The sequence below is a fragment of the Diabrotica undecimpunctata genome, chromosome 2 (genome assembly GCF_040954645.1).
Source record: "Diabrotica undecimpunctata isolate CICGRU chromosome 2, icDiaUnde3, whole genome shotgun sequence".
NCBI lineage: Eukaryota > Metazoa > Arthropoda > Insecta > Coleoptera > Chrysomelidae > Diabrotica > Diabrotica undecimpunctata.
In genome coordinates this window covers 99,054,587-99,198,765 of record NC_092804.1, presented here as the reverse complement: position 1 = coordinate 99,198,765, position 144,179 = coordinate 99,054,587, and the positions used below count along the sequence as shown (strand labels likewise).

General features: G+C 32.3%; 2 protein-coding genes across 2 annotated transcripts; both read right to left on the bottom strand.

Moving 5' to 3' along the window:
• Positions 1-14,043: 14,043 nt before the first annotated feature.
• Positions 14,044-19,021, bottom strand: LOC140433830 (uncharacterized). The gene is made up of 3 exons (XM_072521805.1): positions 18,145-19,021; positions 16,975-17,607; positions 14,044-14,093 (listed from the first exon to the last, which is right to left on the bottom strand). Exons 1-3 carry the CDS (start codon positions 19,019-19,021, stop codon positions 14,044-14,046), a joined length of 1,560 nt encoding a protein of 519 aa, XP_072377906.1.
• An 18,669-nt stretch (positions 19,022-37,690) lies between these two features.
• Positions 37,691-131,416, bottom strand: LOC140433829 (potassium channel subfamily K member 18-like). The gene is made up of 5 exons (XM_072521804.1): positions 131,320-131,416; positions 86,848-87,024; positions 47,696-47,941; positions 39,663-39,984; positions 37,691-38,121 (listed from the first exon to the last, which is right to left on the bottom strand). The coding sequence occupies exons 1-5, from the start codon at positions 131,414-131,416 to the stop codon at positions 37,725-37,727; spliced, it is 1,239 nt and encodes a 412-aa protein (XP_072377905.1). The 3' UTR covers positions 37,691-37,724.
• Positions 131,417-144,179: the final 12,763 nt, after the last annotated feature.

Here is a 144,179-nt window from a genome sequence, read left to right as displayed (position 1 = left end):
TGTTAAATTTATTAATATTACTATTTTTTATCTTATGAAAAGAAAATTTATAGTGTTTCATTTGTTTCTGAATAAAATTATTACAAATATGTTCACTAGTACTACTAATTATATTTAACTTAAGGGTATTTAGTTTATTCTCTAATGATTTTATTAGTTTATGATTAATGTTTATTTCAATAGTTAAAAGTTTATACCCTAATTTGTTAATAAAAGTTCTCGTAAGGTGGGTGTGAGTATCTTGCCTGTAAATTAAATTCTCAATTGGGACAGCACAATGTGAAATGTGTTTCGGAAGTATTCCAGATTTCTTACATTTTAAAAGGAAAATTCTTCTATTTCTTTCTTTGGATAATTTTAGACTCGTCTTCGACCATCCTTTGAGGAATCCAACGGCTGCAGCTCCATATCTACATACGCACATCTACGCTACATATGGAGCTGCAGCCGTTGGATTCCTCAAAGGATGGTCGAAGACGAGTCTAAAATTATCCAAAGAAAGAAATAGAAGAATTTTCCTTTTAAAATGTAAGAAATCTGGAATACTTCCGAAACACATTTCACATTGTGCTGTCCCAATTGAGAATTTAATTTACAGGCAAGATACTCACACCCACCTTACGAGAACTTTTATTAACAAATTAGGTTATAAACTTTTAACTATTGAAATAAACATTAATCATAAACTAATAAAATCATTAGAGAATAAACTAAATACCCTTAAGTTAAATATAATTAGTAGTACTAGTGAACATATTTGTAATAATTTTATTCAGAAAACAAATGAAACACTATAATTTTTCTTTTCATAAGATAAAAAATAGTAATATTAATAAATTTAACAATTTAAAATCTACTATGTTGAACAACCAACTTATTACTAAGGATGCTTGGATAAAAAATATCTCCCGAGTTGAAATTCCATCAAACGTTATTAAGTTTCTCTCGTTAGGTCCTAAGTTTAGCATTGAACCACGGTTAGGTATTGATTCTCCTATTAAACCGCTTTTATCAGATATTGATTTTATATCATCATTTATTCCGGATCCTGATTGTAGAAATATTGCAATTGCTAGATCGATTAACATAATCACTAATAACTCGTTTAAACGTAGGAGTTCCCCTTCTCTCCTACAAAATCTCTTTGAAGAAACTAAACGCTTCCTCAAATCTCACCCTGAGTTAGTAGTGACTCAATCTGACAAAGGTAATGTTACCGTAATAATGTTGAAAGATGATTACTTTAAACTTTCTCAAGAGATTCTTGATCAGGGTTCATCCTACATAACCCTCCCTAGTGACCCAACTAGCAATATTCAAAATAAATCTAATGCCATAATAAAACGCATTTGGCAACAGAAACAAATTGATTTGAACACAAAAAAGAGACTCTCATCCTATAAAAGTGTTGTTGCTAAATTCTACACCCTCCCTAAAATCCATAAACCTAGCTTAACTATGAGACCTATAGTTTCCTCCATAGGCTCACCAACTGAACATATTGCAGGCTTTTTCACCAATATTTTGACCAAAGCTTATGATTCAAATAATGACTACTACATCAGAGCTTCTTTCCAAGTTGTTGAGTTATTTAACAGAACTGTATTACCACATAATTATGTTCTCGTTAGTCTAGATGTGGTCTCCCTCTTCAGTAATGTTTATTTAAATGCCGTTCTCCGATCTATTCATAAACACTGGAATAAAATTTCACAAGTATGTAGCATCGATTATGATATGTTTATTGAGATGATAGAGTTCTTGTTTAATTCCACTTGCTTCTCTTTCAATAACAAATATTATAAACAAACCTTTGGCACTCCTATGGGAGCCAGTATCTCTCCAATTCTAGCTACATATGTAATGGATGATCTGTTGGATATTATTCTTCAGGTTGTTCCTTTCAATGTTCCTTTTATTAAAAAGTATGTGGATGACATTATTATGTCGTGCCCACAAGGTTTAGAATTTGAGCTCTTAGACATTTTCAATAGCTACGACTCCCACATTCAATTTACTCTTGAAAAAGAGGATCAAAACCAATCTGTTCCTTTTCTCGACACAATGTTTATTAGAGAACTGGATAACATCATTACAATTGATTGGTATAGAAAAAAGTGTAACTCTGGAAGATATCTCAACTACCACTCTTACCACAAGTCAAGCATGAAAATTAATCTAGTCAAACAAATGACCACACGAGTTTGTAAACTAGCTGACCCTGTTTTTAGAAAAAAGAATCTCAACATCCTTTTACAGTTGTTCCTAGATAATTCTTACCCCGAATCCTTACTCAGGAAAATCATCTTTAACACATCCTCTGTTATACTCAACACACAAGTAAACCCTCCCCAAAATACAGGTGCTATGAAAGTTAGCTCTGATTCCCACTCACTGACTAACAATATTCCTAATATATCTTTTGTATCACTTCCATTTATTAAGGACGTCTCTCCCAAATTGACCAGAATTTTTGCTCAATACCTACCAAATGTAAAAATTGCTTATAAAAGCACTCTAGTTGTGGGATCTTTGTACAAGTCATTGAAAGATAAAGTACCAAACTTAGATAAAAGTGATGTTGTCTACAAACTTAATTGTTTGGGCTGTGAAGGTTCTTATATAGGTCACACCTCCCAAAAAGTTTCTAGCCGCTTGACTCTTCACAAGAGTGACATTAGGTTACACCCTGATAGATGTTCTCTAGCCACACATGCTAACACAACAGGGCACCCTTTCGATTTTCCAAATGTAAAAATCCTACCCACGGAGAGCAATTATTTAAAAAGATTGTTTCTCGAGATGGCTTTCATTTTTTAAGGGCTTATCAGAAACAAAAGAAACTATTAACAAAAAGACAGATACCAATAATTTAAGCAACCTATATTCATTATTGTTAACTTTGGATAAACACGAATCTACTAATACAGACAATTCATCATCAACAATATAAGTTTCATTATATATGAGATACAGTACTCTCCTACTTCTTCTAATATAAGTCTTTTTACCTTTTCTGTTTCAAGAAGTTCAGCGTCTATCAGGTATACTATTACCTTTACATTGTTATCATTAAGATCTAACGTTCTATCGTTTTAAGTTGGCAGTAACGAATTCACAACCAATTCTTTTGTTTCTGATAAGAATGTTTATAAGCTAAATTTTATATTATGACATGTTCTGTAATTATTTTAACATAATTTTATTTGAGTGTTCTTGTATATGTGTTTTAAAGTGTTTTAAATATGTATTTGTTAAAGAACGTTTTTTTAAAAACAATTTTGGATAGTTTTCGCCATCATTTGTAGGGGTCAAATGAGTTGCTCATTTCATTTATTAAACATCACGACAACTAACCTCAATTAGTGTAAGATGCAAAATAATTCTTTTCCGTATTTTGTACTAATTTTGTTTATTGTAGCACCCTGATGATGCAAATAAAGATTTGCGAAAGCTTGGTTAACTAAAAAGAGTACTTCTTCGTCCTATCTTCCGCTGCACACCCAAATATTTGAGTTTTGTATATATATATATATATATATATATATATATATATATATATATATATATATATATATATATATATATATATATATATATATATAGATATATAATGTCGGTTTACAACGTTCTTCGACGTCTTCCGATTTCCAATCTCCATCCCATTCTATCGTTCCATAGATCGTCCTCCAGTTCTCTTTTTATGATTTCTTTATCAACTCCTCTCCAACTTCTTCTAGGCCTTCCTGGTCTCTGCCTACCTCTTGGTTGCCATTCAAGAATTTGTCTTGGTATTCTATTCTCCGGCATTCTCCTTACGTGTCCGTACCATCTGAGTTGTGTCGTTTTGATGTCATCAACAATATTATGTGTAACCCCCATGATTTCTCGGACTCTCTCGTTTGTTATTCTGTCGCGTCTGGAGATTCCCGCCGAGCGGCGCCAGAAATCTATTTCTGTTGCTCTAAGCATTTTCTCTGTTCTGTCTGTTAGGGGCCACACTTCGCATCCATATGTTGTGATACTTTTTATTATGGTGTTGTATATTCTTCTTTTATTTTCTTTAGAGATGTTTTTATCCCACAGTACGCTGTTCAGTAAGGCTATGCTTTTCCTTCCCTGTGTATTTCGTTCCTTACTTTGATCGATCCCAGAGGATATTCCTATGGAACTATTGGTCATCCTGTTTTCTTCTGTTTGTGTAGTTTAATTTTCAACCAGTAGTTGAAAATTTATTGGTTGACGTTCATAGTCAATTGTATTAGTGTTTGATGCTATTTTGGTTATCTACATAGTTTTGTTGGCCATCCGTCCTTGTTAAGCTGGAAACACCCCTCTTTTCGCTCCCAGAAACCTCAACACTGGTCTGTTCCACGTTTTTGGTTAGGATAGAGCCATGTTAATAGAAATCTGCCATTGTGTCGTTGTGCTTAAGAGCCAACGAACTGTACCTGGTGCCGATTCATCAAGTTGAGCATCCAGTTTTATTTTGTATGTTATTATGTTGGTATCATAAGCAGTTATGATAATTAGTTTTTGATTATGAATATTGTATGTTTTTTTTTTGTTTTGTTTGATTCCCTGTTGCAATAGTTAAAAAATGCTACTGTTTCAACCTGGATTCTGTTTTGCCCTAAACGAAAACTTTTCCTGTTTGTCTAGTTTTCGTTCTTACGTGGGGGTATTGTAGCATTTTTAAAATTCTCCAGTATGTATTGAAATCCCCTCGTATTTGCCAAAGCAGCAATCAAGAATATTTTCAGTGTATTTCTCTTTACTTTCGTACATATTAAAACACCAAATTCTTTAAATTCATCTTAGCGTCACCGAGGTCGAAAATAAACCATTTTAGAGTTTGTTTATTATTTCAGAGATGTGTACTTCCTCGGTATTCTTTGATCGTTTAGTTCAATACTGCGTTTTAAATAAATATTCCCGTTTAGTGTTTTGTTTATACCAAGTTAAGCGAATACATTTAAAAGATAATTGCTCACTCTCGCTGAGGCGTTGTCAGAGACAGCTGCTTCTAGCGTCTGTCCAGATTTCACGTCGAATTTGTAAAGTTTTCTGTTTTTGCCCCTTTTCATGGAAAATGTGTAGCAGTGTAAAGTATAGTAGCAGTTTAATGGTTCAGTTATAGTTTTAAGTGAGGTTTTGAAGGATATCCACATGTTAAAGTTTAATATTATTTTAAGAAGCCGAGTATAAAGTTTTTTCTAGTTTGTTCTAGTGTTTGTTCCAGTGCCACTTCAACCTCACTTTTTTTTTGTTCCTGGTCGTTGTTCCAGGTTTTGAAGGATATCCACATGTTCCAGTTTCCTATTATTTTAAGAAGCCGAGTATAAAGTTTTTTCTAGTTTGTTCTAGTGTTTGTTCCAGTGCCACTTCAACCTTATTTTTGTTTTGTCCCTGGTCGTTGTTCCAGACTATAGATGTAGTCTATTTGTTCGTGTGGCAGAAAGTGTAAGCCCAGTTCTACCCCTAGAAATTCCAGTGAAGTCTGGTTTCCACCCCCAGCATTTTTGTGTAAAACTCCAGTGCAATCCAGGTAACTTTTGTGTTTAAATTTTAAAGGAAAAGTAAAAGTACGCATTTTGAATAATAATTGCTTTCATCATTTAAAAAGATAATTTTTTATTTGTAATATTTTATGTGTGTTATAAATTATAGCCTAGTAACAATAGTAAGTGTTTCTCTTTGTTATTTTTGTATTTTATTTTTGTAACTATTCATATAGTATTTTTATATTGTCTATTTTTGAGATTTTTGTATTGTCTATTTTTGTAACTGTTTGTGGTGAGACAATAATAAATGTTTAATTTGTTTCTCTAAACCATTTCTTTTATTCATTTAAAAAAAAAGTTTATAACATCTTTTTTGAGTTTCATTTAAAAAGATATATTTTGTATTTCTAATAAATATTTCAATAGTTACAACTAGTTGTTGTAATCGTTACAATTTGGCACCTCGAAGAGGTGTCCATTTTAAATTGCCGGAGGTCCTTCCTTTTGTTTTGTCTGTCCATTTGTTCCAGGAGATTCATGTAAGTACCCCTTTGTTTCATTTATTTGTAGCTGCCCCAATCCAATCCCCTTGGCATTTACTGATCCACGACCCAGCTCTCCAAATAAACCCTGAGTGCCGTTCGTATAAGTATCGTATATTTTCTTTGCCCTATCTTCAGCTCAATAGTTTCTGTCCCAATTTTCAATCTCTATAATAATACCCTATATGGTAGGCAAAATATTTTCGTTGCAATGTTGGTGGAGGAGCAGGGATTTGTAACATCGAATTTCTGGCGCTGTCTTACTGGCACAACTTGTTGACAAAGTAACTTCCTGTGATTTTGACTTCCAAAACATTTACTACTGGATTGATTCCACAATATGCCTGTCATGTATCAATTCATCCACACACATATTAAAGACCTTTGTCGCCAACAGATTAACAAACATTCAGTAACTGTCGAATATCATTTCATGGTATTATGTAAATACTAAGGATAATCCTGCAGATTTACTAACACGCAGGATGACACCTTATAATTTAGTTTCCTCTAATTTCTGGTTTCACGGACCTTCTTGGTTGGTTCAAACTGAAGTTCAGTGGCCAACAAACAATACGCAACAATCTACTATGATTCTAACAGAAAAACTTTTAGAAGTTCGAAACAAGTTGTTCCTTTATAAAAACTGTCAACAAATTCGACGTCCATATTATTGAGTTAATCAACAAACATTCTCCATTTTTAAATTACAGCGTATATTCGCTTATGTTTTAAGGTATTTTTAAGCGATTTTTTTTAAATCGTACTATGCAGCAGTACCTACCATTTATTTGAAGATTATCACCAGTTATCTCTACATCGCTTCTTCGACACTACACACAAGGTAATACGTGTTTGAGGTCGACTACAACATTCAAATTTTGATTTTGGTAAAAGACACCCAATTATTCTTCCTTCAAACTGTCACCCTACAACCATCATAGCACGTTCTGAACATATAAGATTTTAACATACCGCACCACAAGCTCGCTTATCAGCTTTGAAAGAAAGATTTTGGCCTCAAGGGGAATGCAACCTGGTAAAACGTGTGGTTCGCGAATGCATACAATGTTTTAAGGTAAATCCCAGACCTCAGTCACATCTCATGGGAAATCTTCCTGCTTCTCGTGTCACTCCCTCTCGGCCTTTTTCGATAACTGGATTAAACTATGCTGGCCTATTCCTACTACGTGATCGAAACGGTAGAAATTTCAAAACAAGTAAAGCTTACGTTTCACTTTTCCTGTGCTTCGCCACGAAGGCTATACATTTAGAGGTAGTCAGCGATCTCACAACTGAGTGCTTCCTAGCATGTCTACGTCGTTTCACTTTAAGACGTGGTAAATTCAATGAAATACATTCTGACAACGCAACTAAATTCGTAGGAGCTAACAACGAATTCAACACGTTTCTTTCTTCTCGCGTGAATAGCATTGCAAATGGTTTGTCACAAGATGGTATTCAGTGGAAGTTTATACCTATCAAATATCCCAATTTTGTGGGTCTTTGGGAGTCTGGAATTAAATCCACAAAACAACATTTAAAAAGGGTAATGGGCAACGCTTTACTAATATTTAAAGAATTTAGTAGAGTATTGTGTCCGATAGAGGCCTGTCTTAATTTCTGTCCTCTTTGTTCTCTTTTACATGATCCTAATGATCTAACTTCCCTTACACTTACACTCACACACTTTTTGATAATAGACAAGATGATGGCGCCACCTGATAGCCAGATAGTTGATGTGATTGAAAACCGACTCTCAAGGTTTCAAAGACTTCAGTCAATGGTGCAGCATTCATGGACTAGGTGGTCCAAGAAATATGTATCCTACTTACAAGTCCGTACTGTGAGGACTTCTAACCAGTGAATTGAAACGTTTCGTGACCAAAATTTGTGTCTTGCCAAATTAGTTTATTTTCTTTCGAACCCCTGTTAATGTTAATGCCAAAACCGGACCTATTCCAAATTCTTGACGGCGGGACGAGGAGTGCGGGTGGCTCGCCGCGCACCCAAAAAAGAGACAGTCCACTAAAAGCTATCGAACAATTTACACAAACAATAAAAAATATTCATGTATCGCTTATGTTAAGAATTTTATAATAAACGTGAAATGCTCAAAAATTGCATTAATTTATTAAAACGTGGAAATATCAAATTCCCACCAAAGCTAGTGTTCGTCTAGATAACGATATATCATCTAAAATGTTGCAAAAGAATGAAATTCCACAAGGGTCAACGACAAGTGCAACTTTCTTTTTAATAGTTATTAACGATATACTAAAAAACAATTTTTAAACAATTAAAGGGAGATTATACGTAGACAACTTGGTACTTTATACAAGGGTAAAACGACACCAATAACACATGGGGGCGCAAAAAATCACGATACTATGCTATGCCAATGATGCAGTACTAATTGCTGATAACGAAGATGACCTACAATGGGAGCTCCACACCTTCAATATGACAGCAAACAAACTTAGTATGAGAATATCAGTAGAAAAAACTAAATGTATAGTGACCAGTAAAGAGCTGCGTAGATGCAAACTAGAAATAGACGGTAAAATTGTAGAACAAGTAATGAAATTCAATTACCCAGGAGTAGAGATTACTAGTGACAGGGATATAAGAACAAAGACCACAACGCAAGCATCAAAAGCAGCAAGAGTAAGTGGTTGCCTCCGAGAAACCATATGGAGAAACAAAAATCCGACCACGGAAAGCAAAATGAAAGTATACAAGACAACAGTAAGACCAATCCTAACATATGCAGCGGAGACAAGGACCGATACAAGAAAAACGAAACAACAAATCAACAATATCGAAATAAAAGTATTAAGATCAATAACGGGCATATCATTAAGAGACAGACAAACCAACAGAAGTATACGCGAACAATGCAAAATTCAAAATATTAACAGGTGGATAAAAACAAGAAAAAAAAAACTGGAACGAACATGTAAACCAAATGGGACCAGATAGATTAGCGAACATCTGTAAAAACAACAAGCCGTATAGCAGAAGACCTGTTGGAAGGCCGCCAAAAAGGTGGAAAGATAATGTACAGTCAACAACGACTGAAACAGAATAAGAGGCAGACAAACAGGAGTAATCCTGGTCGCACGAAGAAGAAAAAGAAGAATTGGTCCAGTTTACTTACAATTAACAACGAACGAATTAAAATTCTAGTCTAAAACGAAGTGTATGTTGTTATCTAAAAAACATAATCTACCGATACCGAGACTTAACATCATTGAAAATTTAGATTTAGTAGACAATATAAATCGTCTTGTTCAATATGTAAAAAGAAATTGTCAAACTGGTTTGAATTTTTAAAACTATAGCCAGCTACAAATGGGGAACAGATTCTACATCAATATTAATCATACACAAATCACTAATCAAAACAAAAATCGATTGTTTCCTTTTTGTATATATCAGCTAGGTACACAATGTTAAAACAAATCGAGATAATTCGAAAAACCGCATTGAGAATTGTTAAAGGAGCTTTTCAAACATCGCCCGTAGAAAGTCTCCACTGTCTTAACAGGAGCGTTACTGCTAAATTTAAGTAGGATGTATCTTATTCTATCACATGTTACAAAAGTTCTCTTAAATTTAAATAATTTCGTCATACATAACATTGAAACTAATCCTTTCACTAAACTCCTTGTAGATAAAAGTAAAAATATAATCTCAGTCTATCTGTTTTCAATAAAAATGAAACAAACTATACCAACATACTTCAGTCCTTCCTCTCAATAATATCACATTATAAAAATTATTACTTCTTATATACAGACGAATCCAAAACTGCAGATAGCTTCGGAACGGCCGTTATAGATTCTGATCAACATCACAAATTCAAATTGACACCATTCAATACTGTTCAAACGGCCGAGATTTACGCCATCCTACAAGCACTGATCATTCTAAAAAAGAGCAACTATAGTATGGCAGTAGTTATCACTGACTCTTCAATTCTGACAATTCAGCAGCTGTATCCAAAACATCCAATTGGTTTTCTTGTGAATACTGAATTAGATATTTTACAACAAACAAAATACCGACATTGTAATACTTTGAGTCCCATCGCATGCAGGTATTCGAGGAAACGAAGAAGAAGAAGATCCCTGTGCTAGAGATAAAGCAAACAACGAAAAGTCAACAATAGTGAGTGAATTGGTTGCTAGTGACATTAAAACATTGATCAAATCCAAAATCTGGTGTAAGTCGCAAAGTGAGTGGGATAATTTTCAATCGAAATTAAAAGATAATAAAGCACCTAAAAAAATTGGAGAAAGCAAAACAAAGTAGGGCCAACCAGATTAGAATTGATCGATAACGTTTAGGTCATACACGAATAACACGTGCATATTTATTTGACGGAAGAAATCAACCAGTATGGGATAGATGAAATTTAATAAGCGCCCAACATTCAGTTCCTACATCATAATCATAACTGATCTTATGGATGTTTTATAGAATTATTCTTTCAGTTTCATTAAAATCGTTCTATTACGTAACACACCACTCGATTCCTTCCACTTCATCAGTTTCGCTCTAAATCTACTGCATTAATATGCATATATTTCAGTATTACTCTGTAATATCGATGTACTATGTTTTCTTCTACTTTAGTTTTTAACATTTTCGCTTAAGAAATTTTCTCCAATTTTTCAGTTTTTATGCTAATTACTTTTAGTACTTCCTACTAACAGGACATCATCAGCATACAGTAAGCAGCAGTGAATGGTACTTCATGTTTTCCCTGTTTTCTGATCAAATGCTAATCTGAATAAATAAGCATTGAACACTCAGTCATGATGCAATCCCAATTTCAGATGAAATTTATCAGTCTCCTTGACACCTCTAATAACACTAATTCCTCCCTTACTACTCCCTTATATATCTCACAATCTCACATACTCACCAAAACTCTTTTGTTATTGAAACATCACAAAATTTCTCCAGAAACGTTATCATATGCTTTATCAGCCCCAATAAATACCATATGAGCGTTTATTTCTTTATTCCTGTATTTTTCCATCAGCTGCCTTATAATGAAAATTCTTCACGTATCCTTCTATCAATTATTAGTCTCTACCATATTTTCATGGTGTACGTAAGTAGCTTTATGCTGTAGTTTGTGCGTTATTGTATATTTCCTATATCATTTATCTGTTGTTTTTGTAAACTTATACAATATATTGGTTTTCGGATTAAACAAAAATGTTAGCCAAATTATTATTGTCCTTTTTAAAGCTATCCACTCTTTCATAGATATATAATCTGGTCCAACAGCTTTAACTTTTCATTTTTTTAACTGATAAAGCAACTTCACCATTTGTTATTTTGGTAAAAACTGCTGTTACTGTCTCCGTTAGCTCAACTGATTTGCTGTCACATTCTTTATTCAATAAATTGTTAAAATACTTTTTCCAACGTCAATGCTGACGTCAATGCAAAGATTTGAAGAGAAGACATATATACATATATATATATATATATATATATATATATATATATATATATATATATATATATATATATATATATATATATATATATGGATAGGAGAATTAATGACGAAATAAAGCAAAGACCATCAATATAAACAGACATATATTTAACAAAAAAGACTAAAGTGGTATGGACATGTAAGAAGAACTAGCGGCAGCAGATGGATAAAGAGAATAACCGAATGGAGCCCCATAGGAAGGAGGAAAAGAGGACGACCCCGAAAATCCTGGAGGAACGAAGTAGACGACGCCATGAGTAAGAGAGGCCTAAACGATGCAGAATGGAACAACAGAGAGAGATGCAAACGGTTGAGCGAGGGAAGGCAGTGAATACTGTAGAATCCCTATATATATATATATATATATATATATATATATATATATATATATATATATTGATTTTTAATTATTAACCTGAGTTATAGTCATTGACCCCATAAGCCAATACCCTAAATCCGATGCGTCATCACCTGAACTATGATCGAACTGAATATAAAAGTGCAACTTGCGAATTATTGTTTTATTTTCCAATGTGTAATGCATTTCATTTTAATTAATTATTATTCAGTCTGATTTGAAACTTTGTACAGTGAAGTCTGATTTTATTATTGTAACTTTTAAGAACGCAATAAAGTTCTCTCGCATTTGTAAATTAAATAATTATTTTTTTAAAAATCGTCCCTGAAGGGCAGAAATTATCAGTGGCGCAGTCTTAGTGGATTTTTCGTAGAATTCCATTGCGGATATTCGTGAGTTTTAACTCTTTCACGAAAAAAAGAACCGGTTTCCGTTTTTCATAAACTTTTCGAACTGTCAGTGATTTTGGGCTCCATCAGGACATCCAGAATTTCCAGGGACATCAGAATAAACAAGCAGAAGTACATAAATGTGGTAAGCTAATAATTTTTATTCATATTCAGACTCCTCTTTTCCTATTAAATCCTTTTGTGAAAATAATAGTCAAGAGTACGTATTATTTACTTATTATTTTTGATTGATTAGAATATAATTAAGAAAGAAAAGTATTAAATAAAAATAAAATGACTTCACCAAGTACTTCAAATGCTACTATTATTGTACCTAAGTTAGATATCGCAAATTTAGCCATTATTCCTCGTTTTGATGGCAATATCAATAAACTTTATAGATTTATAAATGCTACCGAATCAATCCTACAACATTATTTTGATACAACTAATCCTAATAGCTTTCAAAATTGTTTATTATTGAACGGTATATTAAATAAATTAGCAGGAAGAGCTGAAGAAATAATTCCGATTAGCGGCAATACTGATTGGGATGGTATAAAAAATACATTAATTTTAAATTTTGCTGATCAACGAGACGAAAATTGTCTAAATCAGGATCTAGTTAATCTTAAACAAAAGCCAAATGAATCACCTTATCAATTTAATGAAAAGGTGTTAGATTTATTAAATTCTATTTGTAGCTATATAGATTTACACCATCTTGGTCAGGAACGTATATACAAACGAGATTTCTTTAACAAACAAGCATTGAAAACATTCTTAGCAGGTTTAAGAGAACCTTTAGGACCCATAATTCGGGCAATGAGACCACAATCTATCGAGCAAGCTATACAATTCATTAAAGAAGAAGATAATATTAAATACTATCAAAAAAGTCAAAATTTTAATACTAATAATAATAATAATAGTAACAAATTTTCTAGAAACCCAAACTATAATTTTCATTTAAATTCCCAAATAAATTCTCGCAATAATAGACATTTTCAACCTCCACAATCACTATCACTAATAAATCTAAAACTATCAGTATAATGTCCAAAATTCTAATAGGCCAACTCAAAATGTTTGGCGACCAAATCCAAATTTTGTTCCCAACAGACCCACTAACATGAGTACATCTACTAGGAATAGTATTCCCCAGTTCAGAAATAGCTTTCAAAACTCTAACAAGCCAGCTCAGAACGCTTGGCGATCAAATCATAATTTTGCTCCAAATACATCTACTCCTATGAGTACAACTACTAGAAATAGTACTCCCCAATTCAGGAATAATTTCCACAGCCCTAGAAATCCAAATCAAAATTTTACATTCGAAGAACTATATAATACTGAATACGAATCGATTAATAATAGTGATTACCAAAATACTTCTCAGACCTCTCATCAACAAACTTATGATATTGTTAACGAATAGCATCATCAAAATTTTCAAGACGGCATCTTTCAAAACCAACCGACTTAATAGAATTAAATTTTTCCACAAATAAAAGAGAACTGCCATATATTCAGATTCATGATCCTTCATTAAAGTTACTGGTAGATACAGGTTCCTCTAAATCCTTTTTAAATCCCGAAAAAGCTAACCTTTTTTACAAAAATTATATCTTTTATGAACCCTTTGTTGTTTCCGAAGTATTTCAAAGTACAAAGAAGGACTTTTGTGCAGAAATCCCCATTTTTTCAGAATTTAATCAGAAAGGTAAGATTAAGTTCCATCTTTTTGATTTTCATAGAAGTTTCGATGGTCTTTTAGGACTAGATAATATAAAATATGTTAATGCTAAGTTAGATTTCGTAAATTCCCAATTAACTACTCCATATTCTAGTATACCTATAACATACTATAAATCTGACCTAAAAATAATCTTTAAACAAAAATTGGACCCCTTATCTTGTAGTGTAGCCAAAATTCCAGTTTCTCAAAAATCAGGATGTATATTTATCCCTGACCAAACTATTCAAAAATGTGAAGTCCCTGCATGTCTCTCGAACGCAATAGACGGTTTTGCTCTAGTCGAAATCTATAACCGAACCCAAGATGAAATTTTTGTCACCTTAGATGCTCCAATTGATACTGTTCCCTTTGACGAAAATTGTCATGAATTATTCCATGCAGACATAGTGCCTGCTGACGAAATCGAAAAATTTAATCCGTACATCTCATATGAACTCTGAAGAAAAACAAAATATTCTAAAAATTTGTAATAAATATTCTAATCTTTTTCATAGCGAGGATAAACCCCTTACATTTACAAATAGAGTTAAGCATTTTATAAAAACTAAGGATGAACTACCTATTTATAGTAAATCGTATAGATACCCCTTTGTTCATAAACCAGAAGTAAATAGTCAAATAAACAAAATGTTAGAATAAGGAATTATTAGACCAAGCAACTCACCTTGGTCCTCGCCTATCTGGGTAGTACCCAAAAAAGCGGATGCATCAGGAAAAAAGAAATGAAGAATTGTCGTAGATTATAGGAAACTGAACGAGAAAATAATTCCAGACAAATACCCATTACCAAATATTATCGATACACTTGATAAATTAGGCAGATGCAACTATTTTGTACACTTGATCTAGCTAGTGGTTTTCATCAGATTGAGATGCACCCAAACGATATTCCCAAGACAGCTTTCAATGTTGAGAATGGACATTATGAATATGTTCGTATGCCATTTGGACTCAAGAATGCTCCTGCAACATTTCAGAGAGTTTTTTTTTTTTTTTTTTTGGCATAGACTTTTAGTCATTCAGCCAGACTCAACATGGTAAAAGAAAGATTGTCTGAGTTTATATTAAAATTAAAATAAATATACAAAGGTAAACAGGGTCACTCTCTTCTCGCCTAGGGGCCCATCAAGGCATTTTTTTTTACATACAACACTAGGCCACGGTAAGAAAGGAATTTAAACAATTGGGTTAGAGACAAAGGTTACGTTATTAACTAATGTATAATTATTCACATGGTTATTTCACTATCTTTTAAAAACATAACTAATAAATCATACACTGCTCTCGAGTCTAATGATAATAGGTACTGAAGGTTCCAAGGGGCTAATATGTTGTGTTTGTGTAAATTATTTATTAATCTGGATGAAGTTATAATATTTCTGGGGCAACTGAAAAATATATGATCTAGGTTTCCTTCTTCTGTACAAAATTCACATTGATCATTATCTAAAACCTTAAGTTTAAATAAATGTTTGGGGTAACAAGCGTGCCCAAATCTCAGTCTTATGATCGTGGTAACATATTTTCTAGGTACATTAAAAAACTTATACCAAGGAGTTTTAGGAATATCTGTTTGAAGAGAAGTGTATCTATTTGGGCTAACAATGGAATATTCCTTCCATATAATATCCCACCTTTGGTATAATCTTAATTTTAAGGAAGCCAGAAAGTCGCAAGCCGTGATTTTATACGAAGTTTCTCTACCAGACATAATACTTTTTCTTGCTAATTAGTCTACATGTTCGCTATTTTCCAAACCTATATGTGCTTTAATCCAAACAAAAAGTACATTTTTGCCCCTTGTTACTAACTTTTGTTTGATATCCTTAATTTTGTAAATATAAGGGCAACTGTACGTATTTGGCAATCCCGGTTTCCCAATAGAGGTCAAAACTGATAAAGAATTTGATAATATCACTATATGGTCCGAGTTACTTTCTGTTGCATAAAGTAAGGCCTCATATATTGCAACAGCTTCTGCTGTAAAAATAGAGATCTGGGAGTTCAACTTAAATGTGCGTTCTATTCGTTCCAATGGAATAAAAAAAGCGCATCCAGTACCGTTTGATGATTTGGAGGCATCGGTATATATAACAACGGAGTTTTCGAATTCTGATAATATTGAGTGAATAATCTTTCTATTTATGTGTATACTGTCACTATATTTTGGTACCATGATATCTGCATTTGAACCATGATATGTTGCATATGAGATGTTTTGAAGTGTATACGTAGCTTTATCTATCTCTTTTAATGCTTCCATATTATGTTGCAGAGCTTCGCAGACTAAAGGCGATTTCTTTTTTTCCCAGTATTTAGTAGACAAATCATAGCAATTCAGAGTGATGAGCTTTGTGTATAACGATTGATTTTTTATATATGTCTTTACCAGAAATTTTTCGGTCAGGAAGTTTCGTCTGATATTTAAAGGCGGTTCCAAGGCTTCCAAATACAAGGGTTGAATTGGTGTGGACTTCATAGCACCTAAACATGTACGTAGAGCTGAATTGTGTATTACGTTAATTTTATTTAGCAATACATTACTGGCTGATCCATAAAATATGCTTCCGTAATCCAAAATAGAGCGAATATACGCTCTGTAGAATAATAAATTTACGTCTACATCAGCACCCCACCACGTTTTATTAATCGATTTAAGAAAATTTATTCCCTTGTTGCATTTGTTTAACATATCCTCAATGTGATCCTTCCAAGTCAAATGTTTGTCAAGTGTCATCCCTAAATATTTGACCTTATTTTTTAGTGGATATTGATGTTTTCCTAATTTAATTATTTGATCATTAGGTTTATAATGTCTGGTAAAAATGCAAACCTGTGATTTATTACAAGATAATTCAAAATTGTTTTTATCAAGCCATTTTTGAAGTAGTTGATAAATACTATCCAAGTTTTTGATTGCTTGTTTATATTCTTTGTGTTCTGTGTAAATGCAGAAATCATCTGCGTATTGTATGAGGTTGAATGGTATGTTATTTATTTTAATATTGTACAAATCCGCTACGTACAAATTAAACAGGATAGGACTCAATACAGAACCCTGAGGTAATCCTTTGTTTACGATTCTGGGGCCTATGAGCATTTGTTCTTTTCTTAAATAAACTAATCTGTTTGAATAAAGATTAACAATACTATCAGCAAATTGAGCTGGAATTTGAAATATTCTTGTCATTTTTTCTTTGAGTGCTGTTAGACACACAGAGTCATAAGCACCTTCTATATCAAGAAATAATGCCGGTAAGTAATTGTTCCGGGAATAATTGTTTTGAATGTCTACAACTAGGGAAGCCAATGCATCCAAAGTACCAAAACCTTTCCTGAATCCGTATTGTTCTTTGGGTAGAAGGTTCTGTTCTAGTAACCACCATTCTAGCCTAGCCTTAAGTATTCTCTCTAGAGTTTTTTGTACACAAGATAATAAAGATATGGGTCTGTAAGCTTCAACTAATTTTAGATTTTTCCCAGGTTTGGGAATAGGAACGACAATAATATGTTTGAAGGCCGAAAAGTTAGAACCTTCTCTAATTATCTGATTAAAAATATTTAGAAGTAACTCTTTTGCATTATTTGGTAAATTAAATAGCATAATATATTTGATTTCATCATAACCAGGAGAAGTGTTAGGACGGTCACTAAGGGCACAGTCCAATTCTACCATAGTAAACGGTTTTAAGAGAAAATGACTATAATTCGGATTGAATAACATTAAATCTTCGTGATTGTTCACATACGGTGGTGCAATTTTGTCGAAAAACTCTGCTATCCACGAATCTTCTAGTGGTAATGGAGCATTGACCCTTTTCCTGTTCATCCTTTTCGCTTGATTCCAAATCGAAGTAGGCGACGTTTGTTTATTTAATTTTGAGCACCAATCAACCCAGCTTTGTTTGGCTTTCGATTTCAATAATTTCTTAGCGTGTGCACTAGCTTGTTTACATTTAATAAAATTTTCAACTGATGGATCTTGCTTGTATTTTATTAATGCATTTTTTCTTTCTGCAACAATTAGATCACATTCTGCATCCCACCATGGTGAAGGAGTCCGTTTCTTACACTTAAGGGGTTTATATTGGCTAATAGATTGTGTGGAAGCTTTATTGATACAGTCTAATAAAAGATTATATTTTTCTTCTACATTTGGGGATATAGGTCCACTTTCATTTAAAGTATTCTCAATTATTTCAGCGTACATATCCCAATTAGCTTTCTTAGTATTCCATTTACTTTTGGGATATATGGTCTCATTAACAGCTCTTGGGTATTCGAATTCTATTTTTACAACATAGTGATTTGATCCAAGTGTATCAGAATCTACAGTCCAAAATGTCTTAGTAAAAATGGAAGGGGAACAAACCGTAATATCAATCATAGAATCTGAATGTCCTGGATTTCCTTGACAAGTAGGTTGACCGTTATTCATCACAATGAAATCAAGATCCTGTAGGGTCTCTACAATTTGATCGCCAATATTATCATTTTTTGATGATCCCCACAGCGCATTGTGTGCATTCATATCACCCCCAATAATGCAAGGGTGCTTCACTTGGGAAAATAAGTTTGTCCAATCTTCTATTCTGGTTTTGGTTTTTGGACATCTATATACAGAGAGAAAACTCAAGTGAGTATTATCGTAATTAACTTTAATACCACAGGCAAGCAGCTCTTTATTGAAGTTTTTATTTAATTTTAATATTTCAAAACGGATACCCGTTTTTACCAAAACAGCGACACCAGCAAAACCGTCTGCACGATCTTGACGAACAATATTATAACCTTTAAAATTATATAAAACATTATTTTTGAACCAGGTTTCACTTAAAAGAGCAATATCAACATCTTCTTTAATAAGGAAATTGAGTAGGCTGTTTTTATTTGCAACAGCTGATCTAGCGTTCCATTGCATAATTTTAAGTTTAGTGTTAAAAGCCATAAATTTAAGTACCTTTAAAAATATCCTCGAGAACAGTATGCAAACCCTTAGCTAACAAATTATTATCCAGTGTTTCTGCATCCTCAAATGATTTTACATTTTTTATAAATTCAGAAAAAAATTTGACTAACGAAATAACCATCTTGTTTTTTTCACCATCTATTGAACTATTAGGTTTATTGGGATTAGGTGGTAGGGGCTGTAACGGGCCAAATCTAAAAGGAAAGGTGGAGGAATCTGTAGGGGATTGTGAAACAGGAGTAGAAACTTTCCTTTTTTTAAGTGCATTATGTTCAGTATTAATCCTACTAGGTCCAGGATGAGTAAAGTTTGTTGATTTTTTCATATACGATCTTGGAATGGTAGGATGAGATGACATAATGTCATCAGATACGTTAGGTAGTTTTGGAAAATTTTCTTCAAGATTTGACAATATCGAAAATTTATTGTTACTAACAAATTCGGAAAAAGATGATTCTTTAAATCTTTTTGCTTCTAGAAAGGAGATTTTTTGATCTAACATAATGTTTTTAATTTTTTTTTGTTCCTCATAAACGGGACAACTTTTGGAGATCGAAATATGATCTTTACTTTTACAATGTATACAAAAAGTTTTTTGAGTGTCGCATATGTGACTATCATTTTTAATTTCTGCACATCGTATACAAAATTCTTGTCTGCCCTTGCATTGCTTAGAAATGTGACCAAATTTCAAACACTTGTAGCACTGTATTACCCTGCCTACAAATCTTTCTACCGGTAAATACACAAAATTAACTACGACATGAGTTTGCAAAACATTTCCTTCAAATGTAACTATAATATTTCGTCTGGGGACGTATTCTGTTTTACCTTCTTTATCTACCTTTCTATGCATTCTTTTAATGTCGGTAATTTTAACGGAAGAGTCTATATGTTTTTTTAAATAATCAGTATCATACCTCGTATCTACATCGTGAATTATTCCCTTAATTTCCAAGAGATGGTTAGGGATATAGGCTTTTAAATTTTCATCTTTTAACTTATTATGTGTTACTAGATGATTTGCATCCCAAATAGATTTTAAAATGACTTTAACTCTATTTTTTCCTATAGATTTAATTTCCTTTAGGTTTTTGATTTTAAGTTTTTGATACAAAATTTCCCCCACCACCATTGGATGTAAACGAGAGATGTTCTGATTATTTAATTTCTCTATATAAACGCAACAGGTATGAAAATCATAATTATTAGAGGAAATATTATACAGTTTAACTTCCCTTGTTTTGCCGGAATCCGCACCAATTTCAATATCCTTATCCATATCCATATCTGGGGAACTTGTCGCAACACTCACTTCGCACATTTGCGTCTTAATGTTATTTTCCTCCCCCATTAGGGGAGGTAAATCACTTATTTACACTAAAATTTCAAGTATTAAACCGATATATTTACACAAACTTTAAATTTAAATATAAATATCGATTTTTAATTACCGCAAAAACTTATCTCTGCTTAATGTGGTTTTATCGTCTGTTCGAACTGAAAGACAAATTCAAACTGTTTCAGAGAGTTATAGACGATATTCTGCGAGGTCTTCAAGATGACATCTGTCTTGTTTACTTAGACGATATAATTATTTTTTCTACCTCACTACAAGAGCATATTGTAAATTTAGAAAAAGTTTTTAAACGTTTACAAGCCAATAATTTTAAAATGCAACTAGATAAGTGTGAATTTCTAAGAAAAGAAGTAGCTTATCTTGGTCACATTGTAACTACAGAAGGTGTAAAACCAAACCCAGATAAAATTAATGCAATTGTGAAATATCCAATTCCTAAAACAGCACGCGAAATAAAAGGATTTTTAGGATTGTTAGGATATTACAGGAGATTTATAAAAGATTTTGCTAGATTAACTAAACCGTTAACGAAATGTTTAAAAAAGGATGCTAAGATAGAACACACTCCAGAATTTGTAAAATGTTTCGAAGATTGCAAAAATTTATTAATTAATGAACCTATACTTCAGTATCCAGATTTTGATAAAGATTTTATATTAACTACTGATGCAAGTATTGTAGCAGTAGGAGCCGTATTGTCTCAACTGGTAAATGGTCAAGACAAACCAGTAGCTTATGCCTCGAGAACATTAAACGAGTCCGAACAAAACTACAGTTTTATAGAAAAAGAACTTCTTGCGATAGTATGGGCAACTAAATATTTTAGACCTTATCTATTTGGAAGACAATTTAAAATTATGACAGACCATAAACCTTTACAGTGGCTTATGTCTCTAAAAGAACCAAATTTACGATTAGTGAGATGGCGTTTAAAATTAGAAGAATTTGATTACATAATCGAATACAATAAAGGAAGTTGCAATGCAAATGCAGACTCCCTATCTAGAATAGAGATTCATTGTAATGAATTTTTAAAATACATGGAAGAACAAAATAAGACTCCGACAAGGAACGATGATGATAGCGTTTCGATGGCTGTAAATATCGACGATGACATTAACGAAGAAAACATAGAACAAGGAAATGACCAAGATAACGACATTGAAGATAACAATGATGATGGAGAAACTGTACATACTAGTATAGAAGATCCAATACTAGGAATGCTCATTTCTGATAAACATCTCAATGTTTTTGATCACCAAATTGTAATTGATTTTGTTTTACACTCAGCTGCCAAACCAAAAATTGAAAAAATATTTCCCAACAGAAAAAGACTTTATATCAAAATTTCAAAAAATAATATTGTACAAGAAACTATTAATATATTTAAAAATTACATTGACCCAAAATACAAATATGCTGTGTACTTCAGAGAAGACACCTTTATACCAGAATATTAGAAACGTTAAAAAACACATTTAAAAATTCTGCCTACAAGTTAATAAAATGTAACAGCATCTTAAAAGATTTAGTAGACAAAGATGAACAGCATGAAAAAATAAGGTTATTTCATGAAGGAAAAACCAATCACCGAGGTATTCTAGAAACAGAAACTAGAATTAAACGTACCTACTATTGGCCAAGAATAAAACAAGATGTAACAGATTTTATAAATATTTGTAATATTTGCCAAGTAAATAAATATGATCGTAATCCGCCAAATCAAAAATTAATGATTAAACCCACAGCTACAAAACCGTTTGAAATAATATTTGCAGACACTTTTCAAAGTCAACGCCAAAAATTTCTTACTATAATACATTACTATAATACACATTTTCTAAATACGGTCAAGCATACCCACTTTCAGCTTTGACAAGTACTGAAATTGTAAGAGCTTTTCTAACCTTCATGACACATCATGGAATTCCTGATCTCGTAACTATGGACCGAGGCACAGAATTAAAAAACTCTGTTGTACAAGAATTCTTCGACATACATAAAGTAAAAACTCATTATGTTACTACAAATAGTACCCAATCTAAAGGATCTATAGAGAGATTTCATTCTACTCTAATAGAACACCTACGAATAATTAGAAGTAAATCAGATGGAAAAATTGATATCTTTAATCAAATGCCTTATGCTATTTTAAAATATAATAACTCAATACATTCCGTAACTCAACAAAAGCCTATAGATATTATAAATGGTCACATTAAGACTAAAGAAATATTTGATATGAACATAGACCAAAAACTGATTAATAATTATATGCAAAAACATAGAGATATGACCAAAGAGATCTATAAAGAACTTAATAAAAAATTGATCGAACAAAAAGAAAAAAGTATTGAATATCACAATAAGGATCGACACGAACCACTCACATACGAAGAAGACAGTGATGTTTACAGGAAAAACACTACACTTGTACGAAATAAACTTAACCTTAAATTTATGAAAGATAAAGTTGTTAAAGATGCAAAAATTAAAGTTGCTACTCAAAAAAGACTTTTACATAAACAAAACTTAAGACGACCAAAAACTAACCGGAAAAAACTCTTGCAGGTTCCTAATGACAACGATGATGGTCCTGGCCCTTCAACAAGCCGAGACTAAAGAAATCACCTTTACAAATCTTAAAGACAATCCCGGTATACTCCCTTATAAATTAGGTACTGCAAAAATTAAATCCAGTACTCATTCATTTATTTATTATATCAATTTAGAACCAATTCTAAAAAAAAATAATTCCCTAAGGCTTTCCTATCAAAATGTAACAGCTGCAATTAAAGACGGCCTTAGTAGTCCTTATTATTCCGAATTAGAAAATTTTGACCGTGTCCTTTTCTTCCAGCTACAACTAGCTGAACAAAAACTCCAATCACTCTTACCTGACCACAGAGCAAAAAGAAGTCTTATAGACGGACTAGGCTCAATTATTAAATGTATTACAGGAAACTTAGATAAAGAAGACGCAAAACATTATGATAGCGCACTAGAAGAACTAAAAAGTAACCAAAATAAAATTGTAACTAAACTTAATAAACAAATTTCATTATCGAAAGATATTGTAGAGAATTTTAATAATACTATTTCTCTCATAAAGAGTAACCAAGAAGTAATTTTCTCTGGTTTAGAATCTATTCGTTCAAACCTTAATAAATTTATTTTTAATTTTGAAGATTTCCTTATAACTAGAAATATTTTAGATAAATTAAGTATAAGTATAAATATTATATTACAGTTGCTAACAGAAATAGAAAACTCTATAACATTTGCGAGACTAGGTATTTTAAATAGTAGTATAGTAAAGATTAACGAACTAAAGTCAATATTAACTCAAATTATGAAATATCATTCAAGAAACGAACTAATTTATCCGAATATCACATCAGACATAAATAAATATTATAATATCTTAGAAACAGAAGCGTACTACTCTAACTTGACAATTATTTTCATTGTCCATATTCCAATAGCTTATCCCGACGAATACTTCTACTATCATTTATACTCGATTCCTACTGTAAATCGAACTACCATAGTGCCTCCTAATACCTATCTGATAATGAATGAAAATTTTTACCAACACACATCTGTACCATGCTCCAATCTGAAGCCAAAATTCTTCTGTCCCGAGAATCATCTGAAAAGTAAAAATGAAGAAGACTGTCTATTCCAACTCTAACTTAAACTGAAATCTAATCCTACGAGATGCCAAAGAATAGTAGTTCACATTTCAAAAAATATGATCCAACAAGTAGATGAGTCCCACTACATCGCTGTTTTGGTAACCAAAACCAAATATTGTTCTGAAGCTATTTTCTTGTGGCATTTTAAATTAATTAATATTTAAATGGGAATAAGCCACAATTAAAGGTTAAAATACATTTATTGACGTTTCAATTTCCACTTCGGAAATCGTTCTCAAAATACAAACATTAGTAAATTAAACAAATTTTGTTTTTGTTACTTAGTGAAAAATTCTTCTAATAATTTAATTTTATCTGACTCATCTATATTGACAATTCAGACATACATTATACATTTTAAAGTAGACGACTTTAAAATGATATTGCCAATATTGTTGAGTTGCGTTCCTGGGACGACTTTACTTATAAGATAGTTCATTCGATTACATGAAATCAACTTTAACGTGAGAATATCCGTCAGAAAAAATCATAACATGTAATTCGTCTTTAAAAAGACAAATACATGCCATGATGACAGTAAAATTCTCCCGTTAGTGATTCCATAGTAAATTATGAGGGAAAAACCAGGAAAAAAACCTCATAATACTATCCCGACATGGTAAGTATTTGATCTTGCATTTAGTTTACCTTCAATAAATACCAAATTCCGATTTTATATGTTTGTTATTTAAAAAATATAAATGATGTATTCTCTATATGTTACTGACTTACCAATACTGGTATTTTCCTTTTAATAACTTCCTCTTTCAATATGGGTAACCAGATCCTACTACATTCTGCCGAGGAATTCGCGACGCAATTGGTCTCATTTAGCATAATTAGAGCCGCTTCTTTGATTTTTCTCTTTTTACCATCAGTTTCTTTTAGGACTATATTTGAATCATTCCATTGAACCCTATGTTCATTATCCCATGCATGTTTACATATTTGAGATCTATCAAATTCTCTATTTTTAATATAGGAATGATGTTCACTTATTCTAACATTTAATGGCCTTGATGTTTCACCTAAATAAAACTGATCGCATTCACAAGGTATTTTATAAATGCAATTCTTTGTCCTTTCTTGTTCATTGTTAGGTTTGGTTTTGGACAAAATAGATCTCAACGTGTTTGTTGTTTTGAATGTTGTTGAAATGTTGAATTTATTTCCTATCCTTTTAAGCTTTTCCGATAATCCTTTTATGTATGGTATTGTTATTTTCCTCGTATTATTCCTTGTATATGCTGTAGGATCTCGTTCTAAGTTGTTTTGTTCTATTCGATCGATTGTTGAAAATTCCTTATTTATAAACGATAAAGGATAATCATTTTTTAATAAAACAGTTGTTAACAAATGTTTCTCCTCCAAGAACGAATTTTCGTTAGAACAAGTAATTTTGGCTCTATCGTATAAGGATTTAATGATTCCCTTTTTAATATTAATATTGTGATTTGATTTGAAATTTAAATATCTGTTGGTATTGTATATTAATATTATTGTATATTAATACAAATATTGTATCAATATGGCCTCATGGATCAGAGTTGTTGGACACATTCCTAAATGATATAAACGATAAAGAAGAGACAATAAAATTTACCATGGAAAAGGAATATAATAACACATTACCTTTTCTGGATGTTTTAATCTCTAAGAACGATACTGGATACGAAACTCAGGTGTATAGAAAACCAACACACACCAACAGATATTTAAATTTCAAATCAAATCACAATATTAATATTAAAAAGGGAATCATTAAATCCTTATACGATAGAGCCAAAATTACTTGTTCTAACGAAAATTCGTTCTTGGAGGAGAAACATTTGTTAACAACTGTTTTATTAAAAAATGATTATCCTTTATCGTTTATAAATAAGGAATTTTCAACAATCGATCGAATAGAACAAAACAACTTAGAACGAGATCCTACAGCATATACAAGGAATAATACGAGGAAAATAACAATACCATACATAAAAGGATTATCGGAAAAGCTTAAAAGGATAGGAAATAAATTCAACATTTCAACAACATTCAAAACAACAAACACGTTGAGATCTATTTTGTCCAAAACCAAACCTAACAATGAACAAGAAAGGACAAAGAATTGCATTTATAAAATACCTTGTGAATGCGATCAGTTTTATTTAGGTGAAACATCAAGGCCATTAAATGTTAGAATAAGTGAACATCAATCCTATATTAAAAATAGAGAATTTGATAGATCTCAAATATGTAAACATGCATGGGATAATGAACATAGGGTTCAATGGAATGATTCAAATATAGTCCTAAAAGAAACTGATGGTAAAAAGAGAAAAATCAAAGAAGCGGCTCTAATTATGCTAAATGAGACCAATTGCGTCGCGAATTCCTCGGCAGAATGTAGTAGGATCTGGTTACCCATATTGAAAGAGGAAGTTATTAAAAGGAAAATACCAGTATTGGTAAGTCAGTAACATATAGAGAATACATCATTTATATTTTTTAAATAACAAACATATAAAATCGGAATTTGGTATTTATTGAAGGTAAACTAAATGCAAGATCAAATACTTACCATGTCGGGATAGTATTATGAGGTTTTTTTCCTGGTTTTTCCCTCATAATTTACTATGGAATCACTAACGGGAGAATTTTACTGTCATCATGGCATGTATTTATCTTTTTAAAGACGAATTACATGTTATGATTTTTTCTGACGGATATTCTCACGTTAAAGTTGATTTCATGTAATCGAATGAACTATCTTATAAGTAAAGTCGTCCCAGGAACGCAACTCAACAATATTGGCAATATCATTTTAAAGTCGTCTACTTTAAAATGTATAATGTATGTCTGAATTGTCAATATAGATGAGTCAGATAAAATTAAATTATTAGAAGAATTTTTCACTAAGTAACAAAAACAAAATTTGTTTAATTTACTAATGTTTGTATTTTGAGAACGATTTCCGAAGTGGAAATTGAAACGTCAATAAATGTATTTTAACCTTTAATTGTGGCTTATTCCCATTTAAATATTAATTAACCAAAACCAAAATCCGAATGAACTGTAATAACACAGATCTTCAATTAATTTCTGGAAATTATCTCATCACAGTTCCTTTCCAATGCCAGTTTAGCACAGAAGATCAAACATTTAGCAATAATCGCCTCATTTCTGAAAGTCAGCCACTATTACTTCCAAATATAGTTATTCCTCATCCTCATCAAGTAGAGATTCCCGAAGTTCATATCGAAGATGTCCAACTGGACCAGATTCATTTAGTTAAAAAGAAACAAGAAGAAATTAAAACATTGATACTTAAAAACTCAAAAGCTACTAGTGTTTTTAATTTTTGGAACATATCAATATTATGATTGATGATAACAATTTTTGCATATTTTGGTATTAAATGTATAAGAAGAATGAATTCACAAAGAAAAAGATGATAGTCCCATGGAGAGTGTTCACATCCAAGATGATCCTGAAGAAAACCTACCACAAGCCCAACCTAGGTCATTTTTCAATTCCATGAAAAATTCCAGAAACTAAGGGTGGAGGAGTTATAGTCGTTGACCCCATAAGCCAATACCCTAAATCCGATGCGTCAGCACCTGAACTATGATCGACCCGAATATAAAAGTGCAACTTGCGAATTATTGTTTTATTTTCCAATGTATAATGTATTTCATTTTAATTAATTATTATTCAGTCTGATTTGAAACTTTGTACAGTGAAGTCTGATTTTATTATTGTAACTTTTAAGAACGCAATAAAGTTCTCTCGCATTTGTAAATTAAATAATTATTTTTTTAAAAATCGTCCCTGAAGGGCAGAAACTATCAGTGGCGCAGTCTTAGTGGATTTTTCGTAGAATTCCATTGCGGATGATTGAGCTATTTAAATTCTATAAGAGAAACACTCACTCATAATTGTTTATTTAGGTGCTGGTGTAATTTTAATATGAAAATAAGTTATATGTAAATTTATCAATTAATATAAATACTGTGTGTGTATGCAATCAAATTACGGTACCTGTGATGTGGATGTAATACTTCTTCTTCTTCCTCAGTGCACTGGGTTGACTCGGATGGGACAGAATCTTCTCAAAAGGTCACGTGGTCAGGTTACACAAAAATACTGAAGTGTTTGTCGCGCCGATCTATACAAGACGATATCTAAACTAAGATTAAGATTGAAGTGCGTAGCGTGTCGTAGCCCTGCTCCCTTAGGACTTTTAGGGGGGGGCGGACTGTACAGGTCCGTATTAATTCACGATTGACAAGAGATACACACACGTTAATTAAGAATTAAATATAAAAATAAAATAATAAAAATTATTAATAAAAACTGAGCTATGTGTGGAGGGACGTAACATTCCCACCCACCAAAATGCATATTTGCATTTTTAGTCAATATAAGGCAAAGGGCATAGCTTAACCAAAGGTCGCCCAAGTTCACCTTTCGCGGTTTGTACGATAGCTACGCGAGCAATATCATCTTGACCGAAAATTAAAGTTTTAATTCGACCCATTTGCCATTGTAAGGGAGGCTTGGTCTCATTACGTATTAATACGAGTGTACCTATATTAGGGTTACCCTCATTTTTATGCCACTTCGAGCGTTGATGAAGAGTATGTAAATATTCTCTGCTCCATCTTTGCCAAAAGTCTGCATGTAATCGTTGCGGCAACTGCCAACGATTTAGTCTATTTAAATGAATATCATTGTAATCCCAATCGGGAATTATCATCTTTAAAGGCTCTAGTGTAAGAAAATGACCAGGTGTTAACACTAAAAAATCATTTGGATCATTACTGACAGGACATAAGGGACGACTATTTAAGACAGCCTCTATTTGTATGAGTAATGTATTGAATTCTTCATAGGTTAAAACCTGTTCGCCTATGACTCTAGACACATGTGTTTTTACGCTTTTTATACCCGCTTCAAACAATCCACCAAAATGGGAAGCTGCCGGAGGATTTAAATGCCATGTAATGACGTCGTTTTTATCAAAATGTGACTTAATGTCTTCTAAATAGGATTTTGCTCCTACAAAATTTGTTGCGATGAGGCTAAAAATGCATCGGTACTAAGTTCGGATACCAACTCTAAGTGCAAAGCCTTAGTGGCAAAGCATACAAATAGGCAAATATAGGCTTTCGTTCGTTTAGCATTTTTAAGCTTATTGGCTCGTATCAGAAAGTGACCGCCAAAGTCGACGCCAACGCAAGAAAATGGTTTGGCCTTGGATATCCGTAGGTCAGGAAGAGCCTCCATAGGTGGCTGATAATTTTGAGGTTTTAGTCTCCAACAGGAAAGACACTTTGAAAGAACACTACGAATAACACGTTTGGATGAAATTATCCAAAAGTTTTGTGACAAGGCGAAGTGCGTACCTTGAATGCCTGCATGTAGATGTACAATATGGATTTCCGAAATAAGTAATTTAATAAAATTACCTTTAGAAGGTAAAAGAAGAGGAAAGCGCTTGTCATTCGCTAATTCTGACTGGCTAAGTCTTCCGCCCACTCTGAGGAGATCATGTGAATCAAAGAAGGGATTTAATTTTTTCAAATATTTGAATTTTATAGAATTACCCTTGTATTGTGTATGTAATTATGTAATTATGTAATTAACCTGTTCTATTTCCTCCTTCAAATATCTTTGTTGCACTAATCTAATTAGTTGATTAGTGGCGTTACTTTGTTCCTGAATAGAAAGCTTTCCAACTGTTCGTTGATTGGCTGATTTTAGGTTACCAACAAATCTAAGAACATAGGAAAAGATACGTTTTAATTTTGAAAAGGAAGAAAATCGATTACAGAGATTATCGACACATTCATCAGATGGAAAAGACAAAAGACAACTTTTCTGTTTCAATTCTAAGTTATGCTCGATAGAATTGGTCAAGGAGAATGACCAGTTATCTTCAGTAGTGCGAAGAAACTCCGGACCCACCCACCAAGCAGGAGTATTTAAGAAATCCTCAGGGAAAAGTCCTCGGGATCCGTGATCCGCACTATTTAATGAAGAAGGAATATATCGCCAGTGTTTTGAAGCAATTCTGTCTTGAATATAAGAAATTCTGTTACTGACGAAGGTTTTCCATTTATATGGCTGTGAATTAATCCAATGAAGAACAATAGTCGAATCTGACCATGCGTAAATTCTACTAAACGGTATAGTGAGAGTCTGCAGTATATAAAATAATAATTTGCTAAGAATTACTGCTGCATTGAGCTCGAGACGAGGAATAGTTTGTACCCTGGTAGGAGATACCTTTGTTCGGGCTAAAAGAAAATAAGTTTTAATGACTCCTGTATCATAACACACACGAAGGTATGTAACAGCAGAAGATCCACGTAAAGAAGCGTCGCAAAAGCCATGAAGCTCGCAGGAAATAATTCCATTTAAAGAAATATGACGAGGTATAGTAAACTTAGATAGTGTAGGCAGTTCAATTTTAAATTGTTCCCACCTTGAAGTAATTTCCAAAGGTGGAGTTGCATCCCAATCCAAATTAAGTAGCCAAAGACGCTGAATAATAGTCTTCACTATCAAAGTGACAGGATTAAGAATACCGTAAGGATCGAATATGCGAGCTATTTGGGATAAGAGATTTCGCTTTGTACAGGAAGCTTGAAGAGGTAAAATTTTGTAAAAGAAATCATCAGATGATGGATTCCATCCAAGTCCCAATACCTTCAACGAAGATTGATCTAAGTCAAATGAAAAAGACTGTTGCAGAATATGATCCAAAGGAATATTAGCGAGAGAGAATAACTGAGGGGCGTTACTTGCCCATTTTCGTAACTTAAATCCACCACGTTTCAATAAAGATATTAATTCCTTTATAGCAAGAACACTATTTTCTAAAGAATCATCTACGTAAGTATCTTTTAGGAGTATAGATGAGGCTACAGGTAAGTCCGGTTCGTCGAGTGCTAGCTGCTGTAGAGTACGAATTGCAAGATATGGTGAGCTAGACACACCGAAAGTAACCCGAGTAAGTTCGTATTCAGCAATAGATTCCTGTTCCGAAAAACTCCAAAGTATTCTTTGAAATCTTTGTTGCTCAGGAGCGATAAGAATCTGAGTAAACATGGATTTAATATCTGCAGTAAAGACATATTTATGAAACCTGAATTTAAGCAATACATTTACAAGATCATTTTGTAATTTTGGACCTGAATATAGCGTATCGTTTAAAGACGGAAAGTTAGGGGCGTGTGCAGAAGCATCAAACACAACGCGCAATGGAGTAGTACTGGACTTCTTGTAAATACAATGGTGTGGTAGATAATAAGCATTATTTATTGCCGTACTTGGCTGAATAGGATTTAAATAATGATTATCTATGAAACTTTTGATAAAGCTTAAATATTGAATCTTAAGTAATTCATTTTTTGGAAAATCTGCGCTCTAAAGAACTAAATCTTTGTAAGGCTAAACGTTTCGTGTCGCCAAAAGAAGGTATTTCGTTTTTGAAAGGCAGCTTTACTACAAATCTGCCCTCGGAATTTCTGTAAGTAGTATACAGCTACTCACAGAACGAGTCTTCCGGAGAATAAGATTTAACTACTGGTACTTCCTCAATGGCCCAGAATTGTTTTAATGTCGCATCTAATTGCTCAGAATCATTAGCAGAAAATGACGTGAAAAAGAAATGAATATTTGTTATATTTGTAGGTGGAATATTTCCCATCAAAACATAACCGAAACTTGTTTCAAGAGCTGAAAGCTGATCATTACGGGTTTTAATAATTCCTCCTGTTAAGATGTAAGGAAAGATATTTGCTCCTAATAGAACATCAACTTTACCTGGAATATTTGCCATTTTATCAGCCAACCTTAAATGTTGAAGATACGGCAAATTGTCTAAAGAAATTGGAACAGTTGACAGATTTGAGGAAGAATTATTGCATCTATCTCGCAATGAAAGTTTATGTCATAAGACGAAGAAATGTTCAATTTTACGCCTGATTCGGCTGGGGTGCACATTCTATCAAGACCTTGTATCGATAAAGCCGCATTGAATTTAGGGAGACTTAATTTGTCTGCACATTCTTTACTAATGCAGTTAGCTTGAGACGCACTGTCTAATAAGGCTCAAACTTCCAAGGCTTTACCAAACCGATCGAGAACATGGATTGTAGCTGTAGCTAGCAAGACATTATTTGTCAAAGTATTTGATAAGACGGATGTAGAAAGCATAGGATCGTTAGATGAACTAGCAACCTCGTTGTGGGAAGAAGAAGAAGAATGATCATTCGCATTGAGATTATCAAAATGAAGAGCAGTATGATGTTTTTTATTACAATGTGTACATCTTTTGGATGAAAGGCTTTTGATCGTAACATGAGTTTTAGACAAGCAGTTTATACAACATTTATTCTGTTTAGCAAAGTCAAAACGTTTTTGAAGTGATTCAGCAAGAAATTGATTGCATTTAAATACAGCATGATCCGAACTACAAAATAGACACTTATTTTTGACAGAACAGGTCAAAAATGTAGAAGTTTGACGAGATGAATACCTTACGTTATTAGAAGTATTGGAATTAATAGATTTAACATTTTTGCTAACTTGTCTTTTATATGACTCCAATGAAGTGCAACGCTGCAATGCGAACTTATAAACTGCCTCATAGGAAGGTACATTTTTTGAAGCAAAGTGTAATTCGAAAGCTCTAACTGTTTCTACATCCAATTTGTCCATCAGTAAATTCATTAGAATGAAGTCCCATTGAGAGGGAGAAAAAAGTAATTTTTCTAGAGAAGCTAAGTTTTCATTGAATATATCTAATAATTTTCTAAGTGAAACAGGATCATCAGTTTTAACCACACTGGCATTTTGAATATTTTTCCATAATGCTCTAGATAAATCTCGTTTACCTTCATAGCGATCAATTAAGGTGTTGTAAGCAATTATATAATTAGAATCTTGAAGCTTAATGCTTTTAACTAAATTGTAAGGTACTCCCTTAAGTGATTGCAGAAGATAACTAAACTTTTCCATATTAGAAAGATCAGAATTATTATGAACAAGAGCATTATACAAATCTATAAATGTGGGAAAATGGTGTTTAATAAAGAGAAGCTATTTTATTAATACTATTAGCAAATTCAAATCTAATTAATTCCTCCGAATCCAAATTTGCGTCATCCTCGACAGCAATTAAATTAATTAATTCAGTATGTTGATTATTAAAATTAGTATTGATAGCTTCGTAATCTTTTGCAGCAAAGAGAAACCCTGGAATTAATGAAACATCAACTAACACTTCATCTGCCAGCTTTTCCATTTGTTTAATTTTATAAATGTCAACGTTTCTCAATGCACGCAAACGAACAATTCTATTTGAATTTCTGGAAGACATTATTATTTATAGAAAGAGAAATTTATGTAACACAAAGAACCTTTAAAGAATGATCTCAATAAATTCAGTATGTACTCGTATATGTAATATATGTAATACTTTTAAAGTTATGAAACTCAATAAGTATCAGTAAGAATAAATATTTATTATATGTGAGTATGTATAATCGAGCAAACAAAAACACTCCAAGTATTATTTAAACAAAATCCAAATATATTTATTTAATTGTAACCAGAAATATACGCATAAAATATTTTTAAAAACCGGCGTTCAATAAATATAGCGTTTTTTTTTTTAAATTTCCTAAGTTGTTTAAAAATAAAATATATAATCTTATAAATCCCTTGTATTTAAAGAATTCTAAATTGTAGTACCTAGTAACAGAAATTGTGTTTTTGGAAACTTTCAACGGCTGTACTTCGATTTAACAATAAGTCAGGTAAAGACCCTGGTTGGGATTAACGGATCCGTTGCCAGATGTGTACCGCTAGTGGAATTTTTTCAATGATTTTAAACGAACTTTGAGAGAAGCTATGCACAAAAATTTAAAAATTTATATAATTTGATCACGTTTTTAATTGAATAAATTACTTTAAACTAATTATAATGTGGATCTGAAGGACCAAATGATTGAGCTATTTAAATTCTATAAGAGAAACACTCACTCATAATTGTTTATTTAGGTGCTGGTGTAATTTTAATATGAAAATAAGTCATATGTAAATTTATCAATTAATATAAATACTGTGTGTGTATGCGATCAAATTACGGTACCTGTGATGTTGATGTAATACTTCTTCTTCTTCTCAGTGCACTGGGTTGACTCGGATGGGACAGAATCTTCTCAAAAGGTCACGTGGTCAGGTTACACAAAAATACTGAAGTGTTTGTCGCGCCGATCTATACAAGACTATATCTAAACTACGATTAAGATTGAAGTGCGTAGCGTGTCGTAGCCCTGCTCACTTAGGACTTTTAGGGGGGGGGGCGGACTGTACAGGTCCGTATTAATTCACGATTGACAAGACATACACACACGTTAATTAAGAATTAAATATAAAAATAAAATAATAAAAATTATTAATAAAAACTAAGACTATGTGTGGAGGGACGTAACAGCGGATATTCGTGAGTTTTAACTCTTTGACGAAAAAAAGAACCGGTTTCCGTTTTTCATAAACTTTTCGAACTGTCAGTGATTTTGGGCTCCATCAGGACATCCATAATTTCCAGGGACAGATTTTTTATTAATGCAAGATGTACTAAATTTTATGCAACACATTTCCAAGAAAACACGTTTTGCATGGTTTTTTTCTTTAACCAAAATACAGAAATCCCCGAAATTGAACTCATGTTTCCGAGTTATTGCATGTTCTGCGAGTGCACATGCATTTATTTTGTTGGTTCTTATGTCACTGCGATGTGAGTTCACCCTACTGTGGAAATTACGAGAAGATTCTTCGATGTAAATGTTGTTGCAATTGGCACACGGTATAGAATAAACAACATTCGATGACTCCTGTTTGTGAAAGGATCTTTTGTCTTTGTGTATAACTTAAATCCCGTTTTTACATTCTCAGTTGCAATTTTCAAGCCATTAACATTTTTGAAAATTTTCATTAGCTTAGGTGTTAGAGCTGGAATGTAGGGTAAGGAACCATAAGTTATTTTAGATGGTATCATTGAAGTGTTGTTTGTCAATGTCACTTGTCGGACCTCATAGTTATAAAGATTTTGTTTGTTGGAAAATTGCGATAGAAAAGGAGAACCGAAAATGAGTTTATTTAAAACCCCTATGGGGAAGGAGTTCTCTAGTAGTATCGAACTCAACTTTTTTCTTTACAAGTTGTTATAAGTTCATCCAAAACAAAGTTACATAATATTGGGGATATTTTACTGCCCAATTGACAATTGCTATTCAATATAGTTCCAGAAAAAATCGTAAGGGTATTAGGATAAATAGGTCCGGCATCCTTTTCTACAAAGAGAACTAATGCTTAGCGTACGATGATAACGAGGTTCTCATTGCAAGAAATGAAAAAGAACTGGCAACTGTAGCAAAAAGACAGATTCGGGAAAGCTCTAAACTGGGACTGAAAATTAATATTAATAAATCTAAGTACATTGAAGTCTCGAGCAAAAAATGAATAAACACCAGGGTCTTCTTTAATTGGAGGTGAAGGCTGGATCAGTTATAGAATTCAAAAAGGTGGATAAATATATGTACTTAGGTACCCCGATTGATTAGACATGTAAAGAAGAAACTGGAATCAACCTGATACTGACTAGAAGCAACATATGTTCTGGAGCATTGAACAAAAAAATTAAGGCCAAATATATATATCGTAATACAAAAATAAGATAACAGAATAGATTGGAAGCACGGAAAAGAAAGATACTTCGCATCGCAGAATGTTTGGTGGAAAAGTAGTAGAGGGAGAAGGAAGAAGACAGATTAATGTAGAAGTATACCAATTGTATACTAAGTCTACTATAACAAAAGTAGCCTGAAGTAGCTCGTACATCTAGAAAGCATGCAAGTAATGCAATAATGCAATAAAAGTCAAGACTATTGGTTGGTAATTACCTGAAGGCAAACAAAAGAGAGGTAGACCAAGAAAGAAATGGGACATGTAGTGATGGAAGATGTCAGATAGATGGGAATCAAAGATTGGAGGCTGACAGCTAAGAACAGAAAACGATGGAAATTATTCATTCGGCAATGCGTCTAAGAGGGCTGTTAACGGTATACATACATACTTTTTCCAACGCTTTTTGACATTCTTTTCGTGAACTAGTATCTTTTTATTTTCATATTAAATACGTTAAATCTGATTAAATTCTTTTGCTTTATTTGCTTTGTGTTTGACTATTTCATACATCTTAAGCTTCTGCCTAGATTTTTCTACTGCTACTTTCGCTTCTTTTTTGGCGAATTTATAGTTTTAAAGATCTGTGTCCTACCTATTTACTTGACACTTATATACAGTTTTTCTGCTACTTTATTTTTCTTAAACATCGTTTGTCCATCACTGTGTTGTTGGTTTACTCTTATTAACTAGTACCTTGTAGTCTTTATATTGATCTTTACACTCTGAATGATTTTGTCCACGTTTGCTATAATTAGTTAATTTCCTCTCTTTAAATATAATGTACTACTAATCGCCATATCTAATAATATTGCTAATTCCCCCATATAAACTCCAGATTTATTTCTGGTCCCAAAGTATAGTTCTCCATGTATTGCTCCATATTCTCATTCTTAAACATGTGCATTAAATTAACCCTACAATGGCTCTCTCCTTTGACGGACTATTACTCAGTATGTCTTGTGATTGATTGATTGATTGATTGAAAGCTTTTCTTTCATTCTCATCTACACGGAATTCAGAAGCATACACACACAACATTCAATACTTCTTTATCATGGACAAATTTCATTGTCATTATTGTATCGCTTGCTCTTAAAACTTTTACTACTTTATCTTATTTCTATCGATCTCTTAGGTTTTTCTCTTGTTATCCTTTGCACTTCTTTTTTTAAATGCAAGATGCAAGCAATTTGTACTCTCCTTCTTTAAAGGGCTTCTACCAAATGCATACTCTTACCTGTAAGACTTCCAAGATTCTAAGACCCTATTCTGATATTTTTGAAATCCAAACGAAGGCTCTATTTGCTCTCAGATTATTTCACTACGGAGATACCATCATTTCAGTATAACTTTTGTTACATTTTGGAAGGTCTTCTCATTATTATGGTCTGAAATTTTTTTCAGATATTTGATGCCTGAATGCCTTTTCTTTCAACATCGTGTCCTTTACGATTTGGCCAATACACCACCAATGTAACCAAAATACAGTATTACCCTACACCCTCTTATATTTTCTGTAGAGATCAGGATCTCTACTGGATGGACTGCCCTATAATCTCACGTATTGTTGCCCGTATCCCGCCACTAGAAAGTATGTACTTTATGTGGTATTGGTTAACTTTATAGTAAAAACAAAATGTAAAGTATGTAGCCACTTCCTACCATTCTGGCAAATGGCCGAATGGTAGCAAATGCGAGAATAGTGGCAAATGCCTGTGTGATGCCATTCAATACAAAACTTAATATTTTTGATTGTATTGGTAATCATATTTAAAAACTAAAACTTTTAACTAAATTAAGTTAGGTAAATAAAACAAGGGTAGTTATAAATAAATTTTATTTGAAGTACAAACATTTCCATCACAGATGCCGGTTAGTTTTTTATTAATCCTAAGTTATTCGCAATCTGTCTACATTTATACGTCACTTCTTCTTGCACCAAACTAAAACACATCGAAACTACGACAAGACCAAAAAATATATAAACACAACATGCCAACAATTGCAACTGGGCATGAAAGTCTGTAGTTTGAGGTAAAGTGTCTCCAATACCGATCGTTGACAACGCTATGAAACAAAAGTAGATAGCGTCCAGGAAGCTCTTACTACTAGTTGAAGAAAAGGCGAACGCGCCAGCGCACACGTACGTAATAAACATTGTTAGGACGAGAAGAGCAGGCACTGATGGTGGTGGTGGTTGGGAAGATGAACTATTTGTTTCTGGAGGACTCCAAATCAACGGCATACGAGATGGTGTGTCGTGGGTACATCTAAAAAAATAATAGTTGTATTAACCAATTACCTTATAATAGAAATAAATTATGTGAAATCAATCAATTTGTTCCCGTCCTTATTTAAGAACTGCCCTTAGAAGAGAAGATTGGAGATACAGCAACAAATTTATTTTAGGTAAATAATATATATATATATATATATATATATATATATATATATATGTATATATATATATATATACATATATATATATATATATATATATATATATATATATATATATATATGTATATATATGTATTATATATATATATGTATATATATATACCTATGTATATATATGTATATATATATATATGAAGTGAATGAGCATAAACCATCTTACTAAGAACGAAAAAATGCGCACCTAGATGTTCTCTGAAACAGAAGGTTTATTACTTGCCATTCAAGATCAGATTATACCAACCACAAATTACCTGTAATATATCGTCAGACACTCAGGTTTAAAACGACAAATGCCGATATGGATGTCAAGCGCAGGAAACCATTTACCAACATTTTACCGGGGGCTGCAAGGCATTTTCTGCTACTAAATATAAGGAACGGCATGAGTCAGTAGGGAAAATCTTTTATCAAAGTATAGCTTTCAAACTGGGACTACTTCAAACAAATCATTTCCCATATTAACAATACGTTCCTGACAGTATGCTTGAGAATGACAACTACAAGCTATATTGTGATCGCAATGTGCTCATATACCAAACAGTAGCACATAATAGATCAGATCTCATACTAGTTAATAAACTAACGAGACAAACGACACTAATCAATGTAGAGATCTTGAAATACAAATAAGGAGACAATAAAAAATGGAAAGTACCCAGACGATACCTATTAGGTAAAGAGTGGAGTAAAGAAGAGTGAAGAACCTAGAAAACATTAAAAGCTGGTTTTAAATGAATATCTCCATAAGACCATGCAGAAAACTGTACTACTTTCGACGTCCAGATGCATACGAAAATTTTTGGGAGATACACCGGAAATGGTACCACCAGGGCTCAATCCTTTTGATCCCGTAGGTATCTGGGATGAATGAATTTTCTCCTTAGAAGGAGTGTGAGCTGTATGGCTAAATCTGGTTAATAATAATAATAATATAGGAGCTTTAAACGAGTTTAATATGCTCTGAATACTACTTACTACTGACTATTGTATGCAGTAGAGGTCTGAAATCTCAAACCGAATAATATAAAACATAGTTAAAGTTTTGAGATGTGATTTTAAAGATAAGGTGGGTTGTTGAGTGACCAATATAAAAATAAAAAGGCAAGAAACTTCCAAAATTTTGGATACTCCATAAGAAGAGAAACATTATTTACTACTTTAAAATATAATGTAAGGTAAAATAGAAAAAAAAGGAATCCTGACCGTAAAAAAACTTCATGGATTCAAAATTTGAAAGACTAGTTCATTTTAAACAGTGGTTCATGACGAAGGTATTAAATATGACAATTAAATTAACACTTAAAAATACTAGGTAAATATTTTTTCATATAAACCATTATGTAATTCTTACATGGCTTGATCATTTTCATCAGTATCCTCAGTTTCCTCTAAATCTGCAGTCGCTGCAATACCTTCGATTGAGGAGTTGATAGAATTTCTCATGGGCACTCCATGATGAGAGTGTGTAGGACAAATGGGAATAATAACATCGGCCAGCGTTTGTCGCACAGCTCCCTGTCTACAGCGTCCCCTTGTGTGACTTGACCTGACAGTTGCAAGTAGAGATCGCTTTTGAATTTCCACTGGTTCGATATATTGATTATGATGATTTGGTCTGAAATTGACGTGGTTTGGAGTATTTTGTCCTGAAGATGTTTGTACAGATGCTAAATCTAAAATAAAATAAATACGTTAAATTATTGAAAACTGCTACTGCGTAGGGACGACTCTTTGTTGATGTGCAGTGGGAAGAACTAGGAGAAGAGAATTATTTGTTTCAATTGGTTATTGGGTATAATTTTGAATTTGTTTTTATATTTCTTCATTTAGATATAAAGATATATAACAAGATTAGTATTTTTTAATATTTTTTATCTCAAAAGTTTTAGCTTAATAGAAAATAAAAATAAAGAGAAATATTTTTGTTGATCACGACCAGTTTGCAGCAGGGCTCAATGATAAATCCGTTTTTTTTTATTTCTCAGTTCATTAGAAATATTAACATACTTTTTTCATTTACATTCTTTGAAAATTTGCGAGTATAACATTTTGTTGAATCGTGTTCTAGTTCGCCTACGAATCGGACGTGCTTATCGGCAAAGCGAAACGAAATTAAACGGTATTCGTTTAAAAATTGTGTTTTATAAGTCTTCAAAGTTGGTGTAAAAATAAAATTGGATAGTGAGTTAAGAACAATTAAATGGACCAGTTAGTCGGGGGGGGGGGACCCATAGACGACCCAGCGCCCCCAGATATACGTCAAAAAAATATAGTTTTTGGTGAATGTGTAAGTATGTATATCTTCCCAGGGGCAGAGCTGACATCTCTTAATAAAAATAGCATCCACAACCAAGATCAACTTCGTCAAAAAATGATATACAAACAACAACAATGAGCATCAATAACACATCGAAAGAAGGAGAGGAGGTTTTGTATGTAAGTACTGATTTAGGTCCGTATCATATTTATGTTGAGAATAATTCGGTAGAATTTAAAGGTAAATTAAATCCACTTAAAATCGGAGATACAATTCTTTCTAACATTCCGGAGAGAGACAATAAAATTATTAGTATTGATTCTATAGGTCGGAATAGGATTAGAATCAAGTTAAAGGATTATAAATCAGCAAATTTTCTAATAAATAATGAAAACGAAATCATTTTTGTTAAAAATAACTTTGTATTGTATATATCAAAATTCATTCTTCATAGACAAGGTGTTAATAGAGATATAGAAAACTGTTTTTCAGAGGCGTACATAAAATATAAAATAAGACAATTTGATCAACATTGCACTTTTGAAGTATCTAATGTCAAAAGAATAAAACATAAAGTAGAAAAAATTACAGACGATGGTAAAATAGTCGAATATTTACTCACAAAGTCTTGCATTGTTATTTTCAAATCACAAATCTTACCAAAATATATTTCTATTATTAAAGTCATCAAGGAAGTAGAGCCGTATTACCAGAAAGTATTATTATGTTATAACTGCCTCCGTTTTGGTCACCTGGGAGGTCAGTGTCGAAGTAAACCAAGATGCAGCAAATGTCAGGATTCCCATACCACACAAGATTGTAATAATTCAGATTACATACCACGTTGCTTTAACTGTCAAGGAAATCATCTTACTACTAATTTGTCTGCTTTTCCAGAATTTAAAAGACAAAAAATTGTAAAGGAAACCATGAGCTCTTGCAATATTAATTTCTTTGATGCAAATAAACAGGTCCCAAGAAATACGTACGCAAACCTAGTCTCTCATAATACCTCTGTCATGGAAAGTGGTCAAATATTCTCGACAAATTATTCTCAACGGCTTCAATCTGGACCTATCCCTTTTAGTACAATACAGTATCATTCCTCTCAACCTCAGTACTCACAGTCCCACAGTTTACAACCCAAATTCTATAATCACAATTTTACTAATTATATGTTTTCTTTTTCTACAACTTCAAACCCAAACAAAAGGCACAGGCCAACCAGCCCTGATCCCATTGAAATTTCAAGAAAAGAAATACTTACACAATCAAACACCTCTTTTGACTCAGGGAGAATTTTTAGTAGTCAACATTATTTAAAAAACTCAGTTGGAGTAAAATTACAATCAAAGGAATTAAATGCAACAATAAGTTTAGTTTTAGAAGTAGTTCTCAATATTATAAGTAATATAAAACAAATAAACAATTTCGATGTATCAAAATCTGAAATAGTGGAATTAATTAGTAAATACGTAAACCATACCTTGTCTTCAAATTCGCAGACACAAACGCAAACATAAATTTGCTGCAATGGAACTGTTGTTCAGCAGTAGCTAATAAAGTAAATCAAAATAATATTTCCATAACATTGCTCTCAGAAACGTGGTTTAAATCAAAATACTATTATAATTTTAAAGGTTACAATTGCTTTAGATCAGATCGGGCAGACGGATATGGTGGAACTGCCATTTTATTAAAATCAAACTTAAGATGCGAAGAAATAAATTAAAAATTAAAAATAGATATCCTTTCACTCATAAATGTATTTCAGTTAAAATTTTCCGAGGTTAAAATCCTATCAATATTGTGTCAGTTTACATTGAACCAAAGACCAAGATATCTGAAAGTCAATGGTTGGAATTCTTTAAAGACATACCTAAACCGTTTATTATTGGTGGGGATTTTAATTCCCACAGTATCGCATGGGGCTGTGAAATAGAAGACAGCTATGGTAAAAAACTTTTAGAATGTATTAATCATTGTAATTTGATATGTCTGAATGATGGATCGCCCACGTTAGCAACTAGTAAGAGTCCATACGCTTTTGACTTAACCTTTTGTATACAAGATATTTCAAAATTTTTTACTTGGAGAGTCCTACAAGACCCTCATGGATCCAATGATCTTCCGATTATCATTAACATGGAAACAGATCATATAACTTCATTTACAAGTCACAACTGTCACAAGATCTGGAATCTTAACAAGGCCGATAGGAAATTATACACATCTGTACTAGAAGCTGAAAATTCTCCTGAAAACTATAAAACTCTAATAGCAAACATTAATAAAGCAGCCAATTTACCAATACCAAAGTTTTCATCTAACGGAATACATAAAAGACGAATTTCGATCCAATGGTGGTGTGAAATATAATCCTACAAGAAATAATTTAGTTGAATTTAAGAGACTTGACGCCGTTTCAAAAGAACTCTTCAAACCCAAAAAAAACCGAATTGGGTAGAATACTGCGAAAGCCTAAATTCAAAACCACAAATCAGTCAAGTATGGAAAAAAGTTAACGCTTTTAAAACCCGCAAACAGTCCAACAATATTCCAATATATCCAGAATTTAGCTGGCTAGATGAATTTCATAAAAAAATATCTCCACAGTGGGTACAGACTAACAAACGTACATAGGTCCAAACAACTAAATCATATAGAACTGGAAATTATGACTATTTACCATAAAATTACAAATTTAGGAAAAAACATTATTATATCATTAATAAAGGGACACACGGGCATTAAGGGCAATGAAATAGTAGTTAGCCTAGCCAAATCTGCCCTAGAAATAGGCAGAGAAGCTCCCTTGAACTTACTCCCCTTTTCAGACATTGATATAATTAGTAAACGGCATCAAAAAGAAAAATGGCAAATATATCATCAAAACACGAGAACTGGAAATAATAACAAACAAATTCAGCCTGAAATACCCATAAACAGATGGTTTCGTACCCTATTAAATCACCATTTCATAAGGGTCATAAACAGATTAAGATCTAATCATGCTCTTACCCCCCTTCATATATACAAGTTGGGTCTCACGGAGTCACCTAATTGCATTTGTGGAAAAGAAGGTAACCTACTACATATTTTCCTTGAATGTTCCCACGAATCAGTAAACATAAACAAATTTTATGGTAATCTTATTATATTAAAAATTCCACTTCCCGTCTACCTGAACAATTTGATTTTCTCTATAGATATCAATATATTAAAAACGATTTAACGATGTAAATATAAATTGTAGCTTTAAAAGTAACCCTTACATTTAAGTAAATATTGTATTATATTATAGCAGAAAAAAACATATATAAAAGAATTAAACAATAAAAAGGAAGATGTAAACCTCCGAGATGTTGAATCGGGTTATGTCTTAGCGCAGGAAAAAAAAATTGTAATTTATTAAAAATTGTACGTTAAATTGTACGGATGATTGTATGTTTATTAAAAAAAAAAAAAAAAATTCAGAAATACAGAAAAAATTCCTCTGATTGTAAAAATTGTTTGTCTTTAAATTTGTCTGGCTAATTGGCTCGGTCAAGGCCATCAACCCAAAATAAAAAAAAAAAAACATTTTGTTTTCAAATCTTGTAAAAAATAATTTACTTTAGTATTTCTATTTAATTAAATATTTGTTTTAAAAGTTTGACGATAGGTAAAACTGCTTCAAACATTGAGCCAAGGATGTTTCGGAAGTAATAGACTTGAGAGTCAATTAACAAATGGCTATCTGGAGTTCAGCAGAAGAAGATTAGAAGATAAGCAAATATGGATGCTGAACTGTGGACCACAGAAAAACTATTCAAAACCAGAGTGGCGGAAATTGTAGAACCCGAGGGTCAAAAGTAACCCTATAGAATACCATAACCCCCACCTCCTAACAAAGAGTCGCTAAGAAAGTCAGGGAACAATAACTAGCAGACTAGGTCACAAAACAATGTAACAAAAGTGGTCAAGAAGGCGGCAGTCTACAGACACCATCCTGATACTCAACTAGATCAGTGGATAAGGCTCTTATTGGAATTAAGAATCAACTTTTACATTTCTTTAACACAATGTTAACCGCATGGCCCCTGTGAGTAGGTGAGTACCTAGCTTGTGCTTACGAAAATATCAAAAAATGGAATGTTTATGTAGTGAGGGCTACAAAGGCTCTGTAGGGGGGAGTAGAACTGACTCTATTAAATCCAATAAGATACCTAAGCGCCCCATAGTCCCCACCCACGTCCCTGGGGCAGAGACTGAAAAATAAATTATCAGAACCTGCCTAAGGAAACAAAATTAAGACCTTAAGATGGAAGAATGGTTGAAATATCAGAATATCGTGAAGAACAAAAAAATCTTGGGCTTCTTGACTTTTTTTACACATTCTTGACGGCTGCTTATTTTAAGGCGTCTTGAAAATTGGGAAAGGTATTCTTCAAAATCACCACAGGAGTCTCAATGACTCCAATCAAGGCAATCTTCAGCATAGTAAGGCAGCTTTGGAAGAATTTGCATTAGGTTTACCAGGGCTAATTAGAAGGTCCATCGGGCATTGATAGAGAATTTATATATAAAGTAATATATGGTTGAATGCTCGAATAAATGAACTTTATTCAAATAAAAGGCAGATATCGAGCACAAATTTGATTAAATCGTGGCCAAGTATTCTCGCTCTTAGAGCATCTTCAGGAGCACTTCGTCAAAATTAGGTTATCCAACAATTTTATGAATGTCATAAACATTAAATAATCCATTTACACAACACTAGACAAAGGACAAATAGTTTAAATTTTTTTTTTAATTTGAAGAAGCTACATAGTGGGTGACAGCAGGAGAGAGAATCAATCATGATTGATTGTGTTAATGTATTATTTATTGTTTATTACATTCATAAAATTGTTGGATAACCTATAATTTTGACGTAACAGTATCCAAAGCTACAATTGCCATTTAGATCTCCTACCTTCGAAAGGAGCCGGCGCAATAAGAAGATATAGGCCCAAAATATATTTTTAAGTGAACATATACCAAGGAAAATAATGGAGCGGAGAAAACATACGGGTACATAAATATTTATTAGTGGTGAAAATTTAAACATTTTATTCCACTTTGTAACTAAAACTCAGTATTCCAGGCAGAGAGTTATACAATCTTATATTGTGCAAGAAAATACAAGGCTTTCGAACTAAAGCATATCAATATATGTTCAAAGATAGTCAAGCAACCATGGGTAATCATAAAAGTCCTAAAGTATAGTCTAAGCTATTGCCGAAATGCTGAGAACCCGACAGATTGGTGGAACATAACAGTCTTACACTTTACGAGTCTCAGGTCATAGAAAACTGCACGATAATAAAAGTCTCATGAGTTAGCCAGAAGAAAATCAGCACACAATACTTCGCTTGGAGCTACAGCTGGAGTGCCAAATAATATGTGCCAAAGAATACGGAAAAATGTATTGTTACGACAGTTGCGTAAGATTTATTTCATGTAGAAAAAGAAAACTAGAAGTCTTCGAAAGAAAAGTCCTAAGAAAGATATTTGGACCTACAAACGAAAACGGAATATGGAGATCCAGGTACAACCATGAACTCTACCAACTGTTCAAAGAGACACCGATCTCAGAATTCGTTAAACTTTAGAGACTTCGCTGGACTGGTCATGTAGTAAGAATGGAGATAGAAAGATTGCCGAAAAGAGCCCTAGATAGTAAAATGCAGGGCGCGAGACCAAGAGAAAGCCCACGGAAAAGATGGGAGGATGAGGTGGCAGCGGGCGCGCAAAATTTACTAGATGTGAGAACCTGGAGAAGATCGGCGCGGGACCGACAAGGTTGGAGGCATAGTTGGGAGGAGGCCAAGGCCCGATTTGGGCTGTAGTGCCATTGGGGAGAGAGAGAGAGAGAGAGAGAGAGAGAGAGAGAGAGAGAGAGAGAGAGAGAGAGAGAGAGAGAGAGAGAAAAAGTCCCTTAACAAAAAAGAAGTTCTAAAAATCAAGAATGTTCTACATATCATCGAAATATCCACAATGTCTCGAAGGATTGAAACGTCAGAAAATGTTAAGTAGGAAGTTGACAGTTAAAGTAGTAGTAGTAATTGATTTATTAAATAGTTCTGTCATTCAGTTAAAGTTGATATCAAATTAAATAGTTCTGTCATTCAGTTAAAGTTGTTATCAAATATTGTAATATTGCTTGTTTTGAATAACAGTGATTTTAGAGAAGTATCGCGTTGGTGGCAGCGGTGGGCTAAAAGAGATAGTAAGTAAGTTTTTAAAAATAAAAAAAGAGGACGGTATATTATAAAATTAAATAAAGGGAAGATATCTTATTGTTTCTTGTCATCTCTCAAATCGCTACCATATTGATCTATAAATGGATTAATTATCGGTACTTCTTAAGCAACTCGACCAGTTGCTCGGTATATAGAGAGTATAAATTTGACGTAGTACATCGAAAAGGGCATCTTCATAACAATGACAATATTTTTCTAGGCGAGTCTATTTGGAACGACAATACCAATACTGTAAAAAACTTACAGAAAAAGAGAATGTAACCAAAGAAGTAAATCTCCAAATCACCACAGTTAAATAGGAAGAAGATAACGTTCTTACCTAGAAAACCTTACAAAGAGTCAAATTCATACCAGAATGGCTTAAAAATGGAGTAATACCTATTTGGCAGGAAATAACTAAATAGAATGGAACTATAGAGTGGAACTATAAAGGCGTACTGGGCTTAATGATAGTCTATCTATCTTTTCAATGGACTATTATATCGGAAGTAGAATAGTTCTGGATAGATAACGTAGAGTTCAATAATTGGTACTGCCAAAATCATACATTAAAAGTGTGTTGCAAGAACTTCATAGCCGCTTTTCTAGAGGACATTTTGTAGAGTGTTCAAAGGAACACTTGCCAGAGTTCGAGACATATTTAAATGGATCAATTGTCGCCGAGATGTAGAAGATTGGTGTAAAAAATGCAATATATAACGGTAGAAAAGATCCTAGAACATGATGTCCGTAAAATGGTCCAATATATTTCCGGAGAGCCTCTTGAATGTTTTGCAGTGGATATTCTTAGTTAACTTAGGCTAATATCGTATTTTAGTAATTAAATTTGTATGTACCTACCTTCATGAGATTTACAATATTGCTTCCCAGAGGGACTGGAAGGTGCTTTATGATATCCAACTGATGGACTCTTCACCATACTGTCGTTGGTTTGACAGCATAATTTTAAATAACTTTTTTTGGCACCAGAAGCTAAAAAAGTTCCAAATGCAGACAAAAGAACTAGCATTAAAGGAACTCCTATCATAGAATAAAGTATAGTGGCTATTTTTCCAAGTGCGGTTTTTGGAGAAAGCTTTCCGTAACCTAGAGATAAAAAAATTAAAGTTAGTTATTAAATAATTAATGCACAATTAATCAAATGCAAGCTAAAACTAAGCTGTTAATATTCTCATAATACCCAAGTATTACTAATAGGTAAAAATAAATAAGAATACTTACAACTTACAATAACAATACAATAACTTATAATAAATTTATTCTACCACAAACGACCGGTATTGCATACTATAATTTGCTATATCTTCAGGTCAACGGTACATGGTAAACTAAATGCTGAAAATATAATAACTCGTATGAGGGTACCGTCTGGTACAGAATATACAGCAATTAGGCGAATATTATACGTGTGTGATTATTAAATATGACATAAAATTAATCAAATAAAACAAAATCAAAACTTATTTAATGGTTGAGAACACATAGTTAAAAACTGTTATGGTAAACTGGTGACAAGTGACCATCGGTCTTTAACCGATCGTTTTCATCATAAAACCGATAATCACCTGTCACCAGTTTACCATAACAGTTTTTACCTATGTTTTCTCAAGCATTAAATAATAATCCTTGTATCAGTATGTTAGTAATATTTATTAGTTATTTATTTATTTAATTTCAATTTTACTAGATTGTTTTTTTACTTAAGTTTTATTTTATTTTATTTAATCAATTTTAAGTCATATTTAATAATCACAAACATATAATATTGGCATAATTGCTGTATATTCTGTACCAGACAGTATCCTAAAACGGGTTATTATATTTTCAGGTTGACCTGAAGATGCATAGCAAATGATAGTATGCGAAACCTGTCGTTGATACTACAATAAAATAATTGCGAGTAAGTCTTATTCTTATTTATTTTTACCTATTTAATATGAACTCACACAGGCAACAAATTTGAGATTCAAGTATTTCTCTTCGTACATAGCCATCCATAAAAATATGGAAAAGAAGTATAACAAAGCAAACATTATGTGGGAATAGGAGTAGGAGAGTTCAATCAATTTCACGTTATAGTAGGATTGTAATCCTAGTAGCACCAACCGGATACAGGAACTGTAGTGACACAAATAAACTTTCGGCTAAAACTTAATAAATTTCTAAGGAAGATGGGAAATCTTAAACGAGGAGATAAAAAGCAAATAATTTCTAACAAAATCAATTAATAATTGAGTAAAGCCAAGAAAAATACAGAGACTGAACTGGAAATAATTAAAGAAAGCATAGAGCACACTAAGATTAATTAAATGTGCAATTTTTGATGCATCAGAAGGTATAACTATTTATAATACAAACAACGTAAATCATGGACAACTCAAAAGATAAAGATATTAGCTTTAATGAAATAGCTTCGAAATAATCAAAACAACAATGCAAATACAAAAATTAGGAGAGGAGCAAGAAAATAACAGAAAACATGATCTATTTAATGTCCGCAAAAGAGTTAAGGAAATCAAAGGAAACCGTAAATCTCCAGCATATTCAAAAATAGTAGATCAAAATACTTCTTGATATATATATATATATATATATATATATATATATATATATATATATAATGGCTATACACCCCAGTGTGGGGTTAAACCGCGAATGCTTTCTAGATCCTATTTCTTAAGTGGATCAGTCTTTTTTGTTTATCTTATCTGCTTGACAATATCTCTCCATTTTTTCCTGTCTCTAGTTCTTTCTCTTGATTCTCTGACTCCTGCCCTTTGGAGGTCTTCTTCAACTTCTTGCAGCCACTTTGATCTCGGTCTTCCCCTTCTCTTTCTTCCTCCTGGTTTCCATGCTATCATTGCGTATGTTACTGCCTCATCACCTGCTCGCCAAATGACCTAACCATCTAACTCTGCATTGCTTTATTTTAGTTACGATGTCTTCCTTAAGTTCTTCCTTAATTTCTGCATTTGTTCTGCTTCTATATTCATTTTGCTCTGTTCTGATTGGTCCTAGTATGATTCTCATAATCTTTCTCTCTGCTATTCTTAAGTCTTCTTCATCTTTTTTAACCATCGTCATTGTTTCTCCTGCATATAATAATATTGGCCCAATTATGGTGTTATAAATGCTCATCTTACTTGTTTTAGATAGTGTTTTGCTTTTAAGTAATCTTTATTTGCAAAATAAGCTTTATTCGCTGCTAATATTTTTTCTTTTATTTCGGATTTCCCTTCTCCGGATTTACTTATTGTTAGCCTAGGTATTTAAAGTATTCTACTTCTTCAAACTCAGAACTTCCTATTTTGATTTTTTCTTTCATTGGTTTTTCCCTAATCTTAATATTTTTGTCTTCTCTTGATTTAATCTTAGCCCTATTACCTTGATATATAAGAGATAAAAAAAAGTATGGACACGTATATTTCTTTTTTTTTTTGATGACAGCGATACAGAATTTCGTAGCCAAAATCAGACACACAAATTAGAAATATAAGCGACATTAGAAAAATTAAAGCTCTAAAGTTATTAAAAACGGCAACGTAGCGGTAAAGGATAGAACTATCCAGCTTTCTTGAAACTCAGATAAAAAGAAAATTTATAAATCCTAGCTATACTATTTAACACCGTCTATAGTAGTGGATATATTCTTTTAGATTGATTAAAATCCATATTTTGCTAATAACCCTTGTGGTTACAGCGTAAATAAATAAATAAAAGAAAAATCCAGATTTTTCCTTACTCCTCTTAATATAATCTGACTGCACTATAGATAGATTTTCGGAAAGGATTTTGAACTAAGGAGGCTTTGTTGGTGCCTTTAGTTTTTCTACAGAATTGTAGCCACTATCGAAAGTTTATCATGTTTTATAGATTATGTTAAAGACTGTGTTAAACAGTTAAAAAATCGGACTAGGATGTGCAGGTACTGATTCTCATGATTTTTAAGATGTACTCTGACAGTATTCCAAAATACATCTGATGGCGCAGAAGATAAAAGGCACATAAAAGTGAAAGGAATATTGATAAATAATTTATGATATACCGATGACACAGTTATATGTGACAATTAATGAGACATTAAATTAATATATATATATATATATATATATATATATATATATATAAATATATAAATATATATGTATATATATATATATATATATATATATATATATATATATATATATATATATATATATATATATATATATATATATATATTGATATGATATAGGAGAAAGAAAGATATTGTTTAAAAAATTAATTTATAAGTTATATACTAGATAATTTTAGATATAACAAGTATATTTGGTTATTTTAAGAAGTTATATACTAGAGAATTTAATAAAAATATATTTATGTGAGGGCATTTTTAATAAATTAGCATATAATAAGTGTAAAAAGTTGTATTTTAATGTTGTAAATATATTTAAGTGAGCCATGTGCATAGGCAACCAACTATACAGTAAATTGACAGACAGAAATTAATCATAATACGAATATAAAGTGGGGTTATAATAATAATGTTAGTTTAAAATGTTTAATTTATATATATTTAATGATTTAAATGTTTATTCTGATCTGAAAAGCCTAAATGTCAACAAAATTATTAATAGAAAAGAATGGAATTCTCTGGATCACCGGAGATGGCCATGTTTGCGAAATGGTTTGTTCCAGAAAATTCAGACATGTATTTAATAGAACAAATGGAACATGATTTATTGCCAGATGATTCTAGAACAGAAAAAAAAAGATATAAATACCCGGTGATTTGGATTAGAAGCGATCAGTTATGAGTTACAGTTACTGTGAGTCCAGTTTATTATGAAAGTTAGTAGACACATTTAGTTAGTGAAGTAAATTGTTCAGAATTTTCAAGAAGTCAGTCAGAAAAGTTTAGTAAGAAATATGAAAGTTAGTTGGAGTCAGTGAATCAGTTACAAATAGTCCAATTGTTTAATATAGTGAGTCAAATGAAGATTAAAAATTATGCATATATTTTAATGCACATTTATAATTATACACAAATAATTATTGAAGATTAAAAAAGGTATATTGGAAGAAATTAAAATTATATTATGATTGAAGATTAGTATAAATCAACTTATAATAATTGGATATTGGTATATTGAAACGGAGAATAAATATAAATGCTGTTTTGCTGGTTTGCTTGGTGGTTTATAAATGCTGGTGAAGAAAAATATATCTTAAATTGGTAGAAGCTGATAATTGGAAAAAGTAATTTCACAAAAACAAGGATAACCGAAGTACGAAGACATTCAGTGGTGATTAGAATCTATATAGTGGAAAACAGTTCATTTAGGCATTCAGTGAAAGAAAGGTACAAAATTTTGTTAATATAATTTAGTTAGTGTCATAACAGTTTCAATTTTGAAGATAGTTTGTTTAAATTTTACATTGTCTATAGAATTTAATTAGTTTTATAAGAATATCAATTTAAAAATAGTTTATTTTAAATTTACATTGGCTAGGTTAGATATATATATATATGTGTGTTTCATAATAGTTATAATAAAGATAATTTAAAAAAGTACTTACAAACTAATTCTTTGAGAACCGCGATAAAAACCCTATATTATTAAAAATACTCATTGCTCATCATTCAAACAAAAAACACATCATAACAATTTGGCACCCAACGCGGTGGCTCTCTATTTAAAAGAATTAGTTTGGGAAGATAAGTGCTCTCATATAATTAAATTAATTATCAGTAGAAAGAAAAAATTATAGATTTTATTTTTAATTATATTTGAACAAGTAAAGTCTCAAAATGTCTCAAGGAAAGAAAGGTACAAGAAGCAAAAAGAATGAAGAAGATGTGGAAGTAGAAACACGACCTATACAAGAGGAGAGTTTAGTTCAAGTTCCACAAGATACTGCAGAAATGAATCCAGAAAGAGAGGAAAATGTCAATATGGCAGCTTTGATGTCATTAATGATGCAGATGAACAAGACAATGGAAGCGAATTCAAAAGAAATCAAAGAAGACATGAGAAAAATAGAACAAAAAATGGAACAGAATTCAAAAGAAGTCAAAGAAGACATGAAAAAAATGGAACAGAAATTGGAAGAGAATCATAGAAAATTAGAAAAGAAAATAGAAGATAATAATAATAAAATTGTAAAACAAATGGAAAAACAAATGGATAAAAGCTTGAAGCTGCAGAGAAAAAAGTAGCAAATGAAATAAAAAGTATACGGTTTGACTACAAGAAAAGGATAGACAATGAGAGGACAGAAGTAAAGAGGATTATTCAAGATAATAAGATAGATATAGAACAGAAAATAGAGTTGCAGAAATGTAACTTAGAAGTAAAAATTAACGAAGACAGGAGAAACGCAGAAGAAAAATTAGAGGATATACAACAAAATATCCAAATAAATAGTAATCAAATAAGAAATGTGGAACAGAGAATAGATGATATTTCACAAATGAGAGACATAGGGAGACCTTACTTAAATTTAACAAATGAGACTGGGATTAAATTCTCTGGTAATATAAAAAATTTGCATCCTAGAGTATACATAAATAGTTTAAAACATAAATTAAGACTTGTGAATAATATTAATGATATTAAAGATTATATTAGAGTGACATTAAATGACAATGCAGCAACTTGGTTTGCTAGTATTGAAAATGATTTAGATAATTTTCAAACATTTGAAAATAAATTTTTAAATTATTATTGGGGCGAACTAGAGCAAGCCAAGTTTAGAGAAATTCTATATTTTGGAAAGTATAATCACAATTTAAAATCAAATATGGTAGATTATGCATTGAAACTGATAACAGTTGCAAAATATTTAGAACCACCACTTAGAGAGGATGAAACAGTCTTAAATGTATCTAGACATTTTGATGCTGATGTTGTGCAAACCGTAACTGTACAAAATATTCAAACAATAGATAGTTTTATTAATTTTATTCAAAGAATACAAAGAGGCAATATGACAAGTAATAATAACAACAGAAAAAACAATAATAACTTTCAATATAATAAAAATGATAATCAACAATATAGACAATCATATAATAATTATAGATATGGTAATAATTTACAAAATTTTAATAATAATAACAGTAATTATAATAGACAACATTTTAATAACAGTACTAATAATAATAGACAAGATTTTAACAATAGAAGAAATACAGAGCGACCTAACTATAACAGACAGGTAAATTGTGTTCGAAGGAATAGAAGCTGCGAAGACAGGGAACGAAGTAGTACAAGGCAGGAAAATGTGAGCAGAAGTCATAGTAGGGAAAGACATAGGACATCAGATCCAAGTGGTCAGATACAATCTGACAATTCTAATAATCAAAATTTTGTGCAGTAAACTTTCTGAATTACAAGTTAGGTCATTGCTATTATGAAAAACCTTCTGAATTTATTTCTTTAGATGAAGAGAAAATTATTGAATCTATTAATTTAATTTATATAAATGCTTTGGCCAAAAATAAAATGATTAAGATTATGATAGATACTGGTTCAGAAAGTACTTTAGTCTCGGAGAATTTTATTTTTAATACATTAAAATTATCAGATATAATAAAGATTCCAAAAATTAAAATTGTTGGTGCAAATAATAAGAAGTTGGGTGAAATTAATAAACTAGCCAATTTTAAAATTAATATTCTTAATAAAGAAATTAATATGCAAGGATTTATTGTCAAGGATTTATGTGTTGATATATTAATGGGAAATGATGAATTGGAAAAGAAGAAAGTAAAGATAGATTTTGAAGAAAAAATGGTAACTTTGGAAGGGCAAATAATTAAATTTATGCAGAAAGATGAGGTGGAAGAAGGAATAAGAGTTGATAGGATATTATTAAAAGAAAATAATGATGTTTATGAAGAAGAAATGTATTTTGATGATAGGGAAATGTCCAAAAAGAATGTAAAGACTAATTATTGTAGTGAATATTTAAGGAATGGAAATTTTAAGCAGATGGATGCCTACGAGGTGGAGTGCGTAAAATTGGAAGCAAGGATTAATGAGTACATAATGAAGAATAATGTTATTTGTAAAGAAGAAGATATGATGAAAGTTTTAAATTGCCCTGAAGAATATAAATCAATAGTCATTTCCATATTGCAGCAACACAAGGGACTTGTCAATAAAGAAAATAGAATTGCACAAAATTATATCCATAGTATAAAAGTTAAAGAAGAAAAAGATTTTAAAACAAAATCATACCCAATACCATATAAATACAGAGAAGAAGTAAACAAAACAATTAATAATATGTTAGAAGATGGGATCATTGAGAAGGCAGACACACGTTTTATTAACCCCATAGTAGTAGTACGAAAAAGATCAGGTGAAATCAGGTTATGTTTGGATGCAAGGAATATTAACAAGATTACTGAAAAGCAATTTGAAGCACCAATGAGTATAGATGGAATATTAGGAAGAATTACAGGAATGTCATTTTTCACTAAAATCGATTTACAGCATAGTTTCTGGTTAATACCTCTAGAAAGAAAAAGTAGACAGTATACAGGATTTCAGATAGATGGAGTAGTATATCAATTCAAAGTAGTACCATTTGGACTTCAATCATCTTGCAGTGCTCTATGTAGATGTCTTCATGATATGTTGGATCAATATGAACATTTTGTAATTCACTACATTGATGATATATTAATTTTTTCTAAAACGGCTGAAGATTATGAGAAACACCTAAAAATTATAATAAATAGATTAGACAAAGTTGGACTAAAAATAAATCAAGAAAAATGTACATTTTTTCAAAAAGAAGTCATATATCTAGGTTATAAACTTAACACTAAGGGAATCGAAATGGATCCAGAACGGACACAAGTCATTCAGGAATATAAAACACCACACAATTTAAGAACTTTAAGAGGATTCATTGGAATAATTAATTATTATAAAAGGATGATACCAGATCTAAGTATAGAAGAAATTCCATTACTTGAACTACTGAGAAAAGGTGTAAAATGGAGATGGGATCAGAGAAGAGAACTAGCATTCCAAGAGATTAAAAACATTTTTCTGTCAAATTTGAAAATATACTATCCTGACTACACACAGCCATTCATATTAAGAACAGATGCATCAATAGAGAGATTATCAGGGGTATTATTACAAATACATGATGGGGTCGAATACCCAATACAATTCATTTCAAGAATTACAAAGCCACATGAAAAGGGTTGTTCAGTTTCAGAATTAGAACTAGCAAGTATAATACACTGTGTCACAAAATTAAGATTTTATTTGTTGGGTAATGAATTTACAATAGAAACAGATCACCAAGCTTTAACATCTATATTAAATAACAAATATGGAAACAGTAGAATACATCGGTGGAGTCTAATATTGAGTGAATACTCCTTTGAAATCAAATACATTTCTGGAAAATCCAATATAGTGGCAGATGCTTTATCAAGGTTAGAAAATACATCACAAAAAGGGCAGCGAACAATAAAAATTGGATTAAATCAATTAGTAGAAAGTACTGGATTATATTCTAAAGAAGAAATTATAAGAGATCAGATCAATTTGAGTGAAAAACAAAAAGTCCTTAGGAAAGATGGGGTATATTATAAAATAATAAATTTCATAGAAGTATATGTAATAACTAGAACTTTAGCAAAGAAAATATTGAAAAATTTACATAACAATTATATGCATATTTGTTCTAGAAAGCTATGGATGCTATTTAGGAACAATTATTTTGCAAAGAATGACATAAGTATAGCAAAAGAAATTACTACCCAATGCCCAATATGTCAACTAAACAAAGAAAAGAATTTCAAAAACCAGAACACATATAAATCTAATGTTGTATATGAAAAACTAAATACAGTTTCCATGGATTTTATTTCAAATTTAGTTCTCAGTCCAACAGGAAAAAAGCATATACTAGTGATAGTTGATTTATATACAAAATTTATTAAACTATATCCCTGCTCCAGAACAAATGTTAAAACATTAAAATCAATTTTTCGAAGAAATAGGACCATTTAGAAATTGCATAATAGATAATGCTACATATTTTAACAACCAAAAATTTCGGACATTTTGTGAGAAAAAGGGAATCAACATTCATTTTACAAGTATCAGACATCCTCAGGCAAATCCTGCAGAAAGATATATTAAAGAAGTTATAAAATATTTAAGGATACTGTGCCAAAATCAACATGAAACTTGGCAGCAACATATACCACAAGTAGAATATTTTTAAATAATACACATAATTTGAATACAGAGGAAGTACCAGAATATTTAATGTTTGGCCATATAGGAAACAGAAAGTGGATTAGTGAATATAATCAGGATATGTTAGAACAAGTAATGCAGAAAGTGAATAACCGAATTAGGAGGAAAGCTGAAAAATATATCAGAAGACAAAATCGAAATATAAAAAACCAATCACATTTCAAAAAGGAGACCTAGTGTTAATTCTTTCACTTAGAAAAAGTAATGTTAAAGAAAACCGTTGTAAGAAATTACAACCAATGTTTAAAGGTCCATATACAATTGAAAATCAGAATGGACTAAATAGTTATGTGTTAATAGATGCAGAGAACAGACTAAGAGGCATGTTTCATATCAACGACATTTTTCAATATCATGAAGAGATTGAATAATGTTTTCTATACCTTTAACACAAATATAATAACACTAATAACTTACTGATAGATCCATTTCATAGATAGATGGTAGATTTCTTTGTTGTGAATCAATTTGACATCATATTTATTGTCTTATACATATGGAAATTATTGTGTACCCTAAAAATCATAATTTTGGGGTTAGATACAGATTGATTGTGAAAATGTCTTTCTAATATAATAAAGTTTAAAACTTACCAATTCATATGGATGAAAGCCTGTTGAATGGAAATAATTCCTAAAATTTGTCTATAAATAAACATAACACAATAATAGATGATTAGATTATATTGTTTATTTTCTCCGTAGTTTCCATTGCTTTATTTGACATGACAGTTTGACATAGACAGCGAACAGGGATGTATTTAACACATTTTAAATAAAAAAAAAATTGATTTATTAAATTTAATAAGGTATGAGAAAATTAATATTTAAAAAAATATTAAGAAAATTATTTATTTTAAATATTATTTTGGGGTATTGATATGATATAGGAGAAAGAAAGATATTGTTTAAAAAATTAATTTATAAGTTATATACTAGATAATTTTAGATATAACAAGTATTTGGTTATTTTAAGAAGTTATATACCAGAGAATTTAATAAAAATATATTTATGTGAGGGCATTTTTAATAAATTAGCATATAATAAGTGTAAAAAGTTGTATTTTAATGTTGTAAATATATTTAAGTGAGCCATGTGCATAGGCAACCAACTATACAGTAAATTGACAGACAGAAATTAATCATAATACGAATATAAAGTGGGGTTATAATAATAATGTTAGTTTAAAATGTTTAATTTATATATATTTAATGATTTAAATGTTTATTCTGATCTGAAAAGCTTAAATGTCAACAAAATTATTAATAGAAAAGAATGGAATTCTCTGGATCACCGGAGATGGCCATGTTTGCAAAATGGTTTGTTCCAGAAAATTCAGACATGTATTTAATAGAACAAATGGAACATGATTTATTGCCAGATGATTCTAGAACAGAAAAAAAGATATAAATACCTGGTGATTTGGATTAGAAGCGATCAGTTATGAGTTACAGTTACTGTGAGTCCAGTTTATTATGAAAGTTAGTAGGCACATTTAGTTAGTGAAGTAAATTGTTCAGAATTTTCAAGAAGTCAGTCAGAAAAGTTTAGTAAGAAATATGAAAGTTAGTTGGAGTCAGTGAATCAGTTACAAATAGTCCAATTGTTTAATATAGTGAGTCAAATGAAGATTAAAAATTATGCATATATTTTAATGCACATTTATAATTATACACAAATAATTATTGAAGATTAAAAAAGGTATATTATATATATATATATCTCTTATATATATATATATATATATAAGAGATTTTGAAATTTCAGCAAGGGCTTTGTTACGGCTTTTATGAATTGAGACGCCGAATATGTAAAAATAAACGGCTAAAGGAACACAATTCGTCAAACTTTTCGTGTATAAATTGGTTTGTACACACACACATTGGTTTGAATGAAACATTTAACACTACACAAGATAATTCCTCTATGAACACTGCTGCTGTGAATAAGGAAAGTGACACTACAGTTACCACACCTATTTATAAAAAAATTACATATTACTATATATACAAAATGTCACACCGAAACTGACATGAATATTCAACTCTGTTGGCGACTTTAAGTTTGCTAATAAAATAGTTTTAACGATAAAATTCAGTCTTTCCTAAACTCAAAGATAAAACATTAAAAATAATATATCCAACATAGTTTATAGTATTCCTTGCACAAATTGAAAATTTGCAATACATTGGCCATTCATCAAGGTGATTAATAAGACCGTATTACCTCCCACAAGAGTGATTCGAAGAAGTATCCAGATAGGTGTAGTTTATCTATGCACGTTAACCAAAACGATCACACAATGAATTACATAGAAGCCAAGGTATTAGCAATTGAAAACAATTATTTTAAAATATTGTTTCCTAAGATGGTTTTTATCTCTGAAACAGAGATCACTCACATTTCCTGTTTTTATTTAACGATTTCAACAAAAAATAACATCGAAATAATGTAGACTCTAATGTAGAACTCCAAAAGTTATAATTTTATATTGTTTCTGATACAGAAATTCACCCGAGTAACAATAAAGGTAGAGTCCAGTTATAAATTAGCACAAACATTATCATTGTCAACTTTCACTTGTATCATGGAACACATATATTAATGCCACCAATTCAATGCGCTGCCAATTTTTCTCTTATGGAAAAAAAAAGTTTCACATTGTACCTATAGTAGAAATCCTCAATTCAAAGGAGTGATTTCATAGTTTAAACGCCGAATATCCTCAAATTTAAATTTACACAGCGGCCCTCGAAAACCCCTGTTTTCTCGATTGCAATTTGCGTTTCCTCATGAAAAATTACAGAATATATAAAGTATAGTTTGTCTCAAAATATATCGTTTTGACTTTCCCGTCCTTAAAGGATTAGTGGTATTATCGCCATTATTAATAGACAAATACATTTTAAATTTCTACCTGACCGCTCAGGGTTGAATCAGGTACGGCTAATGTAAGCAAGCAAGCAAGCAATTTAATTAAACCCAGCCTGTGAGAAATGTTCACCCCTAAGAATTACGTTCGGGTGTAACAATTCATTGGAGCGAGGTGTATTAACTCGAGTAAAAACAGGAGTCACTCCACCGCGTCGAATGCTCCAGACCATCCCTTTCCCCCCTATAGCACTCTGATGCGCGATAGGGGCACAACTATCAGCCAAATGCTCTTCATGTGGAGATCCTGGGTAATAGAACCCCAACATGGTTTCCTTACCGAATTCAAAACTCAGGACAGCGCATTGTCGCTATATTCCTGTTATCTTAATGTGGCTTATCCGCGAACTAAAATTGCTTACTTGGGCCTCAAGTCTCCGCTCTGAGCTAGGCTCAGTTCGGCGACTTGGTGCTCAAGGGGTTGGGCCCTACATGCCCGAGTTTTTAGTGGTTTTTGTTAATATTTTTTTGTGGCTTGCGCCGGTTTTTGTTAGAAGTTTTTTGATTTTTTTGGTGGCCGAAGCCGTTTTTTTTTGTTGTTTTTTGGATTTTTTTTGTAGGATGCCTAAAACATAAAATCAGAATTAGTGCATATTTATATAATAAATTATCTACATAAAATTTACTGGGTCCACGCTGTACGTTGCGATTGTCCACAAGGGTTATGAGCTACGAACTATCTTCATTGTGTGTTGTTGTTGTTTTTTGAAGTGTTTTCTCTCTGGTGTTTTGTTTTCCCTCTGGTGTGATTGTTGATTTTCTCTCTAGTATTATGATTTTATTCTACTATTTGTTGTTTGAGTCTTTTGTGCTTCCATCTGTGGAAAGCGTCGTACCTCAATATCTCTCGCAATATGTGGTTGGGGTGGTTCTCTATCTCCGCGAACTTTGTCCTAGCTTTTTCTTTCATTGTGTCGGTCACTCTGATTTGTTGTAGTTCTCTAAAGAGGAATCTTTCTGCTACGTATCTCGGTACGTTGACTGCTTCTCTTAGGCTGTTGTTATGTGCCGCTTGTATTTTCTTTTTTGATGTATTGCATATGTGTCCCCATGCGAGAGATGCATATGTTAGTATAGGAAGAATTATACAATTTATTAATCTTATTTTTGTTTTCAATCTAAGTTTGCTTTTTCTTCCTGCTAGGCCTCTTATTGATGCTCTTGCCATGTTGGCTTTTTGTACTGTAGCTTCTACATGTTTGCTAAATGTTAAGCCTTTGTCCATGATTACTCCGAGGTATTTTGCTTCACTTTTCCACTCGATAGGATTGTCTTGCACAGTTACCTGTTCTTCTGGTTGTTGGTGCCTCTTTTTGAAAAGTACAGCCTGTGTATTTTCGGAGTTTATAGCGATTTTCCATTTTAAACTCCATTCTTCTATGTCATCTAGCGCTGTTTGTAAGTTGTTTACCGCTATGTCTACATTTCTGTGTTTGGCCGCTATCGCTGTGTCGTCGGCATAGAGGCTTAGTAGTGTACCTGGTGTTCTAGGTATGTCTGCTGTGTATATCGTATACAGTAAAGGTGACAGTACCGCTCCCTGTGGCACTCCAGCCTCCGGGTTCCCGAGTTCGGATAGGACTTGTCCTATCCGGACTCTGAAACTACGATTGCTTAAGTACGAAGAGATTAGTCTTGTCATTGCTCCGCTGTAGCCGTATCGTCTCATTTTGTAGATAAGTCCTTTATGCCAGACTCTGTCGAAAGCTTTGCTTACATCTAGGAAGACAGCTCCTGTGAATTGTTTGTCATTAAATCCAGCTACTATGTACTCTGTTAATCTGAGTACTTGTAGCTCACTGGAGTGTTCTGATCTAAAACCGAATTGGGCTTCGGGTATTATATCTAATCTGTCTGTTTCAGCTTGGAGTCTGACGAGTATTATTCTCTCTACAATCTTGCTGATTGCAGGTAGTAAGCTTATTGGCCTGTAGTTTTGCGGGAATGTGCTGTTTTTTCCGGGCTTTGGTAACATTATGACATGAGCCTCTTTCCATCTGTTTGGGAATTTCTTGAATCTTAGCATCGCGTTGATAATATTTGTTAGATATACTATGGCTCTCGCTGGTAAGTATTTTAGAGCCCTGTTCGTTATTTGATCAGGACCAGGTGCTTTTTTCGGCGAGCTATTTTTAATTAGCTCGTTTATCTCCTCCGGTGATGTAGGAGGGATGATTTCGTTCGGGTTTTCGGGTCTTCCTCTTTGTCTTTCGACTTCTTCTATGAAGTCGATGTCCTCATCTGGGTGGTAATTTAATGTACACTCTCTTTCGAGAGTACTCCTCATTACTTCTGCTTTAGCCTCTGTGGTGTAGACTATTCCGTTTTCTCCATGTAATGGAGGGATTTGCTTTCTGTCGTTTCTCAGTATTCTCTGGAGCCTCCAAATATTTTGCATATTTGGTCCTTGCTCCTCCATGTCTCTTATATGGTTTTCCCAGCTTTCACTACGGTGTTGTTGTAGTGCTGTTTTGACCTCTCTGTTTAGCCTATTTGCTCTATTTTTGTCTGCCTGGTTCCTTGTCCTTCTCGCTGTCTGCTTTGCTCTGTTCTTTTCCCTTATTAAGTCTTTTATTGCTTGTGGTATATCCTTAAATCTTCCCGTGTGCATTTCTACTTCCTCTTCTGTAGTGCTGTTTTTGAGTGCTTGTTGGATGATGTTTTCCAACTCTAGGACTCTGTCTTCTATTTCTCGTGGGTTGTCTATCACTGGAACTATGTTAATTCCAGTGCTCACGAGTCTTTTAAAGTTTGTCCACTTTGTTTTCTTTTTAACTCTTTTGATTGTACTTTCTTCTTCCCACGTTCCTAGTTCTAATAGGATGGGGTTGTGGTCCGTTGTGCCTTCGTTTAATGTTTGTAATTCTGTTTGTAGTCCTAGGTTTCTTGCTACTACAATGTCTATGTGTGTAGGAAGTCCGTTTCCTGGGTAATGCGTTGGGTCTGTGGGGCCCATTGCCATAACGTCGTCATTATTTTCTATGTATGTGTTTAGTAGTCTTCCGTTTCTGTTCGTAGCTCTGTCGTTCCAGTTTGGGGATCTTGCGTTTAGGTCTCCTATTATGATTGAGGGTTCGTTGTTTAGGAACATATTTAAGTCGTCTTCAATCAGTAGGTCTTGTGGTCTTACGTAGGCGGAGGTAATTCTGACTTCTCCTTGCCTCATTTGTACTCTTATTGTTGTTGCTTGCATAGTATTTAGTTGTGGTGTTAGAATTCTGATGTGACCTATGCCTTTTTTCACTAATGTTGCTGTGCCACCTGATCTTGCTGTGTTGTCGTTCCTGTATATGTCGTAGCCTGGAAACTTGATGTTGATGTTGTTCGTGAGCTTTGTTTCCTGTATTGCCACGACGTCCATTTCATATCTATTGACCAGTTCGTCCAGTATATTCTGGTTGGTCCTTATGCCTCCTGGGTTCCAGGAGCCTATCCTCAAGTATCCCCTGTTTGCTTGCACTAGTTCAGTGCTAGCTTTATATCTGCAATCGCCTCGTGGACAATTCTAGTGACCAGTTCCTTAACTGAGTTCACTAGGCCGTCTTGCTGTTGTTTCGAGATCAAGATGGTGTTCTCGGTATTTTGCGCTTTTGCTGCCTGTGCGTAGGAAGGTCCGCTTGATGTTTGTTGCGGGGCTTGTTGTCTCTGTGGTTGTTTTCTTCCCCAGGTTGGGCATCTGGGGCATCCTCTGAAGTTTGCGCGGGTGTTGACCCTGGCAGTTGGCACATTTTGCCTTTTGTTCTCGGGGCATTTGGCAGTTTCTTGTGGAGTGATTTTCTCCGCATCGTACGCATCGAGGTGTCTTAAAACACGCTCTCTGCGCGTGGTGGTACCCCTGGCAGTTGAAACACTGCGTGGGCCCAGTTGCTTTTCTGAAGTCTTCGATGTGAACCTTCATATGCATCAGATTAGTAATGCGCCTGGCTTTTTCCACGTCCTCCTTCTCCAGTGTCAGCACAAACATTGGTAGATTTCTTTTATCACTCTTTCTGGAAATCATATTCTTTATTGATTCACATTCGATATCATACTCTTCTTTGAGAGTATTGAACATTTCTGTAACGTCTGTGTTTGGAGGTAGTCCTCTTAAAACCATTCTTGGTTTTATGTCTTCCTCTAGTGGGAAGGCAATCCACTGTATAGGTGTTTTTTGACTATACTCCTCTATGATTTTTACCATAGACCTATAATCTTCTGGATTTTTCGCTTGTATTAACGTTTCTCGTCCACTTCTCGATAGTCTATTCGACGTTATCACCTTCTTTTTCTGAGCAATGTCTAGTATTGCTCCTGTCTGGCTGACGCTCTGTAATTTAATTACAGGCGGTTTTGGTTTCCACGTTGGTTTATCTTGTTTCGTGGTTTGTTCTCCGTCGGTTTCCATTGCTTGTGCTTGGCATGGAGTCGGAGGGCGTGGTGTAGCGCGCGCATCTCTTTCCTGATGACTCTCTAGTTCTGTTGCACTAGGGGTCGCTAGTGGAGGGAAGTCTTCCTTCACGGCCTTCTTCTTGCTGTTTTTGGGTTCTTCTGCTTGTTTTCCCTTTTTTGTATTTTCTATGGATGTTTTTGTCTTTGGGATTATTCCCGTGGACTTTTCTGCGGTTGCTTTTGTCTTTGGGATTGTTCCCGTAGACTTTTCCGGTTTTGACGCCTTTTTGGCTTGGGTTTTCCAGGTATCTTCTTTGCTGCTCTCTTTTGAGACCGTTTCTGTTGTTTTCTTGGTTTTTTTATTTTCTTTTCCATTGCTAAGTTCTTGGAACTTTGAGTCAATGTGGCCAATTATTGTTTTTTGCGAGGTTACTATCGTATCCTGCAGTTCTTCAATTTTCTGTTTTAGTGCTGCTATTTCGGCGTCCTTTTCTTTCAATATTATCTTTATCTTTGCCAGTGCGGACTTTTCGTCCTCACTGCTCCTCTGTCTCATCCTTTTTGTAGTGGCTCGTTTTTCGAGTGGTACGTCGTCGTCAGTGGAGTACATTTCTTTTTCGCGGTTTCCCTCCGCGCGGTCTTTTGTTCGTTTTTTCTTGGTCTTGGGGCGTTTGAAGTCCCCTTCGTGTATGTCCTCGGTGGGGAGATCTTCAAAGATCTCGTAATTTGTGTCCTGGTCTTCTAGGAGGGCATCATATATATTATAGTTGAGTTTATACCTCGAACTATAACCATTGGGGCTTGTAGTGGCCTTTCGGCAGGGTGGGGATCGAGACCGATCCATAATCGCGTGGGGTGGAAGTCCTAATCTTTGGAGGAAAGCTTATTTTTTTGACCGTCTGACCCGTTGTCAGCACGGCTTCTGGGTACCACCCAGTACCTTTACTCGGAAGTTCACGCTCTAGGCAGAACTAGAGTGGGATCCGCTTGAATTTCTTACCTCCCTGACCTTGGGGCCGTGTCTGCCAGGTGTAATTTCTAAAATATTACACCTCACAGTGTCATCCCAATCGTAGTACAGGAAGTATCCCGACGGGCTAAGCCCGTTTACTTTTTCACTTGCCTATGCCTTGATTTTGGCCTCCGTGAAGATTCGATTAATACAAATCTCCCCGGTTCAGCTTTGTCTTGGTATAGGCTTTTGCCTCTAGTGGCCTCGGCCGCGGCTAACGCAAGTCTCCGCTCTGCCGTGCTTACATTCACGGCACAGACTGACAAGTCCGGCTTCGACTCAACGCTGCAGCTCCTCGGCGGTCTTCAGGTGTCGCTTCTACTGCACGTCCGTACTGTTCAGCGGCTGACGCTGAACTACGGCTAATGTAATCAGTCATTAAAAATCTCTACTTGCTACCGTGTGTATAGTATATTAGTGAAGATTGTTCGTAACAAATATGTTTCGTCCACGGAAAAATAATCGCTCGAGATCTACTAAACATAATCAAAAGCATTTGTCATTGGACGCAAAAAAATAGTTAAAAATGTTTGTCATACTTTAATAGATAGGGGCCTAATCAAACAGAATGTTGTGAAAAGAACATATTTACTTACAAAAACGTCGATATCGTCGACAAAGCCTATTGTAAGCGAAGAACCATTGACAGGACGAAAAAAAGTAGTAATTTTTAGTCTCATTATTTGGACAGTACTCAATAAGATATTATAAGAAGAACAATAAGTTGTTCTTTACAAAAATCAGATAGTTCCTACGTTAGATAAATTAAATTGAAGTTATAGGAAGAAGAAACAAAGATAGATACCACTCTCCATACAGTCCTTTGTAAAATAAGTTTTAAACACTTGAAGAACTGAGTATCTCTCTGAAATTATAGGTTAGAAAACAAATCTATCATATATCTGGATAAAACATGGTTTGATACTCATGATATAGTATGTATAAGAAGGTCGATTTTAGTAAAAAATGTCATACGAAAGCATCTTTAAATAAAGGAAAACGCATAACAATAATTCACGCCAGTTCGAAAGATATGTGGGTTCGAAACTGTTTGTTCTTATCTGCAAAGAATATCAAAGACTTCATTTTAGACTATCATGAAGATACCAGTGCAGAAATTTTTGAAAATTGGTTTCAAAATTCTCTTTTGAAAAATATTCCTGAAAGTAGTGTAATCGTCATGGATAACGCAAGCTACTACAGTCTACAGCTACAAAAAGCGCCAAACAAGTACTAAAACTAAAATTTATGAGTCTTTATTAAAAAATGTTATGTCCAAATAATGAGACTAAAAATTACTACTTTTTTTCGTCTTGTCAATGGTTCTTCGCTTACAATAGCCTTTGTCGACGATATCGACGTTTTTGTAAGTAAATATGTTCTTTTCACAACATTCTGTTTGATTAGGCCCCTATCTATTAAAGTATGACACACATTTTTAACTATTTTTTTTGCGTCGAATGACAAATGCTTTTGATTATGTTTAGTAGATCTCGAGCGATTATTTTTCCGTGGACGAAACATATTTGTTACGAACAATCTTCACTAATATACTATACACACAGTAGCAAGTAGAGATTTTTAATGACTGATTACATTAGCCGTACTTGATTCAACCCTGAGCGGTCAGGTAGAAATTTAAAACGTATTTGTCTATTAATAATGGCGATAATACCACTAATCCTTTAACGAGGGGAAAGTCAAAACGATATATTTTGAGACAAACTATAGTATATTTATTTGTGCTTCTCTATAGTAGACTTGACCAGAAGTTGTCGTACAGTGTAGCCAATTCTTGTCCACAAGTAGTAATTATGGTCATACAAAACCTGTATTCTTCCACGCAGCGATTATTACCGTCATAAAAATACCAAAAAACATTTTTTCAATAGTAACAATTAAGCACAAAATTGTATTGAAATAAATTTTACTTATATGTTCCGTTTCGTTACATATTTAAATTTATAAAATAAAAATCGATATTTTAAAACATTATTTTTCAATCGTTTGGCAATGTTGGAATTAGCGAGGAAAGTCCGTTTTACAATTCGGACCCAGACATGCCGTAAAACTAGTTTTTATTATTTTTCCGCCGAAGAAATGGTTCATTTACATTGGCGTTTCTATGGGTAGTGCATGTGTTTTTGTGAGTATATTTTATCTGATAAGTTTGTAAACTTATTGTTGTCAATACTGTTTTATCAATACTGTATTGTAGTATTGATAAAACGTGTTATTGATAATAAGAGTGTTATAGTTTGTCGTTTTATAGTAAATTTTTAGTTATATTCTGTGATTATTGAAATACAACGGACGAAAAATCGAGTTGTTCCAAGAGAAGACAGCAAAATTCTGATGTTGATTCCAAAAATGAAAAGCCGCAAAAGGGACGGAAAATGTTAACGTCCGAAGAGAAGGTAATGATACGAGACGTTTATGAAGGAATTGTCGGCAGAAAAATGGCATTGAATGTTAGCCAAGCGGTCGACATTTGTAGCAGTTTAACAAAAGTATCCGTTAGCTGTATTTATCGTGTACTTAAAAATACATCGGAAAATAAAAAGCAAGAAAAAGGTAAAACTAGAGGTAGGAAAAGCATTGTTTTGGATGACGAGATAAGGAATACATATTATACGTCGAAAAATTCATTCATTTTATTTTCGGAGTGAAATTCCAACACGGAAAAAAATTTCTCAAGATCTCGAAAACGATGACTCTTTACCCAAGATATCACGTAGGGTCTTAATCAGGACCATGCGCGAAATGAACTTTCGATTTGTAAAACGCAACAGAAAAAGTATGCTATTAGAAAAAAATGAAATTATTCTGTGGAGAAGAAAATATTTAGAAGAAATACGAAAAATTCGCAGCACTGGACGCAAAATATATTATTTGGATGAAACCTGGATTAACGAAGGTCATACAGTTGGAAAAGTTTGGCAAGGTTTAAATGTCAAAAGTAAACGCGAAGCATTTATAGAAGGCTGGTCTACAGGATTAAAAGCTCCATCAGGAAAGGGACGGCGTTTAATCATCACCCATATAAGAAGTGATACAGAGTTCCTTGATGATGGTTTGCTTCAATTTCAGTCGAAAATACAGGTGATTATCATGAAGAAATGACTTCCGAAGTATTTGAGCGCTGTTTTAGAGAATCTTACCAAAATTGGAATCTGGGTCTGTGATTGTTATGGACAATGCGCCATATCATAGCCGCAGACTAGCACAATTACCGACGACGGCATGGCGGAAAGGGAGAATTCAAGAATGGCTTACAGAAAAGGGGATTGCATACGAAGAATCAATGCTCAAAATTCAACTACTTGACATTGCACGGTTAAAGAAAAGTGAATATCTTAAATATGTTGTATATAAAACTGCAAAAGATTATGGTGTCAAAGTTCTGCGTCTACCACCTTATCATTGCGAACTTAATCCCATTGAACTTATCTGGGCGCAAGTGAAAGGAGAAGTAGCGCGCAATAACAAAACGTTCAAATTAAACGAAGTTAAGGAACTTTTGATTCAAGCTATCCTCCATGTAACTCCAGAGAAATGGGCTAAATGTATAGGCCACATAATTAAAGAAGAATATCGTATTTGGGAACTTGACACTTATGTCGAAGTTTTACTAGAGCCAATTATAATTACACCAGGTGAAGATAATGACTGCGATAGCAGCACTGCATCTTCAGATTTAGACAGCGAATAATATTTTCTAATAGTTTAGTATGAACATCAGCATAAAAAAACCAAAAACAAAAAAACGAGAAGAACATAGTAAGTGTGTATAGTGTTTGTGTTTAAATAGAATAGTACAATGTTTTGTTACATCTAAAATTATTTTTATTTTGTTTTTATAGAATTTTATTTTGTTTTATAGGATTTTATTTTGTTTTGTTTTATACTGTTAAACTGTTTTGTTTATTTTGTTTAATGAGACAATATGGCTTATGGCTGGTCTTAAAATTTGTTTTAAAACAATTTCATTGTGTAACTCTTTATGGACGGGTCACGTCAAAAGACGTTTTAGCGTAACTTTCGCGACAGCCGGGTGGCATCAGTAAGCTTTCTGCAAAATTACTTGTTTTTTATAGCTTTTTATTTGTGGCATTCTGTATTTTTAGGAGACTGTATGGAATAAGCCACAAAATATTTATTTATAGGTCTAATTTACTGATGTTTCGATCTCTATATAAAGAGATCGTTTTGAAATATACAAGTGATAGTAATATTTATTTTTCTATGGCTTTTTGCTTGCCGTTCTGTATATTTAGAAATAATGTTGGGAATAAGTAACAATATATTTAATTGAAATGTTTAATTTACTGACGTTTTGATCTCTATATAAAGAGATCGTGTTCAAATATACAAATGATAGCAATATTTATTTTTCTGTGGCTGTTTGCTTGTGTCATTTCGTATTTTTAGGGAGAATGTTGGAAATAAGCCACAATACATCTATTTACATGTTTATTGTACTGACGTTTCGATCTCTATTACAGAGATCGTTTTTAAAGTTAAGAAAAAAAAAAAGAAAATAAATAATATAAGAATATATAAATATATAATAATAAACAAATAAAATAAATATATCTATAATTTATATCTTTGAAAACGGTCTTTGGATATAGAGATGGAAACTTCAGTAAAAACCTGCAGATAAATATATTGTGGCCTATTTTGAACAATAATATTTAAACAATATAATATAATTAACGTTGAAATAAAAGTGAGTGTACGCCACTGGATTTTCATACGTCTTTCCCCACTTTACGCCTTCAAACGATGATTCACTTACCCAAGTAGTGAAATTAGAGTTTAACAATGAAGCAATATTATAATATAGTGTCCTGTGATAATGGTATTGTTATTCAGTCCTTAAACCAATTTTTGGTTACATATATATATATATATATATATATATATATATATATATATATATATATATATATATATATATATATATTAGTTTTGAGTTTCTATTAGTTTATCTTGGGTTTAGGTTCAATAAATTATATTACATGTGGAACTAGATTTTATTTTCCATAGAAATCAACATTTCGGCACGAAACCCTTGCCATTGTCAAGATTCAAAACGTAAAACGGGACACTGACATTATTGAATTGACAAGACATTTGTCACTTTATTAATGTCAGTGTCCCGTTTTACGTTTTAAATCTTGACAACGGCAAGGGTTTTCTATATATATATATATATATATATATATATATATATATATATATATATATATATATATATATATATATATATATATATATATATATATATATAAAGTAGTTAGGTATAATATCTATATATATATATATATATATATATATATATATATATATATATATATATATATATATAAATATTATGAGTTTAAGATTCGTGTATTTTGGCAAAGAAAAAATACCATTCAAAACGTGTTTTTTTGGAAATGTGTTTCATAAAATCTAGTACGCCTTGCATAAATAAAAAGTCTGACATAGATAAACTGAGCAACATTTATTGTTATTTATCAAAAATCATCCATTTTTTTTAGAATTACTGGTGGGTGCTTTATTAATTTGTACATTATGATATGACTCATTATCAGTAACAACAACAGTTCCAACAGGCAAATTGGGGATTAACTGTTCTTTCATCATTGAAGTTCTTTTATTTTGCATGATACACGGTCATATTTTCTTATGCCAAAGACAAATCTGCAACAATTATTTTGAATTTTTTGCAACCTTAATTTCGTAACTTGATCTAAGCAAGGATAAAATACCAAGAGCCCATAATTAAGAATTGACATTACCATAGTTTCACAAAGTAACTTACACAATTTAAAGTTTAAAATGCCTTTACTTCTATACAGTTGACGCATAACTAAATAGTACTTTTTTACTAAAAGGGTGACATGCTCTTAAAAACGTAGCGTACAGTCATATTTATATGCAATAGTTTCTGCAACTATAAACATCTTTTAGAGGCTCATTTTTTATAATTAGTTTTAAGTTATCCTGAACAGTGGCTTTATAATTTTTTGAACAATGTAACAAAGAATTACATTTTTTTCCAACCAATTTACATTATTTTTTTCAAACAGTGCCCTTTAAAATTGAAATTTATTTTTCACCGATAAACTGTATATTCTATTGCTTGCGAAAATATAATTTAGCGCTTATACTTTCATACATCTCTGTGCCTTAACTTTTTTAGTAATTTAGTAGAATAATACTTGTCCTAATTTTAAACTTTTGTTAAACAAATATCGTTCCTATCAAACTCAGGAGATTTTTTGTATTTGCAAAAACTTCTCATCTAAGACGGATTATTTATGGCATATTCAATTCGGATCGCTTCCAAACTTTTTCATTTTATTCTTGTAGGCGAAAGAGCCAGCACAGGGATTTTAACTTTCTCGTATGTGTTGGAATACTAAATACTTTTTTCAAAACTTTGATTCCGCTTTAGTTTATGACCGGCATAAAATTGATTCTGTTCTATTTTATGTTTCAAAGTTACGGTTAGCTTTTTGGTGATAGAGATGTATATAAATTGAAAGTCATCTTTGATGAGTTAAAGATAATAAATTTAAACAAAAATAAATATGAACGGGTAATTAATATAAAAGCATAAATTAAAAATATTGAAACGACAAAATTGATAGGAGTGATTTCTCTGAATCGTTGAGGTGCAAATAACTACTTCCGCAGTCCTAGCGCTCGCAAAAGATGGAAACAGAGGTCGCAGGGAATATTTCAAATTATAGAAAAATTAAAGAAAGGGATTCTATATATTCTTTTATTAAGAGTAAGAAAATAATAAGATCCCCTGCTAACCGAAAGTGGAAAGAAGAATCTGCGAGAGACGACGTAGGTAACGCACACTTACTAAGAGAAATGTACAAAGAGCTATAAGAAATGAGAAAAGAAAATAAAGAATATAAAAAAGAGATAATAAAATTTAAAAAGTAAGAGCTAAAAATGAAAGAGAAATTAGAAAATACAAAGCAACGTCAAAATGAAGTGGAAAATAAATTAAAAAGGCTCGAAAATGAATCGAAGAAATAGTATTGTAGTAACTGGATTTATTTTTTGATAAAGTTGAAAATAAAATAAAAGAAGAAGACAAATTTTATAAAAATACACCTAGAGGGAAAAGTAAATATAGAAAGAGCAACAAAACTAGGAGAGGTAACTTGTTTGCTACAAATAAGAGAAGAAGTGGAAAAAATAGAATTATGCAAAAATAGAGTCAGCTGAGAAAGTTAAAAAGTGGGAAGGTATTCATAAATAATGACCAATAACAAAAGAAAGAGAAACAAGGAAAGACTAAACTGAATAATGTAAAGAAATTAGGAAAAATGGTTTAACGGTAAAAGTAGGTTTTAAAAAAATCATAGGAAAGGAATGAAGATGGGAAAAGAAAGGCAATTTTAAAAATATTGGAATAATGGGATGCAAAAAAACGACTAGTAAAGAAAGAGCATAAATTGGAAAATCGGTGACAATTAGTGGCACAACAAATGAATATGATAAAGGCAAAGCTTACAAAACTGAAAGGACAACAGACACGAATAAATTAAATCAGAGAATGAATAGCATAAAACACATATACAGGGTGAGTCATGAGGAACTTTACATATGGTAGAAGTATGTAAAGTTCCTCATGACTCACCCTGTATATGTGTTTTATGCTATTCATTCTCTGATTTAATTTATTAAAGTCAGACTCTTAAAGTTATTTAAGAGTCCCCCAGGGAGCATATCATGTGGCCACTAAAAAATGTCAACTCCTCTTCTTTATTAATTAACAGGGTGATTTGTGTAATTGACCATTTATTTCATTTTACTGTAGTGTTTATACGGATCATTTGATTTTTTTAATTTTTGCATGATACAGTACACTACTATCAAGCATTCGACTGGTGTTAGCTAAACTAAAAAATTCCAGGACTGGCTTTGGAAAAATTAATGTAGGGATTCGTATTAAATATTACACCCTGTATATATATTTTTTTTAAAATGCAATAAGTGATTTTCAAACTACATAAATAGCCAATGAAAACGACATATGCGACATTGTTGTCGCACTTTTATTAAATTTTTAGTGAACGATAAAATCTTACCAAAAATAGAACAACCATAATGAAGTATCAAATTATAAGGTAATTAATTTAAACAAATGTTATAAATTTCAAACATTTTAATTGAAATGATAAACTGAGTCACTGTACAACAAAAAACAGTAACTACTAACAATAACGAAGAACAATTTAAAAAAAAACTAAAAATATGTACATAGTTATGATAAACCCATAAATTAGAACTGGAAAAGATACAATAATGGTAACAAAATAAAAATAATTCAAAATAGATTTTCGAAATGGAACCCTGCAGCCTGTACACATTTTTGTTGCCGAATTGTTGATTGACGTATTGAATTACGGATACTCTGGGGATCGTTTCTAATAGTATTACAACAATGTATAATTCTATCAATTAATTGTTGTCGGTTATTAATATTCACTGCGTAAACTAGTTGCTTCAATCGTCCCCAAATATGGTAATCAACGGGATTGAAATCAGGGGATCTTAAAGGCCGCGAAATAGGACCTGCACGTCCTATCCACCTGTTGCCATAAACATTATTGAGATGTTGTCTCACTGCCAGTAAAAAGTGTGGGGGTGCCCCATTATGCTGAAAATACATCCCTCGGATAGCAACGTTCGCGTTGGCAAGCAAATTCGGCAAAATATTTTGTAGAAAGTTCAAATAGACCTGCCCTGTTAAAGGACCATCAAAAAAGTGAGGACCTACTAATGGGTTATTTATGACACCAATCCACACGTTAACCGAAAACCTTAACTGAAAACGACGTTCTCGAATAGCATGGGGATTTTCTTCTGCCCACACATGTGAATTTCGTGAATTATTTATCCCGTCTCTGGTAAATTGGGCTTCATCTGTAAATAGTGTCCTGTATAGCGTTGGTCGATTATTGTCAATCCATCTACAAAATTCCAACATATCGATCTCATCTCCAGCATGTAGTCGCTGAACCATTTGAATGTGATATGGGTATAGATTATTTTTTTGTAAGACTCTACTTACTTTTGATTAAGTAACATTGAGTTCTCGACTTACTTGTCTAGTGCTTATTGTAGGGTTCATAGTAACGGCGTCCATAATGTCATCTTCCTGCGCTTCATCTACATGTCGCTCTGTTGTTCCACTAGGAAAAGTGCCATTTTCTCGCAAATAATTAAAAACTGACCCAAATGTTGGATGACTGGGAGTTCGACGATTAGGAAATTTCCTGCGATATTCTCTACTAGCAGCCCTACCATTCCCATTACAGAATCCATAAACAAATATGTCTGCATATTCTGTGGTCGAAAACTGATGTGGCATTTTGAACGAAAGTAACAAAAGCTCTACCAAAACTAAAACAATGTACTTAACGTAGATATGACAGAAGAAATATGTATTCTTGTACACATAAATAACAATTGATAATGACAATAATGACAATGGGTATAAAATATCAAGAAACGTCAAACGGTCAACGACAACCTTCATTTTAAACTTTTTTAGATTTATTTTTATTTAGTACAGTTGATGCAATGTATTATTATTTGACATAAAATTTTAATCATTTACAATCAACAAAAACTAACACATACAAGAGGTTTGACTTTTTAATCAATTTAATTTATTATTTATCGAAAATAATGCCCCAATACGATCTATGAGTAAAAATTTAAAATTGAAAAACAATTGATTGTATCGTAGAGATAATACAAAGTGACAGTAAAGATGTTAATTTTCTACGTATTACATTATGTTGTAGGAACTCATTTTAATTAAAATGTTTGAAATTTATAACATTTGTTTAAATTAATACCTTATAATTTGATACTTCATTATTGTTGTTCTATTTTTGGTAAGATTTGATCGTTCACTAAAAATTTAATAAAAGTGCGACAACATTGTCGCATATGTCGTTTTCATTGGCTATTTATGTAGTTTGAAAATCACTTATTGCATTTAAAAAAAAATTTATACAGGGTGTAATATTTAATACGAATCCCTAAATTAATTTTTCCAACGCCAGTCCTGGAATTTTTTAGTTTAGCTAATACCAGTCGAATGCTTAATAGTAGTGTACTGTATCATGCAAAAATTAAAAAATCAAATGAGCCGTATAAACACTACAGTAAAATGAAATAAATGGTCAATTACACAAATCACCCTGTTAATTAATAAAGAAGAGGAGTTGACATTTTTTAGTGGCCACATCATATGCTCCCTGAGGGACTCTACATATGGTAGAAGTATGTAAAGTTCCTCATGACTCACCCTGTATACTCATCAAGTAAGAGCATATCATTATAAGTTGCTTCTATAAAGTCCTCGTAGACACACCGTCTCAGGACTTCCAAGATCACGTGGAGTCATATGTCGCCATGTTACCTAATCCAACGGTAACTTTAACATCTTAATATTTTATAAGAAGTACTGTAAACCAAATGTAACTAATTATTTTTTAACGGGTTTTTACCCATATATTTAGTGATTACATTCATGTACTCCTAGACACTGATGATGGAATTATGGATTCCAAAAACGTTTTGTCTAACATAGCCCGTTTGGGTTTTTAAATATCTACCTTTTACAAAGGATTTTAATAAACTTTGTCTCACTATCGGACACCCTTATCCAAGACTGAGACATGATGTGTGCAAGAGTGAGACAATAGTACCTTGAGTCACACAGGTAGAAAATTAACACTGTTACAACAGATATTACTATATTTTTGAATGTACTAAGAAATACAAAGAGGAAAAAACAAAAGTAACATAATTATATTTCATTAAAAATAATTAAGGGGTAACTTATTTTTTTCGTCTTTATAGAGGGGGGTCTGGAATCTTCAAAAGACATCTCAGTCCAGGACGCAGCCTGACTGACCTTAGTGCAGGATTCGTTCTTCGTACTCCCGGCGATAGTTCCCGAGGTACTTTAAAATGCCCTCTCGTCGCCGAGTCTACGCCGAATGCCTACCTGCTAATTCAGACCCTCCTCTTTCATGCATCGATCCGGAAGCGGAATGGCCGCTGTAAGGCCGGAATCACTTAATTAAGGGGTAACTGAACATACACATTTGATAAGGGTAAATTTAATTATCATAACTAAAACAAATTAAACGGAAAACACATCACTGCTCAAATAATTGCAATATATTAAACTCATCGTAAATTTATAAGTCCAAAATTTACTTTGAAAATCAAATATGATCTTTTCAAATTTTCGTTTGACCCAAAACGTTTGATTGAGGTAAAAGGCCTTAATATTTGCGTTTGGGACCAAGGAAACATCAGGAACTTGTGGGTATACAAACTTCTCTTGATTAATTAGTTTGCGTAGGAAACTTATTTCTATTTCCTGCAGACCTTTACTTTACAACTTTACTTAAGTAGTTAATATCGGTTTCTTTTGTTTCAAATTGAACTAAGACGAAGTCGTTGCTTTCTAATGATCTATCTAATGTACGTAAAAGCAATTCTACACAGTCATCTTTCTCCAATTTATCTGAGATATCTGCATAGTCATCATCTGTGGAGAGGTCTAATCTAGACTCGTCCTCTGAAGTTTCGTTTTGGTATTGTAATTTGTTTCGTTTTTTTTTTCTTTTTCTCTTTAGTGACTTTACAAATTTTTCTAATGATTTTTTGCTTCTATTTTTCAAATTTCTCTTGCCTTTTTAAAAATTGTTTCTCAATCTCCATTTTTTCGGGCGTATTAGTCGCTATCATGCACTTTCCTTTTTTTCTTCGTCCTTTTGTTGTCTAGTCACTTACTTTCTTGGGATATCCTCGAAATATTTCTGGAGAAACAAAATTCGCCGATTTGTGTTCGCTAACACCGCTAACACCGTCGCAATAGTTTCAATTAGATATTCATTCTCGGGATTAAGGGGCATACCCATATTCTCATTATTTTCGTCATTGGCAATGTTAAGACGAACAGGGTTATCTTACGCGTCATTTTGCTGCTTAAATAATCATCTTTAGTAAAAACATTGCAGTCAAATAGCATAATACCAGTCTTTTTAAATGCATTAGTAATTGTGGCTGATGGCATTGCTTTTTCATGGCCTTGCCTAACACATGCAGCAACTTCATAAATGGTAAAGGAGTTGCCTGGATTATGAATCATCCCACTGTCTACAGCCCCATTGTAGAATTTTTAAAATGACCTAAAAATACCCACATCTAATGGTTGTAATGTGTAGGCCGAGTGTGGCTAAAAGGTCAAAATATTCACCTTATCCTCCTTGGCCAGATTTAAGCACTGAATAGATATATGGTTGTCATGGTTATGGAGGGGTTTGATTTGAAAATCCTCTGCGCTTAATGAAATGCTTCATTAGATCCACAAATATGTCCGTATTCATCCAGCCTGTTTAACAAGCTAAACCTAATGTCCCCCTTGGTGCACTATTAACCATCCTACTGTGAAAATAAACCCCAGGGAAAACTATTGCTGGAGGAAACCAATTTTCTGCTGCATTAACAATCATAGAGGTAGTGACCAGTACGCCCTTCTCTTCAGAAGTTATTTTGCTTACTTGCTTTGAATCTCTTTCTGCTAAAATTTTAATTTGATATTTTTGTTGTGTTATGGTCGCCGTTTCATCGAGATTAAAAACTCTTGTCCCATCAGCGAATCGTTCATTTCTTCTGTAACAAGCATGTAGCTTATTAAAAAATATTCGTACATTTGCCTCATTAAACCTAATCGCTTGAGCCAAACTGCATCTCTCGGGCGTCCTTAATGATAAACGAAGGTTTCGCCTTCTAAAAGCTCTCATCCATTTTTTTCAAGCAAGTTTCCTAATTTTTTATTTTTCGGGCATCTCAAAGTTATTGACTTCAGCCATTTCGTAGGCTAGTTGCCTTCATTCTAAAACGGGAAGTCCATAAAACATTTTAGCCCAAACAATTATATAATTAAACTTTCATAAAATAAAGGCAGATATTGAGCACAGTTTTATTAATTAAATCTTGCCCAAGTACTTTCGCTCATTAGAGTACTTGCCCAATTACTTAGACAAGATTTAATTAATAAAACTATGCTCGATATCTGGCTTTATTTTATGAAAGTTCATTTATTCGAGCATTCAACCTTATATCAAATTATATAATTTGCTAACATATCTTTCTGTTCTTTGTCGAAAATTCGTCGTATGTCATATCGTGGCTGCATACAGATTGGTTCTTGAGTATTTTTTTGTTTTTTTACGTATCGGTGTAATTTTTGATGTGGAATACCTTTTATATTGCCTACTTCTCTCAGTGGTTGTCCAGCAATTTCCATAGCAACCGCATCGCGCATAACCGATGGTTCATGCTTTTTTGTTTTTAGACGTTTTCTCATTTCGACTAATGACGACTCATTTTATTAATCTGAAATTAAAGAATCTACTTTATTGGTTTTCTATGCCAAGTGCAAAATGTATATATTTGTATATTTACAATACGCCCTACAGTGAGACATGTCTCAATGTAGGACGTTGCAATTTGTCTCAGTGTTGGAAACTGTACACCATCAATTAAAAAAAATTGTACGTTCTTAATTTTTAACATTATATAAAGAATTTTTCCAAAAGTCTACCCTTCAATAACCATTTTTACTGACATAGCTGCGATACAGCTCCTAACTATTTAAATATACAATGCACAGCAATTAAAAATTGGAAAAAATACTCACGTTTACAACTTTATCTCACTCGAAGCACCTTACATGCAAAACACCCTTCAAACGTTATAACAGAGCTGAGTATGGTTACAGTCACTAGAAACGTTCCCTTTTATGTACAGCGTTGCCACCTAATCTATCTATTTTAACTATTTAATCTATTTTACAGAAAATACATTACTTGTCTCACTGTGGGACCTGTCCCACTGATGGGCACTTTTCTCTACTATAAGGACTAAACGAAGATGGTAACGCACAAAGCAAAGAATTTTGGGGAGAGTCAACGTTTGCAACAAAAACCCCAAGAGAAAAAATATACATTGCAGGTAATTTCAACATTAGAGTTGGAATAAAAGACAAAATCTATACTAGACACATAGGATTATATTGAGAAATGACCAGAAACAACAATGGAAGTAGATTGCTAGAATTTTGGCCTTTAAACAATATAACAATTACTATTACATTTTTTAAATAAGCAAATACATAGGTTTACTAAAGAGGTAAAAACTCGAAATGAAAAATACATAATTGAGTATATACTTTAGTTGAAAGCAATAATTAAAGAAAAGTAATGGAGACAAGAGTACACAAAGGACCCGTAATAGGCAGCGACCATTACATGGTAGTAATTAAGATACGAGAAGAAATAAAAAAGGAGAAAAAGCATAGTGAAGAAAAGAAAAAACCAAAAAAGAGACAATAAAAACGTACAAACTAAGAAATAAGAAAATGGTAAAAATATTTGAGAAAAAAGAAACACAAAACTTATATAATAGAACAGTAAAATATACAAACTACAATAATGATATAAATAACCTATGGAACAATTACACGCACCTTCTGAATGCAGTTAAGGAAGTATGCGGAACACCTAAAAAAGACTAAATAAAGAAACAGTCAGCGTGGTGGCCCTAAGACTTAAAAAGCAAGTAAAAGTAAAGAAATATAAATGTAAACAATATATGAAAGACAAAACAAACGAAAATTACAATAACTAGAAAGATAAAAGAAAAAAGGTAAACATATTAGTAGCAGCAGCAAAAAAAAATTTGAAGATAAAATGGAAGAAGATAAAAACCCCTAGGACGATAAGAACTCAAAAAAATATGAAATATATATTATTAAAAATAAAAAAGAAGAATTAATAACACAAACAAAAGAAATAGTCAAAAGATGGAAAAAACATTTCGAAGAACCACTAAAGGAAATAAGCCAAGATGCCATTAATATGGAACAAAATAATATATTGGAAGATAACACAAGAAACTCAATAAACTAGAAAGAACTAGAAGAAACAATAAAAAACAAAAACTGTTATCTGTTAAAAAAAAAAAGATCTGTTTTAAAGAATACAAAAGGCACTGCAAGAGAAAAAGAAAATAATAGAAGAAACAGGATCTTTGGAAGCAGAAATCAATAGCAGATTAGAGAAAACAGTACAACTCTATCATACAATAAATAATAAAATTATATGCACAAAAGATATATCACAGAATGCAAAAATACAAAAATTAAAATTTTCAAAGCAGTTTATAGACCTTCCTGAATTTTGACAGCGAATCATGGGTATTAAGGGAGTGGAAAAAGAACAAAATATAGGCTATAGAGATAATGTTTTTAAGAAGAATTAAAGGCGTTACCAAAATAGATAGAGTAATGAACACATATATGTATATACAGAACGAACTGAAAATACAATCCACATTTTCAATGATCATACAATGATTTCACTTACCTACTAATTCGATATAATTGTTAAGAATTTTGACTTTCTGTAACTTCTGCCAAATGCTAAAAATCTTAAAGTTGTTGTTAGCCTTAAAGTAGTTGTAACGTAGTGATATTAAAGCTCTTATACAAGTATTTTCTTTGATGATATTAGTCCAGTCGTCAGAGAGTTGACCCCTAAAAATCATACAAACAAGCTGCATTTTACAAAGGATATTAATTTTGGTACTTCAAAAACGATGCAAAATGGTTTAGCACTTTTACCCCCGGGCTTCCCCTAAAACTCCCCTCGCATGGGGGTAAAAACGCAAAAAAATCGATTTACCAAAAATCTGTTCACAGTAGAAGAAAATGTTTCACATAAAAAATGTAGCTGAGATAATTTTAAACAAAAATGTTTATAAGCATTTTTTGTGTAGAATAAACCGTTTTCTTAGAAATAACGCTTGAAGCGACCGTCAATTTTGCATGTCAGTTACGCGCGCAAAATCAATGTTCAATAAAATTTGTATCAGTTCGACGGTAAAGATTCGATATCTTTTGATTCAAATGTCTTCTCGACAAAAATCAAGATGCGTTGTCAAGGCAAAGAGTGCAGCTTTCATATGCAGTGTTTGTATTTTGGCGAGAATAAACTCAGTTTTTATAAAGGTGTTTAATAAATTAACGTAGCGCGATTTTTGCCATTTATTACGATTCTCGCGAGATCAATAAAATTGATTACTTTTATCGAATAGTTGTAGTAAAATTCTCATTTTTAGAGATCAATCTTTAAAACCTATGACATGAAATTTTAATTTTGAGTTGTGGTAACAAATATCATTTGAAATTAATTTTCATTTGAAATATAAATAAAAAACGCAGAATGTAATGTTTAACATTACAAACAATCACACTTCACGAAAAATGCATTTAAGAAAACGGTTTTGGATGTAGTTTATTACAGAAGTTTTGTTCTCTCGAAACGTGTACTGCTGTAATTGAAAAAAAAGTTTTAAATGCTTTAGATCGTTTGTTGTGTGAAAGTTTAAATCCAGCGTTTTTTAAGCATATTTTAAATGCCTCACATTTGTTGTCAAAACTCAAAACAATTTCATGCTATAGGTTTTAAAGGTTAGGGTCTGGTAATCGAAACTTCATACTGGCCAGTCAATGAAAGGGATAGATTGTATTGATCTCGTGAGAATTATAAAAAATGACAAAAATCGCACCACATTTATTTATTTAACACCTTTATAAAATCTGAGTTTATTTGCGACAAAATGCAAAAGATGCACACGAAAGCTGAACTCTTTATGTTTAAAACGCATCTTGTTTTTTGTCCATATGTCATTTGATTCAAAAGATATCGAATTTTTACAGTCGAGCTGATACAAATTTTATTGCACATTGATTTCGTGTTAATTTATATTTAAAAAAAAAAAATTGATTTCGTGCGCGTGCTGACATGCAAAATTGACGGTCGCTCCAAACGTTGTTTCTAAGAGAACGGTTCATTTTATAAAAAAAATGTTTTTTTTCTATGAAACATTTTTTTTACGGTGTACAGATTTTTGGTAAATTGATTTTTTTGCGTTTTTACCCCGCTGAGAGGGGGATTTAGGGGGAAGCCCGGTGGTTAAAGTGGTAAACGTTTTTGCATCTTTTTTAGGGTCCCAAAATTAATATTCTCGACAAAATTCAGCTTGTTCGTATGATTTTTAGAGGTTCAGTGGCGTCTCAGACGAGTGAAGTATATGCGGTGTTAAATTTTTGCATAGGGCATAAACATAAAAGGAGAAAAGCTTAGCCACCTGAGGTTTGTAGATTATATTGACTACACTGACCAGATAATGGCATATAAATACCTAGGTCAAAAGATTTGCATAAGAAAAGATAACTAAACCGTTGAGCTTCTCCGTCGTATAAGACTGACTTGAGCAGCCTTCGGCAAGTTGAACCATATGTTCAAATCGTCCGACATACCAATACGTCTTAAAAGAAAAACCTTTTTTCAGTGTGTTTTGCCAATGTTGACTTATGGAGCGAAAACCTTGACTATGACAAGGAGAATAGTGAAAAAATCCATGAGGCTCAAAGGGCGCTGGAACGTGCTATGTTGGGCGTTTTAATACGAGACAAGATTCCAAACCACCAGCTACGACGAAGACCAGGAGTGGCTGATGCTGTAGAGAGAATAGCAACACTAAAGTGAAAGTGGGCAGGTCACGTGGCTCGAATGACAGATAGAAGATGGGAAAAGCGGACACTGGAATGGAGACCAAGAGATGATGCCTATCGAATCAGAGGTCGTCCACTAACACGTTGGAATAACGATCTAAAACGTTGCCATAGGAATTAAATGTAAGAGGCACAAGATCGAAACAGATGGAAAGTTATGAGGGAGATCTATGTCCAGCACTGGAGAAGAGAAAATTGAATGACATTACTAAATTTGTGGTGATAATCTAAAGACGCTGATATTATAGTGATGTTGCCAACAGAACAAGTTTGTGGAACCAGAATAAGTGAGAGTACACTTAAAATAAGACTTAAAAAAGAACTCATTTCAATCCTGATTCCTCAGAGGGAGTGTAGTAGTCATCGTAAAGCCATGTATTGTCCGTCTCTAAAGATCTCCGTCTCTGGTCATTTTTTTTAACTCATGCATGTCTTTTGCATATGTCTGTAATTTGATTGATATTATTGGAGATCTTCCTTGTAATCTTCGCCCTTCCAGCTTTCCTTGAAGTCTTTCCATGTTTTGTGTGTCTGCTCTCATAACATGTCCAAAGTATTTTAATTATTGGAGATGGACTTTGCTGGATAGCCGTTTGCTAACTTTTAGCTAATTTAAAAAGAACTCATACAGGCTATAAAATCCTCGAAACATCAATGTCATTAATCGATTTTACGGGTTTTTAGGAATGTATATCCGAATTTAATGTTTTGACAAAAAAATAATTTTTTATTTCTACAAAATCATAAAATAGGGGTATTTTATTTAAAATTATTAATATACTTTGGTTTGAACTTGTAAAAATTGCCATATCATTTATAAATATTCTGTATTTAATAATTGGTTGCTGATGTAAATTCCTAGATAAAAAATTACTTACGCTCTATATTTTTTTTATATTAACATGATTATGGTTGTAAATAAATGAGTTTATCAGTGTTAAAATGTCACAATATAAAAAAATTACTAAAACATATAATTTATGTTTGGTATCTTATATAAAATTGGTTTAAAATTTTAGGCAAAACTAAAAAGACAATAATATATGGGGTTTTTATTAAAAATAATATAGTTAATGGCGACTTCTGGTATTACCGAAAGTGAGAGCGAGTTGTGTTCTATTAACAAACACAAATAATAAAGCATAAATAACGTTTAGATGGGAAAAGATAAAGATGTTTTAAATACAATTAAAGTCAGAAAACTGCAATATCTGGGACATGTGATGAGGGGCGAGCGTTATAACTTGTTGCAATTAATAATGCAAGGAAGAATACAGGGTAGAAGGAGTCGCGGAAGAAGACGCATCTCCTGGTTGAATAATTTGAGAGCTAGGTTTAACTGCACTTCTGCTGACCTCTTTAGAGCAGCTGCGTCAAAAGTGCGAATTGCCATGATGGTTGCCAACCTTCTTAGAGGAGATGGCACGTGAAGAAGAAGAAGAACGTTTAAAAGAAAAAGAATGATCATAACGAAAAGTTTAAACGAGACTGTCAACCACTATAACAGAAAATACTCACCAAGATTCTACGAACAGATAAACAACTGTAGAAAACAATTCAAACTTACAATCACATCCTGTAAGGCTAGGATGTTTCTGTAATAAGTGACAAGGAGACTATACTAAATGAGACTATACTAAACAGATGAGCGATGGACTTTAAAAAGAACTCTTAATGACAATCATGAAGATGAGATGAAGGCCCCATGATTCCAATAAATTAAAATGATCGGCAGCCCCCACCCCCCGAAGAAGAAATTGGAGAAACAATCCATTTTAAAATTAAAAAGTAACAAAGCCCGCAGATCGGATAATCTTCTCGCCGAACTTTTTAAAAACGTTAGCCACACCCTTTTGAAACATATGCCTAAATTAATAATTGAAATCTGTCAACAGAAAGAAAAACCCGCAGAATGGAAATTTACTATACTGTGTCCATTTCACTAAAAGAGAGACATGATGGTATGTGTTAATTATAAAGACATAACTCTGCTCAATATAGTATGTAAAGTGCTGTCCAACGTATTGTACAAAAATTGCTCTCCTACGCCGAACAAATAATTAGAGGATACCAGTGCGGCTTCTGATTCGATAAATCAACGGAATAAATCTTTACGGCGAGGCAGATTCTTACAAAGCCGCATATGACTTAGTTAATATATGTAAACTTCTCCTTGGGGCTACGGTGAAATTCTTAATACCGCTTCATCATGTTCAACTAATTGAACTTACAGTCATACAAGAAGCGATCATGGCTACAATCCAGAATGATTTTTCAAGACCCTTCTATTGCAAAAATGGACTAAGACGGGATGATGGACTATGGTGCCTATTATTTAAACTTATATAGGGACAATATAGCGCATCTGCACTGAGAATAAAACTAAATATTAATGCCCAAAAGATCAAATATATGTATTGTACTAGTTCAAGCAACCAGACATCTAAAAGAATAATAATTGACGATTTAGGACTGGAAAGTGTGGACACCTTTATAAACCGCACGCGCTGTTAACTAAAGATAAATATTAAGAGAAGACTAGTGCTTGCCAATTTGCTATGGCTTGAGAAGATAGATGGCCTCTAAACTACCCTGAAAACTTAAAGTGACCATCTGTAAAACACTAATAAGACCAGTACTAACATATGAAGTGGAATTGTGGTCACTCACGCAAAAAATCATAAAAAGAATATACAGAGGAATAAAAGAACAAGGTATATGGCACAGACGTTACAACTTTGAGTTATACCTATAGAAGTTTTGGGGAACCTGATGTTGCAAAATTAATTAAGGTAGCACGCCTTAGATGGATAAGCATGTAATTAGACAAGAAAAAGGTAAAAGAGTCAAAAAAGTTTTTGACCGAAGAGGACCGATGGAACATTGAGCCAGGGAAAGGCCTAGATCTAGGTATCAAGATAACCTAGAGAATGGGTTCTGAAACTGTCTTTTTGTGGCATGTCTAAGCTAAATACTGAAGGTGCGATTTTTTATATCCGAAAGTTGTTTAAGGTAATGTTATTTTAAACTTGACGAGTTACTTACTTTGGCCTCGATCTTGTAAACCAATAGCAATGCTTGCAGTTAAAAATTCCAAGTGTGGTGATTTTACTCTCAGTATGATATCCAATTCTTTTTATTAAAACTATTTCCGGAGCGAAAGTCGAAACGTCAAATAATAGTTAAAAAACATGTAATTTTCATTACAATCAACTGAAGCTTAACCCCATATAAACATATATAACCTAGAGATTGATTTAAAATCTATTGTAGTTATGGAATGGAGAAAAGTTTCCAGAGACAGGGGCAAAAGGAAGATTGTTCTGAAGAAGACTTTGGCCCAGAACGAGCTGTAACGCCACTGATGATAATGATTATGATAGCGAGTTGTCGATTTTCTGTAGTTATTTGGAAGTGTAAATTTTTAGATTTTAAAAAATCCAATTAAATTTTTTAGATAATTTATCGAATTATTAACGCTTTTAGTTTTTCAATATTTTTATGACTTTTATATGATTTTTATTTTTGATTTGTATATTAAGAATATAAATATGTAGCCATCATATTCATATTGACAGATGTGACTCATCATACAAAATCTATAAAATTTTTATATTGTTCATTAATAAAGTATTTTCTTGATTATATATTTGATAAAAAATTTTAAATGTGTATTACTTATACTTACCAACGGTTGTAAGTAATGTCACTGAATACAAAAGAGCCTCTCCAAAGTTCCAATGTGGAATGTCAATATCTGAGGGATCCGTAATTCTTTTAGATTCGACTACGGCCCTTTCAAATCTTCGTAACTGCTCTGTAACCAACTTTGTCCAATTCTTTTCGTATAACACATTTAAGCGTTCTGAAATAAAAAAAATTTTTAATGTAGATACTATTTGTATTATCTTATAAAACTGGGACTATAATCTATTGTATTTAATAGATACTATTTGTATTATCTTATAAAACTGGGACTATAATCTATTGTATTTAATAGGTATATGTATTGTTTTCAATGGAATTTACCAACGTATGTTAAATATATTTGATTTATCATTTTGTATATTGAAAAGTTGTGCTTTCACAAAAGACCCCAAGAAATCTAGCAGAAAATACAAATAATTTGTTAGATTATATCATTTCCAATTTTATTGAATGAACGAGTAGTACGAAAAACTAAGAGATGAGAATATTCAAATAAATATTATTGAACAATTCCAAATTTTTTTAGATACATCAAGCTGACAATAGGTTCAAGGGTAATATAAAAACTTTCACTTATACTTCAGGACATAAAATCTCTTTAAAAATCGTCAAAACTGAAAATACTTAAACAGTCGAAATTATTGAAAATAATGTAAAAGAAGACATAATTCACAGATAAATAAAGAGATTACCAACTAACCAACAGAAAAGGTTTCCATAATTTTAATTAATATTTTTTATAATCAAAGCTTACTGTATAATGATTTTTTTAAATTTAGTTTTTTTTTATATTTAGTTTTAAATTATTACCAACGTAACGGGAGTAAAAAATGTCTGAATACTGAATAAGTTAGAGTAGATATATTTCTGAATAATTGGAAGAGAATCAGATCAACAAAGACATAATATATCGACTTAATTAAACAAACCGTTTAATAATATATTAATAAAATAACAATAACATTGAATTATCATTCAATTTCAGCTTTCTTATATAATAATCAATCGAAATGATGAATAATTAAGATCGGTTTGTAATGATTAATATCAGATTGCTTTATTCCAAATTTGGTAATTAGTTGTACTCGGCTTCTCCCGGCTGCTCCTGTTTGTTTTGTCCCGACAATTTCTGTTCACTCTACAACATAATATATCACACCTCCCGCAAACCATCATTTACTATACATCAGCTATACGTTTTCTAATATTCCGCCCTACCCAACCTTAAGGTCTAACAACATGGTGCAGAAGAAGTGCATGGTCCAGGAAGCAAAATACGATACCAGCGATGACACGATAAAGAAAACACGCACCTGTGACATGAAACTCATATTATAGAAATGGTGTCGTTACAAATACAGAAGAATAATGCTATCTTATCAATAACAATATCAACTTTTACAAAATTATGATTAATTATAAATTAAGATTTTGGACACTTAGTAGGAGAAAAGCAAAGCTATGGCAGATCAACTTAAAAGACACTTAAATAAATTGAGAAAAATGTTTAATAAAGTGGTTGTAAAATACACATCTTCTTCTTTCGTCATGTGCTAAGCTTGTTTTCAAACTTTGGCTATCGGCATGTCACCTGCTGGAATGCTTTTTTAATCGGTAGCTACATGAAATAATTTCTAGACTATTCGAACTGTCCAATGTTCAATCTTATGTAGTCAGGAAAGTTGTTTCGTTCGACACAGAATTTTCCTACTACTTTGTCCACAATGATTTACCGATATAATTAAGACCCCCTTAATGGTGTTGATTCAGATACAAGATATATCGAACCAAGATGAACATACAAGTAAACGTTAAGACGAGTTACACGAAGATGTAATACATAAGTTTAAAATATCTATGGTAATTAATTTTAGGTTAAGTAATAATATTATACGTAACAGTTAATTTAAGATCATTTGTAAGATGCATGATAATCATTTGGAAGAGTGAGGTGGCATACTCAGCAACAAAAAATTCATCAATTATATCAGAGCAAATAAGCAGTAATCAGATAAATAAAAGACACGCAATATATGTATATATATATATATATATATACATATATATATATATATATATATATATATATATATATATATATATATATATATATATATATATATATATATATATATATATATATATATATATATATGTATGTACAGCGTTAACAGGCCTTTTAGGTCCATTGCTGGATGGATAATTTCCATCGTTTTCTATTCTTCTATCACTACATCTCTCCATTTCTTTCTTGGTCTTCCTCTCTTTTTGTGCTCTCAGGTACTCTCCAAGCAATATTCTTGACTAGTCTATTACCTTGCATTCTTTCTAGATGGCTGAGCCATTCTAGTCTACGTTTTTTCACCACTTTTTTATTGTAGGGTTAGCATACAAATGATACACTTCTGCATTAGTTCGTCTTCTCCATTCTCCCTCTACTAGTTTTCTACCAAATATTCTGCGAAGTATCTTTCTTTCCCATGCTTCCAATGTGTTCTGTACGGTTTTGTTCATAGTCCATGTCTCGGCAGCGTATAGCATTGTGGGTCTAATTATAGTTTTGTATACTCTTATTTTTGTATTACGAGATATATCTTTGGCCTTAATTATTTTGCTCATGGCTCCAGCACACCTGTTGCTCTTGGTCAATATCAGGTTGATTTCAGTTTCTTCGTTACATGTCTGATCAATAAGAGTACCTAAGTACATATATTCATCCACCTTCTCGAATTCTACAACTGATCCATTCTCCACCTCCAATTTAAAGGATCCCCTGGTGCTTATTCCTTTTTTGCTCGAGATCTCCATGTATTTCGATTTATTAATAATAACTTTCAGTCCCATTTTAGAGCTTTCCCGAATCAGTCTTTTTGTTATATTTGATAGTTCTTTTCCATTTCTTGAAATGAGAACCACATCATCAGTGTATGATAAGCATTGGTGCTCCTTGTATAAAATAGTTCCGGAACTGTTTATCCCACTAATCCTTACAATTTTTTCTAGAAATATGTTGAATATCAATGTAGACAACGGGTCTCCTTGGCGAACACCTTTTTTCACTTCGAATTCTTCTGAGACTGTACCGTTGCATCTCACAGCACAAATGGTTTGTCTAATTGTCATTTTTACCAATCTTATTATTTTTTCCGGCACTTGGAATTCTTTTAGTGTTTTTATTAATTTGTTTCTGTCTATTGTATCGTAGGCAGCTTTGTAATCAATGAAAAGTACTTGTGCTGAAATGTTGTATTCATAGCAATTGATCAGGATTTGTTTTAGCATAAAAATTTGATCAGTTGTTGATCTTCCCTTCCGAAATCCTCCCTGGTATTCTCCTAGATTCTTCTCTATATATATTTCTAATTGTTTTTTAATTAGTATGGCGAGTACTTTATACATTACTTCTAATAAGGATATTCCTCTACAGTTTGCGCATTCAGTTCTATCTCCCTTTTTGTGTATAGGAATTATAATCGACTTATTCCATTCTTGAGGCATTTCTTCGGCATTCCATACTTCTAGTATTAGCTTACCAAGTTTGTTTATTAAGACCTCTCCTCCATATTTTATGTTCTCTGCCATAATGCCGCTCTCCCCAGGACTTTTTTGGTATTTCATATCTTTTATTATTTCTTCAATTTCTTCTCTTGTGGGCTTTGGTATTTCTTCTATTACTATTTGAGGTCTAGGAACATAACAATTTTCTTCAGTAGTCACTTCTTCATTTATTATATATATATATATATATATATATTCGGTTTTTTTTTTCATTTATTATCTCTTCGAAATATTCTTTCCACCTTTCACATATTTGGTCTTCATCCACTATCAGGTTTCCTTGCTTATCTTTTACATTCATCGTTCTTCCCTGGTACCCAGTTTTAATGTATTTTACTTCTTTATACAAATTTTTTATTTAATTTTTCTTGTAATTTTCTTCAATGCGCTTAATTTTATTATCCATATACTTTAGTTTCCGCTCCCTTAGGATTCTCTTTACTTTTTTTCGTTGTACGGCATACCTTTCTAGGTCGTCTTGTTTTTGCGAACGTAAACTTTTTAATCTCAAATCTGATCTTTTTTTTTAACTCTGTTCTGCATGTCATTGAACCAGTGGTTTTTTCTAAATCTTTTGTTCTTGGTATGTTCTTCGACGTAGCTTCCTTTATAGTGTTTGTCATTTTCAAGAACTTTTGTTGTATGTTACTCACAGTAGTACTATCTTGTTTGGCGTAGGTTTCTTCTATATCCTTTTGATAGTCCTGCTCTACCTCAAATTTTCGCAGTTTTTCAAAGTTAAATTTACGTTGCACTTTCTTTTTCCGTTTATGCTTTTTAATTATTGCTTCTCTCATATTAATTCTAACCAAAAAATGATCTGAGTCTACGTCAGCCCCTCTGCACGTTTTCACATTTGTTATTAAATTCGCAAACTTCTCTTGTATTAAGAGGTGGTCTATTTGATTAGTTTCATTTGACCCCGGAATTTTCCACGTTCCTTTATATATATTTTTTCTCCTAAAATGGGTACTCATTATCTTCATCCTGTTTTCAATTGCGAATGTGATTAATCTCTGTTCATTATCATCATATATATATATATATATATATATATATATATATATATATATATATATATATATATATATATATATACATCTAGCGGTTAATGTAAGCTCCGTTCTAAAACGGTATTATACTAACTCCAGTAGAATATACACCGTGTATATTATTATCTGCGTAGCGCTTTATGTAGACTCCGAGCAACACGTAGGATTAAGTGAACTCTGTAATAGGTTAAAACACTTTTGGGATCCGTATGTATACCTTCGCGTACACAACTAAACTCTTGCGATGTTGCCGATAATTTGATTAGTCGTAGACTTTCAAATTTTACAGCAGGTACATTTTGGAACTTCAAATTTATTTAAATATCAATCAATTTAGTCATCGAGAAATTTCACAAATACTTGGTTAATGCAGTTAAATATTTTAGAGTGGTAATTTATATTACTTGCTTTAATTATTTTTAAACTTAAGTAGTGCCTATTATAAACTTCGAAAAGGCAAGAGTTCATTTTTATTTATTAGTTTTTTTTTTAAAATGCGTTGGCACTGAAATATTTATTATATAAATGAACGTTCTGATGTTTCGATTACTACAGTTTATGACGTATAAAATATTTGTTTTATGGAGTAGTAAAATTTAAATTATAACAATTTATAAATCATTCTTAAAATTCCAATTTTTTACCGTCTAATTTCAATATTTCGATTTTTAAATGTAGGGAATTCAATATCCTATATACTATATTTTAGATACACATAAACACATGGATACACTTATGGCAGATACTAAAAGAAGAAATATTTGGGTTCCTTAGGGTATCTTGATTCTCGGCAACATATCTATTACAATTACATATAATATGTTCGGTCTTATTGTTTTAAATGCTTTGTCGCTTGTACAAGCTATTATTATTTTCATCTTTATATAATTGTGTTTTTGTATCTTTCGTTGTCAGGCATATCAAAATTTAATTTTTAATTTAGAAGTAAATGTATATATAATATTCTTTTTTCTGTCACTTAGTTTAAATATAGATCACTTATATTCTTCTTGCTTATTTATTTTTATTCATAATACTTATTAACGTACGTAATAACGTACCCGTTTTTGCAAAGAGCAACAACGAGTACGAAAGATATCGGGTATCAGGGGTGGTATTTGTCAATCTAAATGCCACTTACGACATATTAAATAAGAGAACATTTCTCCAAAGCTGCATGACATCGCCTTGGATAAAAACATTACTTGTTTTATCCGCGTATATCTACAGAATAGAAGATTTTTCGTATCATTCAATGGTAAGATGAAGAACGCAGATGAATGGTCTCGCTTGGGGCACCTACACTGTATTACATTTACACAAATGATTAACCGATAACAGTAGATACTAGGACTTTCATGTAGACGATACATTGCACAACCAAAACTTTTGTTGCTGAAGTGAAAAAAAATCTAAATGATTGCCTTAAATATAATAAAATGAACTACGAATTAATTTTAAGCCAAACCCCGAAAAACCTTAGGAGCGCTCCTTCAATTTGTCTAAGACAGGCGCTTTCACAAAACTGAATATCTAATCTAATATAAATCTAATATAATCTATAGTCTAATATAAATACCTTTTTTTTAAACGCATCTACCACGCAGAGGCATTAGCGTATTTAGATTAATGTTACAGTTGATACAAATAGTGTATATACATTAGTTCACAATTAATAATAATAATATGTATGTGTATGACAATGTATGTTTTAAATCTTATGAAGAAGTTGACAGTCTTTAAGATAAGAAATTATTCTTTTTGTATCTGTATTTTCTTCTAGGGCAGTTGGGTATGCTATATTTCGTTCACTGTTATATTTAGGACACTGTATTAAAAAATGTTTTAACGTTAGAACACGGTTGCACACTTCACAAACTGGTTTATTTTTGCGCTGTAGTAAATAGCCATGAGTAAATCGTGTATGGCCGATACGGAGACGGGTAAATATCACATGCTCTCTTCTGTCTTTTATTTTTGGTTTCCAAAGATGTGGATGTTTGTTGACTTCATATAGCCTTGATGGAGTGTTGTTTCAAGTTTGTTGCCATTTTTGAATTATTTTTTGTAGTATAAGTTTATAGTTTAAATCGTTTTGTACCAATATGTTACTTTCTTCGGACATTAGGTTAGTTGGTGCGTTTTTAGCTAGTTTATCTACAACTTCGTTACCTTCAATTCTGACATGAGAAGGTACCCATAAAAAATGAACTTATATTTTCTTATTTGAAATGTTTTTATGTTCTTTTTTACTAAGAAGTAGAAGGGGATTGTCACAGTATAATTGAGTCAGTGAGGAAAATGAATTTAGAGAATCTGTAATTATTATACATATTTCTTGGTTTTTGTTTTGTATTAACGATAGTGCTTTTAGAATTGCAAATAATTCAGCCGAAAAGATGGTTGTAATTGACGACAATTGGAAACTAACTGAGATGTCTTCCGAATAAATTGCTGCTCCAACTCTGTCTTCATTTTTTGATGCATCGGTGTATACGCTGTAGGTATTGCCATATCTGTTTAATAGTGTACGAAACTTTTGTTTAATGACGGTTGACGATATCTCTGATTTCTTAGGTTTGTTTGATGTCGATAGCCGGAACAGATATTGTCCATGGCGCAGGGTTGTGGATTGAGGAGGTATCATAAGTTTTTGAAAATTGAAAATTTAATTTGGATAAGTATGATCGTATACGAAAGTAAAAAGGATGATCAATTTGATGTGTTTGTTAAAATTTATTTGTAAATCGATCAGCAAAAACGTTATGCACAACTGGATTATTTCGGTTTGATGACACTGCTGCTGCTTATGTTAGGCTTAGTGGAAAATATGAATTTTACTATAACGAAATATAAACAAACCATGGAAATTTGATGATTTGAAGAAAGAAAATGTCAAATTAGGCTAGAGCAATAACTGAAACAAAAGAATCAATTGGAAATAATGTCAGTCATCATATATTTACTCTAAAAATAACTAACAAAAGATAGACATTAAATGAGAAGTAAAAATTAAAAGAATAATATGTCACTAAAAGACTTGATTTGTAACGATTATCAAAATTTAATAAAAGTCACAAATGTCATCCGATTAATAACAACATTAAATCGTCTGTCAATAAAAAATGTGAAGAACAATTGGACAACACATAGTTTGGATTTAGAAGTGGATTGGGAACAAAAGAGGAATTATGCGCAATGGAGGTACTATTACAAAAATGCAGAGATTATAATGAAAACATATTCATATCTAATATAGATTTTCAAAAGTATTTGACATAGTTCAACCTGGTAAGCCCATACATGCATTAAAATACATACACCTAGATACCAAGATATTAATTTACTAAAAAATCTACTAAACTCAAACAGCGGTCATGCGGGTGAAAGATAGAGAAACAAATCAAGCAGAAATTCAAAAAGGAGTCAGCCAGAGATGTGTGTTGTCAACTAATAGGTATTTTAGGAGACACTATGGGAAAGAAGTAAGGAATGGAGTGAGCATCATTAATAACATAAAATTTGCAGACTAAACCCCAATTATGACAGAAAATATAGAGGATTTACAAATTCTTATAGAAATCATTAACAGATAAAGCAAAAAGATAGGACTAAACTAAACAGATAAAAGTCAATGTTTACAAATAAGAAATTGAGTGTGGTTATTAGATTGAGATCGTCAAATGTTATGTATGGTCGCAACTGCTATATGGGGTAGAAGCTTGGACCCTGACAGCCAAATCTGTAAAAAAATTAAAGGCATTCGAAATGTGGCTATATAGGCGTATTCTTAAAATTCCTTGGACTGTAAAAGTCTCAAACGAAGAAGCGTTAAGACGAATTGTCTATCTGGACATTGTATCTGGGCTACAGTTCGAAACGATAAATACTCTCTTCTACGCGTCATCATGCAAGGAAGAGTAGAGGGAAGAAAAGTCTTGGGAAGAAAGACAAAATCTGGCAGAGAAATATCAGAGATTGGACTAACTTCAGTGTTGAAGAAATAATATATCTAAAAAATCTAAAAGAATATCTAATACATATATCTATACCGGATCCTGTAAAATTTTAAATACATTAAATTAAATCTCTCGTAAATTATAAAGCCTATTCTTAGATTAAAATAACAAATTTCTTAGTATTATGATATGTAGTATTGTGATAATGTGTAGGTGTCAGTATTCTTTTAAAAGAGATTTATAGGTTGGTATATAAATTTCACGGTTATGTGTCATACGGTTTCATCTTTCATACAAACATTAAAAACCTTAAAAAGTTTCATTTTACATACAATTAGCACGTTGGCTCTGGAAATGAGCTATAAATATGCATTGTTAAAAATGGTATACATTTATATAGATTATTATATATTATATAGATTTTCCTTTGTCGTCTTCTGATTATGTATCTCAATTCGTTCCTAATTAAGCACATGTTGTTCACAAGGTACCTCTCTCATGTTTTAATCACTACTTTTTTTTACCTTTTGCCATAGTTTTCCTCATTTTCTTTATTCATATCGATTTCACTCATAACGAATATTGGGTAGTTTATTGTTTCATGAAACTTTCTCCTTATATGTCCGTATCATACAAGTTGTCTAGTTATTATAGCGTATATAATGTCGTATGTTAATTCCATTTTATTTAACAACAAAATACTAAAAACTTTGTTTTCAAAACTTACACCAAATTAATTGTATCTTATCACTACAGCTGTTTCGGCAGAGTGCCTTTCTCAAGTCTCAAGTTTCTCGAATCCGTCAATCATCTATTGTATTTCTTATCAGGATTTTGAAGCAGCTGTGCTCCATTAGTCCATTTTTGTAACTATTTGTCACTGTTTCCCTTTTTTCTTTATTGTCATTATTACGTAGCGCTACAACACTGGGTGAGTCTTCGCTAACTACAACTTTTTTCCAAGTTGATAGATTTTCCACGAATCTTCAATGAAATGTTAATTTTCTAAGATATGATTGGATGTTTTCTCTCTATTGTATACTGAGACACCCAAGTGGCATTCTTCTGTGCTAAGTTTCTTCCATACCAGTTTTACAAGTTTGACATCTTGGCGGCTATGCATGTGTCCGATCTACCTTAAGCGATTTATTTTCCTGAATAATATCGTTATAGGAGCTTTCTTTATTCAGTATATGTTCTAATTCTATACGGAATTTGTAGTGATATAATAATGAGGTTAAACAATTTTAGAAGAATTAGGCTCTGTATTTCTTTAGTGACATTATTATTAACCGTGATTATTGATCTAAGATATTTAAAGTATTCCATACTTTCAAAATTGTAGTTGTTGACTTTATTATTTTATCTAGATGTATTGAATTGCTCTCTTCTCTTGATTCGCTTGTATTTGGTTTTCATTTTGTTGATTTTAAGTGAAACAGTTTTGGTACTCTCCTCACTTTGTTAAAGATGTCGTTTGCGGATGGGAGAGAGTTTCATATGGGATCAATGTCATAAGCATATGCTAGGAGTGCTTTGTACCTTGGTCCATTAATGGATTGCATCTTAAATATGCGTTATTTCTATTTTAGTAAGCTGTTCATTAATTTTTTGAATATTTAAATCGAGAATCTGTATTTATTCGACTGTTTTATAACACAGTTTCTTGGCGCCTATTTTAATCTCTGTTTTTTTGACATAGGGAGTTCGGTGGTATGTCCTTAACGTTTTCATAACCAACGTTCGAAAATTTGTTTTACTGTAAAGTGATGACGATTTTACTAGAAAATATAGTGCTATTTAATAATAATAAAGTTCAAGCTACAATTCCTATATGCATTAACTTGGTACTGATATCTCTGCTCCCCGATCCCAGGTAGCAGTCAGGTAAACATTAAAACTGCTACACTCATGCTTCCTATTATCCAACGATTAGCCGGTCCAGGACTATACGCCTTATTATAGTACTGATATTGCTTCTGCCCCTCATAAGTGAATTTAATATTCAAGGAAGGTTTTGGAAATTTAATAGGATTTTGTATGTTAGAATATTATTTCTCTGAGAAAGTGAAGAATATCTATTTTCTACCCGTTTTAATCCATAAATTAAATATTAGAATGCTATAGAATAATGCTACAAGCAGCAAAAAAACGGTCTAATAGTCAGTAATCAGAAAACCAAATAAATGTTCTTTAACATACAAAAGAAAGGATGTAGAGTAGGGCATAACGTAACACTAAACCCATATAATTTTGAAAGATTGCAGCATTTTGGGTATCGTAGATAACGTTGTCACATAAGAAATAAAATGGAATATTCAGGTAACTAACTGATGTATATATAACCCTCATAACACTTTTAAATCCAGAAGTCTAATACGAATCCCTAAAATAAGGATATATAAAATAGTGATTAAACCAATGCTATTGACTGGATACATGACGAGAACGCTGACAAAACAATGTAAGTAAAACTCAGGTATTAATTAGATCAGTATTACCAGAAAACCCATTAGAAGTATTGCCAAGAAATGTAGAGCATATAGTGAAATCTAAATATCGTAGAATAAGATATTCAGACAGTATCGAGCGAAAACATTATTGATGAGGAAAGAGAGATCCATCGCTGAGAAAGTGAGAAACTAATTGCCAAAAGCAAAGGGTACTTTGTAATAAAGTACCCGTACTCTAAAGCATAAGCATGTCTTTTCCTACTCTTTAAGTAAGTGATGGATTCGACTGTCACTTGATGGAAATTTATTTTATCTGACAATAAAACAGGTATGCGTTTACATGTTATAGCCTGTAACTGAATAAGTTGAAGAGGGGACAACTGTTTGTCTCAAGTTGGTGATTTAGAATTATGGCGGTATTTTTTAATTTGCTGATTTCCCTAAATTCTAATTTCCATAGAATCTAAAAATACCTTAAGGCTTTTATTTTAAATATACTTTTTTAGTAATGAAAATACGTAAACAGAACCTTTAATATACCTGTAACCTTTGATTTCTGGGATAAACCCATCTTCTAAGCAATACCGTCGATATATTTATTTGAAATTTTGTACACTTATTTTACCCGTTTATGTCCTTATTATCCATATATGAGTTGTCACCGATATGATAAACTCACTTACTTTTCACAAAGAGACTCTATATTAAGTACGGTGATTACTATACATATCTGATTCGAAATATCGTCGAAAAGTAACAGTATGTAAAATTTAAATTTTTAATGAAAAGTTAAAGATTAGCCATTTATTATGGAGTTCAAAAGAGAAGCCTTTACGAAAATTTAAGTACTAATAAGACCACCGCAATCTGACGTACCCTGGGTAATGAACAAAAAATTAATCGGCTAATCACCCGTTCAATATGATTTTTGTCAAATCGGCCCTTTTTAGGACCAACTATTCTAATTAAGTCTATAAATATTAAGGGTGCTTAGCACAAATGTGACGTATTTCTAGTGCAGGAAACATATAGAGGGCCAAACCTAGGGTATTTGGTATTAATATGATTCCTGAAAAACACATAATAAATGTAAAAGTGCTATCTCTGCTGGCAAATAAGTAAAGAAAAACTTAAATAAGAGAGGACAAAACCAGTCAGCTGAGGGAACCTTTCAACTATGTTGAGCTTGGATCCACTATCTACCTATATAATGAACAATATTACGGTTACTGACTGAAGATTTGAGCACAAAGCTTATAAAATTTGTACCAAAAACACAACAATTACTGATATCCAAAGTCTGCAGACAAGCAAAGCAAAGACAAAGTTGTTACCTTGCTTAAACCTGCAAAAACTCCAACGACCACAAAAGCTATCGGTCAATATATTTATTTGTCAGCTATATAAAATACTTCTGCACATAATCCTTAATATAATTTTACCGATAAGTTTTTTGTGATTAACGTTTTAGACTTACTTCGTCAATTTTGGGCTATCCAACAATAATTGCAGAATGTCATAAGTGAAGAATATCAATTTGCTATCCGGATTTAATCCATAAATTAAATAATGGGATGCTATAAAATAATGATATTAGCGAAAAAACGGTCTAATAGTCAGTAATAAAGCATATACATGTTCTTTAACATACAAAAGAGATGACGTAGAGAAGGGCATAATGTAGCAATAAACCCATATAATTTTAAAGGATTGAAACGTTTTAGATATCGTAGATAACTTTGTAACATAAGAAATAAAAGGGAATATTCAGGTAGCTAACTGATGTATACATAACTCTTATAATACTTTTAAATTCAGAAGTCTAATACGACTCTCTTAAATCAGGATATATAAAACAGTGATTAAACCAGTGCTAATGTGTGGATATGTGACGAGAACGCTGACAAAACAATGTACGTGAAACTCAGGTATTAATTAGATCGGGATTGCTAGAAAAGCCATCAGAAGTATTTTCCGACTTACAAAGGTCCGCGTACTAACCATTAACGAACGGAAATAATGCCAAGGTCAAACACGTATATAAAGACAGCAACGTCGTACAAGAAGCTAAATCTCAATGCTAAAGTTGCGCTGGCTATATCCAAAGGCTTTATAATAACTGCATTGCCAAGTTAAATTGGGAGGATGCCCCAAGAGAAAAAATGTCCTTAGGACTTCCACAAATGAAGGGGGAAGGTAACATGAGGTCAGATTTAGGAATCATGAGACTATCTACCGACCCATCATATTTATCAAAACATGCCTGTTCAACTACCTGCTATCCTACCTATAGTCAATACTCATCTGTTGGGGACTATCAAATCAATTACATGTAATCAAACAAACCAGAATAAAAAAAGTTATCCCAGGAAAGGCACTTCAGAAATATTGACATAAATTTTTAAAACGTTATTTACGTGGCTTATTAAAATTTAAATTTTTAATGAAAAGTAAAAGATTAGCCATTTGTTATGGGGTTCAAAGAAGAACCTTCACGATGTTAATTTTTTGAGATATGATTGGATGTTTTCTCTTCATTGCATACTGAGACGCCCAAGTGGCATTCTTCTGTGCTAACTTCCTTCCATACCAGTTTTACAAGTTTGACATCTTGGCGTCTATGCATGTGTCCGATCTACCTTAAGCAATTTATTTTCCTAAACAATATCGTTATAAGAGCTTTCTTTATTCAGTATGTGTTCTTCTTCTATATATATATATATATATATATATATATATATCTTCTATTACCAAGTTAAATTGGGAGAATGCCACGAGACGATGTCTACAAATGAAGGGTGGAGGTAACATATGATCAGATTTAGGAATAATGAGACTACCTACCGACCCATCATATTTATCAACACTTGCTATTCTACCTACAATCAATACTTCTCTGTTGGAAGCTATCAAATCAATTACTTGTAATCAAACGAACTAGGCTTAAAAAAATTATCCCAGGAAAGGCACCTCAGAAATATTGACAAATTTTTAAAACGTCATTTACGTGGCTGAGTTTACAACAGAAATGAGGAGACAAAAAGAAGAAAAGGCAATAGAATCTTGCTGTGTTTTGACTATGCGATGACGATGATCTTTATATAACATAGAGGGAGATAGAGAGAAGAATGTCTATGTTTAATCTAGAAACCGCTGGTTTTCTCACTTTCGAATTGGGTATGTATATGTATTACCATAGATAATAAAAGCAAGAGGACTATAATTATGAAACTTTATCTAAAAAGTAAAATCAATAAACAAATTATATATACAAAAGGATTATATAAGTAAATCCCTAATATTTACACAGACTGCTTTACAAAAAGTGAACGGATGAGCATAAAAACACAACTGTTTTAAAAACATAATATTATTAGACGAATTGTGGATTCATTTCACGCAAACTAAACCAGTTTAGTTAACATACTACAAAATAAATCAGAAGACTATGCTAAAATATGATACGGCAAAAATAAGGCAATGACTTTTACAGCTGATTGTCGTATACATATCAATATAACGCAATTATGACGATTTGTCCACAGCATATGAATATTGTCTCGTAATTTTATATGGACGGCGTAATTCATCACTTGACCAAGTGCCAAAATATGATTTTGAGATATTTGACTTTAAAGTTTTCACTCTATTAAAATTCACTATTATGTTACAATTGTCGTAATTTTTTGTTTTCGAATACAGTTTTTTATGTTTCTTATAAGTGCGAAATAGTAACTTGTCCAATATTAAAGAAAAACAAAAAAAAAGTCTTTTGGTCGACTTACGATTTTCGCCACATTGTGTAATTGTGTTATACATCAGTAGACCAAGCGACATGGAGGTCGTTTGGTCTAGTGATGAGTAACTAAAATATCACTTTTAGTGAATTATTGGTAGGCCACAAGCTATTATTTCTTTTTGGGTATGACAAAAATAGGCGTTGTTTTTGAATATTTTATATTACTTAAGAAATTAATCAAAAATATAAAATCTTTTAATGTCGTCTTCTATTGTATTGTTTCTGAAAAGAGAGCAATACAAAGGTTTTGCATCATTTGGTATTAGGTGCGTTAAAGATTGTCGTTAAGCTTGGGCACAAAAAGTGGCTTGCCTGTGGGCCAAAGAGGAATCAAGTGATTACTTACGGATTGCATTGCAACAGGCCGTCCTTTTTAAAAATCCTTGTAAAGATTTACTTCAACTTCACTAGTGTTAAGTTTTCATAAAAATAATCAGTGGTATATCCTTTCTTATTTAAATTTCTCTTGTTTTAAACCAGCCTTACTGTTTTCTATGTCTGACTTACGGTTTGTAATCATAGTTTCTAACTTCTTTGTTCCAACGAATTCTTCTTTTTTCATTCTGTGAACTACTAGTGGTTTCTTTTTACGGGATTTTTTCATCACGTTTATTTAATCATCAACGATATATAAACGTTGTTGAAATTTTAGGGCATTTTCAAAATCTCCAAAATCACTACCATTGGGTAAAAGCTATGACTAGGAAGGAAATAGCGTAATGTAATTTTTTCAATGGTAGGATGAGTTTCCAAAATCGTTTTCAGAATCAAAACTATTTTGATGTTGCGGTTTTGGCCGCCACAAGAGTCTGACCACAAAATTACATGTCTTGCAGAAGTAACATTTTCTTCAATATGTTTCTTAAGACAAATGCCTACGTCCTGGGCTCCCCGACCAGCTTCACCTTCTATCCAAATATAAGAATGACCTTTGTTATCCTTGGCGCTATGGATACCAAGACTGTAAATACATAATTGAGGCTTATAATATACAATATTTATTAGAATTCTCGGAAGGGGAAGAGTTTTTCTTTAAATCAAAATAAAAGGTTTCCACTTCTGGTTGATAGTTGCTTATCTTCATGTCTAGCTTTCTTCTAAATTGTGCATTTTCAGCTTCTTCTAAGTGCACATTTTTTCTGTTTTTAACTTGCTTCTTCTTCAAGTGCCGTCTCCATCAATGGAGGTTAGCGGTTATGGTGGCAAACGTTTGTCTATCTTCAGCTGTTCTTAAGAGTTCCTCAAATCCAAGTCCTGTCCAGTTTCTGATATTACGTAACCAGGACAATTTTTTTCTTCCAATTCCTCGCTTTCCTTCTATTTTGCCTTTTATTATCAACTGAGGGATGTAGTATTTCTCGTTGCGCAACAAATGCCCTAAATAACTGGTTTTTCTTCTTTTGACTGTTCTCAATAGTTCTTTTTCTAAATTCAGTCTAGCTAGTACTTCTTCATTTGTTTTTCGTGCTGTCCAAGGAATTTTTAAAATTCTACGGTACACCCACATTTCAAATGCCTCGATTCTATTCAGGCTCTTTATTTTTAAAGTCCATGTTTCGACTCCGTAGAGAAGAACAGACCAGATAAAACATTTTACAAGTTTTAATCTCAATTTAATATTTATATGTGTATCGCAGAATAGAACGCGCATCTTAAAGAAACTATCCCTAGCTTGAGCAATTCTCGCTTTAATTTCTTGTTCTGGGTCCAGCTTGCAATTAATCCAACAGCCAAGGTATTTGTATTGGTTTACCTGTTCTAAAATATTCCCATTTATTTTTATAGGTAAGGGGATATTCTGTTTTCTTTGGATCACCATTACTTTTGTTTTTTTTTTCGTTGATCTTCATTCCAAACTCTCGACAAGCATCCTTAAGGTGGTCTATAACCCTCTGTAAGTTTGTGTCTGTATCAGCCAGTAGGACAGTGTCATCTGCATATCTTATGCTAGATATTGGTTACTAGATGGTTACTAGTTGCTAGATGGTTACTAGTTGCTAGATATTGGTTAGATATTAACTTGCTTAATTGTTCGTTATCTGCGCAATTTTTAATTTCTAATTCGAAACAATCACATCTACTACAAGTAACTTTTTTCAACTTTTTTCTTTGAAGATTAAATCGTGTTAAAAACATTTTTTTGTAAAACGAAAATTTAACAAGGTCATTGTCTGCTTCTTCAATATACAATTCATACATTTTACTTAGTGTTATGTCTTTTGTTAGGTATTCTCTTTCTGTGTTAGCTCTTCTGTAATGTGACTATTATAGAAAAATTTAAGCAATAACTGCCACTACTTCTTAACCTAAACGCCTCAACAAGTTGCCAACGTCACCATTGTTAACAACGTTTATGTACATATGTTGCCAAATATTCGATTTACAATCATTAAAACGCTCGCAAGAGGCGCTTGGTCTACTGATGCAAAACTAATACACAAAAATTAGTCGCTTGCTCTAGTTATACAAAATTCAAAATCCAAAATAAAAAGAAAGGCACTTAATCTTTTTAAATATATCTGGTTATCCGTTACTAACAGGTTAATGGGATTTATTACGTAGATAGTTTATGCTTTTTTCCACCTTCTTCTTTAAGTTCCATCTTCTATCGAAGGTTGGAAATCACCATGGCTATACGGACTCTGTTGACTGCCGCTCTAAAAAGTTCTGCACTACTGCTTTCAAACCATTCCCTTAGGTTTTTAAGCCAGAATATTTTTTATCTCTAACTATTCTAATTATGTGTATAAATATTAAGAGTATATCTAGAGATAAAGACACTCCACTTTACATATGCGCTTAACAAAATGCAGGAAGCACATAGATGGCCAATCCTATTTGGTTTTAAGCTAATCGCTGAAAATTTTCGTATTAAATGCAGGCAAAGAAGCAAAGAAAAACTTATAATGAGAGAAAATAAAACCAGTTAGCTGAGAGAACCTTTCAACGATGTTGAGCTTGGATCCGCTATCCACGTATATAATGAACAATATTACTGCTTCTGGCTGAGGATCTGAGTACAAAACTAACTCTAAAATTTGAACCAAAAATACAACAATGGCTAATATCCAAAGTCTTTAGACAAGCAAAGCCAAGACAAAGTTGTTGCCTTGCTTAAACCTGGCAAACACTCCAACGACCACAAAAGCTATCGGCCAATATATCTATTTATTTTGTCAGCTATACAAAATACTTCTGCACATGATCCTTAATATAAACCGATAATAGAAGAAAAACTCAAATTAAAAAAAAAAGTGGCTATATATGACAGGTTAAATCATATACGTTACAAATACTAAATCTTGCAAAACACAGCGAAGAGAAGTACGAAAAATATCAGGTATGAGAAGTGGTATTTGTTAATCTAAATGCCGCTTACGACACCTTAAATTATAGGGTATTTCTCCAAAATCTATGTAATATCCCCTGAGGTAATAAACTCACTTGTATTATCCGCGTATGCCTACACAACAGAAGATTTTTCGTATCACTCAATGGTAAGAATACCAGATGAAGAACGTAGAATAACGGTCTCCTTTGGGGTACTGTAATGGCACCTACTCTGTATAACATTTACACATACCAGTAAATACTAGGTCTTTTATTATGTAGACGATACATTATCTATTGTTGCACAGCCAAAAAATTTTGTTGGTGAAGTGGAGAAAAATCTAAATCATACCTTAAATACAACAAAAATAGATTATGAATCAATTTTAAGCCAAACCCCGAATAAAGTCAGGTGTGCTCCTTCAATGTCCCTAACAGAGACACTTTCACAAATCTGAATATATACCTGAACCAATAGTGTCATGAAATCCTTAAACTCTGGACTTGCTATAAATACCTTGAAGATAGTTTCTATCACACTTTGTCATTCACAGTACTTTGTTTAAAATCAAATGCCAAACTAGAACCAGAAAAATAATATTCTCTGCAAACTTGTCAGCTAAAAATGGGAAGCACATCCTTCCACCCTTAAAACGTAGACGCTTGAACTCTATGCTTCTGCTGCCGAATATACCTTGATAGTATAAGTGACACCAACACATACTTAACACGTAGATTTAGTTATAAATTAGTCAGCCAAATTCAGGGAATATTAAGACTTACATCCATACATAAGCTCTACAATATCGTAGCTATCAATCCACCTAATATCCGAAGATAAGTAGCTAGAGAGCAAAAAAAAACAAAGTCCAGATTCGTAATATCCACTCCACGAATACCAGCCCATTTTATGACTAGAATCAAGGAAAAACTGGCTATATCAACACATCTGCAAGAGATACAAACAAAAATAAGCTGCCCCTCGCCATCTGGTCCCACGAACGGAACTTCCTTATGGTAGTTATCTTCCTTAAATCTGCCAGGAAGACTCTTGCCTGCAAACACCGGTTAACTTGTGTGCATGTGGGGTGGTACAAGACTTACCACACTTTCTTAGTTAACTTTACCATTCAAATCGCTCTTTTTTGAAGGGACAAGGTTTATTTATGTGAACTGAACATGTAAAGTACAGTCAGTAAGCTATTACTTATAAAGATCATTGCAAATTTGACACTAACTCCACTTATATTGATTACATATTACCCCTAAATAGGAGATAAAACATTCAGAAATATGTAATATTGGTGAAGTGGTATAATTCATGTTAGATAAATTAATCATTCTTCCCTTTTTTGTGCACTACTACCCATTTTAACAAAAAATATCTATTTTAGCACTTAAATATTTATTTTGAGATTACCTTCTATCCAGAATTAAAAAATAGAATAATAAGAAATAGAATCCAGAAAAAAATAAAATAATAAAATAGAAGAAATAAAATAATAAAAAAGCTGTATATAAGATATCATGAAACAATGGATGAAATAAAAGAAGTTCTTATTAACCGGATTCTTAAATAAACCGTATAAAGACATACTCACGTTAACAAAATACATTAGGAAATTTTCGCATATGAAAAAACACATCCAACTTGGTAATGAAATCCTTTTATATCTATAAATCTATTTTTAGAAAAGCACGTACCTACCAAAAACAGGTATTTGGTAGTACACATATCTGTTACATACTGTAATGCGTATGAATAATAACAAAAGTAAGGAGTCTATATGAACCGTTTAGAATATACGCTGGAAATAAACGGCTTAATCCCATAGTTGCCAAACTATCAGAGCTTACTTAAACCGACATACGTATGGTTCCAATATACACGGAACAAGATCTGAACGACCCCTATAATATATACACGTGAACTAAGCGATATACATTCATGATACAGGGGTACTTAGGGGCTCCACAAAATTTTTAAAAATTGTGAAACTATACATGTTGACGAATCGACAGAGCCAATATTATGGAATGGTCAAGTGAGCTCCGTATATCGGTGGCCACTTGACCACGGAGCTCACTTGAACCTGAATTTTAACATGGGCGGAGTCCACTTTATGCCGTAGATATATATATATATATATATATATATATATATATATATATATATATATATATTGATTTATAGTATCAGCAATCGGTCTGTATACAAAGTGAATATTTCAATACTTACAACTATAAGAGTAAAAATTTAAATTTTTTTAACATATCTAAATAAATGACATTTTTGTTTGATTTTTATTTAGAAGTTATATGTCCAAGATATTCTAGCTTGCGTTGTTTCACTGTGGATATAATGTGGTATGTAGTCAGTTATTGTAATACTGATATTTAGGAATGGAATAAAATTATAGGTAGAGTTACTAGATAATATATCTACCTATAATTTTATTCCAGTCCTAAATATCAGTATTAAAATAACTGACTACATACCATCAATAATTACATTTTATAGATCAATTTACCATGTTCCTGATTCTTTCTCAATTCTTTACTATTAATTCTATCTTTCCACTTTATAATATGGATAATACTGTCATAATAATTGTTTATTTTAACTTATTCACTAAAACTTGTACAATGGGAATTCACTCATATATATATATATATATATATATATATATATATATATATATATATATATATATATATATATATATATATATATATATATGTTCGGATAAGTTTCCGCGGTCAGATAAATGAAAATTACTAAGTTCTCGCGAAGAAAAAAAAAAAAAAAAAAACGGAGTCCCCATTCCTTGAAGAGGCTTAGGCCTAAACAAGGTTAAAACGGTCCTGTCTTGTCTTCTCGCGAAGAACCGCGTTTAGAATTTAAAACTCGACGTTTCGGCACCCATTTTGGAGCCATTATCTCTCCCTTATTTCCCACTCTTATTTCCCGTTCCATAAGACTTAGCGACAACAATCACAGGTCATCCGAAATCAATTCAATAAGACAAACACTCCTACAAAACGGCTACCACAAAACCCAAATCAATAGAAGCATTCAAAAACTTCTAAACCCCACTCCATCCAAAAAAGAAACCTTGCCGCCGGATCAACCCAAAATCTTTCTACCTTTCATTAAAGGTGTCACTGACAAGATCAGTAGAACTCTTATCCCTCTTAATATCAAAACCATCTTCACCACTCACTCCAACTTGTCCAATCTCGTCAGATCCGTAAAAGACCAAATCCCCAATGAAGACCATGGTGTCTACGAGATACCTTGTTCCAGTTGCCCACGTACATACGTAGGCTCCAAAATGGGTGCCGAAACGTCGAGTTTTAAATTCTCAACGCGGTTCTTCCCGAGAACTCAGTAATTTTCATATATATATATATATATATATATATACATATATATATTATATATATATATATATTATATATATATATATATATATATATATATATATATATATATATATATTATATATATATATATATACATATATATATTATATATATATTATATATATATATATATATATATATATATATCTACGGCATTAAGTGAACTCCGCCCATGTTAAAATTCAGGTTCAATTGAGCTCCGTGGTCAAGTGGATACCGATATACGGAGCTCACTTGACAATTCCGTAATATTGGTTCAGTCGATTCATCAGCATGTAGAGTTTAATAATTTATCAAAATTTTTTGGAGCCCGTAAATACCCCTGTATCATAAATGTATATCGCTTAGTTCACGTGTATATATTATAGGGGTCGTTCAGATCTTCTTCATTGTATATTTGAACCATACGTTTATCGGTTTAACTAAGCTCTGAGAGTTTGGCAACTGTGCGATTATACCGTATATTTTCAACATATACCCTGAACGGTTTATATGGGCTCCTTATTTTTATCTACTGTTTGTAGACAGTGGAATGTCATACGCATAACACTGTGTAACAGAGGATATCATATTACCTGGTATAACTACGTACTAAAATGTAACTGGTTCTTTTAAAAACAGGTATGAAGATACAAAAGGATTTGGGCTTATTATTGAATGGAATGTTCGCTTGCATAGAAAATTTTATTTTTTCTGTATTTTTAAAGATGTTGTTTTTTCATTTAATATAATTTTATTAGTTCAATGCCGGACTTGATGTTTTTTTTAATTACAGAAATTTCGTAATATATTTTGTTTACGTGAGTGTCTTTGTACATTTTATGTAAGCATCTGATTAATAAAAACTACTTTTATTTTATTCAATCTTCTGCGATATATTGTATAAAACTTTTTTAATATTTTAGTTCTGGTCTTATTTGTGTACTACATGTGATATCTCGATAGAAGGTTATCTCAAAATAAATATGGTTAAGTGCTACAATAGATATTTTTGTGTTAAAATGGGTAGTAGTGTGCACAAAAAGAAAGAATGGTTAATTTGTCTAACAAGGTATATTTGGCAGCAGAAGCATATAGTACAAGCGTCTATGTTTTAAGGGCGGAAGGACGTGCGCCTCATTTTTAGCTGGCAAGCTTGCGAAGAATATTATTTCTGGTCCTCAATTTACCTTTTAGTTTTAAACAATAATCTATGACCGACCCGGTGTGATACAAACTATTTTCAAGGAATTTATAGGAAGTCTACAGTTCAATGATTTTATGACAAGATTGGATGTTCAGTTTTGTGAAAACGTCTATGTTGAGGAAATTGAAGGAGCACCCACGAGTTTTTCAGGGGTTTTGGCTGAAAATTTATTCATAGTTTATTTTTATTGTGCAATAATAGGTGTCTCGTCTATATAATAGAAGTCCTAGTATCTACCGGTATGGATCGTTTGTTTGTGTAAATGTTATACAGTGTAGGTGCCTTTATGCTACCCCAAGCGAGACCGTTCTTCATCTGCTACTCTTACCAGTGAGTGATACAAAAAATATTCTCTTATGTTGGCATACGCAGACAATGTAAGTGAGCTTGTTATCTAAGGGGATATCATATAGTTTTTGGAGAAATATTCTGTAATTTAAGGTGTCTTAAATTGGTTGAAAAATACCACCCCTGATACCGGATATTTTTCGTACCCGTCTTTTTTTTTTGCCAAGTTTAAGCAAGGTAACAACTTAGGCTTGTCTCTAAATTTTGGCTATCTTCATAATTTGAATACAGTTGTTCATCATGCGGATAAGCCATTGTAGAGTGTTTTTGGTCCAGGTTTCGTAATAAGCTTTGTGCTCAGATCCTCAATGTCGGTAGTTGTATTATTTTTCATTAAATATGTAGATGGTGGATCCAAGCTCAACATCGTTAAAAGGTTCTCTCGGCTGACTGGTTTTGTCCTTTCTTACTTTAAGTTATTCTTTGCTTCTTTTGCGACAGAAATAGCATGTCTATATCTATGATCTGGTTTTCAGCGATCAGCTATATACCAAATACCCTAGGTTAGACCCTATATGTGTTTCCTGCACTAGAGATAAGTTACATTCGTGTTTAGCTCATATGTCTGATAAGTTTAAGTAAAGTAAAGTTTCTTGATCTCTAGATATACCCTTAACAGTTATAGACATATGTTATTAGAATAGTTGGTTCTAAAAAGGACCAATTTAACAAAATCATATTAAAGGGGTGACTGAAGAATTAGCCGATTAATTAATTAATCATTACCCGGGGTATGCCCGATTGCGGTGATCTTATTAGTACTTCAATCTTCCTTAACGCGCGTTCTTTGAATCCCATAAGTAATGCCTAATCTTTTACTTTTTATTAAAAATTTAAATTTTACATGCCGTGTATTACTTTTTGACGATATTTCGAATCAGATTTGTATAGTAATAATTTTAGGTATTAAAGAGCCTCTTTGTGAAAAATAAATAAGTTTGTGATATCGGTCGCAACTCATATCTAGATAATAACAAAATAAACAGTTAAAATAAGTGTAAACAATTTCAACTACATATATCGGTGCCACTGTTCAGGTGATGGGTTTATCAGAGATTATCAAAGATTACATTTTAATTCAATGTTCTATTTACGTATTTTCAATATTAAAAAAGTAGGAAAAGACATGTTTATGCTTTTATTTTTTTAAATCTATTCTATTTTCTTTTTAGAGTTCCGTCTTTTTTGAACGACCTGTGTTCTTTTTTTAATTGGGCACTTGTCCAAAGCTATGACAAATACTCTTTCCTCTACTATTCTACATTAATATGACTGATTCATTATTTTCTCTAAACACTCTGTCCTCTGCTATTCTACATTAATATGACTGATTTATTTTATCTTTCTTGCAGCAATTTTAATGTTTATCCTGTGTATCTTCTTCTTCTTCTTCTTCTATTTATATAGACATGACTGTCATTTTTCAATGTGCCTCCAGTAAGTTGCCGTTCCATCGTTTTCGTGATCTTCCTACTGATCGTCTTCCTACGGGTTGACCGTCTCTTGCCATCTTTACTACTCTATTTGTTGTCATTCGGCTTATATGATCGTTCCATTCTACTCTTCTATTTCTTAACCAGTTCTTGATCTTCTCCATTTTGCATCTACGTCGTATATCTGTACTTCTAGCTCTGTCCCATAGTGGCTTACCATCAATTTTTCTAAGTGTTTTCATCTCTGCTGTTTCTAATATCCTTTTTGTCCTCTCTGTGTCAGGTCTTGTTTCTGCCGCGTATGTCATTGGTCTGATGACTGTTTTGTAAATTCTGCCTTTCGTTTCTTTCCCGATAGTTTTATTGCTTCATATTGTTTCATTTAGTCAGCCTGCGGCTCTGTTTGCTCTATTCACTGGATCTTCCACTTCAGTTTCGAGCTTTCCGTAGCTAGATAATGTGATGGCTAGATATTTAAACTCCATCACTTGTTCTATTATCTGACCTTTCAGCTTCAATTAACATCTTAGTAAATTTGCTGTTGTAACCATGAATTTTGTCTCTTTTGGGGAAATTAACATGTTAAATTTTCTGGCAGTTATATGAAATTGGTGCAGCACACGTTGTAAATCATCTTCATTTTGAAAGAGTAGTATTGCGTCGTTTGCACAGCAATTTTAATTTGTTTTTCTTCCATTTGGTATCTTTTTTTAGTTCTTACTTTTTTATTATTTCATCCATAATCAGGTTGAACAATAGAGGACTCAGGAAATATCCCTGCCTTATCCCATTGTCAGCTTTATTAGGGTCGGTTGGTTCTTCTTCTACTTTTACTTTTATTGTGTTATTTTGGTATATATTTTCGGTCGTTTTGATTTTTCCTAGAGGTATCTCTCTTGCGTACAATAAGTGGATAACGTTTTTTAATTTGTGTTTCTTCTGCATATCATTATTTCTTCTGTGTATTAAAAGTTAAATTTTGCTTATTATTAAGATTCCCTTAACGTGTATATTAATTGTCTTGTTTCTGCAGTACGAATATATGTGTATCATGATAGATTGTAATGCATATTTCATTTGCGTTTGCCAATTACTTTTTCACTTCCTCAGCGATAGGTCTTTTTTTCCTCATCAATAACCTTATCTTATCCTCGCTCGATACAGGTATTCTAAGATATTTATATTTCACTATAATGCTCTATCATTTGGTTTTTATCTCAAATTTGCACCTATGACGAAATTTATAATACATATCTAATATCTGGTGCTTTCATATGAAACTGGAATAAAACACTTGGTAGATAATATTTATTTGTTTTGAGTACACTTTTTTTAGAACCTAGTACATAAAGGAATAAATATTTGTCTGTTTAGTGTTTTCCAAGTCTGTAAAACATAAACAGGCTTAAATATTAGATTATACATTTATTAAGAATATTCAATATCGAAATTGAAGATTTTGTATCACAAAATATGAATAGGTTTTTACATTTTGTTTGACGTTTTAATCTTCTAATCGGAGTTCATTTTTCAAAAAACTATAAAATTGTGAGAACAAATTGCTATATAAAAGTACGAGGCAATATTCTCATGCTGTGAGCTTTGCTGCTCTGTTACTTGTATAACGCTTAAGCTATTTTTAATTTTTTGTCAATATTTTTGAGGTGTTTCCTTAAATGACCATGTTTAAGGTTAGTACGTTTGATTAAATGAAATTGATATTAATTTAATAGTTTCCATTTTATTAGTACTGATGGTATATAACTAGCATCTGTTGGTACTATATATCAATTTTAACATGTGGAAGTGAGAGCACTCTCTTGTTAGTATTTTCAGTGTAAATTATGTGGCAGCCGTAGCTCAGTGGCTGTGTTACTGGTTTAACAAGCTGGAGGGCCCGGGTTTGAATCCTGGCACCGACAAAATTTTCAATTTCTAATTTAACTGCGCTGCCACCGTGCTTCGGAGGGTACGTAAAGCCGTCGGTCCCGGCTACGAAAGTAGTCGTTAAGTCATGTTAGGGGCGCTTGCGCGATCTGAAAACCCTAACACTAGACCTTGGCCAGAAGGTTACACGAACTTACTTACTTACTAGTGTAAATTATGACGAAACCAGAAATAACCCATAATATTCCCCCCGTGTGATCTTAGTATTTCCATTGATTGAATAATATAGGGTCTCCAATATTTCAGTCAATGGTATGTCAGAGTGGTTTTTATTAATTTTTATATATATTTGCAATATGAAGAAGAAAGTTCAGTATATATATATATATATATATATATATATAATGTATAAACAGCTAACCTGTCAATTTAAAAGTAAGAGCAAGTACCAACTTGCTGAAAAGCATACCCATACACAAAAGGGATGATAAAATGTAGTGCACAAACTATAGCGGTATAAGCTATATATTAATTATTAGGATATACAGATTTTTTTCTAATAAACCTATAACGATTGAGTGAATAGGTGAACTATCAAATAGGAGACTATTAGTGTGGAATTAGAAAAAACTTAATAGAGACCTGGACAAAGAAATGAGAGATCAAGTACTAAAAGCAAATAGACTGGCAGGATGCCTTAATAACACTATATGGCTAAACAGACACATTAACACTGAGATGATATCAATTTATAAAGCCAGTGTAAGACAAATAATGACATATGCTTCAGAAACAAGACCCGGCACAGCCACAACGCAAAGAATAATGGAAACGGCAGAGATGAGAGTACTGAGAACAATTATAGGAAATACGCTGAGAAATCAAAAGAGAAGTGAAGACATTAGAAGAAAATGTAACGTAAAATGTATAAATGAATTTACACAAAATAGAAAAAAAGAATGGAATAATTACATAAGCAGAATGGAGGAGACCCGTGACGTCAAAATTGGAAGAGATAAGTCACGAATCGGCAGAAGAAGTATCGGACGATCGCGCAAAAAATGAAGTGATAACCTTCCATAGAGGTATTATTCCACCAATGAACAAGTAAAATTGCTTATAAAGAGAAATAATAACAAGAAAAAAAAGTAACATCTCTCAGATAAATAAGCGGAACAACAGAAACTGAGTATAAACGTGAAATTCCAGAATTAACATTAAATAAATTACCGCAAATCGTACGAACTGAAATAAGTGTTATTTTCTGCTCATATATATAATAAGAACTATATTTAAACCAAGTGACAGAAAAAAAATTATATATACATTTACTTCTAAATGATTAAGGTCTATAAAATTATTATTAAAGTTAAAGCTTATACAAGCGACAAAGTTTTTAAAACAATTAGACCGAACATAATATCATAACTGTAACACATAATATATACGGAAACAATAAAGAAATAGATATGTTTAATGGTTATGAAACCGCTTGTCGTCTGCCATGAATTTTATTACAGAATCAAGTTACCAATACCATAAGACACCAAAATATTTTGTCTGAGTAATGACTTACTACGATAAAAAGAAATAGAATACTTTTATAATACACAACGTTATAACGTTGTGTAAACGCATGTTAATAACAATTGGTAATAAAGACATAAAGATACCCACTAGAAAGTTTAAAATTTCAAAACTACAGTAAAATAAAGTTCAAGTATATTATTTTCATTATTTGTTCAATACTGATGCCATCAATTTTTATTTTACATCTAGTTGGTTCTTTGCTGACTACTATTGTTTTAGTTTTCTGAGATGAAATTGTCATAATAAATTCATAATGCCAGGTATTTTATTTCCATTACCTATGTGGTTATTCCATTCTTTTTTTCTATTTTGTATCCATTCATTTATACACTATACGTTACATTTTCTTTTCGATTTCTCAGAGTATTTCCTGTAATTCTTCTCAGTACTCTCATCTCTGCCGCGTCCATTATTCTTTGCGTTGTGGCTGTGTCGGGTCTTGTTTCTGCTAATGCCATCAATTTCTATTTTACATCTGTGGTCCTTTGCTGACTACTATGGTTTTAGTTTTCTGAGATGAGATTGTCATATTAAATTCTTTTGCTCTTATGTTAAATTTGTGGACCAATCTTTGCAGACTATCTTCATCTTGGGCTATTAATATTGCGTCATCTGCGTAACGGAGTATTTTAATTTCTTTGTTTCCCATTCTGTATCCTCTTCGTTTGTTAACGCTTTTGATGATTTGATCCATGATCAAATTGAAGAGCATGGGGCTCAATCTCAACGAATCCCCTTGTCTTATTCTGCTGCCTATTTCTATAGGTTCTGTAAGTTGTCCCTCTATTCTGACTTCAATTTTGTTGTTTTGGTCGAGGTTTTCGATAGTTTTTATAATATTTAGGAGAGCTTCTCTATTATACAGAAGATGGATTACATCTTTCAGTCTTACTCTGTCAAACGCTTTCTTTAGGTCAATCAGACACAGAAATGCTAGTCTATTATACTTCAGTGATTTCTCAGTAATTTGCTTTATAACGAATTTTGCATCTGTACACGATCTACCACTTAAAAAACCCGGTTGTTCATCTGCTAAACTTATATTGTGATTAATTAGCACTTGTAAAATTTTAGTTGTAAGTTTTAGCGTAGTATTTAACAAGTTTATACTTCTATAGTTTTTTGTCTGTTTTTATCTCCTTTTTTATATAGTAGAGTTAGTTCGCTCCTTCTCCATTCTTCCGGCATTTTATTGTGTTTTATAATTTTATTAATTAATATTGTTAATTGTTCTGTCATTGCTGCTCCACAATATTTCAGTATTCGTTTGGTATCTCGTCTTGACCTGCTGCTTTTCTGTTCCTCAGGTTTTCAAGTATTTTCCAAACTTCCTGTACATTTATATTAAGTTCTTTATATGTTGTAATTTCTGATGTTTCCGGTTCTAGCGTCGTTTGTTCTTCTCCTGTATATAGCTTTTTTAGGTAGTCAATCCACGTATCATTTTTTATGTATTTTAGTTCTATTAGTTACTTTACCTCCGTTCTTTGACGTCTGATGAAGCGCTATATTTCCTTTTGCAGACGAGAAAAATTATGTTCCATTTCTTTCGAAAAACGTTCCCAGTGACCATTTTTTATTTTTCTTATAAGTGCATGTGTTACGTTTCTAATTGTCTTGTAATTATGTTATGCCTCTTGTGTTTTGGTTGACATGTATTTCAGGTAAGCTTTTTTGTTTTCTTTACATTTTTCCTTCACTTTACTTATATTTCTTTTACCGAGAACTTTCTTGGCCGAGGCTAAGATATTAGACTTAAGTATTGTTCAGCTTTCTTCGACTCCATCACTTTCTGTGATATATGTATTTCTGTTTTTCTCGGTTCTTCTTTTCTGGAATAGGTATCTTGTCGAGTCATCCTGTAAGCTTTCTACTTTTATCTTTGTGGTGTATTTCGGTGTTTTGTTATCACATATATGTGTTTTCATTCGGCACAATACCAATTTGTGATCGCTTCCTATTTCTGCTGATGTTAGTGCTATCTATTCAACAGAATATAGTCTATAATAGATCTTTGTCCTCTACTGTTTTCAAAAATGTATTTGTATTGTTCTTTGTGAGGGAAAAATGTATTATTATTACGTATCTGGTTTTTGCTGCAGAGGTCCGTTAGAAGGTTTCCGTTTTCATTTCTGATATTTTCGTTATATCGCTGTTTTATCGCTGGAACTAAATCATTGCCAACACGGGCGTTAAAATCACCTATAATGATTATATATTTATCATTTGGGGTCTCGTTTATTACAGTCTGAAGGTGTTCCTAGAAGTTTTCCCTTGTGGTGGTATCTTTGTTGTTCTCTGGAAGTGAATTGCTACCACATGCAGAGGTTTAACATCCAGTATAATTTTTACACTTACTATTTTTATATTTGGTGTAAAAAATTTTTGTGTACTAACAGAGCGACTCCTTCTTTGGCTCTGGTTTCTTTGGCAACACCACTGTAAATCATGAGATGGTCATCTATAATAATTTGACCCTTTTCCTTTTTTCTTTGTATCTTTTAACGCACACATGTCTATATTTTTTTTTCTACAAGCTCTTTTGTAATTTTCTGCTCTCTTGTAGAGACTTTACGTTCAAAGCACCGATGCGAAGTGTATTTCTTGTTTACCACAAATTTGTTGTCCTCTTTCTCCCGTTAGTCGTCGTAATGAAATCATTCCTGTCCCGAGGCATAATTCTGTTTCTATGAGCTGTATGGTTTTAAAGTCTATCATTAGGGTGCTAAACTGGCTGTAGACCCCCTCCTCCCTTATTTGGGCTTGGAACCGGCAACAGTTCTGTCGAGCTACTCAATCTACCCAAAAAAAACTGCAGGCGGATTTGAGATATGTTACTTAAGGATGTACTTAATCTCTATTAATTCTTTGATCTGTTTTTTATTCTCTTTCAGATCTGTTTTATATTAGGTAAATTCTTATTTCATTCCTTAGGTAAATTCTTATTTCAAACCCTCCGGCGCACTTTCAGGTCTATATGTTATATAAGTATTTTAGTTTTTTTTTTTCATTTTACTTTTACCCCTTTTTGTACTTACTTTACTTTCCGTGTCCGGAACACCAACAGCTTTAAATTTTGTATTTCCAATGGTTGGCTACATAAATGGCCCTGTCATTCGCTAAAAATAAATCTTCTTCTGTGTAGGTCTCTCTCATCTCTGTGTATGCTAGTAGATTTTTTGTGGTAACAAACTTTATAATCATACCGAAGGGGCTTCTAATTTCAGAAACTGTTACACGATTACTCTATTTGATATATGTACATGTATGTACTAAATGTTTTAGTGCCAATGCATTTTAATAAAAAATACTAATTAATAAAAACGGAGATTTTCGCTTTTCCAAGTTTATAATACACACTTTCTTATGTTTGAAAATATATAAAAGTAATATAAATTACCGCCTTGCTTATTAAAACTAAAAAGTAAAATAAAGGTATATGGCGGTTAACAATTTATATTTAACTACATAAATTAGCCAAATAGTCCTTAAATTCCTCCATGAATAAATTGATGGATATTTAAATAAATTTCAAGTTCCAGAAGGTATCTGCTGTAAAATTTGAAAATCTACTACTAATACAATTATTGGCAACATCGCAGGAGTTTAGAAGTATATGCAATATCGTAAATACGGATCCCAAAAATGGTTTATACTTTTGTGGAGTCCACTTAATCCTACGTGTTGGTCGGAGTCTACATAAAGCGCTACTTAGATAATAAAATACACGGTGTATATTCTACTGGAGTTAGTATAATACCGTTTTAGAACGGAGCTTACATTAACCGCTAGATGTATATATATATATATATATATATATATATATATATATATATATATATATATATATATATATATATATATATATAAATATGTTGGAAATATCGGGTATGTGGTCTATATTAAATAAAAAATCTTTGTTTTTTCTAAAGCTCAATATTTCGCCATTTATTTGATAGCTTCATCGGGAGTAACTGTAAAAAACAAACATTTCAAAACACTGACGTACACTTAGATTTACAATACTTACAGAAATTAAAAGATTATACACATAAATAAAATTGAATACTAAAATAACATTATTGTTGATGAAACTGTACATTTAATAAAATGCATGTTAAAATTTAAAATATCTTTTGAGCACGTTCGTTAACAATAAATAAGATGGAACAAGTAAAAATTATTTCAAAATGCAAAAAATAACAATGTAAGAAAACATTAGAGGAATAGTATTTCTTTAATTAATCATTAAGGCTAGTTAGTATGATTAATCATTAAGGTGAGTGTAGTTTTAAATTTTGTTTAATATATTGCAATATATGTTGCTTAATTGCCCCGTGTCTGTTTTATAATTTAAAGTTTGTTTATTTTTGTTAATGTGGTACATCTCCAAAAATAACCTACTTTTGTAATTTTCAGTCTGTGCCAAAATACGAGCATTGTTGTAGTCTAACAGATGACCGGTGTTTTTGCAGTGCTCGACAACTGCGCAATAATTTTTTCCTAAGCGGCAATCACTTTTATGCTGTGTGATACGTTGTTTTAGCCAGTGCGATGTATGGCCAATGTAGCTTTTTTCAAATACTAGACACGATATTTCATATACCACATTACTCCTATATAAGGTTGGTACTGGGTCTTTAATTTTAGAAAAAAGTTGTTAGCTATTTATGGTATTGTATTTAGCTATATTAATATTGGAAATAGTATTCGATTGACTACATTGTTAGAATCAAGGACAGGACCATCATAGAAATTACTGCTGTAAATGAGTTTTTTTAAAATATGTTTAGGATAGCCGTTGTTTCGAAAAATTTTGTATAATATGTCCAGATTTTTTTGTAACAAATTATCATCAACAATGGACATTACCCTGTTTTTCATACCCAATACTGTATTATATTTTTGACGAGTGGTGTGGTTTGAAAAGTAATTCATATACCTTCCCGATGCTGTTGGCTTTTGGTACCAATCCAATGTCAGAATATTGTCATTTGTTCTTATTACCTTTGTGTCTAAAAATGGTATACTAAGATCTGTCTCGGTTTCAATTGTGAACTGAAGATGTTCATTAAATGAATTAAAAATGTTTAATGTGGTATTGATGTGATAAGATGGAACTGCACATATGATGTCATCGACATATTTATATATAAATGGTAATTAGAAAGGTAATTGTGTGATCACATTGTCTAAGAGATGATCAGTTACAATAGTAGCAAGGATGGGACTAATCGGGGAACTCATAGGTGTTCCAAAAATTTGGGAGTAAAATTTTTCATTGAAACTAAAATAAGTGTTATTAAAAATGAACCTGAGAATTAGTAAAAAATTACCTTTAGATAATGTCGTGCAGTCTTTTATAAGGTTCCAATTTGTTTCTATAATGTCCGTGACCATATTTAATGGAATGTTTGTAAATAAAGAAATTACATCCAAAGAAATCAAAACATAATCTTTTGGTAACCGCATTCCCCTAACAGCATCGACAAAGGTAAATGTGTCCTTAGAATTATAATTATTGCGATATTCAAAGGCATCATTTAATATATCAGCAAGAAATTTAGAAATGTTGTACGTAGTGGACTTTAAAGAACTTACAATAGGCCTGAGAGGAACGTCCAATTTATGGATTTTAGGCAAACAATAAAGTTTAGGAAAACATGAGTCATAGATTGTTAACTTTTTTGCAACTTGTTCAGTAAGTTGATGTTGGTTTTTTATTGTTTTTATTAAGTCATTATATTTTTTTTTCTGTATCACTGTAGTAGGGTCTTTGTCCAAACGAATATATGTCGATCTGTCGTTTAACAACGTTAATGTTTTGTCGATATAATCCTGTTTGTTCATAGCTACCGTACATCATGTCTGAATGCAGCTTCAAATATTTTTGAACATATTTAAACGTTTTGTTTAATGTTGTGGGGGGTTTAGATGTTGAATTGTGTAGATAATTAGTTACTACATTTGTTACTTGTGCCCTAAGTAGATCCTTGGATTCAACTGTCACCTCATCGATGATATTTTCTACATCTGCTAAAAAAATATCTAACTTAAAATCTGGGGGTGTACACTCAACACTAAATTTCGGACCAAGAGAAAGAAAATCAGACACTTCTTTTGGAAAGTCAACGCTCGACAAGTTTTTAAACCATTTGTCATTGTTTAAAAATAAGTGGTTAGAAAATAAGTTATTAGTTAGATGTTCAAACTTTTTTATGTTAGTAAGCTTGACTTGGAGTTGAAAACATTGGAAAAACTATTCTTTAACCTTTGTTCATATTCAGTTAATATGTTGTTAGGATATATATATATATATATATATATATATATATATATATATATATATATATATATATATATGAACAACGAATGTTTTGACCCTTAAAGAGGCAAGTAGATTGGAGCAACTGAAATATAAAATGAAAAGAAATAACATAATCATACTGACAATAAATGAAATCCATTGTAAAAGCACATGAGAGATAACTACAGGCCAAACATCAATGATCTGTTTAGCACATACAGATGAAATGAATATACACAAAAGAGGAGTTTTAATAATGATGCCATACGAAGCTAACCCCGCACTCATCTCATAGAATGGCAGGCTTTATCGAAAAGAATAATATGAGCAAGAGTCAGAGCGATGGTTTATAACATAATTATTTTAATACATGAATATGCTTCCACAAAAGCGATGAAGAGAAAGATTAGTTTTACAAATAACTTGAAAACACCTTTAAAAAAAGAAATAATAATAAAGAGATTTAAAGGTACTTATTGGAGACCTTGAGACCTTTGGACATGTGCTTCGAAGAAATGGTCTTGAAAAACTTACCATCCAGGGAAAAGTAGAAGGCAAAAGAAATAGAGGTAGATCTCCCACACGATACACGGACCATATTGTTGCTACCATTGGCGCTCCATTGTCAGAATGTGCTAGAATGGCAGAAGATAGAAAAACGTGGAGGAACATTGGGAAATTTAGCTAATAGCTTCATGATATCACGATACCTGCATCAGGTTAACGACTAAGAAGAAGAAGATTGGAGACCTAAACGCTAAACTAAATGCTGACAATACATGACACGACTTGCTCATAGGAACGGAGGGTCTAGGATAAAGAAATAACATCTGTAAGAAATTAATAGACTTAGACACCAAAAATTAATAGACACCATAATCAACTAATCATAGAGGGCATCATATTCAGTAATAAGAGATAAACAGACATAGAGATTACCTGGAGGAAAATTATGGAACAAAATTAATCACATAATAATCCAATAAAACTGGAGAGGATGGTTTCAAGACGTTAGAAACAAAATAGCATCAGATGAATTATTAGACAATATGTTGGTTGGGACGAAGCTAAAATTGAATATTCAGACACAAAATATAGAAAATATAGAAAACTTACAGTAAAGAAAAAAATTAACGTCATAAAACTTAAAGAAGAAGGAGAAAAACACAAAAACGTTACTTAATTGAAAGAAAAATAAAACAGAGAGATAGACTCTGAAGGGAAAATAGAAACGATTCTTTTCAAGAAAAAGATAGACAAAAAATAGGATAGTCCACAAACATTGCAAAAAATAAATGGGCAAAGAAGAACTAAAGTAGAAATGCAACAAAAGAAAGTAACAACAAAAGGAAGGAAAAATACTAAGAGAAGAACAAAGAAATCAAGCAGAAGTCAAGGAGGAAAGAAGTTTTCTAAACGAAAGATTGAAAAGTTTAGAACAAGCTGCACAAAAATACGACACAAAAACACAGTACAGCATGATTTGAGAATTAGTAAGGAGTTATTAGCAAAACACCGGAAAATTAAAAATAGTAATGAAAACTTCTAAAAGCGGAAAAAGAAGTCATTAACAGGTGGACAGACTATTTCGAATCTAGATATATATATATATATATATATATATATATATATATATATATATATATATATATATATATATATATATATATTGTTATGATATGTAAAATCAAAAAAATATTGGTTTGTTTAAAATATTTCAAAGTTCAACAAAAAATTAAAATAATTCAGATAAGTAGGATAATATCCAACAAACATTTCGGAGAAGGAAAGTTATTAAATCCTTGAATTACCTGTACCAAACAAAATGTAAGCTTTACATCAATCATTTCTTTGTTATACTTGAGTGACCCGCATAAGTTTAAGTGAAACAAAAGACAAATTGAAACGGGTTTTTACAAATGCATTAGTGCAGTGATTAAAGACAATAGAAGATATTTTAGAAAGAGGTTTTTGTTAGTTTTAAGATTTATAGAAAAATATTATTTGTAAATAAGTTTTAGGAAATTTATAATTATAGGTAAAAATTTGTTTGTTATCGAAATGAAGAAATGGGGAATTGTGACGAGTTGTGATTGGCGGAGATTGAAAAAGGTGGGATAAGTGTGTGGGAGAAAGTTTAGCGAGATCGAGGAGAGAGAAAAGATAGCGGTCAGTTGGTTTCCAAGTCTGTGAGAGGAACAGGGATTGTTCTCTGGCGGTTCCTGAAATGTAGCAAGCAGTAGTGTGGAATGTTAGTGAGTTTTTGGAGTTAGTGTATCTGACAGGAGCTGAAGCAGCAAAATATTGTAAGTCATATTTCTCTACTTATATTCCAAGAGTCACTGTTCAGGCCAACGAGAGATTCAGTTTATCGTAAAGAGAAGATATTCCAAAAGTCATTTTTCACTCGGGCCAACGAGAGATTCAGTTTATCGAGAGGAGAAAAGGCTATCATAATTTGAATGATTTGTGCTTTTGAAGGAGATCATTAAGGACGATATACTTGCAACAATCTGTGTAAGATTGCTGATTACATAGGGAGCGGTTGAGAGGAGATAATACAGTCTATAAGGAACAAGGATTTGGACCACTCATCATCAGAGAGAGATATTTTGTTTTCTGCAGTTTTTCTTTTATTGATAACACAATTTTTACACTTAATTTAGAAAGGATATAAATATTTTGATTAGGAGAGTTAGAATAGTTCGGAATTTTGAGATTTCAATTAATATTGTTTGTACCATTTAATTTGATTGTTCTCGTATGTAGAACAAAATTTTTGAGAATCATTATATGAGATTTGTTTATTGAAAACTTTTGAGTGTGAATTATTTCATTATTTTTATTTCAATATATAGTGTTAGATCATATGTGTTTTTTATTATTCCGGTATTCTTTGGACCTTACCTTTCACATGTAATAACATAGATATTGAAGCACGAATTTAACCCTGAGATAAAAGAATTAAAAATTGTGATAGAATCATAATCATATCATTTAAATAATTTTAATTAATCAAAAAATTAATTAGCTAATTATTGCTTGGCGCACCAAGACTTTAAATATCACAATAACTGGTTCCAAAACGTGGGGCTTGAAAATATCGCAGCTTTACATGTGAAGGAAGGGAAAGAGATCTGGAATAAGTACAGGTGATCCAGAGATAAAAACATATAACATTGAGGGAATTTGAATTTGAAAGTATTTTGACAATTTTTCCAGGGAATATAAATTTGATTGATTGATTGATCGTAGTTAGTGGATATTTACTGCTATTGAATTATTTGATTTTATTTTCTTTACCAATCGTACATTTGATATTTATTTTGAATTATTTGAATTTTACTGATTGCATATTTGATATTTGTCGTGAAAATTTAATACATTTGGGAAGAAATATTGTCGTGTTCTGAAACATATAGAGTGTTGTAAAATTTCACATTTGGCGGGGACAAAAACAATAACAAAAAGTAACAACATGTCTGTCACAAGGAGACAAAGTAAAATGCAGGAAAGGAAGGAGGATAACAGAGAAGATGAAACAATTCTGGAAGAAGTATCGGATAATGAAGGAAATGTGACAATAGTTGAGGAGAGAAAAGAACTATCAGGAATAGATAAAATATTACAACTAATGCAACTCCAGTCACAAAAAATGGATGAAACAAAACAAACAATAGAGAAAAACCAAAATGAAACATCACTAAAAATGGAAAAAAACCAAATTGAAACGAAACAAACAATGGAAGAAAACCAACGGGAAACAAGGCAAGCAATAGAACTAAATAACAGGAATATAGAGAAGCGTTTGGAAAACTATGAACAAGAAATTAAAGGATGTGTTGAGGGGATAAAGAAAGAACTGATACAACAGATAGAAGAAATAACCATAAAGAATGCAAAACAAGAGACAGAGATTAAAGATATCCAAAATACAATGAAGGAGATGCAAAATTGCCAGAGAAAGGAACTAGAGATGCAGAGAGAAGAAATAGAAACTAAAATGAAAGATAGTAAGACTGTCCAGAAAAAGGAATTAGAACAGTTAGAAGAAAAATTTGAAATGGCGCTACAAGAAGACAGGAAGGAAATAGAAAGAAGATTAAAGCAAAATGAAAAACAAATGGCAGAAATTGAACTAAGAGGGGTAGAGAGAAAAGAAGTTATCATCCATGGAACAAGCGAGTCGAAAATACAATTTGGCGGGGATATTCGGAAAACACACCCAGTACCGTTTGTTAAAAATTTGAAAACCAAATTACAACATATTAGATATTTTGACGATTGCAAAGAAACAATTAGAAACCATTTGAAAGAAGGAGCAGCGTTATGGTATGAAAGCAAGGAAGATGAGTTTGAAAATTGGACAGATTTTGAAAATAAATTTCTCAACTATTTCTGGGGGAAAAATAAACAGAGAGAAATCAACCAAGAGCTACAGAATGGAAAATATCACGAAAAAATGGGAATATCTGAAGAAAGATATGCTTTGCAGATATATAACAATTCAAAATATCTAGAATACAAATATTCTACCGAACAGCTGGTAGAAATGATCAGCAGACATTTTGAGGAAACGTTGGAAGATCACGTGATTTTGAGAAACTATCAAGATATTGATAGTTTGTGCCAATTCCTTCAATTAAAAGAAGCGAAAAGAAAAGAAATGAGAAATAGAAGACAACATGACCAATATAATGGACCGGAAAGAAGGTATTCATCAAATTATGACCAGAGAAACCGACATCCCAGATCAACAAACGAATATAGGCCGAGAAATTATAAAAATTACAATAGACAACAAAATTACGATAACAGGAATGACACACAACAGAGAACATATGAAAATCACAACAGGAATAGAGATGCACAAAATCCTCCGAATAGGAATACTAACGAACAAAGGGACGATAGAAATAACCAGAGCTTCCAACAACAAAATAGAAGGGAGATGAATCATGTAGCAATAGGAAACGACAGACAAATTTCTAATTCTAATCTAATATTTTTAGATGCATTTATAAAACATAAAGCGATTAAAATTGTGATTGATTCTGGATCGGAGATATCGCTAATCAATAAAAAACTAGTAAAAGAATTAAATTTGGACAGATTTGTGTATAAGATTCCTAGGGTTGATTTAGTGGGTGCAAACAATAAAAATTTGACGACAGTAAACGAAGGCTTGGGAGTACAGATAAGAGTGGGAAACAAATTCCATATTATGAAATGTGTGGTGATTGAAGATTTAAATCATGATATGATAGCGGGAATTGATGAATTGAGGAAAAAAGATATCACCATAAATTTTTCGGAAAATAAACTGGAAATCAGAGCAGAACCAGACAACACAGGAGAAGAAAAGCAAACAGATAGGAAAACAAATTCTGGAAGGATCAATGCACAGGAAAAACGCAAAGAAATCGATATGACTGTAGAGGATAAACCGAAAGTACAAGAACAAGATCTAACAGAAAAGAAAAAGAGAAGGAAGAAAAAGAAGAAGAGTTCGAAAAGAAAGCAGGAAAATAAGATGGAGACCAGAGAAAAACAGGAAATAGAAGGTACAGAAGAATTGTTGGCAACCGACGATAAAACAGAATGGAAGCAGGAAGAAAAAGAAGGTATCATCAGAGAAATAAAAGGAATAGAAACATGGTGCTCGGAATACCAAAGGGAATTAGAGGATAAAAAGAAAACAGAAAAAAAAATGGCACTGATGGACGAGAATCCAGAATTTTGTGAAGAAGTATTATGGACAGTGAACACATGTGAACAAAAGGTGGATGAAAGAAAAATAAATTGTGGAAAAAACATGGAGAAGGAAATAGAGAAGATTTTAGGAAACCATGAAGATTTTGTTAATAAAGTAAATCAAGTGGTTAAAAATTATGAATTTTCTTTTAAGGGAAAATACTTGGAAAAATTTAAAACGAAAATATATCCAATCCCGTATAAAGACAGGCAATATACGGGGTATTTGAACATTCACGACATTTGTCAGTATCATAAGTAGATTTTAATAACATAGTGAAATAATTTGATCCTAGAAAACTTTTGTCATTTTAAAATTTAACAAAGAGTTTTCGGCAGATCAAATGGCGGGGATTTGTTATGATATGTAAAATCAAAAAAATATTGGTTTGTTTAAAATATTTCAAAGTTCAACAAAAAATTAAAATAATTCAGATAAGTAGGATAATATCCAACAAACATTTCGGAGAAGGAAAGTTATTAAATCCTTGAATTACCTGTACCAAACAAAATGTAAGCTTTACATCAATCATTTCTTTGTTATACTTGAGTGACCCGCATAAGTTTAAGTGAAACAAAAGACAAATTGAAACGGGTTTTTACAAATGCATTAGTGCAGTGATTAAAGACAATAAAAGATATTTTAGAAAGAGGTTTTTGTTAGTTTTAAGATTTATAGAAAAATATTATTTGTAAATAAGTTTTAGGAAATTTATAATTATAGGTAAAAATTTGTTTGTTATCGAAATGAAGAAATGGGGAATTGTGACGAGTTGTGATTGGCGGAGATTGAAAAAGGTGGGATAAGTGTGTGGGAGAAAGTTTAGCGAGATCGAGGAGAGAGAAAAGATAGCGGTCAGTTGGTTTCCAAGTCTGTGAGAGGAACAGGGATTGTTCTCTGGCGGTTCCTGAAATGTAGCAAGCAGTAGTGTGGAATGTTAGTGAGTTTTTGGAGTTAGTGTATCTGACAGGAGCTGAAGCAGCAAAATATTGTAAGTCATATTTCTCTACTTATATTCCAAGAGTCACTGTTCAGGCCAACGAGAGATTCAGTTTATCGTAAAGAGAAGATATTCCAAGAGTCATTTTTCACTCGGGCCAACGAGAGATTCAGTTTATCGAGAGGAGAAAAGGCTATCATAATTTGAATGATTTGTGCTTTTGAAGGAGATCATTAAGGACGATATACTTGCAACAATCTGTGTAAGATTGCTGATTACATAGGGAGCGGTTGAGAGGAGATAATACAGTCTATAAGGAACAAGGATTTGGACCACTCATCATCAGAGAGAGATATTTTGTTTTCTGCAGTTTTTCTTTTATTGATAACACAATTTTTACACTTAATTTAGAAAGGATATAAATATTTTGATTAGGAGAGTTAGAATAGTTCGGAATTTTGAGATTTCAATTAATATTGTTTGTACCATTTAATTTGATTGTTCTCGTATGTAGAACAAAATTTTTGAGAATCATTATATGAGATTTGTTTATTGAAAACTTTTGAGTGTGAATTATTTCATTATTTTTATTTCAATATATAGTGTTAGATCATATGTGTTTTTTATTATTCCGGTATTCTTTGGACCTTACCTTTCACATGTAATAACATAGATATTGAAGCACGAATTTAACCCTGAGATAAAAGAATTAAAAATTGTGATAGAATCATAATCATATCATTTAAATAATTTTAATTAATCAAAAAATTAATTAGCTAATTATTGCTTGGCGCACCAAGACTTTAAATATCACGATAATATATATATATATATATATATATATATATATATATATATATATATATATATTGAAATGATATTATTTAAAAAATTAATTTATAAGTTACACATTAGATAATATTAGATATTTGGTTATTTTAATAAGTTATATACTAGAGAATTTAATAAAAATTATTTATGTGAGGGCATTTTTAAGAAATTAGCATATAATAATTGTAAAAAGTTGTATTTTAGTAGTTATGATTTTGTAGATATATTTAAGTGAGCCATGTGACTAGGTAACACACTATACATACTCTCCAAGTGACATTTTAGGAATTAAAGTGGGGTTATAATAATAATGTTAGTTTAAAATGTTTAATTTATATATATTTAATGATTTAAATGTTTATTCTGATCTGAAAAGCCTAAATGTCAACAAAATTATCAATAGAACATTAACGAATTTTCCAGAATGCAGAATTTGATCTTTGTTTATGTTGGAACATTCTGGAATAATGATTATGTCGGTAGATCGAACAGATACTTTTTTCGAGAACATCCATATAGAAGAAATAGAACTAAATCGAACATGATTTCTTACCAGATGGTTCTGGAAGATTGAAAAGATATAAATACCCGTGATTTGGATTCAAGATGGCCAGTTTATTATGAAAGTTAGTAGAAGATAGACTCATTTAGTTAGTGAAGTCAATTGTTCAGAATTTTCAGGACAGTCAATCAGTTACAAATAGTCTAATTGTTTAATATAGTGAGTTAAATGAAGATTAAAAATTATGCACATTTATAATTATACACAAATAATTATTGAAGATTAAAAAAGTATATTAGAAGAATATTGGAAAAATTAAAATTATATTATGATTGGAGATTAGTATAAATCAACTTATAATAATTGGATATTGGTATATTGAAAAGAAGAATAAATATAAATGCTGTTTTGCTGGTTTGCTTGGTGGTTTATAAATGCTGGTGAAGAAAAATATATTTTAAATTGGTAGAAGCTGATAATTGGAAAAAGTAATTTCACAAAAACAAGGATAACCGAAGTACGAAGACATTCAGTGGTGATTAGAATATATATAGTGGAAAACAGTTCATTTAGGCATTCAGTGAAAGAAAGGTACAAAATTTTGTTAATATAATTTAGTTAGTGTCATAACAGTTTCAATTTTGAAGATAGTTTGTTTAAATTTTACATTGTCTATAGAATTTAATTAGTTTTATAAGAATATCAATTTAAAGATAGTTTATTTTAAATTTACATTGGCTAGGTTAGATATATATATATATATGTGTGTTTCATAATAGTTATAATAAAGATAATTTAAAAAAGTACTTATAAACTAATTCTTTGAGAACCGCGATAAAAACCCTATATTATTAAAAATACTCATTGCTCATCATTCAAACAAACAATACATTATAACAATTTATATATATATATATATATATATATATATATATATATATATATATATATATATATATATATATAGTGGCCAATATGTTTAATCACAAATTAATCCCTTAATTTGTAATCTCACATTATTCTTAACTTCTTAACCTTTTATAGTTTGACCGTGTATAGTTACAACATTGTGAAATATATCGTGTAATATTTTAATAATTAGAGTCCATTCACCTACAAACCTGCACTTAATAAATTGCCGAATAATATATTTTCCAATTGAACTTCCTAAGTGTTGCAATAACGGCCTAGATTGAATCGTATTGTAAGCTCATAGTTCAAAGTTTGTTGGTATGATACAAACATTAACCTTTGTGCTGAGGTAAACATTATTTGTGAAATTATAAATTGGGGATTTGAGCTCATTTGAGCGCAGTCTATTATATATGGTTACTTAACCAACAACTAGAGTGTAATTATCAGTAGCTGTTAATAAAACTATAATTTTTACTCCACAACATTTTATTGTATTACCATTTTTGATCGAGAAGAATCGGACAAAGGGGCATTAGAAAACAATTCGATCCTGCTATTTACATCGATTTGTCCATTGTTCCTTCGACAAAACAATATCAAAAGGGTGTTAATTGGATTGGAGTTTCGAAGGAGACGACCCGTAACGACGAGAAAGCAATACTGTTTCAGCAGAAGAAAAAGAGTGTGAAGAATATTATAAAAGAACCGTAAAAAGGGATAACAAAAGAAGATTTGAAGTTAAAATACCCTTTAATTTCTAATACAAGCCTATTAGGGGACTTAAAACAGCAATCATATGCGAGACTGCTGCAATTAGAGAATAAATTTCAAAGAAACAGAAACCTAGGAAAAGAGTACAGGAAATTTATGAAGGAATATGAAGACTTAGGTCACATGAAATTAAATAAAACCGAAACCATAAATAAGCAAGAGTACTACCTGCCTCATCATGCAGTAATAAAAGAAGATAGTATCACAACAAAATGCAGGGTCGTGTTTGACGCTTCCAGTAAAAGTTCAATAGGAATTAGTCCCAATTATATAATGCACTCTGGACCTCGTCTGCAGCAAGATCTTACAAATATATTATAATAAATTGGAGGTCGTACAAAATAGCTTATACTGCAGATCTAGAGAAAATGTTTAGGCAAATAAAGATAGCTGAAGAAGATCAAGTTTACCAGAAGATATTATGGAAATAGTCTGTAAAAGAACCAATAAAGGAGTATCAGTTGTCAACAGTAACATATGGTACGAAGGCGGCGCCGTACCTTGCATTAAGAGTTATACAGGAATTATGTAATGACGAGAAATTTAAATATCTACTAGCTGCGGAAATTATTAAACGCAACATGTATGTAGACGACGTGCTAGCTGGATCAGAAACGTTGGCTAAAGCTCATCAAGCTGAAACAGAGTTAACAGAAATGTTCAAGAAAGGGGGTTTTGTATTAAGAAAATGGATTAGTCATACTCAAGATTTAATGGAAACCATACCGGAGTAACTAAAAAGTGTCGATCTCAAAACGTTAGACAAAGAAGATATACATAAAACGCTAGGGATCCACTGGTCACCGGTTGAAGATGTAATTACATTTAAAATAAATATAACCGAACATAAAAAAATAACAAAGAGGCTGATGTTATCGATAATAGCAAAAATATATGTCTCATTACGACGGATTGCGCCAGTAATAATACAATCAAAAATATTCATACAAGATTTGTGGATGAAAAGAGATTTTTGGAACAGTTGGAGACATGACTACTTGTCAAATTTACAACAGCGATTTAAGTTCCAAAAACCCGTCACAAACCCAAAAAAAGAAGAAGTTGTGATAATAAAGGAGGATGACACCTCGCTGAAGAAATTGCCACTAGCGAAGATAATCGTAACACATCCCGCTGAAGGTTTGACAAGAGTCGCAACAGTCAAAAGGTGAACGGAAAAGTAACTACCTACTCGTCCTATACACAAATTAATACCAATACTACGAGAGCCCACCTCAGAAAAGACAAATAGAGCACGTAGTATGTGGAGAAAGTTTATGTTTTGCATCCTATTTTTAGTATTTTTGAAGCCATCAAATGCAAATTTGTACAAAATTTATATCCCATCCCCCGGCATAAATTCAGAGCATCTAAGCGGTGTATACATAGATCGAGGAATATTTAGAATAAAAACTCATCAAGAAAAGAAAAAAAAATTAGATGGTGAACGAACGATAGATTCAACGGTAAAAACTCTGGAAGATACGTGTAAGGCAAGCAATATAATAAATTCTAATTCACTATCGAACCGGCTAAAAGAGGAACAAAAACGAGCAAAAATGATAAGTTGAGCATTAGATCTGGAAGTTAAAAGAAGGCCGAACGGACATAGATTCCGTGGACGAAAATCAGAAGGATCTTAATAAAAAATTCAAACCATTAGACAAAGCTGATGTCACAAACAATAGCTTCGATTAACTCCACATAAGAAAGAAATAAACGGAAATTTAAATAGGTTCCGAGAAGCACTGATAAACGGAACTAAGGAAATGTCTAAAGACCTAAGTGATGTCTCATATAGAGCTGACACATAAGAGAAAGAGTACATACGAATTAAAGTGGAAACGACTTATAATAGTGCAATGAAATATGCAAAAGAATATGCTAACACATACGAAAAAATATTAAGTCTTCATTACAATCATGGACACTTCATAGATATTATAAAACCCGGACAAATAGAGTCAATCATTTCGAATGATACAATGTTCCTTCCACAAGAAGTAGATATAAGAAGGCAGCCAATAATAGATACGGTCGTGCAAAATAAAGAAGGAGACATCGTCATTATTGGCTATTTCCTAATAATTGACAACACTAGATACAACCTACTGAGAGTCACAGCTCTTCCGTTGTCGGTGAGAGGTGATGTTGTGCGCCCGTTGTTGGTTCCAATGAATCTACTTGCAGTAGATTACAATAACTTACACTATTTTGAAGTTACATATGAAGATAAAGGAAGGTGTATAGAATTAAACAAAGGATAGTTAGCATGGTCACCAATGGGAATCATTAATATGGATACCCATCCAAACTGTATCTTAAATGAATTATATGATAGAACTACCAACACCACATGCAATATAATAGAGTACACGATAAAGAAAGCCAGTTGGTTGAAAATGAGCACACCGAACCTCTGGCTAGTAATTCCACCATACGCTATAAATTTAGCTATAATGTACGACGGTTCTCGATCTAAACATATAATCAATAAAACGAGTTTTATAAAGCTGTCACCAAAATGCGTTGTTTAGACCCGAAACATAACATTACTCTCATCCAGTAATGGATTGGAAACAGAAATTGGAAGTTATTTAAAGACTCCCGTCAGTCCCATTAATGAGCTTATGCAGAAGCCAATCATAAAGCAGAACAACATTCCCAGAAATAATATAGATATTCAGGGAGATGAGTTGCCAAATATTGTACTTAAGACAGAGCAGTATGATCAAGATATATCCGAACACACGTGGATAACCATTACTAACCATTAGTGGATTCCTCATGTAACCACGGGACTAGTCACTATATTCATGTTGATTGTCATTATGTGGAAGGTAGTCAGATACATTCGAAGCTCCAAGAGAGCCAGAAAACAAATACATCAAGGTTCTTGCATCCAACCTCATCCAGCGCCTCGAAGGCATACGGTATAACAACCAAATTTAAGTAAAACTTTAGAGAAAGCCCCTCCTATATCAGTTTCACTTAATGAGCTTAGATTTGAATTAGATAGTTTAGCTGAATCATAAATTCTAAATATTCAAGTTATAAGTAGCACTGCTCGGGTGAGATAATAATTCAAAAACCGAGTGAATTAGTGTTATGATTATTGTTATATTATTAATATTTTATATTTTATATGTTTAGATATTTTCTATTATAAATCTATTATAAAAAAAATAAAGGATATATTTTAAGAAGAGATAATTTAAATCGCTATAAGAAAAATAAAAAATGAGAAAAACAGCATAAATTGATAACATATCCACTGAACTACTAAAAATCGACATAGAATAAGTTAGCGGAATATTATTTAAGCTATTTAAAGAAATATGGGCTAAAAAACAAATTACCACCAATCGGAAGGATGAGATCATTCTAAAACTGCAAAAAAGGAAGATATCAAGAAATGTTATAATTGGAGACCAGTAACACTGTTACCTACACTCTCAAAAGTTTTTACAAAAGTATTACTAGAGAGATTAAAACCAGAAATTGTTAAAGAATTAAGAAACAAACCAAGTAGAATTTCTGCGAAACTGTTTAACTGTTGATCATAATATTATTAATATTGTATGGCCATTTTATCGGGCATAATGTTAGTGAAATATGCGACGTATGCACAAGGAACCATATTTTCCCACAAGGAATCACACAAGGTCCTCACCTCATTTTGGCGGAGTATACGAACTGATTAAATGGTTAGCATGGTTAAATTAATAAAGGCACATCTGAAGCGTGTTATCAAAGAAATAAACTTACGGAAAATTTTATCTGAATACTTGTTCAGGTGGAAGTTGTACCAAGACCTTTGAATCTCATGTCTTCTGGTCTATCCAATCTATCCACACTTACTCCCTTTCACTTCCTTGTTGGAAGATCAATAAATTCCATACTCGAAATTGAATTAAGATAAGCTTAACCAAATAGCATGTTTGAAAGAGATGGCCATTAGAATACACCTCTAAACTCTAGCAGCGATACAAGTGGAAGAAAAATCAGCGTAATGATCGGTACATTGGTGTTAGTCAGGGACAGAAATATATCTTCCCTACATTGGTTTTTAAGACATGTTCAATCCGTTCACTCAGGATCTGATGAAATGGTCAAAGTCGTGACTATTCGTACTTCAAGGGGCACTACCCATAGGGCTGTGGCATGTATCTGCCTTCTTGCTGAAAATTTACTACTATACAGTAATTAATTTTTTCGCAAAATTGCTAAAAATACAAGTTATTGTAATTGTAAGGTAAGATCAATGACGTATAATATATATTTATTATAAGTCATTGGGTAAGATAGACTTACTAAGGATAGACACTATGGATGATAATAGACATATTATCTTTATATATAAAGCTATATATAAGGAAAATTTGCTTCATGAGCCCGAAGAAGGCATCTGACTGATTACAAAATAAACAACTAGCCTAATACTAGCATATGACACATCAAATCAAACGACGTAAGACGTATAGTACAAGTATATAACAGTATACTATAAGTATATAGACATATACTACAAGTAGTATAATGCATATAGCGTGCCATCAATATGATAACATATATGATATTATGCTAAGGTAAAAAAACATGATGTCAGGTCAGAAGTGCACCAGATCATACTTTATATTTCATCATCATCATCAACTACCCTCTAACGGACACTGCCGAACATAGGCCTCTCGCATGCTTTTCCACTTAGTCCGATTTTGCGCCATCTGAATCCAATTTGTAGTCACTCTTTTTATGTCATCTGTCCATCTCGTTGGGGGTCGACCTTTATTTCTGTTAGCTTGTATTCGGGGTCTCCATTCCAAAATTCTTTTTTTCCACCGGTCATCAACTGATCTTGCTACATGACCTGCCCAGTTCCACTTTAGTGTTGTTATCCTTTCAATAACGTCTGCTACTCCTGATCTTTTGCTTATAGTAGCATTGGGTATTCTATCACGTAGAGAAATCCCTACCTTATTCTCTCCATTGCCCTTTCCGCAACTTGTAGTTTACTTACTGATGTTCTTGTGAGTGTTAGGGTTTCTGCGCCGTAGGTCATCACTGACAAAATACACTGATTAAATACTTTTCTTTTTAGACACATTGGAATCTTAGACCTAAAAATATCCTTCATCTTTCCAAATGCAGCCCAAGCGAGGTTTATTCTTCTTTTCAGCTCGATTGTTTGGTTGTCTTATAATATGCAAAAAGCTTAATATTTAAAAAATTGTATGACTGAATGTAAATGACAATTGATTGGAGCCCCCGTCGCATGTGACGGGCAAAGTAACTAACATATAAATAAGTAAATACCGATCAGAAGTTCCCGGACAGGGGGAGATTGGTTTTTTGCAGTTTTCCCATCTCACTACCCAATGATACCTGTCCGACCCTGAGAAAAGAGCCACACCATTTTCTCACCTGAATCGACAAGTGCCGAAACGCACTATCTATCAAACGCTGACGAAGCCTGACCGTTAACGCAAGCGATCAATAACACGAATTTTAGTGCAATACTCTAGTTCTGAAGCTGGTCGCAAAACTACAAACGGCTTGCAGAAACAAGGGTCACATACACAACACTCACACTAGCATGACAGTGAAAGGGGTCCTCTTTCTGCTACCGAAGCATCCTCGTCGCTGGGACACTCGGCCGACAACGGAGCTATGTTACTTGACACGGGATCTAGGGTCGGATGGGGCTGTCTAAGCGACTGAAGGAGCCAAAGTAAAACCAAAATGGTAGCGTCCATCACTGCTACGCTAACACACATACATTCACACTGGGCTACCTGCGCGGCAAGCCGCCTCTCGAAAGATGACAAGGCCAGGCCGTTAACAAAAACACCCAATAACAAAATTTTAGTGCAATACACTAGTTTTCGAAGTTACGTGTAGACGTAAAAGCGGTTACAGGAACAATAGTAACTAGAGACACGGTTCTCGCCTCTTATTCGAATAATGACTACAGCTCAATAGCCTCCAAGATGCTTCACCACAAAAACAACGTTATTTCAGTTGTGTTTTGGGATCTGTTCTGCTTTCGTTCATTACAAAAAAACATTCAACTCCAGCCTGAAGAGGATCCAACGATCCTAAACGAGTACTCACATGTTCATTCCTTTTCGAAATAAAAATTTATGTCACCTATCCTGCAAAATTAACATTGAGAAGAAGATCAGAAGTTTGCGAACTTATTTCTATGGTACTGAACACAGTTTTTTGCTTAGAATTTGAATTTAGGATTTTAAAGTTAAACCCCTCTTCCCAACCCCCAGGGATGAGGAGTGAAGTAGTGGTGAGGAGTCGCGCCTGGTTTCATTCGATAGATTTTTAAAAAAATATGAAACACCTGTTTTTTGTTTTTTCATTTAAGAGTGTATTTATTGCGATATTAGACCGAATCAATAATTTTCGTAAGGTATCAGGATAAATCGTACTCTTCCGATTAAAGCGCTATCAATCAACAATTCGAAAAAAGTTACTGATAGTAAGAATTAGTTACTAATAAATCAAAATCTGTAATAGATGGTGGTTCTAATTTAAGATTATAAAATTGCCGCCTACCCCACGAGGTTGTCTTTGGTTGAAAGGGGGTTGGCATCATTCGATAGATTTTTAAAAAATAATAAAAATATGTTTTGCAGTTTTTTAATCCAATGTAAATTTCGCGAAATATTCTATCGTCTCGCTTCTTTTGGTACACTCGATATAATGTACATATATTTAAATAAAAAAGTTAAATTAAAAATAAAAATTACAATACAAATCAACTTACAGGTTATCGCATAGGGAGGGACACCACAATTAGAACTAGAAGAAACGTTTGATGTGGAATTTTATATGTTTAAAAAATCCGCCAATTTTTTAGGAGTTATCTTAGAAAGTAGTTACTACAAATGCTACATAATATCTCTACTTTTTACAATATGCTACATACCTACCTCTATTTTTTGTAAAATTCTTCTAACAATAAACTTTTTGTTGTCAAAGTATTATTTCGTCGACTAGGGTCTAATTAAAAGTCATTTTCACGCGTTACTACTTACATAATATACCATTTTTCGAGTTCATTAAATGCGAATACATTACACAGGCGTCGTCGTTCGATTGTGCTTTTTAGAGCGTAAGCGATAAAAGATGTGACGCTTTAATGATACGACAACTTTCTGTGGCAGGAAGACTAATCTTGACACAAGACTTGTACAGTATCCATTTCAAATCGACAGCCATACTGTTACCAAGTACGAGGCGCTTTGACGCGAGAAATGATGCTCTTTTGTCGACCGTAGAATTTACGGAGGTATTTCTTGTTAAAACGCTCTAGTTTTTGTAAGGTTGGATAAGTTAGAAGTGCTGCCGTTGGAAGATACGGGCGGTGGATTAAGTTAAATTACTTTAGAATTTAATAAAATAACATGGTAAACATTCATATATCAGTTTTAATAATCATAAACATAATATAGCGTGTATTTTATAAGTCAATATAATAAATATATACATTATCGATAATAAAAATTGATAAAGTAAGGGTTAACTCAATTTACAAGAATATAAATATTCTGAATTGGTAATATTTTCATAGATATTGTAAAACGTCTTACGGATATTTGGCAAACCTATTTCAGTAATGTAATGTAATGGTCTTTTATAAAGATGCATACTTACTACGTGTTTCTACAACCTTAGTTGAACCTCGACCTTTCCTATCCTAGTTTATTATGCCAGTCGTTCTTATCTCAGTTTTGACCTAACCCTACTTATATTTTTCGTAGGCATTGATAATAGGGTCCATCTGGGAGAATACTATTCATTCGCGCTTGAGAGGTATGATAATCAAGAGCAAATAAATCTTATATTTATCCTTATATATATATATATATATATATATATATATATATATATATATATATATATATATATATATATATATAAATTATATATGTATATATTTTATATATATATATATATATATATATATATATATATACATATATGTATATTATATTATTTGTTATTTATTATACAGGGTGGTCCTTAAGTAATTGTACAAACGAAAACCGTAAATTCTACACTTTAAAATATTACGATTTAAGCCAAGTTGCTTTAATCAAATGTTGATATTAAGAGCGATACAGGGTGTTAAAGAGCAAATTTAAAATTCTATTTTTCGCTATAACTTTTATGTTTGTAAAGATTTATGCATAAAAATTTACAACTGGGTACTTTTAAATATAAGAAATTATCATTCGATGCACACTTTGATGTAGCTGATAGAGGGCGCCACATATGCCATATATGTGGCATAAATTTGCACTTAACTTTTTTGCTCTTTAAGTTACCTGTATTTGTGACAAAAAATATTAAAGATACATTATTTTAACAAAAAAAAAGGTATACTTCTTAATAACTTCAAAACCTAACAGTTTTCGTGATAATCGCATTTTACAAATCAGCTGCATAATTCTGGTTTAAGGCAACTACTCCAGGCAACGAAGGAAAAATAGACAAAAACATTAATAAATCTAAATTTTGGTATAAAATACCTTTAACTAAAGTTAATAGTTAACGAAATATTAAATAAAATAAATAGATCAGCTAGATAATTAATAATAGGATTTGACAAAAACAGAATAATAGGATTGGACATCAAACATTTTACGTTTTATGTTAAATTAAAGTTATAATTAAAACATTTTGTTTACAAAGCAAATTAGGAAATAGTTAAACTAAATAACTTAACTTTTTGTCAAAGTAAGTGTTCGATATGTCCACCATTTTCTTTAATTCATTTGTCAATATATTACATAAAAGATCGTCTCATATTAAATAGCATCATTGTTTCTAAAGAAACTGCTGCAGAATTCATTTCGTCTCATAGTTGGTGGCGAATGTTTATGGGATTCTTATAGACACGTTGTTTTAATACGCCCCATACACCAAAATCAAGCGGATTAAATTCTGGGTTACGTGGTGGCTATATTGTATAATGGATGAATATATTCTTTTGGATACATATCCAAACCTTATGGTATATTATGGAACTACATCTGTCGATCGGATAGCCAAGCGGGCTGGGCGGCTGGCTTCTCCTTCGCTTCAATGCGAGAGATGTCAGTTCAAATCCCCGGCCCGGTGAACAGAAACCAAAAAGGCTAACGCAGTAGTTTAAAATTCTAAAATGAATCTGCGGCTTAGTCTAGAATATGCTGGTATCTGATCGGCCTATGGTGGAGCAGTACGGCAAGAGATAAGGGCTTGCGGCTAGGTGATACTCCTCCATAGATCCCTACCGGAAGGGCGTGGAACGCCTAAATACCGGGTATATATATATGGAACTACATCTTATTTGTCGCAGAGGTTAAATAATGTATTAAATTATGGTGTATTTGATTCATTGGTTACTTATATAAACACAGAATAACCTATCGATGACATTACTTATTTATATGATCACGTTACAGCTTACGAGTAACTATAATTACATCTAGAACAAATGGTCTATTATGAATAACTAACGAACTAATATTATGCTAAACTAAATTACCTGTGTGTTTACTATATTTATAACAATATCGGTTATTAGGCCAACGATGATGTTTTGTAAAAATGCTGAGTCTTTAAGGTTAGATTGGTAGCAAAAGTATTATGAAACAAGACATATACGTGTTATTCAATACCTGAGCTTTAGTTTTTAATTGTCCTAATAAAAATGTGTAAACAATTTACGTAGTGAATAATAAGTATTCTTTTGGGATTTTTTATAAATTAAATAATTATATCAATATCTCACCACATTGCCAAGAAATATGACTGCCACGATCAATCCAACGTTCAGAACAGTTATATTTAAGTATGTTATCACTGCCTTCTCTTTAGAATGTGATGGTGTACCATCTTGCATAAACCACGTATTTTGGGTTTTCAGCATTTTACAATAGGGAAAAAGTAATACAACGCCACTAGGTATAGAAACTTAAGAAGCGATAGAAAAGGCAAATTGTAAACATGATGACGGCCAACGTCTGAATACGGACACGGCATCTAACGAAGAAGATGAAGAATATTTTCTTCAATACGACATTTAGCAGCCATAACAAAAATTTTGTAATGTTACATTATCATCTTTGAGTTGTTGTAATAAGAATAAACTGTGAATTATGCTTATCCACAGGTATTCAGTGCTTTACCGCACAAATATTACAACTAAGAATTATTATGCAGCTGACTTATAAAATGCGAATATCTCGAAAATAGTTAAATTTTGAGGTTACTAACAAGTATACCTTTTCCTTGTAAAAATAATGTATCTTTAATATTTTTTAACAAAAATAAAGCTAACTTAAAGAGCAAAAAAGTTAAGCGCAAATCTATGCCACACATGTAGCATTTGTAGCGCCCTCTATCAGTTACATTAAAGTTTGTATAAAATTATAATTTATCCTGCCCTAATGCACCCAATTATAAATTTTTGTCCAAAAATATTTACAAACGTAAAAGTTATAGCGAAAAATAGAATTTTAAATTTCCACTTTAACACCCTGTATCTTTCTTAATATCAATATTTTATTAAAGCAAGTTGACTTAAATCATAATATTTTAAAGTGTAGAATTTACGGTTTTCGTTTGTACAATTACTTAAGGACCACCCTGTATATAACCATATTTTATCCATTATTATTAGGGTGTATCACAAAAATTTTTTTTTATTATTTAATTTTTCAAGTTGATAAAAAGTTGTTACTACCATCGTAGATCTACAAAAAAAATCTTTTTGAATTCCAACAATATTTAAGTCACCCGGAATGTACAAAAAGTTTATAAATTTTGTAAAAAAATACGTTTTTGAAAAAATAATTTACTCAGTTTATAAATTACAAATGATGTAATCAAGTTAAAAAATGTGTATTTTTTTTACATTTAATTTATCCATAGTAAACATTTTGGTTCTGAGTTAAATTATTTAGGTAACCCGGAATTACCCTAAATATATCACAATTTTCATATTTAATTCCAGTTTGACATGAATCAGAAACAGTAAAAAAAATTCTAATACAATCATTACAGTGCTGTATTTTAATGCAATGGGTCAAAACTTAAGTCCGTCAGCTAAGCAGAAGTTGATCTTGGAGACGGGCAGCTGGCACTGACTTGTGAGTCACCGGATGTCTGGCGTCTGGCTCCCCTCCACCACTCACTCACACCCTTTGTTTCTGTTAGTCTGACTCCACCGTTCAATCTGACAGCACGTGGTTTGCGCGTTATTACATTTATTTCAGTGTGTTTTGTTTAGTGCGCGTGGTTTATGACTTGTGAATTCCGTGTGGTTTTGTTGTTTTTCTATCATGAGTAAAAAGACAAACACTATCACAACGAGGAAATGCACTGAAGCTATAGTCGGACAGCCTCTTGACATTAGTAATATTAATGTTTTACCTACTAAAAGTGACGTGCTGAGGTATTTTGAATTGGTGAGAAATCAGTTGAAATCTGAAGGATGCTACCAACCACAGAAAAAGTTAATTGCAATGCGAGTGACACCTAAGTTAGAGCAAATTTGGAAAAAATCATCAATACCTGTTTCATCTACTAACAATATTGTTTTTATGATTCTACAATTGCATGAGAGGTGTGAAAAGATTAAAAAATCTTCAGGTTGTAATACAAAAAATGCCAAGAGTTTTAAAGTTGCAGTTGAAAACTTTAGATCTGACATTGATAATAGTCTTTTTGATATTTGTTCATGCAAATGTAGTAAACTAGACAAATGTTTGTGCCCAGCTCCAAGAAAAGTACCAAAATTAGAACATGCATTCTTGACAGACCAACGGAACTTGAGGATGATGTTTATCGGAGGTATTGACCAAGCAGGGACTAAAAAAATTGAAAAACGAAACAAACGGAAGAAAAAGTCCCTGCAATCTAAATTAAGTAGGAATGTGGAACTAACTACTCCACCTGATTTAATAAATGTGGATATTCTTAGTAGTGACTCTGATGATGAATCCATGGAAGAAGAATCAAGTAGGCCTGATGAAAAAGTTCAAGGTTCTAAAATAACTCCTCTAAGAAACAAAATTGAAAGTCCAAGCGTGAAAGTAAAACAAGGCCTGCCAGTGAATCTGTCATTGTTTTCCACGGCATGTGATCGCAGAGGCATTTTAAACAGAGCAGGTGCTCAACTAGCAAGTGCTCTTCTACAAGATTTGAATGTTATATCACCAGAAAACCAAGCCGCAGTTATTGACAAGTCCAAGATTTTTAAAGTACCGCCGAAGTATTAATTCAACTCGCACAAACGAAATAATTGCTCTTTACTTCGATGGTAGGAAGGATGAAACCATAATTAAAGAAATTGTACGTGGGAAATCTGTCCGTAAAACCATACAAGAAGAACACATATCTTTGGTCGAGAACCACGTTCAGCATATTTCGGTCATGTAACTCCAAACAGTGGATCTGGGAAAGATATAGTATCATCAATATTAAGTTACATGAGTGATAACTCCATTGATAACTCAAATATCAAAGCGCTTGGATGTGATGGTACGGCAACGAATACTGGAACATCGCAAGGAGCAGTTTTGTTGTTTGAACGCGCATTGAAACATTCGGTCCAAGTAGTAATATGTATGTTGCACTTAAACGAATTGCCCCTGGGGAAAGTTTTTGTTGCTCTTGACGGTCCAACCACAGGACCAACATCATTCAGTGGGCCAATAGGCAAATGTTTGATCAACTGCCAAGACTTCCCGGTTGTTAATTATGACAAAATAGATAGCACCTTCCCAGAAGTCGATAGTAAAGACTTAAGTACGGACCAGAAATATCTTTGGGATATATGTCAGGCTGCAGTCAAAGGTGAATGTCCCTCTGAGTTGGCCAGTAGAAACCCCGGAAACTTGTCCCACGCCCGGTGGCTGACATTAGCAAATAGAATCTTACGTCTGTATATTTCAACTATCGAACCAACCCCACAACTTAGAAAGCTTGCTGAGTTCATCATGAAAGTCTATGCTACCTAATGGTTTACCATAAAATGTCGTCCTAAAATTATCCACGCATCACAACACTTTTTCTTCATCGTACAGTGCACCAAGTTTTTAGACAGTGAACTGAAGGCTGTGGCTCAGTCTTCCTTGCAAAGAAACGCCTTTATGGCTCATCCTGAACACATCCTTTTAGGGATATTGTTTGACTCTCGAAAACATATAAGAGCTTTGGCAGGTTAACGGATAGAAAAAGCTCGACAGACTGAAACAAGGGC

Coding starts and splice junctions, on each gene's coding strand:
- LOC140433830 (XM_072521805.1), bottom strand. CDS start 19,021: ATGGCTTTTAACACTAAACTTAAAATTATGCAATGGAACGCTAGATCA. Junction 17,608..18,144: donor CCAATATAAACCCCTTAAGT/GTAAGAAACGGA, acceptor TAATTAGAGAAG/GTTCTAACTTTTCGGCCTTC. Junction 14,094..16,974: donor AGCAATCAAAAACTTGGATA/GTATTTATCAAC, acceptor TATATTATCTAG/TCCTAAAAGACCATCGAAAC.
- LOC140433829 (XM_072521804.1), bottom strand. CDS start 131,416: ATGCAAGGTACGGCGCCGCCTTCGTACCATATGTTACTGTTGACAACT. Junction 87,025..131,319: donor TATTTCCATAATATCTTCTG/GTAAACTTGATC, acceptor TTTTTATTTCAG/AACGCTTAAATGTGTTATAC. Junction 47,942..86,847: donor GACATTACTTACAACCGTTG/GTAAGTATAAGT, acceptor TTTTATCTCTAG/GTTACGGAAAGCTTTCTCCA.